Genomic DNA, 121,896 nt, shown 5'->3' on the forward strand with positions numbered 1-121,896 from the left:
TAAACTTGCGCAAAACATAAAAACAGATAGTAAAAGCTTTTACCGATATATAAAACGGAAAAGAGTGACTAAAGTAAATGTTGGTCCCTTAGAAGATGAGAAGGGGGATTTAATAATGGGAAATGTGGAAATGGCTGAGACCTTAAACAATTATTTTGCTTCGGTATTCACAGTGGAAGACACAAAAACCATGCCAAAAATTGCTGGTCACAGGAATGTGGGAAGGGAGGACCTTGAGATAATCACTATCACTAGGGGGGTAGTGCTGGACAGGCTAATGGGACTCAAGGTAGACAAGTCCCCAGGTCCTGATGAAATGCATCCCAGGGTATTAAAAGAGATGGCGGAAGTTATGCATTCGTTATAATCTACCAAAATTCTCTGGATTCTGGGGAGGTACTAGCGGATTGGAAAGCAGCTAATGTAACGCCTCTGTTTAAAAAAGGGGGCAGACAAAAGGCAGGTAACTATAGGCCGGTTAGGTTAACATCTGTAGTGGGGAAAATGCTTGAAACTATCATTAAGGAAGAAATAGCAGGACATCTAGATAGGAATAGTGCAATCAAGCAGGCGCAACATGGATTCATGAAGGGGAAATCATGTTTAACTAATTTACTGGAATTCTTTGAGGATATAACGAGCATGGTGGATCGAGGTGTACCGATGGATATGATGTATTTAGATTTCCAAAAGGCATTCGATAAGGTGCCACACAAAAGGTTACTGCAGAAGATAAAGGTACACGGAGTCAAAGGAAATGTATTAGCATGGATCGAGAATTGGCTGGCGAACAGAAAGCAAAGAGTCGGGATAAATGGGTCCTTTTTAGGTTGGAAATCCGTGGTTAGTGATGTGTCACAGGGATCGGTGCTGGGACCACAACTGCTGACAATATACATAGATGACCTGGAAGAGGGGACAGAGTGTAGTGTAACAACATTTGCAGATGACACAAAGATTAGTGGGAAAGCGGGTTGTGTAGAGGACACAGAGAGGCTGCAAAGAGATTTAGATAGGTTAAGCGAATGGGCTAAGGTTTGGCAGATGGAATACAATGTCGGAAAATGTGAGGACATCCACCTTGGGAAAAAAAACCGTAAAAGGGAATATTATTTGAATGGGGAGAAATTACAACATGCTGTGGTGCAGAGGGACCTGGGGATCCTTGTGTATGAATCCAAAAAAGTTAGTTTGCAGGTGCAGCAGGTAATCAGGAAGACGAATGGAATGTTGGCCTTCATTGCGAGAGGGATGGAGTACAAAAGCAGGGAGGTCCTGCTGCAACTGTACAGGGTATTGGTGAGGCCGCACCTGGAGTACTGCGTGCAGTTTTGGTCACCTTACTTAAGAAAGGATATACTAGCCTTGGAGAGGGTACAGAGATGATTCACTAGGCTGATTCCGGAGATGAGGGGGTTACCTTATGATGATAGATTGAGTAGATTGGGTCTTTACTTGTTGGAGTTCAGAAGGATGAGGGGTGATCTTATAGAAACATTTAAAATAATGAAAGGGAAGACAAGATAGAGGCAGAGAGATTGTTTCCACAAATCGGGGAGACTAGAATTAGGGGGCACAGCCTCAAAATACAGGGGAGCCAATTGAAAACCGAGTTGAGGAGGAATTTCTTCTCCCAGAGGGTTGTGAATCTGTGGAATTCTCTGCCCAAGGAAGCAGCTGAGGCTAGCTCATTGAATGTATTCAAATCACAGAGAGATAGATTTTTAACCAATAAGTGAATTAAGGGTTATGGGGAGCGGGCGGGTAAGTGGAGCTGAGTCCACGGCCAGATCAGCCATGATCTTGTTGAATGGCGGAGCAGGCTCGAGGGGCTAGAAGGCCAACTCCTGTTCCTAATTCTTATGTTCTTATGTTCTTATGTAAATGCTTCATGCAGATTTTGGGTGCAAAACTACCTGTTCCTTTTCTTGTGACATTAATGCCACAGGTCCTGATGCTACCCGAGTATTAAAGACAGAAAATTCCACCGGTTCTGGAGTTGGACAATTGACACCAGAATCTGAGAGAAGGTTCAGAATGGCTGCACTGCCATCAGGTGAACCAGGAGCTCTGGCACAAGAGGAGCTGTCTGATACTATCGGAGTGCTTTAGATGGCAGTACATGAGCCAGCTGAGCTTGGAGGTACTTGGCAAGGACCCAGGGATGGGGCAAGGACCCGGGCGGCGGGGGTGGGGGGGGGGGGAGCAAGGACCCAGGGGTGGGGCAAGGACCCAGCGGGATGGGGGTACAAGGACCCGGGGGTGGAGCAAGTACTTGGGTGGGGGGTGGGGTGGTGGCAAGGACCCGGGTGCGGGGGGTGGGGAAGGACCCAGCAGGATGGGGGGCAAGAACCTGGGGGTGGAGCAAGGACCCAGTGGGGGTGGGGGGGTTCAAGGATAAACATAAGAACAGAAGAATTAGGAACAGGAGTTGGCCATCTAGCCCCTCGAGCCTGCTCCGCCATTCAACAAGATCATGGCTGATCTGGCCGTGGACTCAGCTCCACTTACCCGCCCGCTCCCCATAACCCTTAATTCCCTTATTGGTTAAAAATCTATCTATCTGTGATTTGAACACATTCAATGAGCTAGCCTCAACTGCTTCCTTGGGCAGAGAATTCCACAGGTTCACAACCCTCTGGGAGAAGAAATTCCTTCTCAACTCAGTTTTAAATTGGCTCTTTATCTGATGCCACCTAATCCTGAATGTGTTCAAACCCTGCTGCTCAATTACACTATTTGGATTGGCCACCTAATCCTGGCCTTTCCCCCCAATCCTTTTACATCCTTCCTTCTCAAATATCCAATTCCTATTAAAATGTTCTGACGGTTTCTGTCTCAATAGCAACTTGTAACTAAACCTGTGTGTGAAGAATTTCTTCAATTCACCCCTGCGTTGTTCGAGTTTTAACCCCGAGCCCTCAGCGCTGGTGGACACTTTGAGTAGCTGATTACTCAGGTGTTCTCTCTCTATCCCTCTCAGCCGCTCCCCTTATTTAGTCCCAAAACTACTCTGGGATACCAATCAGCGGTTTAAAAGGGAGGCTTTTGCCTGTTTAAATTGTCGGTTCAAGCTGAGCTGTCCCAACGACTATTCTAAGTTCAGGACAAGCTGATCAGAACAACCAAAGTGTACTAACCAGGTTTCAGTTTCCAGGATTTCGGCCTTTATATCTGCACGGTCGCTACAGCGGATTTTACTGTTGCTCACACTGACTTCCACATGGAATGACACAAGCTGGAACTACAGGTCTGAACAAACCTTCTGCAGCAACAACCTTCCGAGTTCAGCTGGCTCAGTTTACAAACCTATTGTGATGTCTGATCTCACCATGATTGATATCCGATCTCGCCGTGATGTTCGATCTCACCATGATGTCTGATCTCACTGTGATTGATATCCGATCTCACTGATGTTCGATCTCACCATGATGTCTGATCTCACTGTGATTCAGTGTGAGGGTGTGGCTTGCCCTGTGATCTCACAGTTCGACACGCCCAGTTAAAGGGGTCTCACCTTGATGGAACAGTGTTTGGCAAACCCTTGGGCTTCATTTAGGTTACAATGAATAGATAAGCTAGAATACAATAATAGGTTTCCACGTGGTTAACGAGCCAGAGAACAGGACGTGCAGTGATGGGATTGTTTGCCTTCTACCAATGATGATACTTGTATGCATTTACAACAACAGGTAGAGGCCATTCAGCCCATCGAGCCCATTCCACTATTTAATTATATGATGGCTGATCTGTACCTCAATTCCATTCACCTGCCTTTGATCCACATCTCGATAAACTTAGGAACATAGTAACAGGAGGGGGGAATTGAACCCCTGAAGCCTGTTCTACCATTTAACTTAATCATGGCTGATCTGTATCTTACCTCCATCTACCCTCCTTTGTTCCATAACCGATAATACCCTTGCCTAACAAAAAGCTATCAATCTCAGTTTTGATATTTTCATTGGACCCGCAGCCTCTATAGTTTTTTTGGGGAAGAGTTCCAGATTTCCACTGTCCTTTGTGTGAAGAAGTGTTTCTTGACATCACCCTGAACAGCTTAGTTTTACTCCACTTTTCTCTCATTTTTAGACTATGTCTCCTTGTTCTGGACTCCCCCACCAGAGGAAACAGTTTCTCTCCAACTACCCCATCAATTACTTTGATCATCTTAAACACCTCATTTAGATCTCCCCTTAATCTTCTATATTCAAGGGAATACATAAGAACATAAGAAATAGGAGCAGAAGTAGGCCATCTGGCCCCTCGAGCCTGATCCGCTGTTTAATAAGATCATGGCTGATCTGATCGTGGCCTCCACTTCCCTGCCCTCTCCCCATAACCATTGACTTCCTTATCTCCCAAAAATCCCTCTATCTCCACCTTAAATATGTTCAATGACCCAGCCTCACAGCTCTCTGGGGTAGAGAATTCCAAAGTCTCACTACCCTCTGAGAAAATAAATTCCTCCTCATTTCCTTTTAAATAATCATTGGCAGTCCCTTGAAATCAAGGCAGACTTCAAAAAGGGGTGGAAGGCGCCTGTGTGTGAGATGTTTTAACGTGGGGTGGCCGTTGCACACCAGCTATCAAACAGGCTTAGCAGAGCAAGGTCTTGGTCCAGTGGCAAGGGGGGTCCATGATGACTGGAGACCAGGCTCTGCGTTTTGGGCCTAGTTGCCTACAAGTGGGATGTGAGCCGTAAGCTCGGGGCTGAGCAGCACCCTTCGGTGAGATGGTGAGAGATCCGTGGCGTGGGAAGTGGGGGTGAGAGAGTTGAGGTACTAACTCCTGACTGAGGGCAGGCATTGGGATGGCCAGAGGTTCATTTTGTGGAAGGAGAAGAGGTCAGAGTGGCCGCAGCCATTGCACACACCACGTGCTCACCAGGGGCTCTGCAGTTGATGGGACCAGCGGCCGGAGAAAGATCCAGGATGGCGGACGGGATGGCAGCTCCCCAGGGAGCTCTCCCGGAACAAATTTCCCTCTGGCCATCTGCTGCCATCCTTCACTCTTCTCTCCCCCAATCTCCCCTCCCCACAGTTTAAGCCGAATAGTGGGTGCATTTCCTCCCCCTGAAGTATTTCCCTTATCCCTAAACCCCATGCTGAAAGGGCAACTACCTGGGTGTACTGAACATCCCCCAACCATGCCTGCTCACCTCCATCACTGAGTGTCGAACTTACCTTCCAGATCGACCTTCCTGCTGCCAAGCCTTTCGCTCCCCACTGGACGTGGCCGACTCGGCTGCTCCACCTGATCCCCGTCGGCGACCGATGAGCCTCCAACCAGCCCCGACCACTGGTTTTGGCTCTAACTTCTTTCTGCCCTCACGCTCGGGCCTTGCTTCCTCCCTCGGGCGACGTTCGGCCTTCCATCCCTCCGGCAACGTTCGGCCCTCCATCCCTCCGGCGACGGTTGGGCCCTCCATCCCTCCGGCAACGTTCGGCCCTCCATCCCTCCGGCGACGTTTGGGCCTCCATCCCTCCGGCAACGTTCGGCCCTCCATCCCTCCGGCAACGTTCGGCCCTCCATCCCTCCGGCAACGTTCGGCCCTCCATCCCTCCGACAATGTTCGGCGCTCCATCCCTCCGGCAACATTCGGCCCTCCATCCCTCCGGCAACATTTGGACCTCCATCCCTCCGGCAACGTTCGGCCCTCCATCCCTCCGGCAACGTTCGGCCCTCCATCCCTCCGACAACATTCGGCGCTCCATCCCTCCGGCAACATTCGGCCCTCCATCCCTCCGGCAACATTTGGACCTCCATCCCTCCGGCAACGTTCGGCCCTCCATCCCTCCGGCAACGTTCGGCCCTCCATCCCTCCGGCAACATTTGGACCTCCATCCCTCCGGCAACGTTCGGCCCTCCATCCCTCCGGCAACATTCGGCCCTCCATCCCTCCGGCGACGGTTGGGCCTTCCATCCCTCCGGCAACGTTTGGGCCTCCATCCCTCCGGCAACGTTTGGGCCTCCATCCCTCCGGCGACGGTTGGGCCCTCCATCCCTCCGGCAACGTTCGGCCCTCCATCCCTCCGGCGACGGTTGGGCCCTCCATCCCTCCGGCAACGTTCGGCCCTCCATCCCTCCGGCAACATTCGGCCCTCCATCCCTCCAGCAACGTTCGGCCCTCCATCCCTCCGGCAACGTTTGGGCCTTCCATCCCTCCGGCAACGTTTGGGCCTTCCATCCCTCCGGCAACGTTTGGGCCTCCATCCCTCCAGCGACGGTTGGGCCTCCATCCCTCCGGCAACGTTCGGCCCTCCATCCCTCCGGCAACGTTTGGGCCTTCCATCCCTCCGGCAACGTTCGGCCCTCCATCCCTCCGGCAACGGTTGAGCCTCCATCCCTCCGGCGACGGTTGGGCCTCCATCCCTCCGGCAACGTTCGGCCCTCCATCCCTCCGGCGACGGTTGGGCCTCCATCCCTCCGGCAACGTTCGGCCCTCCATCCCTCCGGCGACGGTTGGGCCTCCATCCCTCCGGCAACGTTCGGCCCTCCATCCCTCCGGCAACGTTTGGGCCTCCATCCCTCCGGCAACGTTCGGCCCTCCATCCCTCCGGCAACGTTCGGCCCTCCATCCCTCCGGCGACGGTTGGGCCTCCATCCCTCCGGCAACGTTCGGCCCTCCATCCCTCCGGCAACGGTTGAGCCTCCATCCCTCCGGCGACGGTTGGGCCTCCATCCCTCCGGCAACGTTCGGCCCTCCATCCCTCCGGCAACATTTGGGCCTCCATCCCTCCGGCAACGGTTGGGCCTCCATCCCTCCGGCAACGTTCGGCCCTCCATCCCTCCGGCAACGTTTGGGCCTCCATCCCTCCGGCAACGTTCGGCCCTCCATCCCTCCGGCAACGTTCGGCCCTCCATCCCTCCAGCAACGGTTGGGCCTTCCATCCCTCCGGCAACGTTCGGCCCTCCATCCCTCCGGCAACGTTCGGCCCTCCATCCCTCCGGCAACGTTTGGGCCTCCATCCCTCCAGCGACGGTTGGGCCTTCCATCCCTCCGGCAACGTTTGGGCCCTCCATCCCTCCAGCGACGGTTGGGCCTCCATCCCTCTGGCGACGGTTGGGCCCTCCATCCCTCCGGCAACGTTCAGCTCTCCATCCCTCTGGCAACGTTTAGCCCTCCATCCCTCCGGCAACGTTTGGGCCTCCATCCCTCCGGCAACGTTCAGCCCTCCATCCCTCTGGCAACGTTCGGCCCTCCATCCCTCCGGCAACGTTCAGCCCTCCATCCCTCCGGCAACGTTTGGGCCTCCATCCCTCCGGCAATGTTCGGCCTTCCATCCCTCCGGCGACGGTTGGGCCCTCCATCCCTCCGGCTACGTTCGGCCCTCCATCCCTCCGGCAACGTTTGGGCCTCCATCCCTCCAGCGACGGTTGGGCCTTCCTTCCTTCCTTCCTCCAGCGATGTTCGTTTTCAATGTGCGACCCTTTATTCTGAGACTATGCCCCCTAATTCTAGACTCTTCCATGAGAGGAAACATCCTCTGTGCATCTACCCTGTCAAGCCCCCGCAGAATCTTATCTGCTTCAACAAGATCGCCTCTCAGTCTTCAAAGCTCCAATGAGTATCGGCCCTACCTTTCTTCATATGATAACCCCCTCATCTCAGGAATCAAACTCGTGAACCTTCTCTGAACTGACTCCAATGCACGTATCTCCCTCCTTAAATACGGAGACCAAAACTGTACGCAGTACTCCAGGTGTGGTCCCACCAATACCCTGTACAGTTGTAGCAGGACTTCTCTGCTTTTCTATTCCAGCACCCTTGCAATTTGCCTTCCTAATTATATGCTGTATCTGCATGCTAACTGTTTGTGTTTCATGCACAAGGACCTCCAGATCCCTCTGTACCTTAGAGTTTTGTAATCTCTCCCCATTTAAATAATAATTTGCTTTTTCATTTTGCTACCAAACCTCACATTGTCCTACATTATAATCCATCTGCCAAATGTTTGCCCACTCACTTAGCCTATCTATATCCTTTTGCAGATTCTTTACGTCCTCCTCACAACTTGCTTTCCCACCTATCTTTGTATCACCAGCACATTTGGCCATATTACACTCGGTTCCTTCATCCAAGTCATTAATATAGATTGTAAAGAGTTGAGGCCCTCGAACTGAACCTGTGGCACCCCACTAGTTACAGTTTGCCAATCTGATAATGACCCATTTATCCCGACTCTGTTTTCTGTCAGTTAGCCAATCCTCTATCCATGCTAACATATATCCCCTAACCCTGTGAGCTTTTATCTTGTGCAGTAACCTTTTATGTGGCACTTTATCGAATGCCTGCTGGAAATCCAAATACACATCTACTGGTTCCCCTTTATCCACCCTGCTCGTTACATTCTCAAAGAACTCCAGCCAATTTGTCAAACATGATTTCCCTTTCATAAAACCATGCGGACTCTGCTTGACTGTATTTTGATTTTCTAAATGTTTCTGCTACTATTTCCTTAATAATGAACTCCAGCATTTTCCCAATGACAGGTGTTATTGATCAGGCTAACTGGTCCATAGTTTCTTGCTTTCTGTCTCCTTCCTTTCTTAAATAGGGCCGTTACATTTGTGGTTTTCCAATCCGCTAGGATCTCCCCAGAATCCAGGGAATTTTGGTAGATTACAACAAATGCATCCACTATCTCTGCAGCCACTTCTTTTAAGACCCTAGAATATACACCATCAGGTCCAGGGGATTGTCCATCTTTGGTCCCATTATTTTGCCAAGGACTTTTTTTCTAGTGATAGTGATTGTTTTAAGTTCCCCTTCAATTATTGGGATAGAAACATAGAAACATAGAAAATAGGTGCAGGAGTAGGCCATTTGGCCCTTCGAGCCTGCACCACCATTCAATAAGATCATGGCTGATCATTCCTTCAGTACCCCTTTCCTGCTTTCTCTCCATACCCCTTGATCCCTTTAGCCGTCAGGGCCTTTTCTAACTCCCTCTTGAATATATCCAATGAACTGGCATCAACAACTCTCTCCGGCAGGGAATTCTATAGGTTAACAACTCTCTGACTGAAGAAGTTCCTCCTCATCTCAGTCCTAAATGGCTTACCCCTTATCCTAAGACCATGTCCCCTGGTTCTGGACTTCCCCAACATCGGGAACATTCTTCCTGCATCTAACCTGTCCAGTCCCATCTGAATTTTATATGTTCCGATGAGATCCCCTCTCATCCTTCTAAACTCCAGTGAATACAGGCTCAGTCAATCCAGTCTCTCCTCATATGTCAGTCCTGCTATCCTGGGAATCAGTCTGGTGAACCTTCGCTGCACTCCCTCAATAGCAAGAACATCCTTCCTGAAATTAGGAGACCAAAATTGAACACAATATTCCAGGTGGGGCCTCACCAAGGCCCTGTACAACTGCAGTAAGTCGTCCCTGCTCCTGTACTCAAATCCCCTTGCTATGAAGGCCAACATACCATTTGCCTTCTTCACCGCCTGCTGTACCTGCATGCCAGCCTTCAATGACTGATGTACCATGACACCCAGATCTCGCTGCACCTCCCCTTTTCCTAATCTGCTGCCTTTCAGATAATATTCTGCCTTTGTGTTTTTGACCCCAAAGTGGATAACCTCACATTTATCCACATTATACTGCATCTGCCATGCATTTGCCCACTCACCTAACCTGTCCAAGTCCCCCTGCAGCCTCCAAGCATCCTCCTCTCAGCTCGCACTGCCACCCAGCTTAGTGTCATCTGCAAACTTGGAGATATTACATTCAATTCCTTCATCTAAATCATTAATGTATATTGCAAATAGCTGGGGTCCCAGCACTGAACCCTGCGGCACCCCACTAGTCACTGCCTGCCATTCTGAAAAGGACCCGTTTATTCCCACTCTTTGCTTCCTGTCTGCCAACCAGTTCTCTATCCACTTCAATACATTACCCACTTAATGTATTGCCTTAATTTTGCACACTAATCTCTTGTGTGGGACCTTGTCAAAAGCCTTTTGAAAGTCCAAATACACCACATCCACTGGTTCTCCCTTGTCCACTCTACTAGTTACATCCTCAAAAGTTTCTAGAAGATTTGTCAAGCATGATTTCCCTTTCATAAATCAATGCTGACTTGGACCGATCCTGTCACTGCTTTCCAAATGCGCTGCTATTATATCTTTAATAATTGATTCCAGCATTTTCCCCACTACAGATGTCAAGCTAACCGATCTATAATTCTCTGTTTTCTCTCTCCTTTTTTTTAAAAGTGGGATTACATTCGCTACCCTCCAATCCATAGGAACTGATCCAGACTCCATGGAATGTTGGAAAATGACCACCAATGCATCTACTATTTCTAGGGCCACTTCTTAAGTACTCTGGGATGCAGACTATCAGACCCTGGGGATTTATCGGCCTTCAGTCCCTTCAATTTCCCTAACACCATTTCCTGATGAACAAGGATTTCCCTCAGTTCCCGCTTCTCGCTAGACCCTTGGTCCTCTAGTATTTTCGGAAGGTTATTCGTGTCTTCCTTAGTGAAGGCAGAACCAAAGTATTTGATCAATTGGTCTGCCATTTCCTTGTTCCCCATTATGAATTCACCTGATTCTGACTGCAAAGGACCTACATTAATCTTCACTAATCGTTTTCTCTTCACATATCTATAGAAGCTTTTGCAGTCAGTTTTTATGTTCCCTGCAAGCTTACTCTCACACTCTATTTTCCCCCTCCTAATTAAACCCTTAATCCTCCTCTGCTGAATTCTAAGTTTCTCCCAGTCCTCAGGTTTGCTGCTTTTTCTGGCCAATTTATATGCCTCTTCCTTGGGTTTAACACTTTCCCCAATTTCCCTCGTTAGCCATGGTTGAGCCACTTCCTTTTTTTATTCTTACACCACACAGGGATGTACAATTGTTGTAGGTCATCCATGTGATATTTAAATGTCTGCCATTGCCTATCCACCGTCAAACCTTTAAGTATCATTCTCCAGTCTATCCTAGGCAATTCATGTCTCATACCGTCGAAGTTTCCTTTCTTTAAGTTCAGGACCTTTGTCTCTGAATTAACCGTGTCACTCTCCATCTTAATGAAGAATTCTACCATATTATGGTCACTCTTCCCCAAAGGGCCCCGCACGACCAAATTGCTAATTAATCCTCTCTCGTTACACAACACCCAGTTTAGGATGGCCTGCTCTCTAGTTGGTTCCTCAACATATTGGTCTAGAAAACCATCCCTTATACACTCCAGGAAATCCTTCTCCATGGCATTGCTACCAGTTTGGTTGGCCCAATCAATATGTAGATTAAAGTCAACCATGATAACTACTGTACCCTTATTGCACGCATCCATCATTTCCTGTTTGATGCCATCCCCAACCTCCCTACTACTGTTTGGTGGTCTGTATACAACTCCCACTAACGTTTTCTGTCCTTTGGTGTTTCGCAGCTCTACCCATATAGATTTCACATCATCCACGCTAATGTCCTTCCTTACTATTGCGTTAATCTCCTCTTTAACAAGTAACGCTACCCCACCTCGTTTTCCTTACTGCCTGTCCTTCCTGAATATTGAATACCCCTGGATGTTGAGTTCCCAGCCTTGGTTACCTTGGAGCGATGTCTCCGTAATCCCAATGACATCATATCCGTTAACAGCTATCTGCGCAGTCAATTCATCCACCTTATTACGAATGCTCCTCGCATTGAGGCACAGAGCCTTCAGGCTTGTTTTTTTTAACACTCTTTGTCCTTTTAGAATTATGTTGTAATGTAGCTCTTTTTGATTTTTGCCCTTGATTTCTCTGTCCTCCACTCTTGCTTTTCTCCTTCCTACCTTTTGCTTTTTACTTCCCTCTGTCTCCCTGCATAGATTCCCATCCCCTTGACATTTTAGTTTAAACCCTCCCCAACAGCACGAACAAACACTCTGCCGAGGACATCGGTTCTGGTCCTGCCCAGGTGCAGGCCGTCCGGTTTGTACTGGTCCCACCTCCCCCAGAACCGGTTGCAATGTCCCAGGAATTTGAATCCCTCCCCCTTGCACCATTCCTCAAGCCATGTATTCATCTGAACTATCCTGCAATTCCTACTCTGACTAGCACGTGGCACTGGCTAGCAACGTGAATTCTCTACAGTACCTACCTTCTATAAGAGGTGATCTCCGCTGCAGCCAGAAATAAATCCAGCTTTCGTTTGAAGAAATTCAGTGAGTCTGCATCCGCCACATGAAACTGCAGCTTGTTCCAGAGGTCTACTATTCCCTGGGGAAAAAACACCACTTGACCTAGATTAATTCCATCTAACCTAGATTAATTCCAAGTCTAAAGCTTCTTAGTTATCAAGAAAGGCTAAAAGAGTTGTGACTTATACCTTGGAGCAGCTCTATACAACTAGCCCCATACAACTTAAATGTGTGACCCCTGGTCCTGCCTAACCTATTTAATTGAAGTAAAATGTCAGCTGGAACACTGTCGATTCCCTTCATTATCTTATAAACCTCAACCAAATCCCCCTAAGACTACGATGCTCTAAGGTATAGAGTTCCAACTATGCCTTGATAACTAAGATGCTTTAGACTTGGAATTAGTCTAGTGGCCCTCTAGTGACCAAGGCTGGGAACTCAACATCCAGGGGTATTCAGCATTTCGGAAGGATAGACAGAAAGGAAAAGGAGGCGGGGTGGCGTTGCTGGTTAAAGAGTAAATCAATGCAATCGTAAGGAAGGATGATGTGGAATCAGTATGGGTGGAGCTGCGGAATTCCAAAGGGCAGAAAACGCTAGTGGGTGTTGTGTACAGACCACTAAACAGTAATAATGAGGATGGGGACAGCATCAAACAAGAAATAAGGGATGTGTGCAATAAAGGTACAGCAGTTGTCATGGGTGACTTTAATCTACATATAGATTGGGCTAACCTAACTGGTAGCAATGCGGTGGAGGAGGATTTCCTGGAGTGTATTAGGGATGGTTTTCTAGACAAATATGTCGAGGAACCAACCAGGGAGCTGGCCATCTTCGACTGGGTGATGTGTAATGAGAAGGGTCCAATTAGCAATCTTGTTGTGCGAGGCCCTTTGCAGAAAAGTGACCATAACATGGTAGAATTCCTTATTAAGATGGAGAGTGATAAAGTTAATTTGGAAACTAGGGTCCTGAACTTAAGGAAAGGTAACTTCGACGGTATAAGGTGTGAATTGGCGAGAATAGACTGGCAGAGGATACTTAAAGGGTTGACGGTGGATAAACATTTAAAGATCACATGGATGAACTTCAGCAATTGTACATCCATGTCTGGAGTAAAAATAAAACTGGGAAGGTGGCTCAACCGTGGCTAACAACGGAAATTAAGGATCGTGTTAAAACCAAGGAAGAGGCATATAAATTGGCTAGAAAAAGCAACAAACCTGAGGACTGGGAGAAATTTAGAATTCAACAGAGGAGACTAAGGGTTTAATTAAGAAGGGGAAAATAGAGTACGAGAGGAAGCTTGCAGGGAACATAAAAACTGACTGCAAAAGCTTCTATAAATATGTGAAGAGAAAAAGATTAGTAAAGACAAATGTAGGTCCCTTGCAGTCGGATTCAAGTGAATTTATAATGGCGAGAAAAGAAATGGCAGACCAATTGAACCAATACTTTGGTTCTGTCTTCACAAAGGAAGATACAAATAACCTTCCGAATGTACTAGGGGACAGTGGGTCTAGTGAGAGTGAGGAACTGAAAGATATCATTATTTGGTAGAAAATTGGGTTAGGGAAATTGATGGGATTAAAGACCGATAAATCCCCGGGTCCTGATAGTCTGCATCCCAGAGTACTTAAGGAAGTGGCCCTAGAAATAGTGGATGCATTGGTGATCATTTTCCAACAATCTATCGACTCTGGATCAGTTCCTATGGACTGGAGGGTAGCTAATGTAACGGCACTTTTTAAAAAAGGAGGGAGAGAGAAAGCGGGTAATTATAGACCGGTTAGCCTGACATCAGTAGTGGGGAAAATGTTGGAATCAATCATTAAGGATGAAATAGCAGCCCATTTGGAAAGCAGTGACAGGATCAGACCGAGTCAGCATGGATTTATGAAAGGGAAATCATGCTTGACGAATCTTTTGGAATTTTTTGAGGATGTAACTAGCAGAGTGGACAAGGGAGAACCAGTGGATGTGTATTTGGACTTTCAAAAGGCTTTTGACAAGGTCCCGCACAAGAGATTGGTGTACAAAATCAAAGGGTATGGTATTGGGGGTAATGTACTGGCGTGGATGGAGAACTGGTTGGCAGACAGGAAGCAGAGTCGGGATAAACGGGTTCTTTTCAGAATGGCAGGCAGTGACTAGTGGAGTGCCGCAGGGCTCAGTGCTGGGACCCCAGCTCTTTACAATATACATTAACAATTTAGATGAAGGAATTGAGTGTAATATTTCCAAGTTTGCGGATGACACTAAACTGGGTGGCGGTGTGAGCTGTGAGGAGGCGCTAAGAGGCTGCAGGGTGATTTGGACAGGTTAGGTGAGTGGGCCGATACATGGCAGATGCAGTATAATGTGGATAAATGTGAGGTTATCCATTTTGGGGGCAAAAACATGAAGGTAGAATATTATCTGAACAGCGGCAGACTAGAAAAAGGGGAGGTGCAACGAGATCTGGGTGTCATGGTTTATCAGTCACTGAAAGTGGGCATACAGGTACAGCAGGCGGTAAAAAAGGCAAATGGTATGTTGGCCTTCATAGCTAGGGGATTTGAGTATAGGAGCAGGGAGTTCTTACTGCAGTTGTACAGGGCCTTAGTGAGGCCTCACCTGGAATATTGTGTTCAGTTTTGGTCTCCTAGTCTGAGGAAGGATGTTCTTGCTCTTGAGGGAGTCCAGCGAAGGTTCACCAGATTGATTCCAGGGATGGCTGGGCTGTCATATGAGGAGAGACTGGATCAACTGGGCCTTCATTCACTGGCGTTGAGAAGAATTAGAGGGGACCTCATAGAAACATATAAGATTCTGACTGGACTGGACAGGTTAGATGCGAGAAGAATGTTCCCGATGTTGGGGAAGTCCAGAACCAGGGGGCATAGTCTTAGGATAAGGGGTAGGCCATTTAGGACTGAGATGAGGAGAAACTTCTTCACTCAGAGAGTTATTGACCTGTGGAATTCCCTGCCACGGAGAGTTGTTGATGCCAGTTCATTGGATATATTCAAAAGGGAGTTAGAGATGGCCCTTACGGCTAAGGGGATCAAGGGGTATGGAGAGAAAGCAGGAAAGGGGTCCTGAGGGAATGATCAGCCATGATCTTATCGAATGGTGGTGCAGACTCGAAGGGCCGAATGGCCTACTCCTGCACCTATTTTCTATCTTTCTATGTTTCAACCAAATCCCCCTAAGACTACGCTGCTCTAAGGTATCGAGTCCCAACTCTTTTTAGCCCATCTTGATAACTAAGATACTTTAGACTTGGAATTAGTCGAATGGCCCTCTTCTGCACCCTTTCCAGAGTATCAATATCATCCACCATGGACACAGTATTCCAAGTGCAGCCTGACTAAGGTCTTGTACAAGGACAAAACGTCTTATACTCAATTGTCCTATGGCTACACCCCAACATCCTATTTGCTCTAGCTATCGCTGCACAGCATTGCTCATGTACCTTTAAGGATGTATGCAATAGAATGCCCAAATCTCTTTCTATCTCCAGCATCTTTAATACCTTTTCCCTGGAGGGTGAATGAGTGTTGAGTATTTGCCCTGCCCACATGCATAACACTGCACTTATCTAAGTTATACATCATTTTCCAGTTTCGAGCCCAATCTCCCAACACATTAAGATCTGCCTGAAGCAGACCAGCATCTTCTACAGTTCTAACACTCACATAGATCTTGGCTTCATCTGCAAATTTACAAATTGTGCCCCCAACAGAGAAGCAGTCAGTGCCTGCTGGAAGGAGCACTTCGAAGATCTCCTTAACCGAGACTCTGTCTTCGACGTGAGTGTCCTTGACTCCATCCCGCAGCATGCTACCCGCCATCATCTCAGCACAATCCCAGCCCAGCATGGGGTAGAAAAGGCCATCCGCCAGCTGAAAAACAAGGCATCAGGAGCAGATTGAATCCCACCGAAGCACCAAAACATGGTGGAGAATACATGATCTAATTTATCTCTCTGGAAGGAGGAGAGCATGCCAGGGGATCTCAGAGATGCTGTAATAGTGACCAGCTTAACGAAAGGCGACAAGTCCGATTACGGTAATTACAGAGGAGTTTCCTTGCTGTCTGCCACAGGGACGGTCTTCGAAAGAATCTTCAATGGCCTTCTCTCTGAGCCTGAAGAGCTCCTCCCCGAGCCACAATGCGGATTCCACCCACTAAGGGGCACAATGGACATGATGTTCACCGCGCAGCAAATCCAAGAGAAATGCAGGGAACAGCACCAACCCCTGTACATGGCCTTCTTTGACCTCACAAAAGCCTTCAACACTGTCAACCATGAGGGATTATGGAGCATCCTCCCTAAATTTGCCTGTCCTCAAAAGTTTGTCACCATTCTTCGCCTGCTTCACGATGACATGCAAGCCGTGATCCAGACCAACGGATCCACCACAGACCCAATTCACGTTTGGACCAGGGTCATGCAAGGCTGCGTCATCGCACAAACGCTCTTCCCAGTCTGCCTTGCTGCAATGCTCCATCTCACCCTCAGTAAGCTCCCCGCTGGACTGGAGCTAATCTACAGACCAAACGGGAAACTGTTCAACCTCAGCCGTTTTCAGGCCAGATCCAAGGTCATTGAATTACATTATGCAGACTGCGTACAATTGGAGGCCGAATGCCAAGCCACCTTCAACATCCTCACCGAAGCCTATGAGAGCATGGGCCTTACACTCAACATCCATAAGACAAAGGTCCTCTACCAACCTGCCCCCTGATTATCAAAATCCATGACGTGCCTTGGACAATGTGGACCATTTTCCATACCTCATGGTCTACAGAGCAGTGATGATACCCGCCCAGACATGGGTTATGTACAGCAGGCTTCTCAAAACCCTGGAGAAGTACCATCAATGCTGCTCCCACAAGATCCTGCAAATCCATTGGCTGGATAAGTGCACCAACGTCAGTGTTCTCGCTCAGGCCAACATCGAAGTATAGAACCGCTCTATCAGCTCTGCTGGACAGGCCACATCATCCACATGCCTGATATGAGACTCCCAAAACAAGCGCTCTACTTGGAGCTTCGACATGGCAAGTGAACCCCAGGTGGGCAGAAGAAACGATTCAAGGATACCTTCAAAGCCTCCTTGAAAAAGTGCAACATTCCCACCGACACATGGGAATCCCTGGCTCATGATCGCTCAAAATGGAGGAAAAACATTCGGAGAAACGTCAAACACTTTGAGTCTCTTCGCCGGGAGCAAGCTGAAGCCAAGTGTAGAGAGCGGAAGGAGCGCACAGCAACCCAAGCGCCCCACCCACCCATTCCTTCAATCACCGTCTGTCCCACCTGTGACAGAGAGTGTAGGTCCCACATTGGACTCATTAGTCACCTGAGAACTCATTGTTAGTGTAGAAGCAAGTCATCCTCGACTCCGAGGGACTGCCGAAGAAGATTATTGTGTTCCTAACACAGATGAGGCTACAACAGGGAGATTAAAGTAACAGTGACCTCAGTCTTTAATAAGACACTCCAGAGTGAGGAACAGGCCTTAGGGGCCGGCTTTTTTGCCAGTGCTCCCAAGGGATGCTGGGATCCCTTGGGACTTCAGGGGATGAGCTCCCTGGTGGCGGAACATGGGAGTGCATGCTTTACAGATACACAACATCATTCCCCCCACCAAAGTCAAAGTGAAAACTATTTACAAGGTGAGGCGGTCGGGAGCCTTTCTTTCCCTGGTGGACCGCCTCAGTACAAGTGTCTGTTCTGGTGTGTTGGGCTGTGCCCTCGTTGGGCTGGCGTGTTGTTGTCCCTGCAGGGCTGCTGGGTGAGCCTAGCCTTGCTGGGCTGTTGGGCGTGATGGGTTCGATTTCCTGGTCTGGCATGGTGTCGTTGATCCTTTGGGTGTGTGTTGTGGGCTCGTAAAAGGTGGTGTCTGCTGTGGGTTGTTCAGGGCGGTCTGTGAACCGCAGCCTCGTTTGGTCCAGGTGCTTTCTGCAAATTTGTCCATTGTCTAGTTTGACTACAAACACCCTACTCCCTTCTTTAGCTATCACCGTGCCCGCGATCCACTTGGGACCATGTCCATAGTTTAGCACATACACAGGGTGATTCAGATCAATTTCCCGTGACACAGTGACGCGACCATCATTTACATTTTGTTGCTGCCGCCTGCTCGCTACCTGATCATGCAGGTTGGGGTGAACCAGCGAGAGGCTGGTTGTAAGTGTCCTTTTCGTGAGTAGCTCAGCCGGGGGCACCCCTGTGAGCGAGTGGGGTCTCGTGCGGTAACTGAGCAGTACTCGGGACAGGCGGGTTTGGAGTGAGCCTTCTGTGACTCATTTAAGGCTCTGTTTGATGGTTTGTACTCCCCGCTCTGCCTGCCCATTGGAGGCTGGTTTAAATGGGGTCGAGGTGACATGTTTGCTCCCATTGCGGGTCATGAATTGTTTAAATTCGGCACTGGTGAAACATAGCCCGTTGTCACTGACCAGTCTGTCAGGCAGGCCGTGGATGGCAAACATGGCCCTCAGGCTTTCAATGGTGGTGGTTGCGGTGCTTCCTGACATTATTTCACATTCAATCCATTTTGAGAAAGTATCCACCACCACCAGGAACATTTTACCGAGAAACGGGTCCGCATAGTCGACATGCATCCTCGACCATGGTCTGCAGGGCCAGGACCACAAACTTAGTGATGTCTCTGTGGGCGCATTGCTCAACTGAGCAAATACGCTGCATTGCCGTACACAGGACTCTAAGTCAGAGTCGATACCGGGCCACCACACGTTGGATCTGGCTATCGCTTTCATCATTACTATACCCGGGTGTGTGCTGTGGAGATCCGAGATGAACATCTCCCTGCCCTTTTTTGGTAGCATAGAAACATAGAAACATAGAAAATAGGTGCAGGAGTAGGCCATTCGGCCCTTCGAGCCTGCACCATCATTCAATGAGTTTATGGCTGAACATGCAACTTCAGTACCCCATTCCTGCTTTCTTGCCATACCCCTTGATCCCCCTAGTAGTAAGGACTACATCCAACTCCTTTTTTAATATATTTAGTGAATTGGCCTCAACAACTTTTTGTGCTAGAGAATTCCACAGGCTTACCACTCTCTAGGTGAAGAAGTTTCTCCTCATCGTGGTAGCACTACGCGGTTACCCCACAACAGGCAGTCTGCCTGAATGGACAGCTCGTCCTTTCGCCGCTGGAACGGCTTGATTGGCTCTTGCATTTCAACGGGGATGTTGGCCCAGCTCCCATGCACTCAGTTTTTTACTAGGGACAGCAGAGGATCTTGGCTGGTCCAAGTCCTAATCTGGCAGGCCGTGACAGGTGATTTATCATTTTCAAACGCTTCCATGACCATCAACAAGTCTGCGGGATGCGCCACCATCAACAAGTTTGCAGGCTGCGCCATTTCCACCCCCGTGGTGGGCAATGGTAGCCGACTGAGAGCATCCGCACAGTTCTCAGTGCCTGGTCTGTGGTGGATGGTATAGTTATATGCTGATAGCGCGAGTGCCTACCTTTGTATGCGGGCTGAGGCATTAGTATTTATCCCCTTGTTTTCAGCGAACAGGGATATGAGGGGCTTGTGATCGGTTTCCAGCTCAAATTTGAGGCCAAATAGTGACTGAAGCATTTTCTTTACCCCGAACACCCACGCTAATGCCTCTTTCTCAATCATGCTGTTGGCCCTCTCGGCCTTAGACAAACTCCTGAAGGTTGCAACTTCACTGCAACGTTAGCTTGTTCTAATCCGCACCCGACACCGCACGACAACGCGTCACATGCTAGCACAAGTCTTTTATACAGGTTATAAAATACAAGCATCTTGTTGGAGCATAAAATGTTTCTAGCTTTCTCAAAAGCAATTACTTGTTTTTTTTCCCCATACCCAGTTCTCACCTTTGTGCAATAACACATGTTGGGGCTCTAAAAGAGTGCTTAACCCCGGTAGAAAGTTACCAAAATAGTTGAGGAGTCCCAGGAACGACACAGCTCCGTGACGTTCTGTGGCCTGCGTGCTTTCCTGATGGCCTCTATCTTGGCGTGTGTGGGCTGAATGCCGTCCGCCACAATCTTTCTCCCAAAAACTCCACTTCTGTTGCCATGAAGATGCATTTCGACCTCTTCAACCGCAGCCCTAGGCGATCCAGTCGCTGGAGGACCTCCTCCAGGTTTTGTAGGTGCTCGGCGGTGTCCCGACCCGTGACCAATATGTCGTCCTGAAAGACCACCGTGCGTGGTACCGACTTGAGTAGGCTCTCCATGTTTCTCTGGAAGATCGCTGCAGCCGACCGAATTCCAAACGGGCATCTGTTGTAGGTGAACAGTCCCTTGTGCGTGTTGATGCAGGTGAGGCCGTTCAAAGACTCCTCCAGCTCCTGCGTCATGTAGGCCGAAGTCAGGTAGAGCTTGGTAAACGTCTTGCCTCCTGCCAGCGTCGCAAATAGGTCGTCTGCCTTAGGTATTGGTCCTGTAGCAAGAAACGATTAATAGTTACTTTATAATCGCCGCAAATCCGGACCGTGCCATCACTTTTGAGTACTGGAACAATCGGGCTAGCCCACTCACTGAATTCCACTGGGGAGATGATGCCCTCGCGTTGTAGCCTATCCAGCTCGATTTCCACTCTCTCCCTCATCATGTGAGGTACCGCTCGCGCCTTGTGGTGAATGGGTCGTGCCTCTGGGACCAAGTGGATCCGCACCTTCGCCCCGGAAAAGTTTCCAATGCCTGGCTCAAAAAGGGAAGGAAATTTGTTAAGAACCTGGGTACATGAGGCCTCATCGACATGTGATAGCGCTCGGATGTCATCCCAGTTCCAGCAGATTTTGCCCAGCCAGCTCCTTCCAAGCAGTGTGGGACCATCGCCCAGGACAATCCAGAGTGGCAGTTCGTGCATCGTGCCCTCATAGGTGACCTTGACCATGGCACTGCCCAGCACAGTAATGAGCTCTTTGGTGTACGTTCTCAGTTTCTTATGGATGGGGCTCAGGGCTCATCTGAGTGCCTTGTTGCACCACAGTCTCTCAAACATCTTTTTACTCATGATGGATTGGTTAGCGCCAGTGTCCAGTTCTATAGCTACGGGTAAGCCATTCAATTTTACATTTAGCATTATAGGTGGACATTTCGTCGAAAATGTGTGCACCCCGTGTACTTCAGCATCTGCCTCCTCTCTCTGAGGCTCGAAATTGCTTTGATCTACTATGGACCGACCTTCCTCTGCCACGTGGTGGTTAGCAGGTTTTGCAGAGCTTGCAGCTTGTTTGCAAGCTCGTTGGAGGTGCCCCATTGTTCCACAGCTCTTGCAAACATACCCTTTGAAGCGGCATGAATAGGCTGAATGGAAGCCTCCACAACAAGATGTGAATTGCCTTGCAATCATCCTTTGTTGAGGATTCTGAGTCATCTGGGTCACCTGAGACCTCTGGCAGTTGCAGACTCGTGGGTTCTGCCCTGTACATTTCTGCTCGCAAACACAGTTCCAGTTAATTTATGAACATTGCTAGCAGTTGTGTGCTGAGAGATTTGTTTGGTGTTATCACTGGTGGACATAAGCGCCAGTGCTATCGCAATGGCCTTACTGAGGGTCAGTTCTCTACAGTCAAAAGTTTTCGTAGGATGGTCTCGTGGCCAATTCCCAGTACAAAAAGCCTCTGCGCATTTGCTCCAGGTAGCCATCAAACTCACATTGTCCTGCAAGTCGCCTTAGCTTGGCGATGTAGCTTGCCACTTCCTGACCTTCAGATCGCTGGCACGTGTAGAACCGATACCTCGCCATCGGCACGCCCTCCCTCGGGTTAAGATGCTCCCAAACCAGTGTACACAGCTCCTCATACAATTTATCTGTGGATTTCACCGGAGCCAGAAGATTCTTCATGAGGCTGTAGGTCAGTGCCCCGCAGACTGTGAGGAGGACCGCTCTCCCTTTTGCAGCGCTTCCTTCTCCATCCAGCTCATTGGCTACAAAGTACTGGTCTAGAAGGTTGACATAGGCTTCCCAGTCCTCACCCTCCGAGAACTTCTCCAGGATGCCCACAGTTTGCTGCATCTTTGCGTTGGATTCGTATTCTCGTCGCCAGTTATTGTGTTCCGAATACAGATGAGGCTGCACACAGGGAGCTTAAAGTAACAGTGACCACCGTCTTTATTAAGACACTCCAGAGTGAGGAACAGGCCTTAGGGGCCGGCTTATATACAGTGCTCCCAAGGGATGTTGGGATCCCTTGGGACTTCAGGGGATGAGCTCTCTGGTGGCGGAACATGGGAATGCATGCTTTGCAGATGCACAACACCTGGGGCCCAGACCGGTGGGGATTAAAGGAGCAGTGCCCGGGGCCCAGACTGGTGGGGAGTAAAGGAGCAGTGCCCGGGGCCCAGACCAGTGGGGATTAAATGACCAGTGCCCGGGGCACACACCAGTGGGGATTAAATGAGCAGTGCCCGGGGCCCAGACCAGCGAGGATTAAATGAGCAGTGCCCGGGGCCCAGACCGGTGGGGATTAAATGAGCAGTGACTGGGGCCCAGACCGGTGGGGATAAAGGAGCAGTGCCTGGGGCCCAGACCGGTGGGGAGTAAAGGAGCAGTGCCCGGGGCCCAGACCAGTGGGGATTAAAGGAGCAGTGCCCGGGGCCCAGACCAGTGGGGATTAAATGAGCAGTGACTGGGGCCCAGACCGGTGGGGATAAAGGAGCAGTGCCTGGGGCCCAGACCGGTGGGGAGTAAAGGAGCAGTGCCCGGGGCCCAGACCAGTGGGGATTAAAGGAGCAGTGCCCGGGGCCCAGACCGGTGGGGATTAAAGGAGCAGTGCCCGGGGCCCAGACTGGTGGAGATTAAAGGAGCAGTGCCCAGGGCCCAGACCGGTGGGGATTAAAGGACCAGTGCCCGGGGCCCAGACCGGTGGGGATTAAAGGAGCAGTGCCCGGGGCCCAGACCGGTGGGGATTAAAGGAGCAGTGCCCGGGGCCCAGACCGGTGGGGATTAAAGGAGCAGTGCCCGGTGCCCAGGGCCCAGACCGGTGGGGATTAAATGACCAGTGCTCAGGGCCCAGACCGGTGGAGATTAAAGGACCAGTGCCCGGGGCCCAGACCGGTGGGGATTAAAGGAGCAGTGCCCGGGGCCCAGACCAGTGGGGATTAAAGGACCAGTGCCCGGGGCCCAGACCAGTGGGGATTAAAGGAGCAGTGCCCGGGGCCCAGACCGGTGGAGATTAAAGGAGCAGCGCCCGGGGCCCAGACCGGTGGAGATTAAAGGAGCAGTGCCCGGGGCCCAGACCGGTGGAGATTAAAGGAGCAGTGCCCGGGGCCCAGACCGGTGGGGAGTAAAGGAGCAGCGCCCGGGGCCCAGACCAGTGGGGATTAAAGGAGCAGTGCCCAGGGCCCAGACCGGTGGAGATTAAAGGAGCAGTGCCTGGGGCCCAGACCAGTGGCGATTAAAGGAGCAGTGCCCGGGGCCCAGACCAGTGGGGATTAAAAGAGCAGTGCCTGGGGCCCAAACCGGTGGGGATTAAAGGACCAGTGCTCGGGGCCCAGACAGGTGGAGATTAAAGGAGCAATGCCCGGGGCCCAGACCAGTGCGGAGTAAAGGAGCAGTGCCCGGGGCCCAGACCAGTGGGGATTAAAAGAGCAGTGCCTGGGGCCCAAACCGGTGGGGATTAAAGGACCAGTGCTCGGGGCCCAGACTGGTGGAGATTAAAGGAGCAGTGCCCGGGGCCCACAGCGGAGGGGATTAAAGGAGCAGTGCCCGACGCCCAGACCGGTGGGGATTAAATTACCAGTGCCCGGGGCACAGACCGGTGGGGATTAAAAAAGCAGTGCCCGGGGCCCAGACCGGCGAGGATTGAATGACCAGTGACTGGGGCCCAGACCTGTGGGGAGTAAAGGAGCAATGCCCGGGGCCCAGACCGGTGGGGAGTAAATGACCAGTGCCCGGGGCCCAGACCGGTGGAGATTAAAGGAGCAGTGCCCGGGGCCCAGACCAGTGGGGATTAAAGGACCAGTGCCCAGGGACCAGACCGGTGGGGATTAAAGGAGCAGCGCCCGGGGACCAGACCAGTAGGGATTAAAGGACCAGTGCCCAGGGACCAGACCGGTGGGGATTAAAGGAGCAATGCCCGGGGCCCAGACCAGTGGGGATTAAAGGACCAGTGCCCGGGGCCCAGGGCCCAGACCGGTGGGGATTAAATGACCAGTGCCCAGGGCCCAGACCAGTGGAGATTAAAGGACCAGTGCCCGGGGCCCAGACCAGTGGGGATTAAAGGACCAGTGCCCGGGGCCCAGACCGGTGGAGATTAAAGGAGCAGCGCCCGGGGCCCAGACCAGTGGGGATTAAAGGAGCAGTGCCCGGGGCCCAGACCGGTGGGGATTAAAGGAGCAGTGCCCAGGGCCCAGACCAGTGCGGAGTAAAGGAGCAGTGCCCGGGGCCCAGACCAGTGGGGATTAAAAGAGCAGTGCCTGGGGCCCAGACTGGTGGGGATTAAAGGACCAGTGCCCGGGGCCCACAGCGGAGGGGATTAAAGGAGCAGTGCCCGGGGCCCAGACCGGTGGGGATTAAATGACCAGTGCCCGGGGCACAGACCGGTGGGGATTAAATGAGCAATGCCCGGGGCCCAGACCAGTGGGGATTAAAGGAGCAGTGCCCGGTGCCCAGGGCCCAGACCGGTGGGGATTAAATGACCAGTGCCCAGGGCCCAGACCAGTGGAGATTAAAGGACCAGTGCCCAGGGCCCAGACCAGTGGAGATTAAAGGACCAGTGCCCGGGGCCCAGACCAGTGGGGATTAAAGGAGCAGTGCCCGGGGCCCAGACCAGTGCGGAGTAAAGGAGCAGTGCTCGGGGCCCAGACCAGTGGGGATTAAAAGAGCAGTGCCTGGGGCCCAGACTGGTGGAGATTAAAGGAGCAGTGCCCGGGGCCCACAGCGGAGGGGATTAAAAGAGCAGTGCCCGGGGCCCAGACCGGTGGGGATTAAATGAGCAGTGCCCGGGGCACAGACCGGTGGGGATTAAATGAGCAGTGCCCGGGGCCCAGACCGGCGAGGATTGAATGACCAGTGACTGGGGCCCAGACCGGTGGGGAGTAAAGGAGCAGTGCCCGGGGCCCAGACCGGTGGGGAGTAAAGGAGCAGTGCCCGGGGCCCAGACCAGTGGGGATTAAATGACCAGTGCCCGGGGCACACACCAGTGGGGATTAAATGAGCAGTGCCCGGGGCCCAGACCAGCGAGGATTAAATGAGCAGTGACTGGGGCCCAGACCGGTGGGGATAAAGGAGCAGTGCCTGGGGCCCAGACCGGTGGGGAGTAAAGGAGCAGTGCCCGGGGCCCAGACCAGTGGGGATTAAAGGAGCAGTGCCCGGGGCCCAGACCAGTGGGGATTAAATGAGCAGTGACTGGGGCCCAGACCGGTGGGGATAAAGGAGCAGTGCCTGGGGCCCAGACCGGTGGGGAGTAAAGGAGCAGTGCCCGGGGCCCAGACCGGTGGGGAGTAAAGGAGCAGTGCCCGGGGCCCAGACCAGTGGGGATTAAAGGAGCAGTGCCCGGGGCCCAGACCGGTGGGGATTAAAGGAGCAGTGCCCGGGGCCCAGACTGGTGGAGATTAAAGGAGCAGTGCCCAGGGCCCAGACCGGTGGGGATTAAAGGACCAGTGCCCGGGGCCCAGACCGGTGGGGATTAAAGGAGCAGTGCCCGGGGCCCAGACCGGTGGGGATTAAAGGAGCAGTGCCCGGGGCCCAGACCGGTGGGGATTAAAGGAGCAGTGCCCGGTGCCCAGGGCCCAGACCGGTGGGGATTAAATGACCAGTGCTCAGGGCCCAGACCGGTGGAGATTAAAGGACCAGTGCCCGGGGCCCAGACCGGTGGGGATTAAAGGAGCAGTGCCCGGGGCCCAGACCAGTGGGGATTAAAGGACCAGTGCCCGGGGCCCAGACCAGTGGGGATTAAAGGAGCAGTGCCCGGGGCCCAGACCGGTGGAGATTAAAGGAGCAGCGCCCGGGGCCCAGACCGGTGGAGATTAAAGGAGCAGTGCCCGGGGCCCAGACCGGTGGAGATTAAAGGAGCAGTGCCCGGGGCCCAGACCGGTGGGGAGTAAAGGAGCAGCGCCCGGGGCCCAGACCAGTGGGGATTAAAGGAGCAGTGCCCAGGGCCCAGACCGGTGGAGATTAAAGGAGCAGTGCCTGGGGCCCAGACCAGTGGCGATTAAAGGAGCAGTGCCCGGGGCCCAGACCAGTGGGGATTAAAAGAGCAGTGCCTGGGGCCCAAACCGGTGGGGATTAAAGGACCAGTGCTCGGGGCCCAGACAGGTGGAGATTAAAGGAGCAATGCCCGGGGCCCAGACCAGTGCGGAGTAAAGGAGCAGTGCCCGGGGCCCAGACCAGTGGGGATTAAAAGAGCAGTGCCTGGGGCCCAAACCGGTGGGGATTAAAGGACCAGTGCTCGGGGCCCAGACTGGTGGAGATTAAAGGAGCAGTGCCCGGGGCCCACAGCGGAGGGGATTAAAGGAGCAGTGCCCGACGCCCAGACCGGTGGGGATTAAATTACCAGTGCCCGGGGCACAGACCGGTGGGGATTAAAAAAGCAGTGCCCGGGGCCCAGACCGGCGAGGATTGAATGACCAGTGACTGGGGCCCAGACCTGTGGGGAGTAAAGGAGCAGTGCCCGGGGCCCAGACCGGTGGGGAGTAAATGACCAGTGCCCGGGGCCCAGACCGGTGGAGATTAAAGGAGCAGTGCCCGGGGCCCAGACCAGTGGGGATTAAAGGACCAGTGCCCAGGGACCAGACCGGTGGGGATTAAAGGAGCAGCGCCCGGGGACCAGACCAGTAGGGATTAAAGGACCAGTGCCCAGGGACCAGACCGGTGGGGATTAAAGGAGCAATGCCCGGGGCCCAGACCAGTGGGGATTAAAGGACCAGTGCCCGGGGCCCAGGGCCCAGACCGGTGGGGATTAAATGACCAGTGCCCAGGGCCCAGACCAGTGGAGATTAAAGGACCAGTGCCCGGGGCCCAGACCAGTGGGGATTAAAGGACCAGTGCCCGGGGCCCAGACCGGTGGAGATTAAAGGAGCAGCGCCCGGGGCCCAGACCAGTGGGGATTAAAGGAGCAGTGCCCGGGGCCCAGACCGGTGGGGATTAAAGGAGCAGTGCCCAGGGCCCAGACCAGTGCGGAGTAAAGGAGCAGTGCCCGGGGCCCAGACCAGTGGGGATTAAAAGAGCAGTGCCTGGGGCCCAGACTGGTGGGGATTAAAGGACCAGTGCCCGGGGCCCACAGCGGAGGGGATTAAAGGAGCAGTGCCCGGGGCCCAGACCGGTGGGGATTAAATGACCAGTGCCCGGGGCACAGACCGGTGGGGATTAAATGAGCAATGCCCGGGGCCCAGACCAGTGGGGATTAAAGGAGCAGTGCCCGGTGCCCAGGGCCCAGACCGGTGGGGATTAAATGACCAGTGCCCAGGGCCCAGACCAGTGGAGATTAAAGGACCAGTGCCCAGGGCCCAGACCAGTGGAGATTAAAGGACCAGTGCCCGGGGCCCAGACCAGTGGGGATTAAAGGAGCAGTGCCCGGGGCCCAGACCAGTGCGGAGTAAAGGAGCAGTGCTCGGGGCCCAGACCAGTGGGGATTAAAAGAGCAGTGCCTGGGGCCCAGACTGGTGGAGATTAAAGGAGCAGTGCCCGGGGCCCACAGCGGAGGGGATTAAAAGAGCAGTGCCCGGGGCCCAGACCGGTGGGGATTAAATGAGCAGTGCCCGGGGCACAGACCGGTGGGGATTAAATGAGCAGTGCCCGGGGCCCAGACCGGCGAGGATTGAATGACCAGTGACTGGGGCCCAGACCGGTGGGGAGTAAAGGAGCAGTGCCCGGGGCCCAGACCGGTGGGGAGTAAAGGAGCAGTGCCTGGGGCCCAGACCGGTGGGGATTAAAGGAGCAGTGCCCGGGGCCCAGACCAGTGGGGATTAAAGGAGCAGTGCCCGGGGCCCAGACCGGTGGAGATTCAAGGACCAGTGCCCGAGGCCCAGACCAGTGGGGATTAAAGGAGCAGTGCCCGGTGCCCAGGGCCCAGACCGGTGGGGATTAAATGACCAGTGGCCAGGGCCCAGATCGGTGGAGATTAAAGGAGCAGTGCCCGGGGACCAGACCAGTAGGGATTAAAGGACCAGTGCCCGGGGCCCAGACCGGTGGGGATTAAAGGAGCAGCGCCCGGGGCCCAGACCGGTGGGGATAAAGGAGCAGTGCCTGGGGCCTAGACCGGTGGGGATTAAAGGAGCAGTGCCCGGGGCCCAGACTAGTGGAGATTAAAGGACCAGTGCCCGGGGCCCAGACCGGTGGGGATTAAAGGAGCAATGCCCGGGGCCCAGACCAGTGGGGATTAAAGGAGCAGTGCCTGGTGCCCAGGGCCCAGACCGGTGGGGATTAAAGGACCAGTGCCCGGGGCCCAGACCGGTGGAGATTAAAGGAGCAGTGCCCGGGGCTCAGACCAGTGGGGATTAAAGGAGCAGTGCCCGGGGCCCAGACCAGTGGCGATTAAAGGAGCAGTGCCCGGGGCCCAGACCAGTGCGGAGTAAAGGAGCAGTGCCCGGGGCCCAGACCAGTGGAGATTAAAGGAGCAGTGCCCGGGGCCCAGACCAGTGGCGATTAAAGGAGCAGTGCCCGGGGCCCAGACCAGTGGGGATTAAAGGAGCAGTGCCCGGGGCCCAGACCAGTGGCGATTAAAGGAGCAGTGCCCAGGGCCCAGACCAGTGGGGATTAAAAGAGCAGTGCCTGGGGCCCAAACCGGTGGGGATTAAAGGACCAGTGCTCGGGGCCCAGACTGGTGGAGATTAAAGGAGCAGTGCCCGGGGCCCAGACTGGTGGAGATTAAAGGAGCAGTGCCCGGGGCCCAGACCGGTGGGGATTAAAGGACCAGTGCCCGGGGCCCAGACTGGTGGAGATTAAAGGAGCAGTGCCCGGGGCCCACAGCGGAGGGGATTAAAGGAGCAATGCCCGGGGCCCAGACTGGTGGAGATTAAAGGACCAGTGCCCGGGGCCCAGACCGGTGGGGATTAAAGGAGCAATGCCCGGGGCCCAGACTGATGGAGATTAAAGGACCAGTGCCCGGGGCCCAGACCGGTGGGGATTAAAGGAGCAGTGCCCGGGGCCCAGACCAGTGGAGATTAAAGGAGCAGTGCCCAGGGCCCAGACCAGTGGGGATTAAAGGAGCAGTGCCCGGGGCCCAGACCGGTGGGGATTAAATGAGCAGTGCCCGGGGCCCAGACCGGTGGGGATTAAAGGAGCAATGCCCGGGGCCCAGACCGGTGGGGATTAAAGGAGCAGTGCCCAGGGCCCAGACCGGTGGGGATTAAAGGAGCAGTGCCCGGGGCCCAGACCGGTGGGGATTAAAGGAGCAGTGCCCGGGGCCCAGACCGGTGGGGATTAAAGGAGCAGTGCCCGGGGCCCAGACCGGTGGGGATTAAATGAGCAGTGCCCGGGGCCCAGACTGATGGGGATTAAATGAGCCGTGCCCGGGGCCCAGACCGGTGGGGATTAAATGATCAGTGCCCGGGGCCCAGACCGGTGGGGATTAAAGGAGCAGTGCCTGGGGCCCAGACTGATGGGGATTAAAGGAGCAGTGCCCGGGGCCCAGACTGATGGGGATTAAAGGAGCAGTGCCCGGGGCCCAGACCGGTGGGGATTAAAGGAGCAGTGCCTGGGGCCCGACTGATGGGGATTAAAGGAGCAATGCCCGGGGCCCAGACCGGTGGGGATTAAAGGAGCAGTGCCTGGGGCCCAGACTGATGGGGATTAAAGGAGCAGTGCCCGGGGCCCAGACTGATGGGGATTAAAGGAGCAGTGCCCGGGGCCCAGACCGGTGGGGATTAAAGGAGCAGTGCCTTGGGCCCAGACTGATGGGGATTAAAGGAGCAGTGCCCGGGGCCCAGACTGATGGGGATTAAAGGACCAGTGCCCATAGCCCAGACCGGTGGGGATTAAATGAGCTAGCTGAGAGCAGTGCGAACCGACCTGAGAGTGGGGGTGGGGAGGGGGGTGCGGAATCAAAGTGTGACATCACAGGAAAGCAGGGAAGTGATTGGTTGGTGAGTATTTCTCTCTTTTCTCTTTTTTTTCTAAACTTGAGCATTGGTTTAAATTAAGAGTCGGGATTAAAAACTAAACATAGATAATTGATATTTCCAAACTGGAAAACTGAAGTAAGTAAATAAAACACATTAGAGGTGGCAGGGCAGGCGATGTGTTGCTGCTGCAGCATGTGGACACCAGTGGGACCCACATCTGCAGTAAGTGTTGGAAGCTCGAGGAACTTCAGCTCGACGTTGATGAGCTGGAGTCCGACCTTCAGACACTGCCATACATCAGGGAGGGGGAGAGTTACCTGGATTCAAGTTTGGTCCCTGGTCAGGGACAGGAGGGTGTGTCTACGAGTGAGGAAGGTATGGGGACCCAGGATGCAATGATGGAGGAGCCTCGGCCCTTGTTCTTGTCCAACAGGTTCGAGGCTCTTACTCCCTGTGTGGACGAGGGTAGTGACTGCAGGGAGGATGAGCAAACTGACCACAGCACCGTGGTACAGGGGGCCATTCAAGTGGGGAGTAAAAAGAAATGTTGTAGTGGTAAGGGACAGTATCATTAGGGGGATAGATAATGTTCTCTGCAGCCGAGAGCCTGTGTCCCGAAGGCTGTGTTGCCTACCCAGTGCCAGGGTTAAGGACATCTCCTCTGGACTGCAGAGGAACTTGGAGTGGGAGGGGGAAGATCCAGTTGTCATGACCCACGTAGGTGCCAGCAACATAGATAGCACAAACAAAGAGGTTCTGCTGAGGGAGTATGAGCAGCTAGGGGCCAAATTAAAAGGCAGAACCACAAAGTTAATAATCTCTGGATTACTACCTGGGCCACGAGCAAGTTTGCATCAGGTAAATAGGATCAGAGAGTTAAACACGTGGCTCAAAGACTGGTGTGGGAGAAATGGGTTTCAATTCATGGGGCACTGGCACCAGTACTGGGGTAAGAAGGAGCTGTTCTGTTGGGGTGGACTTTACTTGAACCAGACAGGGACCAGTGACCTGGTGAATTGAATAATTAGGGCTGTAGGGTAGGACTTTAAACGAAATAGTGGGGGGAGGGATCAGGAGAGCGGAAATTTAAAAAGTCAAAAAGAAAGGAGATGGCAATAGAATAGGGTAGCGATAGGGGTGATATCCAGAGTGTGACAGGAAGGGACAGTGCATATAAACATAACGGTGTATCAGAAAGTGGGGTCAAAGTAGGGAGAATGATAAAAAGACAAAATTGAAAGCTCTTTATCTGAATGCACGCAGATTCGTAACAAGATAGATGAGTTGACGGCACAAATATAAACAAATGGGTGTGATCTGATAGCCATTACAGAGACATGGTTGCTAGATGACCAAGACTGGGAACTCAATATTCAGCGGTATTTGACATTTCGGAAGGACAGACAGAAAAGAAAAGGAGTTGGGATAGCTCTGTTAATAAAAGGTGAGATCAGTGTGTGGGTGAGAAATGATATTGGCTCAGAAGATCAAGATGTAGAATCAGTTTGGGTGGAGATAAGAAATAATAAGGGAAAGAAGTCACTGATGGGAGTAGTTTACAGGCCCCCTAACAGCAGCTACACAGTCGGACAGAATATAAATCAAGAAATAATGGAGGCTTATAAGAAAGGTATGGCAATAATCATGGGTGGTTTTAATCTTCATATTGGTTGGACAAATCAAATGGGCAAAGGTAGCCTTGAGGAAGAGTTCATAGAGTGTACTTGGGATGGTTTATTAGAACAATATGTTGTAGAACCCATCAGGGAGCAGACTATTTTAGATCTGGTAATGTGTAATGAGATTGGATTAATCAATGATCTCATAGTAAAAGATCCTCTTGGGAAGAGTGATCATAGCATGGTACATAAGAACATAAGAAATAGGAGCAGGAGTAGGCCATTTGGCCCCTCAAGCCTGCTCCGCCATTCAATAATATCATGGCTGATCTGATCCTGGCCTCAACTCCACTTCCCTGCCCGCTCCCCATAACTCTTGACTCCCTTATCATTCAAAAATCTGTCAATCTCCACCTTAAATATATTCAAAGTCCCAGCCTCCACAGCTCTCGGGTAGAGAATTCCACAGATTCATGACCCTCTGAGAGAAGAAATTCTTCTTCATTTATGTTTTAAATGGGTGACCCCTTATTCTGAAATGATGCCCCTTAGTTCTAGATTCCCCAATATGGGGAAACAGCCTCTCTGCATCTACCCTGTCAAGCCCCCTCAGAATCTTATACGTTTCAATAAGATCACTTTTCATTCTTCTAAACTCCAAGGGGTATAGGCCCAACCTGCTCAACCTTTCTTCATGTGACAACCCCTTCATCTCAGGAATCAACCTCGTGAACCTTCTCTGAACTGCCTCCAATGCAAGTATATCCTTCCTTAAATAAGGAGACCAAAACTGTACGCAGTACTCCAGGTGTGGTCTTACCAACACCCTGTACAGTTGGAGCAGGACATCCCTACTTTTATACTCCATCGCCCTTGCAATAAAGACTAACAGTCCATTTGCCTTCCTGATTACTTGCTGTACCTGCATGCTAACTTTTTGCATTTATGAATAAGAGCCCCAGATGCCTCTGTACTACAGCATTTTATAATCTCTCCCCACTTAAATAATAATTTGCTTTTTTATTTTTCCTACAAAAGTGAATAACCTCACATTTTCCCACATTATAATCCATCTGCCAAATTTTTACCCACTCTCTTAGCCTATCTATATCCCTTTGCAGATTCTTTGCATCCTCCTCACAACTTGTTTTCCCACCTATCTTCGTATCATCAGCAAATTTGGCTATATTACACTCAGTCCCTTCATCCAAGTCATTAATATAAATTGTAAATAGTTGAGGAGCCAGCACTGATCCCTGTGGCACCCCACTAGTTACAATTTGTCAACCTGAAAATGACCAATTTATCCCAACTCTCTGTTTTCTGTTAGTTAGCCAATCCTCTATCCACGCTAATATATTAGCCCCAACCCTGTGAGCTCTTATCTTGTGCAGCAACCATTTTATGGCACCTTAGCGAATGCTTTCTGGAAATCCAAATACACTACACCCACTGGTTCCCCCTCATCCATCCTGCTTGTTACATCCTCAAAGAACTCCAGCAAATTTGTCAAACGTAATTTCCCTTTCATAAAACCATGCTGACTCTGCTTGACTGCATTATGATTTTCTAAATGTCCTGCTACTACTTCCTTCATGATGGACTCCAGCAATTTCCCAATGACAGATGTTAGGCTAACTGGTCTATAGTTTCCTGCTTTCTGTCTGCCTCCTTTCTTCAATGGAGAACTCATTTTGAGGGTGAGAAAGCTAGGTCTCAAACTAGTGTCCTGAATTTAAATAAAGGCAATTACAAGGGTATAAAGGCAGAGCTGGCTAAAGTGGATTGGGACAATAGATTAAAGGCTAAGACAATAGATGAGCAGTGGCAAACATTTAAGGTGATATTTCATAACTCTCAGCAAAGTTATATTCCAGTGTGAAAGAAAGAGAAGGATGAATCATCGGCGGCTAACTAAGGAAGTAAAGGATGGTATCAAATTGAAAACAAAGGCAGACAATGTTGAATGGCATAGAATGACCAGTGTGGGACGTAGAAGATCTGATATGGAGGATAAGATAGCATCATACATTTTTACAAAGATTAATGTGTCCCAGCAATGGGTACTGGACATGATTCATTCTGACAACCCTCAGGATAGAGCTGCAGAGTGGACAGGGAGTGTAAAGCACAAGAAGTCAAAGGAAAAGGCAGTCTGGCTCTTGTGCCTACAAAGCCAAGTCCGACTGCTCTGGCATCAGGTTGAGTGCCTCAAAGTGGGGCTGAGAGAGTCACAAGAGCAGTCTGTACCAGCGAAAGCTGAAGGGACATAAAGCCAGTTAAAGGACATTAAGGCCACATACAGGGTAGCTCGGAGTAGGAGCTACGAGGATTGTGACCATGGTCCTGATGAGGAAAGAATTAAGAACTTGACCCAAGCTTTGTCAGGACCCCGAGGCATGGTCTGACTTATGGTGCCGGGCAAACCGCGGGTTGAATGAGAAGGGCAGGAACCTCCACCGGTACAAGAGACAGAAGCTCAGGTTAGGGTAGTCCCAACAGCACCAGAGGTGCAACTGAGACCGATGACTGGACAGGTTAGATGCGGGAAGAATGTTCCCGATGTTGGGGAAGTCCAGAACCAGGGGACACAGTCTAAGGATAAGGGGTAGGCCATTTAGGATTGAGATGAGGAGAAACTTCTTCACTCAGAGAGTTGTTAATCTGTGGAATTCACTGCCGCAGAGAGTTGTTGATGCCAGTTTATTGGATATATTCAAGAGGGAGTTAGATATGGCCCTTACGGTTAGGGGGGATCAAGGGGTATGGAGAGAAAGCAGGAAAGGGGTACTGAAAGAATGATCAGCCATGATCTTATTGAATGGCGGTGCAGGCTCGAAGGGCCGAATGGCCTACTCCTGCACCTATTTTTCTATGTTTCTATGTTTCTATGTGTCCTCTGTGGCAGCAGAGATACGGCCCATCCACACCAAACCGCGACCAGGGACCGTGACAGAATGATTACGTGGTCCCATTCACCACCCCTCAGTTACAGGCCATGGTTGCTGGTCTACCAAAGTTAAAACAGGATGGGGATCCCTCGGTTCACTTCATGGAAGTTGAGCAAGTAGTGGGGATTAATGGGTGTAATGATGACCAGACCCACAGGCTGATACTGTGTTCCCTGGATACAAAACTGTATCAGAACTTGTCCGCAGACATGAAAGCGGGGTGAGGCACCATCATCATAGGCAGTCCCTCGGAATCGAGGCAGACTTGCTTCCACTCCCAAAGTGAGTTAATTGATTGCTGAACAGTCCGATACGAGAGCCACAGACCCTGTTACAGGTGGGACAGACATTCATCGAGGGAAGGGGTCGGTGGGGCTGGTTAGCTGCGCGCTCCTTCCACTGCCTGCGCCTGGCCTCTTCACGCTCTTTGCGTTGAGACTCTAAGAGCTCAACGCCTTCCCGGATGCACTTTCTCCACCTCGGGCGGTCTGCGGCCAGGGTCTCCCAGGTGTCAGTGGTGATGTCGCACTTTACCAGGGAGGCTTTGAGGGTGTCCTTATAACGTTTCCGCTGTCCCCCTTTGGCTCGTTTACCACGAAGGAGCTCCGCATAAAGCATTTGCTTAGGGAGTCTCGTATCTGGCATGCGAACTATGTGAAGCTGATCGAGTGTGGTCAGTGCTTCAATACTGGGGATGTTAGCCTGGTCGAGGACACTAATGTTGGTGTGCCTGTCCTCCCAGGGGATTTGCAGGATCTTGTGGTGACATCGTTGGTGATATGTCTCCAGTGACTTGAGGTGCCTTCTATACATCGTCCATGCCTCAGATTCATACAGGAGGGCGGGTATTACTACAGCCCTGTCGACCATGAGCTTGGTGGTAGATTTGAGGGCCTGGTCTTCAAACACTCTTTTCCTCAGATGGCCGAAGGCTGCACTAGCACACTGGAGGCGATGTTGAATCTCCGCATCAATGTCGACCTTTGTTGATCAGAGGCTCCCGAGATATAGGAAATGGTCCGCGTTGTCGAGGGCCGCGTCAAGGATCTTGATGATTGGAGGGCAGTACTGTGTGGTGGTGACAGGCTGGTGGAGCACCTTTGTCTTACGGATGTTAAGCATAAGTCCCATGCTTTCATCTGCCTCAGTGAGGCACAATAGAGGGGTTAAAGGAGGAAATCCTGAGAGTGATGGGGCAATACCCAGGGTAGTCTGTTCTCACAGGTAGAGCAGACCCTACAGTTGTCCGGCGAGGCGCCAGTTGCCTTTGCGGACAGGCTATGGCCAGTGTACGCGAGGGCAACTGGAGGGGTGTCAAACCATGCACAACTGATCGGGGCCCCCAGAAATCACTGGCTCAGGACCCTAATCGCGAACAGCTTGCCACGTGTTAAAGCCAAGGCTGAAGCATGGTTCGATGCCGACGACCCCACCAACACGGAGGCAGGCGTGCTCCGTAAGTTAGGACTGGCCTTTAAGACCAGCTGTGGGGAAGAGACCAAAAGTAAGAGTAGGATCTGCGCGATCAAGGTCAGTAAAGGGGATAGGAGGGAATGGTGTCAGGAGGGGCCCCACACTGATGTGTCTAAGACTTATTTTAGATGTGGAGAAACGGGGCACTGGAGACGGGACGGCCCGCTCCAGAAAACGGGACCCGGGAGGAAACCCCAGCCAACCGAGGCGAAAAGGGCGACCGAGGAAACCTTCGAGGTCCTGGTGGCAGCCCTCCGTACATGTGCTGGGGAAGGACAGAGGGAGGCTAGATGCTGTCGTGAGTAGCGTTGTGCCGACTGAGCCCGTATGCCCTCCTTCATCCTGACTAGAATGTGCCCAGCCTCAGTACCTGTGTCCACTCCTCTATGATGAGTGGGGCAGGCCCTGTGTGAAGGTGGGGGTCGAGACGGTTCAGGGGAAGTATTTGGTGGACACCGGAGCTTCAAGCACGGTGGTCCACTCAAAGCACCCAACCAACTAGCCCCGGTCTAACAAGGTCCCATTGAGTTTAATGGGATTCACAGGGAGTGAGCAGGCAGGAGCGATGTCTAAACCCCTGAAAATACAGTCAGGGTCTCTCACCACCACGTAGGAGTGTGTGTTAATGAAATGGGAACAACCCGGGTGGGGAGTCTTCGGGTACGATTTTATGTTAGCACACAGGATCATTGTAGACATGAGGAATCACTGCCTATGGGGGGGCAGTCGGATCAGACAAGGTGGAAGAGGTGGTAGTTATTCCCAGGGACAAGGGGGACAGGGATAGTGTCTGCACCATGAAACCCAAGGGGAGTTACAACCTGGAACAGTTGGTCAGTAACACCCCAGCCCAGTACCAGGTGGATGTGAGGAATAACCTCGCTGCATTCACCACCCACAAACAGATTGTGGACGGGTGACTGAAGTAGAGGTTTGGGTGGACGGGGGCCCTGTGTCACGGCCTCAGAAACAGTACAGTTTTCCCCGGGAAGCAGAGGCAGACCTGGAAACAGCGCTGGGATCCCTAGTACAACAGGGAGTGTTGAGAACGATTGCCACGCATGTGAACTCCCCACTCTGGCCGGTCAATAAACACGAACAGTTGTGGAGGGCCACTGTGGGCTATCGGGTCCTCAACAGCAACATCCCAGCTTGTGCGCCCAGAGTCGCGGCTGTCGCTGACCTGATCGGAAATATCCCAGCGACCGCGATATTTCCAACGGTTTCTGGTCCATCCCACTCTGCTGGGAAGACCAGTATAAGTTTGCATTTACATTTAAAAACAACAGTATACTTGGATGTGTCTTCCCCAGGGTTTTCACAACAGCCCCTCCATTTTCCACCAGAACATGGCCAATGCTCTGAAACAATTTAGCCAGCCCCAGCAGCTCATTCAGTATGTGGAAGACATTCTCCTTTTCTCTTCGGATAGAGAGGAGCACGGGCCACTGCTGGATGAGCTGCTCAAACTATTAAGGGAGGCGGGTTTTAAAGTTAACCCGAAGAAAGCACAGGTTGATCAGAAGGAGGTGAAATTCCTCGGGCTGACTGTCAGAGCGGGTGAGAGGGCCATTGATGAAGCCAGGCGTAAGGCAATACAAGAGCTCCCAAAAACATATCGGGGGTCAGGTCTTTCCTGGGACTCACTGGTTGCTGCAGAGACTTCATTGAAGGGTATACAGCCACGGCAGCCCCTCTACTTCGGCTCCTCCGCAAGGGAGTCGAATGGGAGTGGGACCTCAATTGCCAAGAGGCATTCACTCGCCTAAAAAGGGATTTGCAGACAGCACCTGCGTTGGGTGTGATTAATCAAGGGGAAGAGTTCTCCCTGGAGGTAGTGGCCAGCGGGGATAGTTTGAGCATGGTGTTGCTCCAGGAGTGACAAGGCAGACTGAGACCCGTGGTCTACTCCTCCAGGGTTCTCATGGATGTCGAACGGGGATATTCCAACTGCGAGAGGCATTTGCTAGCCACGCATTGGGCCTTAAAGCGCTCCCAGCTCTTTACAGGTTCATCCACTCTTACACTCCTCACCCGTCACACGCCCACGCAGATGCTGCTGGACGGCAGGATTAAGGATGGACAGTGAGCAGTTCTTGCATTGCTCACTGGTCCCTGCTGCTCTCACAGACAAATCTGAGAATGCAGGGGTTGACCGAACCCAAGTTAGCAGCTAATATGATCTCCCCAGGGACAGCCCACACATGCACGGTGGAAGGGGTATGGGATGTGGAGGAGCGACTCAGGGCTGGGATACACCCGATGGGCCGGGACATCTATGTGGATGGGTCCAGCACCGCATCTGATGGGGAGCGTCCCACCGAGTGTGGGATCTATGACCCAACAGCTAAAGTTGAGAAGGCCATAAAGCTCCCCAACACCATGAGCGCTCAGCACACCGAACTGGAAGCAGTGGCCTATGTGGTGACCCATCCCATCGGGTTCCCTACTCCATACATCATTTGCTCAGATTCAATGTTCACATGCAACTCCTGCACAGAATATTTGGCAATCTGGGCAAGGCGAGGTTTTAAGTCCACCGATGCACAAGGTTTTAGAGGCCACTGGCACTCGAGGGGATTACTAGATCCACAAGGTGAAACCTTACTCCAAAACGGAGCCGAGAGGGGAAAGGAACCAAAAGGCCGACGAGCTAGCCAAAAGGGGAGCTAGGGAGGGCATTTTATGGGATCCAGGTGGAGCAGGTCCAATAGCAGCGATCCGGGACAGGGGAGGCATGCAGGGGATAGCTCTGGCCCCAGATCTCAAACAGACACAGGCCCAGGACCCTGTTCTTAAAGCTGTCCTACTAGACAGAGAGAAAGGGGAAAATGTAGAGGGTGCTGCAGACATTTGCGTCCGGGACGGAATGCTTCAAGGGGGACCGGTGGGTGGTCCCAGCACAGCACCGAGAGGAATTCCTCCAGCTGGCCCACAGGGGCCCAGGGGCGGGACACCTGGGGCCAGAAACGACTTGGCAGAGAGTAGAGGAGGCAGGGTGGCGGCCACAGCTGAGGGAGGATGTCCGGGACTTCTGTGCACATTTTCTGGTGTGCGCAGCAAACAATCCCGACCCCCAGCGCAGGAAGGCTCCCCTGGGACACACCAGGAGGATGGAGGGGCTGTGGTGATCATTGCAGATCGATTTCATCGGGCCCCTACCCACCACTAAATCAGGTAATAAATACTGTTTATTTGGTGGACGTTTTTTTAAAGTGGGTTGAAGCCTTCCCTTGCCGAGCGGCCACAGCCCTGGCCACTGCTCGGATCCTGGTAAAGGAGGCATTCTCCAGGTGGGGGCTGTCCCAGGTCATGGAGTCCAACCAGGGAAGCCACTTTACGGGTCAAGTGATGCAACCATCCTGAAACTCCTGGGGATAGAGGGGAAATGGCATGTGGCTCACAACCCTCAGTCATCAGGGATAGTGGAGCGCATGAACCGGACCCTGAAGGAACAGTTGAGGAAGGAGGTGGGCCAGTTCCCAAAAACCCGGACGAGGTTTTGCCTCTGATTCTCATGGGGGTCCGACCCAGCCCCTCCAGGAGCACAGAGTACTCCCCTGATGAGCTGATGACCGGGAGGACCATGCGCACTCCAACCCATGTGTTGGTGCCGGTCCTCACCGAGACACAGCTCCGGGAGGTAGACCGGGATAAGTTTGTACAGCAGCTGTACAGTACTTTAAAACAAGTCCACATCCAGGCAGCCAACAGCCTGGGGAGGCAGCACCAACACAATCGGCTGTTGCTAGAGTCTCAGTACACACATGAATGGGAGGTGGGGGACCAGGTAATGGTCTGTAATTATACCCGAGTGGGGGTGTTTGAGCCACTGTACATGGGGCCGTACATCATCGTTGACAAGGCGAGCCCCATGGTCTACGCAGTGAAGCTCCCCATATGCACGAAATGGTTCCACATCAACCAGTGCAAGCTGGTCAAGCCCGATGATGGAAGGACCAGGGCTAAAAGGCACCAGGGCACCACCATGAGCCTGGTGGAGGTGGGTCTCCCTCCCCTGATATGGGACAACGATGACCCGGTAAAAGGGGCGGTAAGGAGGAGCAGTCTGATCCCACGGCCGAGGGTGCCGTGGTCACCTCCCTACTCGCCCACCACGAGCCGCAAGAGGCCCCGAGTGTAGAGTCATGGGGCTCTCGAGCCCTGCGACTACCGGACCCACAGTCTATATAGTTTGTTTTACATTTTGTTTCGTTGTCAGTCTGTGTGTGTCCTGCTGCTTGTGTATAACCTGATGGAACTGTGGAGGAGAAAACTCTCTCACAGAACGGATTTTTGCTTGTGTTTTATGTTATAGGAAAGTAAGGAAGTCCAAGAACACCAAGGGAATGCCAGGAACGTTCGTTGTGGTCCTGTTCCTGAACTGGTTTGGGATCGGCAGCTTGGAGAGGGGAGACACTGAGGAGTCCGTCCTGTACGGCTGCACTGGGGGGAAAGGACCCAGCATGGTACGGGGGGGTAGGACTGGGGACACCGACGGTGTGGCAGCCTACTTCCATGAGGGAAGCTGGTCGGGGTGGCTGGGATCCAATTCCTCGCGGTATTCCAGCAGCAAGGCTTTCACGTATGGCGAAGCTTCCATCCCGTGCCCCGGGCTACAAGTCACGGCCACACGGGTTAGGGTGACCGAGGGGAGGCGCGTATACTTGCAGTGTGAGGGACACATACCCCTGGGACGGTGGTGGTGGCTCAGGAAATTGAGCCAAGATAAAGGCAATCGATCCGTGGACTGGGAACAGCTGGGGAACGATGTGTACCGTCAGATTATGGGGACGAAGGGGAGCGTTGAAGTGTACTGGCACAAATGGTGGAAAGAAGAGGTCGGAATTTACGTGTGTATGTGGGGGTCTGAATGGGTCTGCCCTGTCGGTCGCGTTTTCACCACGGTGACAAGACTCCAGGACCGAGATCGGTTGGGGACGGAGTATGAACTCCTGTGTGATCCCAGACTCTCCAGATACCGTAAATTCCATGGAGTTGCTAGCACGCGAGGTAGAGCCCCTTCCCACAACCCACCAGTACAGGACAGAGGTTAAATGCCCCACCACCACCCCGAAGCCAAGGAATGGGTTGGTGCTAGGCCCGACCGGCAAGATACTTTACCATGATGTGCACTACTCGGTCACCTCGGTTATCTTAACCTGACCCAGGTTCACTGCCACGGTGGTGTCCTGCATAGACCGAAAGGCTTAGAAACATAGAAACATAGAAAATAGGAGCAGTAGTAGGTCATTCGGCCCTTCGAGTCTGCACCGCCATTCAATATGATCATGGCTGATCCTCTCTCAACACCATATTCCCGCTTTTTCCCCATACCCCTTGATATCTTTTGTTTCTAGAAATCTATCTATCTCCCTCTTAAATATATTCAGTGACTTAGCCTCCACAGCCTTGTGTGGTAGAGAATTCCACAGGTTCATCACCCTCTGAGTGAAAACATTTCTCCTCATTTTGGTCCTAAATTTCTGAGATTGCGACCCCTTGTTCTAGACATCCCAGCCAGGGGAAACATCCTCCCCGCATCCAGTCTATCCAACCCAGTCATAATTTTATACGTTTCAATGAGATCCCCTCTCATTCTTCTAAACTCTAGTGAATACAGGCCTAGTCGACCCAATCTCTCCTCATACGACAGTCCTGCCATCCCAGGAATCAGTCTGGTGAACCTTTGCTGCACTCTCTCTATGGCAAGTATATCCTTTCTTAGGTAAGGAGAGCAAAACTGCACTACGAGGCTCTGCTTAAAGAAATGTTTAGGAAGTTCTATGAGTTAAGTTACGGTGGCGTGGATCAGAACAGTGTGTATGATCTGACCTCAGGTCAGTGCGGGCGGTTGGGAAAGGTACAAACAGGGGCTGTTTAACGACGCAGCCACAGCATTTAGCACTGGCATGTCCATTGTTTACAGTATGGGCGATGCTCAGTTGCAAATGCAGGTAAATACCTTGAGGGATCGGTTGCACAAGATACTGCGAGAAGGTAACGTGATAGAGGGGTCAGAGTTACGGAAGGATCAGGCTATGACCATCCATTTGAAGGAGATCATAGCCGAGCTGGAGGCACACGCTCAAACGATTAACAGTTGGATCCGAGAAGATCGGAATGCCTCAGCTCAGGTGGCAAGCTGTGTGTTGTACGGTGCTTGGCTGCTGAATGAAGGATGCAGTAATTGGGAGGACCTTCAACAAGGTCGCATTCCTTCATGGATCAGCAACTGACACCTCACCGCGCTCAGCCCGTACAAAGGTTCCATGAGCCCTGTGCCAACTCCGACTCGCCTCAGAGGCTTACCCAGTCCCGGTAGATTGTGTCCGGTCCAACGCTACGGTAATGGGGGTTGTACTTCGGATGCCGGTGATGAGCGGGTCACCACGATTGGCACTGGTATACCGAGTACAGAACATCGGCGTTCTGAGGGACATCATGGGGTGCCACCGTTTGTTGTAAAGTGGGGATCCACCATGCCCGGCACTGACCTTACTGGGTGCCAGAGCAGGGGAGCACACGTGGTACTATGTCCTCAGCATTTGTATTCTTTTGATCAACCGATGTGTGGGTTTGTGTGTGTGTGTGTAGAGACGTGATCGGGGCCCAGGGGAGGCGTGAGGTCGGGGCCAGGCCCAGGGGCAGCACGGGCCAGCCCACACTGCGATATGTGTGCACAGAGGTCCGTGCAGCAGAGCAGGTCTCCAGTCATCTTGGTTAACTCTTGCCACTGGACCAAGACCTAGCTCTGTCAAGCCCATGTGGTGGCTGGTGTGCAACAGCCACCACACGTTACAAAAATCCACGCACAGGCATCTTCCACCCCTCAGGATGTAGTTCGTGACCTGGAATATTAGGTCCTGCATTGAAACACCTGTGAACTCATCCTTTTTTGGCGTGGAAGCAAGTCATCCTTGCTTCGAGGGACCGCCTATGAAGATGATGATGGTGTGGGTTTACATCAGAGGGTGCGGAGCCCATTAATTGCACCATGGAGGTGATGGCCCAGAGCCACGTTCCACCCCAGGTAGCTTACACAGGCGGAGGGACATACTGTATCACGACCAGCGTGACTCAGTACCGAGTGTGTAACCACACTTGGTGTCCAGTTACAGATCAGATCTTCTGTTTCAAACCCTACACCGAGGTCCAGATAGCCCAAGAACGTATTATCCCCATCGCGGAACCCGGTACTGATCACATCACGGTAAACGACACCATCCGCGATTTGTAGCGGTATGTAACTCAGTTTGGTAACGAGTTTCCACCTCTGCCCGAACACCTCACAAAACTACTCAAAGAGGTTGAACTATCCCAAAAACACTTTTACATCCTGGTACAGCAGAACCGGGAAAGGGAAAGGAGATAAAACTGCTTGTATCTCCACCATGGTGGGACATTGGCGTTGACATCGAGGTCCCTCCATGGATTTGGGTCATTTCTCATGTGTTGGTGTTAGCTCAATGTGTGATAACCGTGTACCTGATTCATTTATGCTGCAGAAAGCGTGGAAAGGTACTCAGAAATCAGCAGTTAGCGTTGATCGACAACCAGCCCGGAATTTGAAACGTCTCTTGCCTGTTCCCGCGGGATGTGTGTAAATACCTATATATTTCGTCTGGAGAATGTATTTATGTATTTTCTGTCACTGTTTGTAAGGGCACTCAAACCCTGGCTGCTGACAGTTGATTAAAGTTTTGGCCATGGCGGTGAGTTGCCTGGTTTTAAAGGAACGTTGGTAATACCCTTTGTAAAGTGTGTTATAAACGTTATATGCTGTAACCGCAGAGGGGGACCCATGGGGAATAGGTAACTTCGGTTTGGGAGGGCTATCACGAGGCATTCTCCTCGGAAGGATGATATTTTCCCCGTGGAGGACAGTGTTAATATCAAAGGGGAGTCGACAAAGTCAACTCTGGACTGTTGTGTTTATATCCCTGTTGGCTGTACACCCTGAAAAGGACTTTTGAAATACTGTGACACAAGATGGCTGGTCTGGATTAGGAAGAAACCTGTTGCTGGGAGAAACATGTGGGGTGGGTCTCTCCCACAGAAACTGGTGAGAGAAGCTAGGTCTGTTCAAATGTTAATTTGAACACTGGCCTGGCAGCAGCCAATGGGTACTCTTAGGGAGGGCAAGGGACTCTTGTGTGTGGAACCAGGTTGTCTCGGGAAGATAGCAAGGAGCTAGGACAAGACCAACACCTGCATTATCTCCACAATGGTCCAGCAATCAGGACTGATGGGTCATTTAAAACCCACTCGGGAAGCCTTCGGACATCGATCGGCTGGCTTTGTTCTGACCCCACCACATCTCAGATAGCGCGGAATAAGACCTGAAGGAGCCAGAGAGGTTCCCCGGAGGGAACAGAACCAGCCAAACCCAGCCAGAATTGTGGATTACAGGAGTATAACTGTTGAGCGTTTTGGAAGCTCTCTCTTCGTTCTATCGCATCCTACATGAAGGCACGTTTGTCCACCTCTCGAGGATAAGGACCGAGAGCCAAGCCTCTGCAACCCGACAGACTTCAACTTTAACCTGGATCTCGCATACTTCAGCCAAGCACGAGGCCATGGAGTCGAACCACTGAGGAAGGACCAGCGAGCAAGGAAGAGTGGATTGGGTGAGTACTCAATAGTTGCACGCTCAGCAACCGATCCACGAAAGTGCATGATGGGGTGTCAGTGTGCCCTAACCAAACCAGAGGGGTGTTTAGAGTTAACATAGAAACATAGAAACATAGAAAATAGGTGCAGGAGTAGGTCACTCAGCCCTTCTAGCCTGCACCGCCATTCAATGAGTTCATGGCTGAACATGAAACTTCAGTACCCCCTTCCTGCTTTCTCGCCATACCCCTTGATCCCCCGAGTAGTAAGGACTTCATCTAACTCCCTTTTGAATATATTTAGTGAATTGGCCTCAACTACTTTCTGTGGTAGAGAATTCCACAGGTTCACCACTCTCTGGGTGAAGAAGTTTCTCCTCATCTCGGTCCTAAATGGCTTACCCCGTGTCCTCAGACTGTGACCCCTGGTTCTGGACTTCCCCAACATTGGGAATATTCTTCCTGCATCTAACCTGTCTAAACCCGTCAGAATTTTAAACGTTTCTATGAGGTCCCCTCTCATTCTTCTGAACCCCAGTGAATACAAGCCCAGTTGATCCAGTCTTTCTTGATAGGTCAGTCCCACCATCCCGGGAATCAGTCTGGTGAATCTTCGCTGCACTCCCTCAATAGCAAGAATGTCCTTCCTCAAGTTAGGAGACCAAAACTGTACACAATCCTCCAGGTGTGGCCTCACCAAGGCCCTGTACAACTGTAGCAACACCTCCCTGCCCCTGTACTCAAATCCCCTCGCTATGAAGGCCAACATGCCATTTGCTTTCTTAACCGCCTGCTGTACCTGCATGCCAACCTTCAATGACTGATGTACCATGACACCCAGGTCTCGTTGCACCTTCCCTTTTCCTAATCTGTCACCATTCAGATAATAGTCTGTCTCTCTGTTTTTACCACCAAAGTGGATAACCTCACATTTATCCACATTATACTTCATCTGCCATGCATTTGCCCACTCACCTAACCTATCCAAGTCACTCTGTAGCCTAATAGCATCCTCCTCACAGCTCACACTGCCACCCAACTTAGTGTCATTCGCAAATTTGGAGATACTGCATTTAATCCCCTCGTCTAAATCATTAATGTACAATGTAAACAGCTGGGGCCCCAGCACAGAACCTTGCGGTACCCCACTAGTCACTGCCTGCCATTCTGAAAAGTACCCATTTACTCCTACTCTTTGCTTCCTGTCTGACAACCAGTTCTCAATCCACGTCAGCACACTACCCCCAATCCCATGTGCTTTAACTTTGCACATTAATCTCTTGAGTGGGACCTTGTCGAAAGCCTTCTGAAAGTCCAAATATACCACATCAACTGGTTCTCCTTTGTCCACTTTACTGGAAACATCCTCAAAAAATTCCAGAAGATTTGTCAAGCATGATTTCCCTTTCACAAATCCATGCTGACTTGGACCTATCATGTCACCATTTTCCAAATGCGCTGCTATGACATCCTTAATAATTGATTCCATCATTTTACCCACTACTGAGGTCAGGCTGACCGGTCTATAATTCCCTGTTTTCTCTCTCCCTCCTTTTTTAAAAAGTGGGGTTACATTGGCTACCCTCCACTCGATAGGAACTGATCCAGAGTCAATGGAATACTCCAGGTGTGGCCTCACCAAGGCCCTGTACAACTGTAGTAACACCTCCCTGCCCCTGTACTCAAATCCCCTCGCTATGAAGGCCAACATGTCATTTGCTTTCTTAACCACCTGCTGTACCTGCATGCCAATCTTCAATGACTGATGTACCATGACACCCAGGTCTTGTTGCACCTCCCCTTTTCCTAATCTATCACCATTCAGATAATAGTCTGTCTCTCTGTTTTTACCACCAAAGTGGATAACCTCACATTTATTCACATTATACTTCATCTACCATGCATTTGCCCACTCACCTAATCTATCTAAGTCACTCTGCAGCCTCATAGCATCCTCCTCGCAGCTCACACTGCCACCCAACTTAGTGTCATCCACAAATTTGGATTATTATCTTTGAGGTCCTACTTTTTAATTTAACTCCTAGCTCACTAAATTCAGCTTGTAGGACCTCATCCCATTTTTTACCTATATCGGTACCTATATGCACCACGACAACTGGCTGTTCACCCTCGTCTAAATCATTAATGTACAATGTAAACAGCTGGGGCTCCAGCACAGAACCTTGCGGTACTCCACTAGTCACTGCCTGCCATTCTGAAAAGTACCCATTTAATCCTACTCTTTTCTTCTTGTCTGCCAACCAGTTCTCAATCCACGTCAGCACACTACCCCCAATCCCATGTGCTTTAACTTTGCACATTAATCTCTTGTGTGGGACCTTGTCGAAAGACTTCTGAAAGTCCAAATACACCACATCAACTGGTTCTTCCTTGTCCACTCTACTGGAAAGATCCTCAAAAAATTCCAGAAGATTTGTCAAGCATGATTTCCCTTTCACAAATCCATGCTGACTTGGACCTATCATGTCACCTCTTTCCAAATGCGCTGCGATGACATCCTTAATAATTGATTCCATCATTTTACCCACTACTGAGGTCAGGCTGACCGGTCTATAATTCCCTGTTTTCTCTCTCCCTCCTTTTTTAAAAAGTGGGGTTACATTGGCTACCCGCCACTCCATAGGAACTGATCCAGAGTCTATGGAATGTTGGAAAATGCTACTATAGCTCTCCCACTCTTTTTCCTGCCCTCCTGTGCAGCATAACCACCCATGGTGCCATGAACTTGGCTGCTGCTGCCTTCCCCTGATGAGCCATCTCCCCCAACAGTATCCAAAGTAGTATATCTGTTTTGAGGGAGATGACCGCAGGGGACCCTTGCACTACCTTCCTACTCCTGCCCTGCCTGATGGTCACCCATTCCCTATCTGACTGTGTAACCTTTACCTGCGGTGTGACCAACTCACTAAACGTGCTATTCACGACATCCTCAGCATCGCGGATGCTCCAGAGTCAATCCATGCGCAGCTCCAGCTCCGCAATGCGGTCTGACAGGAGCTGCAGCTGGATACACTTCCCGCACACAATAATAGTCACACTGAAGTGTCCCTGATTTCCCACATAGCACAGGAGGAGCATGACATGGGTCTGGGCTCTCCTGCCATGACTTAACCCTTAAATTAACTTAATTTGGCAACAATGCCAAAGGTTTCCTACCGAAAGGAAAAAGAAAAATACTCACCAATCCACCAGCCAATCACTTACATCATACTTCAATTTTGATTTCTTTTTAAACTTTTTGTCCCTGCTCCTATGGCTCCTCCAACTCTCGGGCCCCTTTTATGGGCCTCTCGATCCTCCCGCTCCTGCTCCTATGGCTCCTTCGACTCTCAGGCCCCTTTTATGGGCCTCTCGATCCTCCCGCTCCTGCTCCTGTGCCTCCTCTGACTCTCGGGGCCCCTTTTCTGGGCCTCTCAATCCTCCCGCTTCTGCTCCTGTGGCTCCTCCGACTCTCGGGCCCCTTTTATGGGCCTCTCAATCCTCCCGCTCCTACTTCTGTGGCTCCTCCGACTCTTGGGCCCCTTTTCTGAGCTTCTCGATCCTCCTGCTCCTGCTCCTACGGTCCAAACTCCTACGGGCCCCACCCCACTCATGGCAAAGAACGGAGAAACACTCATCAAGGACAACGAGGCTGTCAAGGCCTGCTGGAATGAGCACTTTGAAGATCCCCTTAATCGAGACTCTGCCTTTGACTCGAGTGTTCTCAACTCCATCCTGCAGCATGCAACCTGCCACCACCTCAGTGAGACCCCAACATTGCACGAGGTAGGCAAAGCCATAAAACAGCTCAAGAATAACAAGGCTACGGTGTGGATGGAATTCCTGCTGAGGCGCTAAAATATGGTGGAGAGATGCAGTTGGCATGGATACATGACCTTATCTCTCTCATTTGGAGGGAGGAGAACATGTAGGGTGATCTCAGAGATGCAGTGATCGTGTCCATTTTTAAAAAGAGAAACAAGTCTGACTGCAGCAACTGCAAGAGAATCTCCCTGCTATCAACCACTGGGAAGGTTGTCTCTAGAGTCCTCCTCAACCGTCTTCTTCCTGTGGCCGAGGAGCTCCTCCCGGAGTCGGTGCGGATTTCATCCCCTATGGGGAACAACGGACATGATCTTTGCAGCACGACAACTGCAGGAAAAATGCAGGGAGCAGCGCTAGCCCTTATACATGGCCTTTTTTGATCTTACAAAGGCCTTTGACACTGTCGACCGTGAGGGTCTATGGAGCTTCCTCCTCTGTTTTGGGTGCCCCCAAAAGTTTGTCAATATCCTTCATCTGCTCCACGATGACATGCAGGCCGTGATCCTTACCAGCGGATCCATTACAGGCCCATTCCACATCCGAACCGGGTTCAAACAAGGCTGCGTCATCGCTCCAACCCTTTTCTCAATCTTCCTCGCTGCCATGCTCCACCTCACTGTCAACAAGCTCCCCGCTGGAGTGGAACTAAACTGCAGAACCAGTGGGAAGTTGTTTAACCTGTGCTGTCTCCAGACGAGGTCCAAGACCACACAAACCTCTGTGGTTGAACTGCAGTACGCGGACGACGCCTGCATCTGTGCACATTCTGAGGCTGAACTCCAGGATATAGTCGATGTATTCACCGAGGCATATGAAAGCATGGGCCTTGTGCTTAACATCCATAAGACAAAGGTCCTCCACCAGCCTGTCCTCGCCGCACAGCCCACCAGTCATCAAGATCCACAGCGCGGCCCTGGAGCCTCCTGTCAAGAAAGGCAGACGTTGATGCGGAGATTTAACATCGCCTCCAGTGCAGCCTTCGGCCGCCTGAGGAAAAGAGTGTTCGAAGACCAGTCCCTCAAACCTACCACCAAGCTCATGGTCTATAGGGCTGTAGTAATACCCGCCCTCCTTTATGGATTAAAGGCATGGACGATGTATAGAAGGCACCTCAAGTCGCTGGAGATATATCACCAACGATGTCTCCGCAAGATCCTGCAAATCTTCTGGGAGGGCAGGTGCACCAATATCAGTGTCCTCGCCCAGGCTAACATCCCCATCATTGAAGCACTGACCACACTCGATCAGCTTCACTGAGCAGTCCGCATGCCAGACACGAGACTCCCTAAGCAACTGCTCTATGCGGAGTGCCTTCATGGCAAAACAGCCAAAGGTGGCCAGCAGAAACATTACAAGGACACCCTCAAAGCCTCCCTGATAAAGTGTGACATCACCACTGATGCCTGGGAGACTCTGGCCAAAGACCCTCCTAAGTGGAGGAAGTGCATCCAGGAGGGCGTTGAGCTTTTTGAATCTCAATGCTGTGAGCGTGAAGAGATCAGGCGCAGGCAGTGGAAGGAGCATGTGGTAAATCAGTCCCACTCCCCCCTTCCCCCGACGAATATCTGTCCCACCTGTGACGGGGTCTGTGGCTCTCGTGTTGGACTGTTCAGCAACCAAAGAACTCACTTTAGGAGTGGAAGCAAGTCTTCCTTGATTCCGAGGGTCTGCCTATGATGTCCTGAACCTTAGAATAGTCGGTGGGACAGCTCAGCTTAAACCCACAATTTAAACAGTGCAGGGAGTCAGCCCGAACCCACAATTTAAACAGGCAAAAGCCCCCCTTTTAAACCGCTGATTGGTGTTGACCAGTATCCCAGAGTAGTTTTGGGACTAAATAAGTGGAGAGGCTGAGAGGGAGAGAGAGAGAGAACACCTGAGTAATCAGCTACTCAAAGTGTCCACAGCGCTGAGGGCTCGGGGTTAAAACTCGAACAACGCAGGGGTGAATTGAAGAAATTCTTCACACACAGGTTTAGTTTCAAGTTGCTATTGAGACAGAAAGGCAAGGATTAGGTGTCGTACCGTACCTGCCCACACATCTCCTGACACTGGCCCAGGTGAGAACTTTCAAGAGGAAATTGGATATATACTTGGAAAGGAGACATTTTCAGGGCTAAGGGGAAAGAGCAGGGGAGTGAGACTAATTAGATAGCTCGTTCAAAGAGCCAGCACAGGCACGATGGGCTGAATGGTCTCTCTGTGCTGTCTGACTCTGATTCCAGGTGGGATTTTCCTCATTTGGGTAATTTAAATATGTGAGGTAGCGAAATATTGTACCTGAAACATGTTGTTCTGGAAATGTATCTGTTTATTTCTTATTTGAGCTCAGTGCATTGCCGCTGTTAATTAACAATATAAAAACTCTGGAGCTTATGCTTGGCCTCAGACAGCGATACTGAAGGAGTTGGGGAGAAACTCTAGACCCAGGTGTTACTGGTGTCGTCTGGTCTTGCCCGCCCAGCGGGTCGTTGCCACCCCCCACCCCCTGGTCCTTGCTCCACCCCTGGCTCCTTGCCCCCCCCCCCCTCCCCGGTCCTTGCCCACTCCCTGGCTCCTTGTCTACCCCTGGCTCCTTGCCCCCCCCCCCTGGGGTCCTTTCCCCCCCCCCCCGGGTCCTTGCCCACTCCCTGGCTCCTTGTCCACTCCTGGCTCCTTGCACCTCCCCCCCCAGGTCCTTGCCAACACCCAAACATCCCCCTCCCGGGTCCTTGCCCCCCTCCACCCCCGGGTCCTTGCCCACACCCCCCAGGTCCTTGCCCCGCCCCCCCCCGGGTACTTGCCCACTTCCTGACTCCTTGTCCACCCCTGGCTCCGTGTCCACCCCCAGACCCACCCCCCCCGGGTCCTTGCTCCACCCCTGGCTCCTTGCCCCCCCCCCCCCGGCTCCTTGCCCACCCCTGGCTCCTTGCCCCCCCCTGGGTCCTTGCCCACCCCTGGCTCCTTGCACCCCCCCCCAGGTCCTTTCCCCCCCTCCTCCCCCCCCGGCTACTTGCCCCCCCCCCCCCCCCCCCCGGGTCCTTGCCAAGGACCTCCAAGATCAGCTGGTTCAGGTACTGCCATCTAAAGCACTCCGATAGTATCAGACAGCTCCTCGTGTGCCAATGATCTTGGTTCACCTGATGGCAGTGCAGCCATTCTGGATCTTCTCTCTGATTCTGGTGTCAATTGTCCAACTCCAGAACCGGTGAAATTTTCTGTCTTTAATACTCGGGTAGCATCAGGACCTGTCGCCAGTAATGTCACAAGAAAAGGAACAAGAAAATCTGCATGAAGCATTTACAGGGTAAATGTTGCAGGGGTTTAGATGGTAGGATAAAGCTTCATCTATACTACCCCAACAGTGTCCCAGAATACTAACTGAGGAAGAACAGTAATAAGGAGAAAGGTGGGAGAGAAAACATCCGGGACAAGTTAGAAATGTTGCACTATTGGGAAAGTGCTGTTGGGTTTATCAGTGTTGATGCAAGTGTGACCCTGAGCAGTGCACAAAATACTGATGGAACCTCATGACACTTTGCAATATCTGAGGGAATAACTGGATCAGATCAGCAACTATCACAGAGCCATTACCACAACCTTTGCTTGCCAGAAAATTGACTTCAAGGTCCTGGTCTGGTATTTAGATGATCCCTCCATAGACTTGCTCCATCCCATCTGAATCAACATCTCTGGCTATTTGTCCCAAGTGTGCAACCTCTGCTCTCCTGACTCTGTATTTACTGGTCACTCCCACCCTCTCCCATCCACCAGTTCCACCACCTTTCAGTCACTAAACCACTGCTGATTGGAATTCACCTTAAGACACGGTGTTATCCCCTTTCTCTCTCCACCCTGTGTTGGTATCGCAGCCCTCCCCTTAATCTTTCCCATCTTCACCCGGTGGCCTCCTCTCCCCATTGTTAAATGGTTTATTATATGAGAGAGTCATGAAAGGCCCTCGCTAGCCCCCAGCACTGTGGGGCCACCTTCAGCCTCTCCCTACAACTCCTGTGGAGTATCCAGGTTCCAAGGGCTCTCACTCCCAGGGAGGCTACATGTGCCTCAGTGGCACCTCCTCCGAGTGGCACCGGGCTCATGTCTCAAGGGTTTAACTCCATCAGCGCTTGTAATAATCAGCTCTTGGCTGATACAGCCGCCCTCGTCCATGTTCCCAGAGCTCCCTCTTAACCTTCCCTGTTGGTTCGGCCCGAGGAAGCTGCCCGGAGGCTTCCCACCTTCGGAAGCCAAGTTAGGAGCCTGTGTCGGGCCATTTCAATGCTTTCGCGGGACGCCAATCTGCTTATCAGCCTGTCAATTTAGATTAGGACCTCGAATGTAAGGTATTGGTGAGGCCACACCTGGAATACTGCGTATAGTTTTGGTATCCATATTTACGAAAGGATTTACTTGCTTTGGAGGCAGTTCAGAGAAGGTTCACTAGGTTGATTCTGGAGATGAGGGGGTTGACTTATGAGGAAAGGTTGAATAGGTTGGGCCTCTACTCATTAGAATTCAGAAGAATGAGAGGTGATCTTATCGATACGTATAAGATTATGAGGGGACTTGACAAGGTGGATGCAGAATGGATGTTTCCACTGATGGGGGAGACTAGAACTAGAGGGCATGATCTTAGAATAAGGGGCTGCCCATTTAAAACAGAGACGAGGAGAAATTTATTCTCAGAGGGTTGTAAATCTATGGAATTTGCTGCCTCAGAGAGCTGTGAAAGCTGAGACATTGAATAAATTTAAGATAGAAATAGACAGTTTCTTAAAAGATAAGGGGATAAGGGGTTACGGGGAACGAGCGGGAAAGTGGAGCTGAGTCCATGATCGGATCAGCCATGATCTTATTGAATGGCAGAGCAGGCTCGAGGGGCCGTATGGCCTACTCCTGTTCCTATTTCTTATGTTCTTATGAATGTAGGGAGCTCACAACAAGTAACCTTCGAGACCCTGTCCTCCTCCACAGGCAGTGATTCCTGCCTTTGATAGCCCACCACAGATCTGGGCAGATGGACCACTTCCAGGACTTCCCTGTGGAAGTGGATTACCCTGGATGCTTAGGTTCAGGAGACCAGATGTAGTGAGTATCCTCTGCAGTCGCACCTTGAGCCTCCATTTTTTCACAACATAGTTTGGTTTGAGCATCAGAGGAACCATCAACCAGTGGGTATACTGGCAGGTGACATCATCATCTACCATTCACGCAGTGAGTGAGCGAGTGATAGTCAGTCAGCTTCGTCATCCAGAAGGCTCAACTGCTGGGGATATGTCTCCAGTTGAGCCTTGCACTGCCAGTAATGTTTCCACAGGTCTCCTTTGTCACAGATCTGAACTAGAGCTGGTGGTTCTGGGAGCACAGTGTTCTCCTGGGGTTGGTGCTACAGCCATCAGTCTCTTCAGCTAATGCTTCAACATATGGGTGGGAGGGACACGTTCAGGATGAATGGGCTTCTAGGCCAGTGGACATGGATGAGACCACTTACATTTCAACAGGTTCGAGGTGTGAACGGTCTACTAGAACATTATCCACTTACAGACTGGGTGCAGGGTGTGTCAGTGCATCACCAGCGAGACAATATGACGGTATGTGTACAAACCGGGTAAGACCCACTCCCGAGTTCCTCTGTCAAGATGACATGTTGCTTCCTATTGGGCACTTAAACCACGAGGTGACACTCTTGGTGTCACATTTGTCCGGGGTTGGCAACACAACCATCAGCACATCAGCTGCTCTGTAATCCACCCTGACTAGTGGATGATCTACATTGAGACTGCTCTGTAATCCACCCTGACTAGTGGATGATTCACATTGAGACTGCTCTGTAATCCACCCTGACTAGTGGATGATCCACATTGAGGTAAGTCAGACTATCTTCAGGACTTAAGGTGGGATGGTGGAGGGAGGTGGGCGGGGGTGGGGGTGGGGTGCGGTTACCAGATCGATCGACTTGCTCACATCACAGGACAATCATCAATCAGGTCGAGGACCTCAGGCAGGCAACACGGAGGCTGGACTGTGTTTTGTTTCTAGATTCTGTTGCTCAGGGTTGCCTGATCTCCAGGATTCTACAGAATATTGCAGGAGAATGTGGTTCTGACCTCACAAACCATGTTTCTCAGACACCCCGGTGTGTAATACTGCCTGTCTGACTCCAGGAGCCCACGGGAAAACACCAAGTCATTTGAAGAGTAAAGACAACCCGACATTTTTAAAGGAATCTTAATCCTTCATTCCGACATCTTCCACACACTGGACACTGTCGAACTGGTACTTGGGGTGAGAAGAGCAGATCCTATAAGGGAACAGACTCCAGCTCCCAGGACAAATAGATCAAAGTGAGTGTTATTCACAGGTGCTAGATCCAAACATTAAGCTACGCTGTCAGGATCTGGATCCTGCCGGCTTCTGATTGATGGCCTGGCTGTTGAGAAGGAATGTCTATCAGATTAGAGTTTACCAGCAGTGTGATAACGATCGTGATGGACATACTTTGTTCCAACAACAACTGCAAAATGGAGCCATGTTCATATCCCCACCTGACATAACTCTTCAGACTGGCATTCTTGGGTCATGCTCATTTTATCATGTCTGTCCTGTGCATTTAAGGCTCTGTTCCCACACAAGTCCCTCCATCCCCCTTGTTCTCAGTATTTGGTTAGTCACTAGCAGTGTGTGCAGAGTGTTTGAATAAAGATCGGCTCCCTTGTAAACTGCCCTTCATTCTTCAAGTAACACAGCAATTTCCACCCACCTGGTTATCTCTGGTACTTGTGAGGAGAGTTCAGTATGTTTCTTTTTCTTGTTCTAGGTTGCATTTGGATGTCAACGAACTGAGTTCTGTGGAGTGAAGGGTTATGGGGAGCAGGCAAGGAAGTGGAGTTGAGCCCAAGATCAGATCAGCCATGATCTTATTAAATGGTGGAGCAGGCTCGAGGGGCCAAATGGCCTACTCCTACTTCGATTTCTTATGTTTTTAACACAGCACAGGAGCCGGGGAGAGAGAGAAAATCATATGATGGACCTCCAAAGTTAGGGTGTCTAATAAATGCCTGAGGAGGTTGTGCCATCAGAGATTTTCCCAAGACAAATTGTGCCGATGCATCTCAATGATTAGGTCCACATTCAGATCTCAGTGAATTAAAGGAATAGGATCAGGTCCCAGTGAATTAAAAGAATGGGATCAGGTCCCAGTGAATTAAAGGAAAGGGGTCAGCTCCCAGTGAATTACAACAACAACAACTTGCATTTATGTAGTGCCTTTAATGTAGTGAAATGTCCCAAGATGCCTCACAGGTGTATTTTGGGATTAAAAAATTGACACAGAGCTGCATAGGAGAAATTAGGGCAGCTGACCAAAAGCTTGGTCAAAGAGGTAGGTTTTAAGGAGCGTCTTGAAGGAAGAAAGAGAGGTAGAGACACGGAGAGGTTTAAGGAGGGAGTTCCAGAGCTTGGGGCCCAGGCAACAGAACGCACGGCCACCAATGGTTGAGTGATTATAATCAGGGATGCTGAAGAAGACAGAATTAGACGAGCGCAGACATCTTTGGGGCTGGAGGAGATTACAGAAGTAGGGAGGGGCGAGCGGCCTTGGAGGGGTTTGTGAACAAGAATGAGAATTTTGAAATCGAGGCGTTGCTTAACAGGAAATTAATGTAGGTCAGCGAGCACAGGGGTGATGGGTGAACGGGAATTGGTGCGAGTTACGACATGGGGCAGTCGGGTTTCAGATCACCTCTAGTTTACTTTGAGTGGAATGTGGGAGGCCAGCCAGGAGTGCACAGTCAAGTCTAGAAATAACAAAAGCATGGATGAGGCCTTCAGCAGCAGATGAGCTGAGGCAAAGGCGGAGACGGGCGATGTTACGGAGGTGGAAATATTGGTCTTAGTTATTCTGCGGATATGTGATTGAAAGCTCATTTCAGGGCAAACTATGATCCCAAGCTTGTGAACAGTCTGGTTCAGCCTCAGACAGAAGTTGGGGCGAGGGAAGGAGTTAGTGCCTAGGGAACGGCATTTGTGGCAGAGACTGAAAACAATGGCTTGAGTCTTCTCAATATTTAATTGGAGAAAATTTCAGCTCATCCAGAACTGGATGTCAGACAAGCAATCTGACAATTTAGAAACCTGTGAATAACACTCATTTTGATCTATTTGTCCTGGGAGCTGGAGTCTGTTCCCTTGTAGGATCTGCTCTTCTCACCACAAGTACCAGTTAGACAGTGTCCAGCAGTGTGTGGAGGATGTCGGAATGAAGGATAAAGATTCCTTTAAAAATGTCGGGTTTTCTTTACTCTTCAAATTATTTGGTGTTTTTCCGTGGGCTCCTGGAGTCAGACTGGCAGTATTACACACCAGGGTGTCTGAGAAGCATGGTTTGTGAGGCCAGTAAAGGGTTAACCAGAACCACATTCTCCTGCAATACTCAATTGGAGAAAATTTCAGCTTATCCAGCACAAGCAGTTTGACAATTTAGAGACCATAGAGGGGTCGAGAGAAGTGGTAGTGAGGTAGAGCTGAGTGTCATCAGCGTACATGTGGAAACTGTCGCCTTGTTTTTAAATGATATCGCCAAGGGGCAACATGTAGATGAGAAATAGGACGGGGCCAAGGAAAGATCCTTAGGGGCACACCAGAGGTAATGATGCGGGTATGGGAAGAGAAGTCATTGCAGGTGATTCTTTGGCTACGCTTAGATAGGAAAGAATGGAACCAGGTGAGTGCAGTTCCACCCAGCTGGATGACGGTGGAGAAGCGTTGGAGGAGGATGGAGTGGTCAACCATGTCAAAGGCTGCAGACAGGTTGAGAAGGACGAGGAGGGATAGTTTACCATGGTCACAGTCACAAAAGATGACATTTGTGACTCTGACGAGAGCCGTTTCGGTACTGTGGCAGGGGCAGAAACCGGATTGGGAATTACGAGAAAGACGGGCACGGATTTGGAAGGCGACAGCACATTCAAGGACTTGAGAGGAAAGGGAGGTTGCAGATGGGGTGGTCTTGGAAGCACAGTGGGGTTGAGGATTGTTTTTTGAGGAGAGGGGTGATGACGGCAGATTTGAGGGAAAGAATCGTTAACAATTATAGGAAAGCAATCAGGTCAGAGTGAATTAAAGGAATGGGATCAGCTCCCAGTGAATTAAAGGAATGTGATCAGATCCCAGGTCCTTTGTCTTTCATTACTCCCGGTGAAACACCTTGGGGATTTTCCAGATTAAAGGCTCGATATCGAATGACATAGAATTTACACACAGAGACAGGCCATTCGGCCCAACGGGTCTCTGCTGGTGTTTATGACCCACACGAGCCTCCTCCGCCCCTCTTCATCTCACCCTCATATCTTTCTGTTCCTGCTTCCTCATGTACTCTAGCCTGAAATGCATCTGTACTATTCATCTTGACTACTCCTTGTGGTATCGATTTCCATATTCTCACCACTCTCTGGGTAAAGAGATTTCTCCTGAATTCCCAATTGGGTTTATCAGTGACTCTCTTATATTCATGGCCCCTAGTTTTGGATCCCCATGTTCCAGTTTTATGATGTCACAAAGCAATGGAAAGTGACACAGCCCCTCTCTGCCACCGGATAAAATATTAATAACTTTTATTTATATAACAACTTTAATATAGTAAACCGTCCCAAGGTGCTTCACAACAGATAAATTTGACACGGAGCCACAGAAGAAATTAAGGCAGATGATCAAAAGCTGTTTAAAGAAGTAGGTTTTAACACGCATCTTAAAGTAGGAAAGAGGGATAGAGATAATAAGGGGCTCTATTCAGTATCTGGGCCACGCTACATTACCAGATATTATAGATTTACAGTCACACTCTGGTTTGTAGGGATTGGGGGGTCACTAATGGAGTTGTCTTTGGTACTGAACACGAGGAAAGTATCAGAGTAAAAACATATCAAGCACTTTATACTAAAATAATATTACTCGATGAGGTTAGACACCCATCCTCCAGTCACTTAGTCTGTATACAGCTTTGTCTGGGTATGCAATAGTTATTAAAAATGGCACTGAGCTGGATTAAATAATTTGTTTTATTGACATGCAGTTATAGCTGATCAAAGTTTATACAGTTTCAAAACAAATTACTGGATAAAGTAAAGTTGACTAATGGAATATAGAAACACTTGTTACAACCTTATATAAAATGAAATTAAATTCAAATGCAATGGAACAGAATTCAAGCATTTGTTCACTGTAGAATTAAAATTCCAAACTATGGCAATCAGAATTTCAGAATAAAAATTTAACAGTAATGGTTTAAGTTCTGATTGTAAAATTCAACAAACTGGGTAACATTGACAGGAATCACATTATCCAATCATTGAGCACAAGCATAAATTGTAATCTGCTATTTAATTATTTAAAGAAAGCATGAGAAACAATAAAATGACAACACATAATTCTCGGACCAGCGACTACAAATGTTCATGTAATGTTTAGCCTCTCTGTATTACAGCATTAGAAGCCTGTTCCATTTACTACATGCTTCTGAAGTCAGTTACTGATTTCCGTTTGATAAACAGAGAAAATACAGTTTAACATTTCGGATTGAGATCCCAAGTCAAAAACAAAGGTTCACCCTATTGTTTCTATTTATAGATCCCGACGGGCCTGTTGTGTATTTACATTTTATTATTTGGGATTTTCAGCATTATTTCTTTGTATCCAAGAGCTCCTGAGCAGTTATTCCTCCTCACCACCGTACAGAACTTTCAAAAGGGAATTGGATAAACAGTTGAAGAGGAAAAGTTGCAGGGCTATGGGGAAAGAGCAGGGGAGTGGGACTAATTGGATAGATCTTTCATAGAGCCAGCACAGGCACAATGGGCTGAATGGCCTCTCTGTGCTGTATCATTCTATGATCCTCGGAGCCATTCCCACTCCATAACCTAGCGGGAAGGGCAGGGTCTCCGGCCTCTCCCACTCCCACTCCATAACCTAGCGGGAAGGGCAGGGTCTCCGGCCTCTCCCACTCCCACTCCATAACCTAGTGGGAAGGGCAGGGTCTCTGGCCTCTCCCACTCCATAACCTAGTGGGAAGGGCAGTGTTTCCAGCCTCTCCCACTCCCACTCCATAACCTAGTGGGAAGGGCAGGGTCTCCGGCCTCTCCCACTCCATAACCTAGTGGGAAGGGCAGGGTCTCCGGCCTCTCCCACTCTATAACCTAGCGGGAAGGGCAGGGTTTCCGGCAGAGTTACGGGAACAGAGCAGGAGTGGCGAAGAGGCCGCTGCGATACTGAGGTGAGCTGTCGATGTCAAACATCCAACAGCGGTTGACCATTCTGCCATTCCCATTTACACCTCTACTGGACCCATCGTTTGTTTCTTTACTTGTCCCGTTACCATCTCCTTTTGTCATTTAATCACTCCTGCCTCCCACCCTATCACAGGCCTTCCCTTTTGTTCTATCCTCCCCTCCCCCCTTTCCATGCCCCTATATTGCTTAAAATCTGTTACATCTCTAACTTTTTCCAGTTTTGACGAAGGGTCATCGACCTGAAACGTTAACTCTGTTTCTCTCCACAGCTGACGTCTGGTTTGCTGAGTGTTTCTAGCATTTTCTGTATTTACATTGAACAGGGAAGCTGATGCAGCTCGCCGCTCTTCGACCGGTTTTGACACCGGCAGAGCCCCGCGGGTAGGTGCTCGGAGTGTGAGGGGGAGAGAGAGGACTGGCAGTGCGCTGTGGGTAGGTGCTCGGAGTGTGAGTGTGAGGGGGAGGACTGTCAGGGCCCCGCGGGTAGGTGCTCGGAGTGTGAGGGGGAGAGAGAGGACTGTCAGGGCCCTGTGGGTAGGTGCTCGGAGTGTGAGTGTGAGGGGGAGGACTGTCAGGGCCCTGTGGGGAGGTGCTCGGAGTGTGAGTGTGAGGGGGGGCTGGCAGGGCCTTGTGGGTAGATGCTCGGAGTGTAAGGGGAAGGGGGAGGACTGTCAGGGCCCTGTGGGTAGGTGCTCGGAGTGTAAGGGGAAGGGGGAGGGGCTGGCAGGGCCCTGTGGGTAGGTGCTCGGAGTGTGAGTGTGAGGGGAGGACTGTCAGGGCCCTGTGGGTAGGTGCTCGGAGTGTGAGTGTGAGGGGAGGACTGTCAGGGCCCTGTGGGTAGGTGCTCGGAGTGTGAGTGTGAGGGGAGGACTGTCAGGGCCCTGTGGGTAGGTGCTCGGAGTGTAAGGGGAAGGGGGAGGACTGGCAGGGCCCTGTGGGTAGGTGCTCGGAGTGTGAGTGTGAGGGGAGGACTGTCAGGGCCCTGTGGGTAGGTGCTGTGAGTGTGAGGGGGAGGACTGTCAGGGCCTTGTGGGTAGATGCTCGGAGTGTGAGTGTGAGGGGGAGGACTGTCAGGGCCCTGTGGGTAGGTGCTCGGAGTGTAAGGGGAAGGGGGAGGACTGGCAGGGCCCTGTGGGTAGGTGCTTGGAGTGTGAGTGTGAGGGGGGGCTGGCAGGGCCCCGCGGTGCTCGGAGTGTGAGTGTGAGGGGAGGCTTGCAGGGCGCTGTGGGTAGGTGCTTGGAGTGTGAGGGGGAGAGGGAAGACTGTCAGGGCCCTGTGGGTAGGTGCTCGGAGTGTGAGTGTGAGTGGGGGCTGGCAGGGCCCCGTGGTGCTCGGAGGGGGGTGGGTAATTTATCAAGTGATGCCTTTGAAACGAACAAGTTATTTGAACTCGCCAATCTTCACATTGTATTTTTCTTCAATATCTTTTTGAACCTGATCCCAAGGTAATTCCCAACTGGAAATGTCGTCTGTTGGTATTATGGTATCTGTTCAGCCCTGAGCTCCGGTGATATTCAGCACTGTGCTGTGTGTACTTCCTCTGCGTACAGTCACACAGGACGCCACAGAAGGGACACTGCTCCCCACAGCCACTTAACATTGTGTACAATTCCCTGGATGGATCTGTGGGAAGAGCAGTGATTTTCCCAGCAATATCCTTTCCCCAATCTCTAACCCTTTCTGTCAGATCATTTGTACTGATAAAACTTCCAATTTCTTGATTAAAGTTCTGCGGGTTAATCTTTTCAGACTGGAAAGAAACAGTTCCCACCTTCTCCTGTGGAATCTGTCTGTCATCGCCCAATTTCTCTTTAAACGCCCAAATAATACCGGTCACTGAATTCTCATTATTTGGAGGTGTTGTATCCTGGATAGCTTCCCTCACCCGCCTGATAAACCCGTGCAGAATATCCAGTGCGAGGCAGCACAGCAGAGGAGCTTGTTCTTAAAGGCAATCTTTTTCAGGATGACACGGTGTGGTTTATATATCGGTAATACTCAGCAAAACTCTCTCTCTCCTTCAAATGTAGCATCAGAGCCACCTGGAAATATTTCCGGGAATCTCCCACCTTTGCAGTGATATCTCATGTGCTGCACAATTTCTGATCCCAATGTTACATCAACAGCCTTTCCTCTTGCTGCTTTGAGCGACACTGTTCCTTCAGTTTTTGTCAAATTTTTTGTCATAACACTCATGTGAAATGCTTTGGGATGTTTTACTATGTTAAAGTGCTATATAAATAGAAGTTGTTGTTGTTTGAAATCCTGCAAGGACACATTTTCCGATTTTATATTTGAGAATGGCCTCCCTTTGATACAATTTTCAATGTTTTCCGAACTGGCTTTGCCTTGTGAACAAATCTTGTCAGCCTCATGTGTTACAATTAACAACCTCGCAATTGTCGACAATTCCTCCAAACTCTCGGGGCCCTGGCGAGTCTTTGTTCATGGGTTATTTCCAGGGTGTAGTTTAATATGGTTTGCAGGGTCTCAGTGAACTCTGCGCTGTTTCTTGTTCCTCGTAGTCAGTTAAGAGTTCTGTGATATCATTGCCTGGAGTAGGTTTTACTGTATTTGCATCAGAAGCGTTGTTGCAGGAATTGAAGTGTCTGTCTGTACTGAACTCTGTGCTGGTGCAGTTGTGGTTTTGTGAGCTCCCACTGGGTCACGTGGACTGTGACCTCCCACTGGGTCACGTGGACTTGCTCCGGGCTGTGACCCGCTCCCAAATGGCTCTGTCTGGAGCTGCGAATCAGATTTAATCAGCTCCAGTTCCTCATTATTATCCGTGGATTCCGGGTGATGGAGATTGAGCTCGGTCTCCAGAAATGGCTGTGGGGAAACCAATGAAAATATTAAACATGTAAACTACACAGAGAATAGTGTAACTGTGAACATTAATAGGCAGCAATTTCAACAGTATTTTGTAAAACTTAGAATCTCACCAGTTTGATGTCCTTTTCCAACATTGATATGGAATGCTTGCTGTGGGTTTCCTGCTTCATATGTTTCTATGGACAAGAGTAAGGAGCTATAATTGTGAACCCTGTTACATACAGAGATGTGACAACTCTGGTCTTTACTGTGGGCCATTCCCATGTTTCAGGCTTGGGACGTTCCAATTATTCTCCCAGCCCTGAGACCCCCGACACCCGATCTCCCTCTCGGCCCTAAGAACAAGCAACCCCCAACCTCCGCCCAATTCGCGTCCTCCAGGTTCCCCGGCTACGACCACGATCTCCCACCCTCCCTGGCCACGAGACCCCTGACCTCCACCCTGCAGGATTCCCAGCCACAGCCCCCGATCTCCAGGCTGTCTGTCCCCATTGTCCCTCCCACCCTGGCCCTGAGACCCCTAACCACTAGTCTCTATGGACCCGACCCCGGCCCCAATCACCCTCCCCGCTTCCCCAACCTCCAGGCTCCAAGAACTGGAGATTCTCTCACACCCACTAAACTCCCCACAGTGACACATGGGGACCAGTGAGGGGGGTAAAGGGAGGGGTAACCTCACCAATGTAGAATTTACCAATATCTCGCAAAGATTCCAGTTACCTTTCCCCTACAGAGGAGAAAAATCCCTTTCTGGGCTTTTAAAATGAGTTTAAAGGGGCAGACGAAGCCAGCGGGGGATAAAAGGGGATGCATTCATGGAGAACCCTCCCCCCCAGTGTATGGACTCATAAAAAAGGAAATTCAAAATGGGCCTAAATTACAGAAGCTTGAGATACCCTAAACATCTATGGGAAGGAGCATATCAATTTTAAGATTCTACAACATTTTGGCTGCGGAAAAGAGTTACCAAATACAGGAGGTGGGGCCAAACTCGTACATTAAGGACCCCAGGCTATTCACCCTCGAAGAGATAATCGAATTACCCAATCAAGCACAATAGAAATCATGGTGAAGAAACTGGACAATCCTAAAACAATGCAAAACCAGTGATAGCACATTCTCACACCCTAATCGAGTTACTGCTGACAAAGGAGACATTTGAAAATCAATGGACAGAACAGTTTAAACAGAGCCCAAGAGATTTGATGGGAGATAACGGAGCCTTTTTGTTGGGATATATCTATCCCCCAGTTTTACAAGGAAAGGCTAGCAGAACACAGAAGTGGCAGAACACAGAAGTGGCAGAACTAGCAGAACACAGAACGAAGCAGAACACAGACTCGAAAGGAACTCAGACAGACACAAGCAGCCTGCTTGCTCTACAGTGAAGAAATGGAATAGTGAAGGAAACTACCAGAACTCATCAGGAACCGACCGAGCACGAGGCCCACGAAATGGAAGGTTGTCAGCAACCAAATTGACAAACCCGGGCCACCACAACCAGCGAAACGACCAACCAAAACCAACTCCGCAAAAACCGAAGAATCGACATTTATTTCCACTCTACAATCTACTTCTGAACGCCAAACGGTGAGAAATTACCTCAAAAGACTAACTAAAACCAAAGAAAGTGGGTACTCATCCCATACATCCGAAACGCAACTTAGCGCATCAAAGGACGCACCCCAACCGGAGACTACACAGTCCGAAGTCCTCTCCTCCGTCCGGGGTACGGCTCGACTCGAAAGCCAAGTGCAGCGAACCCCGAAACCGTGATTCACCGGCAACTGTCTAAAGGGATTGGTGAGCATAGCCCCTGAACCCTCAGAGCTATAACTTAGTTAGTTAGGGGAATTGGGAGGGAGGGGGAGGCTGGGATAACTTGTGTAAATGTATCTGCATTCTCCTCTTTACCCCATTTAGAGTTTAAGCTGTATTCTTTTCCCCACAGATTGTAATTTGACATTTTATTCAATGTGTTGTACCCTTCAGTGTGTATTGGTCTGTGTGTGTTATTAAAGGTGTGCCTTTTACTTCTTTTTAAACACAATAAAGCCATACCTGTTTCCTACCTTGAAACCGATTGTCTGTCCAAGTCTGTCACAGTCCCTTCATAATTCCAGTGTCTGGAACCAAGGGTGTGGGAGCGATTCGGAACCGCTCATATAAGGTCAGAAGGGAAAGCTGACCCCCTGCAAACCACCCCTTACACCAATTCCACAGGAACAGGAGTAGGTCATTCAGACCCTCGAGCCTGTTCTGACATTCAGTTAGATCATGGCTCATCTGTATCTACCCACCTTGGTTCTGTAACCCTTAATAGTCTTGCCTATCAAAAATCTATCAATCTCAGTTAATAAGTATTTAATTGCCCCCAGCCTCAACAGCTTTTTAGGGAAGAGAATTACAGATTTGCACTCCCCATTGTGTGAAGAAGTGTTTCCTGACATCACACCTGAACAGCCTAGCTCTAATTTTAAGACTATGCCCTATTGTTCTGAACTCCCCACCAGAGGAAACCGTTTCTCCCTATCTACTTGATCTTAAACTCCTCATTTAGATCACCACTTAATCTTCTATATTCAAGGGAATACAAACCCAGTCTATGCATCTAATTTAACCATTTTATCTCCGGTATCATTCTGGTGAATCTGTGCTGCACCCTCTCCAAGGTCAACATCATGGGCCCAAGTTTCCACAGGATAAAAAACGGGCGCCCCTCCGAGCTGGGCGCCCGTTTTTCGCGCCTAAAACGGCGGCAGAATAAAAACGCGCTATTCTCGAGCGCTTTGCAGCTCCTTGTCTGTTTGGCGCGGCGCCCAGGGGGGCGGAGCCTACACTCGCGCCGATTTTGTAAGTGGGAGGGGGCGGGTACTATTTAAATTAGTTTTTTTCCTGCCGGCAAGGCTGCGCGTGCGCGTTGGAGCGTTCGCGCACGCGCAGTGTGAAAAAAACATTGGCACTCCACCATTTCTGTAGTTCTTTGTAGCTGTTTAATTTTTGAACATTTTTTAATAAAAGCACATTGCCATCAGCACTGAGGCTACCCTTCTCACTGTCTCCTTCCCCTCCCCACCCTCCGCGGCAACAAACCGCTGTCTCCTTCCCCTCCCCACCCTCCGCGGCAACAAACGGCTGTCTCCTTTCCCAACCCCCCCCCCGCAGGAATGAACGATGGCTGAAGCACTTTCACACAGGTAGGAAGATGGTTTATTTAATCTTTTCTTTGCTTATAAATGTTTATTCAGGTTGGATTTATTTGTATAATATTTGTAGAAGTATAAATAAGGATTTATTGTAGAATTTAATGACTTCCCATTCCCCCCCCCCACCTCGTTCTGGACGCCTAATTTGTAACCTGCGCCTGATTTTTTAATGTGTAGAACAGGCTTTTTCAGTTCGACAAAAATCTTCACTTGCTCCATTCTACTTTAGTTTGGAGTACATTTTCACTGTGGAAACTTTCAAATCAGGTGTCAGTGGCCGGACACGCTCCCTTTTGAAGAAAAAATTCTGTTCCAAAGTAGAACTGTTCTACCTGACCAGAACTGCAGAAAAAAAAATGTGGAGAATTGCGATTTCTAAGATAGTCCGTTCTCCACCAGTTGCTCCTAAAAATCAGGCGCAAATCATGTGGAAACTTGGGCCCATTGTTCCTGAGGTGCGGTGCCCAGAACTGAACACATTGCTCTCGATGGGGTCTAACCAGAGCTCTATACAGCTGTAACGTAACTTCCACCCATCTGTATTCCAGCCCTCGAGATAAAGGCCAACATTCAATGAGCTTTTAAAATTATTTTTGTACCTGTCCACTCGATGTCTGTACCTGGACCCCTAAATCGCTCTGTTCATCCACAGTTCCCAGCTTTTCACCATTTGGAAATTACTCTGATCGATCTTTCCTGTGTGCAAAGTGGATGACCTCACACTTTCCCAGAGTTTTGCCCACTCACTTAATCAATGTCCCGTTGCAACTTTCTGCTCCCATCTACACTATTTACTGTGTCGCCTAACTTGGTGTTGTCAATAAACCTGGACAAAGGCTCCCTATTCCTTCATCCAAGTCATTTACAAATACAGTGAAAAGCTGAGGCCCCAGTACAGATCCCTTGGGGACAGCACTAGTCACATTCTGTCAATTGGAGAATATAATCATTATCCCTACTCTCTGTCTCCTACCTCCTAACCAATTCCCTATCCAACCTAGTAGGTTGCCTCAAATTCCATGCCCTCTCATTTTTGTTAACAGTATCTTACGTGCAACCTTATTGAACCTTCTGAAATTCCATACAAATAACATTCACAGACATTCCTTTATCTACCATGTTAGTTATCTCCTCAAAAAATTCAACTAACTTCGTTCGACATGACTTACCCTTTACAAATCCATGCTGGCTCTCTCTGATCAGTTAATATTTGTCCAAGTGCTCAGTCACTCAGTCCCTAATATCAGATTCAAGTAACTTCCCCACAACTGACGTTAGACTAATAGGCCTATCATTTCTAGTTCATCTCTCCTACCGTTCTTAAATAATGGTGTGACATTGGCAGGCTTAAAATCCATGGGGACAATTCCTGAATCGAGAGAGTTTTGGAAAATCATGACTATATTTGTAATGTTTTATATATTAATCTAGTTAGTTCCTTCACTTTCAACTTTGTTATCGCATATACTCCCGTGAAGCGCCTTAGAAACATAGAAACATAGAAAATAGGTGCAGGAGTAGGCCATTCGGCCCTTCGAGCCTGCACCGCCATTCAACAAGATCATGGCTGATCACCCAGCACCTCCCCCCCACGCACCCCCGACCCCCCCAGCCGCAAGGACCATATCCAACTCCCTCCCGAACACATCCAATGAACTGGCATCAACAACTCTCCGCCACAGGGATCCCCACAGGCCAACAACTCCCCGAGTGAAGAAGTCTCTCCCCATCCCAGCCTCAAACAGCCCACCCCCCATCCCCAGAGCGTGACCCCGCCCCCCCACCCCCCGGCTCCGGACCCACCCAACACGGGGAACACCCCCCCGAACCCAACCCGCCCTGTCCCGTCAGAATCCTTCCCAAATGCCGACCACCCCCGGATGTCGAGCCCCCAGCCCAGGCCACCCCGGAGCCACGCCCCCGCGACGTCAAGCACACCACATCCACCAACCGCCATCTACGCAGTCAACCCGTCCACCCCACTCCGAACATCCCCGCACCGAGGCACAGAGCCCCCAGGCCCGTCCCTCCAACACACTTTGCCCCCCCCCCAGACCTCCGCTGCAATGTGGCCGCTCCTGTCCCCCGCCCTGGGTTTCTCCGGTCCCCACCTCCACGACTCTCCCCTCCATCCCCTGCCCCCGTCTCCCCTCAACTTCCCTCTGCCTCCCTGCACAGGCTCCCACCTCGGGGGTGGTAACCTTCTGGGGCAGGGAATTTCAGCCCCCAGCGTGGAAGTCCTGCTCCCGCCGCAGAATTGGCCTTACCACCCGTCAATGGAAGCAGAGTGCAATTTCCCACACTCCACTTCCCTTGGAGGCAGTGACCAGGGCATGACTGGATGCTCATGTGACAGTTTGAACTGGTGCTCTCCACTCTCTGTCCTGTGACAGTTTGAACTGGTGCTCTCCACTCTCTGTCCTGTGACAGTTTGAACTGGTGCTCTCCACTCTCTGTCCTGTGACAGTTTGAACTGGTGCTCTCCACTCTCCCGTCCTGTGACAGTTTGAACTGGTGCTCTCCACTCTCTGTCCTGTGACAGTTTGAACTGGTGCTCTCCACTCTCCCGTCCTGTGACAGTTTGAACTGGTGCTCTCCACTCTCTGTCCTGTGACAGTTTGAACTGGTGCTCTCCACTCTCTGTCCTGTGACAGTTTGAACTGGTGCTCTCCACTCTCCCGTCCTGTGACAGTTTGAACTGGTGCTCTCCACTCTCTGTCCTGTGACAGTTTGAACTGGTGCTCTCCACTCTCCCGTCCTGTGACAGTTTGAACTGGTGCTCTCCACTCTCTGTCCTGTGACAGTTGGAACTGGTGCTCTCCACTCTCTGTCCTGTGACAGTTTGAACTGGTGCTCTCCACTCTCTGTCCTGTGACAGTTTGAACTGGTGCTCTCCACTCTCTCTCCTGTGACAGTTGGAACTGGTGCTCTCCATCTCTCTGTCCTGTGACAGTTTGAACTGGTGCTCTCCACTCTCTGTCCTGTGACAGTTTGAACTGGTGCTCTCCACTCTCTCTCCTGTGACAGTTTGAACTGGTGCTCTCCACTCTCTCTCCTGTGATAGTTTGAACTGGTGCTCTCCACTCTCCGTCCTGTGACAGTTTGAACTGGTGCTCTCCACTCTCTCTCCTGTGATAGTTTGAACTGGTGCTCTCCACTCTCCGTCCTGTGACAGTTTGAACTGGTGCTCTCCACTCTCTGTCCTGTGACAGTTGGAACTGGTGCTCTCCACTCTCTGTCCTGTGACAGTTTGAACTGGTGCTCTCCACTCTCTGTCCTGTGACAGTTTGAACTGGTGCTCTCCACTCTCTGTCCTGTGACAGTTAGAACTGGTGCTCTCCACTCTCTGTCCTGTGACAGTTGGAACTGGTGCTCTCCACTCTCTGTCCTGTGACAGTTTGAACTGGTGCTCTCCACTCTCTGTCCTGTGACAGTTAGAACTGCTGCTCTCCACTCTCTGTCCTGTGACAGTTTGAACTGGTGCTCTCCACTGTCTGTCCTGTGACAGTTGGAACTGGTGCTCTCCACTCTCTGTCCTGAGACAGTTGGAACTGGTGCTCTCCACTCTCCCGTCCTGTGACAGTTTGAACTGGTGCTCTCCATTCTCCCATCCTGTGACAGTTGGAACTGGTGCTCTCCACTCTCCCGTCCTGTGACAGTTTGAACTGGTGCTCTCCACTCTCTGTCCTGTGACAGTTTGAACTGGTGCTCTCCACTCTCTGTCCTGTGACAATTTGAACTGGTGCTCTCCACTCTCTCTCCTGTGACAGTTTGAACTGGTGCTCTCCACTCTCTGTCCTGTGACAGTGTGAACTGGTGCTCTCCACTCTCTGTCCTGTGACAGTGTGAACTGGTGCTCTCCACTCTCCCGTCCTGTGACAGTTTGAACTGGTGCTCCCCACTCTCCCGTCCTGTGACAGTTTGAACTGGTGCTCTCCACTCTCCCGTCCTGTGACAGTTTGAACTGGTGCTCTCCACTCTCTGTCCTGTGACAGTTTGAACTGGTGCTCTCCACTCTCTGTCCTGTGACAATTTGAACTGGTGCTCTCCACTCTCTCTCCTGTGACAGTTTGAACTGGTGCTCTCCACTCTCTGTCCTGTGACAGTGTGAACTGGTGCTCTCCACTCTCTGTCCTGTGACAGTGTGAACTGGTGCTCTCCACTCTCCCGTCCTGTGACAGTTTGAACTGGTGCTCCCCACTCTCCCGTCCTGTGACAGTTTGAACTGGTGCTCTCCACTCTCTGTCCTGTGACAGTTTGAACTGGTGCTCTCCACTCTCTGTCCTGTGACAGTTGGAACTGGTGCTCTCCATCTCTCTCCTGTGACAGTTTGAACTGGTGCTCTCCACTCTCTGTCCTGTGACAGTTTGAACTGGTGCTCTCCACTCTCTGTCCTGTGACAGTTTGAACTGGTGCTCTTCACTCTCCCGTCCTGTGACAGTTTGAACTGATGCTCTCCACTCTCGGTCCTGTGACAGTTTGAACTGGTGCTCTCCACTCTCCCGTCCTGTGACAGTTTGAACTGGTGCTCTCCACTCTCCCGTCCTGTGACAGTTTGAACTGGTGCTCTCCACTCTCTGTCCTGTGACAGTTTGAACTGGTGCTCTCCACGCTCTGTCCTGTGACAGTTGGAACTGGTGCTCTCCACTCTCCCGTCCTGTGACAGTGTGAACTGGTGCTCTCCACTCTCTGTCCTGTGACAGTTTGAACTGGTGCTCTCCACTCTCTGTCCTGTGACAGTGTGAACTGGTGCTCTCCACTCTCTGACATGCGACAGTGTGAACTGGTGCTCTCCACTCTCTGTACTGTGACAGTTTGAACTGGTGCTCTCCACTCTCTGTCCTGTGACAGTTTGAACTGGTGCTCTCCACTCTCTGTCCTGTGACAGTTTGAACTGGTGCTCTCCACTCTCCCGTCCTGTGACAGTTTGAACTGGTGCTCTCCACTCTCTGTCCTGTGACAGTTGGAACTGGTGCTCTCCACTCTCTGTCCTGTGACAGTTGGAACTGGTGCTCTCCATCTCTCTCCTGTGACAGTTTGAACTGGTGCTCTCCACTCTCTGTCCTGCGACAGTTTGAACTGGTGCTCTCCACTCTCCCGTCCTGTGACAGTTTGAACTGGTGCTCTCCACTCTCTGTCCTGTGACAGTTAGAACTGGTGCTCTCCACTCTCTGTCCTGTGACAGTTTGAACTGGTGCTCTCCACTCTCTGTCCTGTGACAGTTTGAACTGGTGCTCTCCACTCTCTGTCCTGTGACAGTTGGAACTGGTGCTCTCCATCTCTCTCCTGTGACAGTTTGAACTGGTGCTCCCCACTCTCTGTCCTGTGACAGTTAGAACTGGTGCTCTCCACTCTCTGTCCTGTGACAGTTTGAACTGGTGCTCTCCACTCTCTGTCCTGTGACAGTTTGAACTGGTGTTCTCCACTCTATGTCCTTTGACAGTTTGAACTGGTGCTCTCCACTCTCTGTCCTGTGACAGTTTGAACTGGTGCTCCCCACTCTCCCGTCCTGTGACAGTTTGAACTGGTGCTCTCCACTCTCTGTCCTGTGACAGTTTGAACTGGTGCTCTCCACTCTCTGTCCTGTGACAGTTGGAACTGGTGCTCTCCATCTCTCTCCTGTGACAGTTTGAACTGGTGCTCTCCACTCTCTGTCCTGTGACAGTTTGAACTGGTGCTCTCCACTCTCTGTCCTGTGACTGTTTGAACTGGTGCTCTCCACTCTCCCGTCCTGTGACAGTTTGAACTGATGCTCTCCACTCTCGGTCCTGTGACAGTTTGAACTGGTGCTCTCCACTCTCCCGTCCTGTGACAGTTTGAACTGGTGCTCTCCACTCTCTGTCCTGTGACAGTTTGAACTGGTGTTCCCCACTCTCTGTCCTGTGACAGTTTGAACTGATGCTCTCCACTCTCTGTCCTGTGACAGTGTGAACTGGTGCTCTCCACTCTCTGTCCTGTGACAGTGGGAACTGGTGCTCTCCACTCTCTGTCCTGTGACAGTTTGAACTGGTGCTCTCCACTCTCTGTCCTGTGACAGTTGGAACTGGTGCTCTCCACTCTCTGTCCTGTGACAGTTGGAACTGGTGCTCTCCATCTCTCTCCTGTGACAGTTTGAACTGGTGCTCTCCACTCTCTGTCCTGCGACAGTTTGAACTGGTGCTCTCCACTCTCCCGTCCTGTGACAGTTTGAACTGGTGCTCTCCACTCTCTGTCCTGTGACAGTTAGAACTGGTGCTCTCCACTCTCTGTCCTGTGACAGTTTGAACTGGTGCTCTCCACTCTCTGTCCTGTGACAGTTTGAACTGGTGCTCTCCACTCTCTGTCCTGTGACAGTTGGAACTGGTGCTCTCCATCTCTCTCCTGTGACAGTTTGAACTGGTGCTCCCCACTCTCTGTCCTGTGACAGTTTGAACTGGTGCTCTCCACTCTCTGTCCTGTGACAGTTTGAACTGGTGCTCTCCACTCTCTGTCCTGTGACAGTTTGAACTGGTGTTCTCCACTCTATGTCCTTTGACAGTTTGAACTGGTGCTCTCCACTCTCTGTCCTGTGATAGTTTGAACTGGTGCTCTCCACTCTCTGTCCTGTGACAGTTTGAACTGGTGTTCTCCACTCTATGTCCTGTGACAGTTTGAACTGGTGCTCTCCACTCTCTGTCCTGTGACAGTGTGAACTGGTGCTCTCCACTCTCTGTCCTGTGACAGTGTGAACTGGTGCTCTCCACTCTCCCGTCCTGTGACAGTTTGAACTGGTGCTCCCCACTCTCCCGTCCTGTGACAGTTTGAACTGGTGCTCTCCACTCTCTGTCCTGTGACAGTTTGAACTGGTGCTCTCCACTCTCTGTCCTGTGACAGTTGGAACTGGTGCTCTCCATCTCTCTCCTGTGACAGTTTGAACTGGTGCTCTCCACTCTCTGTCCTGTGACAGTTTGAACTGGTGCTCTCCACTCTCTGTCCTGTGACTGTTTGAACTGGTGCTCTCCACTCTCCCGTCCTGTGACAGTTTGAACTGATGCTCTCCACTCTCGGTCCTGTGACAGTTTGAACTGGTGCTCTCCACTCTCCCGTCCTGTGACAGTTTGAACTGGTGCTCTCCACTCTCTGTCCTGTGACAGTTTGAACTGGTGTTCCCCACTCTCTGTCCTGTGACAGTTTGAACTGATGCTCTCCACTCTCTGTCCTGTGACAGTGTGAACTGGTGCTCTCCACTCTCTGTCCTGTGACAGTGGGAACTGGTGCTCTCCACTCTCTGTCCTGTGACAGTGTGAACTGGTGCTCTCCACTCTCTGTCCTGTGACAGTTTGAACTGGTGCTCTCCACTCTCTGTCCTGTGACAGTTTGAACTGGTGCTGTCCACTCTCTGTCCTGTGACAGTTTGAACTGGTGCTCTCCACTCTCCCGTCCTGTGACAGTTTGAACTGGTGCTCTCCACTCTCTGTCCTGTGACAGTGGGAACTGGTGCTCTCCACTCTCTGTCCTGTGACAGTTGGAACTGGTGCTCTCCACTCTCTGTCCTGTGACAGTTTGAACTGGTGCTCTCCACTCTCTGTCCTGTGACAGTTGGAACTGGTGCTCTCCACTCTCCCGTCCTGTGACAGTGTGAACTGGTGCTCTCACTCTCTGTCCTGTGACAGTTTGAACTGGTGCTCTCCACTCTCTGTCCTGTGACAGTTTGAACTGGTGCTCTCCACTCTCTGTCCTGTGACAGTGTGAACTGGTGCTCTCCACTCTCTGTCCTGTGACAGTTTGAACTGGTGCTCTCCACTCTCCCGTCCTGTGACAGTTTGAACTGGTGCTCTCCACTCTCCCGTCCTGTGACAGTTTGAACTGGTGCTCTCCACTCTCTGTCCTGTGACAGTTGGAACTGGTGCTCTCCACTCTCTGTCCTGTGACAGTTGGAACTGGTGCGCTCCATCTCTCTCCTGTGACAGTTTGAACTGGTGCTCTCCACTCTCTGTCCTGTGACAGTTTGAACTGGTGCTCTCCACTCTCTCTCCTGTGATAGTTTGAACTGGTGTTCTCCACTCTCCCGTCCTGTGACAGTTTGAACTGGTGCTCTCCACTCTCTGTCCTGTGACAGTTTGAACTGGTGCTCTCCACTCTCTGTCCTGTGACAGTTTGAACTGGTGCTCTCCACTCTCTCTCCTGTGATAGTTTGAACTGGTGCTCTCCACTCTCTGTCCTGTGACAGTTTGAACTGGTGCTCTCCACTCTCTCTCCTGTGACAGTTGGAACTGGTGCTCTCCACTCTCTGTCCTGTGACAGTGTGAACTGGTGCTCTCCACTCTCTGTCCTGTGACAGTGTGAACTGGTGCTCTCCACTCTCCCGTCCTGTGACAGTTTGAACTGGTGCTCCCCACTCTCCCGTCCTGTGACAGTTTGAACTGGTGCTCTCCACTCTCTGTCCTGTGACAGTTTGAACTGGTGCTCTCCACTCTCTGTCCTGTGACAGTTGGAACTGGTGCTCTCCATCTCTCTCCTGTGACAGTTTGAACTGGTGCTCTCCACTCTCTGTCCTGTGACAGTTTGAACTGGTGCTCTCCACTCTCTGTCCTGTGACTGTTTGAACTGGTGCTCTCCACTCTCCCGTCCTGTGACAGTTTGAACTGATGCTCTCCACTCTCGGTCCTGTGACAGTTTGAACTGGTGCTCTCCACTCTCCCGTCCTGTGACAGTTTGAACTGGTGCTCTCCACTCTCTGTCCTGTGACAGTTTGAACTGGTGTTCCCCACTCTCTGTCCTGTGACAGTTTGAACTGATGCTCTCCACTCTCTGTCCTGTGACAGTGTGAACTGGTGCTCTCCACTCTCTGTCCTGTGACAGTGGGAACTGGTGCTCTCCACTCTCTGTCCTGTGACAGTGTGAACTGGTGCTCTCCACTCTCTGTCCTGTGACAGTTTGAACTGGTGCTCTCCACTCTCTGTCCTGTGACAGTTTGAACTGGTGCTGTCCACTCTCTGTCCTGTGACAGTTTGAACTGGTGCTCTCCACTCTCCCGTCCTGTGACAGTTTGAACTGGTGCTCTCCACTCTCTGTCCTGTGACAGTGGGAACTGGTGCTCTCCACTCTCTGTCCTGTGACAGTTGGAACTGGTGCTCTCCACTCTCTGTCCTGTGACAGTTTGAACTGGTGCTCTCCACTCTCTGTCCTGTGACAGTTGGAACTGGTGCTCTCCACTCTCCCGTCCTGTGACAGTGTGAACTGGTGCTCTCACTCTCTGTCCTGTGACAGTTTGAACTGGTGCTCTCCACTCTCTGTCCTGTGACAGTTTGAACTGGTGCTCTCCACTCTCTGTCCTGTGACAGTGTGAACTGGTGCTCTCCACTCTCTGTCCTGTGACAGTTTGAACTGGTGCTCTCCACTCTCCCGTCCTGTGACAGTTTGAACTGGTGCTCTCCACTCTCCCGTCCTGTGACAGTTTGAACTGGTGCTCTCCACTCTCTGTCCTGTGACAGTTGGAACTGGTGCTCTCCACTCTCTGTCCTGTGACAGTTGGAACTGGTGCGCTCCATCTCTCTCCTGTGACAGTTTGAACTGGTGCTCTCCACTCTCTGTCCTGTGACAGTTTGAACTGGTGCTCTCCACTCTCTCTCCTGTGATAGTTTGAACTGGTGTTCTCCACTCTCCCGTCCTGTGACAGTTTGAACTGGTGCTCTCCACTCTCTGTCCTGTGACAGTTTGAACTGGTGCTCTCCACTCTCTGTCCTGTGACAGTTTGAACTGGTGCTCTCCACTCTCTCTCCTGTGATAGTTTGAACTGGTGCTCTCCACTCTCTGTCCTGTGACAGTTTGAACTGGTGCTCTCCACTCTCTCTCCTGTGACAGTTGGAACTGGTGCTCTCCACTCTCTGTCCTGTGACAGTTTGAACTGGTGCTCTCCACTCTCTGTCCTGTGATAGTTTGAACTGGTGCTCTCCACTCTCTGTCCTGTGACAGTTTGAACTGGTGCTCTCCACTCTCTCTCCTGTGACAGTTGGAACTGGTGCTCTCCATCTCTCTGTCCTGAGATAGTTTGAACTGGTGCTCTCCACTCTCGGTCCTGTGACAGTTTGAACTGGTGCTCTCCACTCTCTGTCCTGTGATAGTTTGAACTGGTGCTCTCCACTCTCTGTCCTGTGACAGTTTGAACTGGTGCTCTCCACTCTCTCTCCTGTGACAGTTGGAACTGGTGCTCTCCACTCTCTGTCCTGTGACAGTTTGAACTGGTGCTCTCCACTCTCTGTCCTGTGACAGTTTGAACTGGTGCTCTCCACTCTCTGTCCTGTGACAGTTTGAACTGGTGCTCTCCACTCTCTGTCCTGTGACAGTTGGAACTGGTGCTCTCCACTCTCCCGTCCTGTGACAGTTGGAACTGGTGCTCTCCACTCTCTGTCCTGTGACAGTTAGAACTGGTGCTCTCCACTCTCTGTCCTGTGACAGTTGGAACTGGTGCTCTCCACTCTCTGTCCTGTGACAGTTTGAACTGGTGCTCTCCACTCTCTGTCCTGTGACAGTTAGAACTGCTGCTCTCCACTCTCTGTCCTGTGACAGTTTGAACTGGTGCTCTCCACTGTCTGTCCTGTGACAGTTGGAACTGGTGCTCTCCACTCTCTGTCCTGAGACAGTTGGACCTGGTGCTCTCCACTCTCTGTCCTGTGACAGTTTGAACTGGTGCTCTCCACTCTCTGTCCTGTGACAGTTTGAACTGGTGCTCTCCACTCTCTGTCCTGTGACAGTGTGAACTGGTGCTCTCCACTCTCTGACATGCGACAGTGTGAACTGGTGCTCTCCACTCTCTGTCCTGTGACAGTTTGAACTGGTGCTGTCCACTCTCTGTCCTGTGACAGTTTGAACTGGTGCTCTCCACTCTCTGTCCTGTGACAGTTTGAACTGGTGCTCTCCACTCTCCCGTCCTGTGACAGTTTGAACTGGTGCTCTCCACTCTCTGTCCTGTGACAGTTGGAACTGGTGCTCTCCATCTCTCTCCTGTGACAGTTTGAACTGGTGCTCTCCACTCTCTGTCCTGCGACAGTTTGAACTGGTGCTCTCCACTCTCCCGTCCTGTGACAGTTTGAACTGGTGCTCTCCACTCTCTGTCCTGTGACAGTTAGAACTGGTGCTCTCCACTCTCTGTCCTGTGACAGTTTGAACTGGTGCTCTCCACTCTCTGTCCTGTGACAGTTTGAACTGGTGCTCTCCACTCTCTGTCCTGTGACAGTTGGAACTGGTGCTCTCCATCTCTCTCCTGTGACAGTTTGAACTGGTGCTCCCCACTCTCTGTCCTGTGACAGTTTGAACTGGTGCTCTCCACTCTCTGTCCTGTGACAGTTTGAACTGGTGCTCTCCACTCTCTGTCCTGTGACAGTTTGAACTGGTGTTCTCCACTCTATGTCCTTTGACAGTTTGAACTGGTGCTCTCCACTCTCTGTCCTGTGATAGTTTGAACTGGTGCTCTCCACTCTCTGTCCTGTGACAGTTTGAACTGGTGTTCTCCACTCTATGTCCTGTGACAGTTTGAACTGGTGCTCTCCACTCTCTGTCCTGTGACAGTGTGAACTGGTGCTCTCCACTCTCTGTCCTGTGACAGTGTGAACTGGTGCTCTCCACTCTCCCGTCCTGTGACAGTTTGAACTGGTGCTCCCCACTCTCCCGTCCTGTGACAGTTTGAACTGGTGCTCTCCACTCTCTGTCCTGTGACAGTTTGAACTGGTGCTCTCCACTCTCTGTCCTGTGACAGTTGGAACTGGTGCTCTCCATCTCTCTCCTGTGACAGTTTGAACTGGTGCTCTCCACTCTCTGTCCTGTGACAGTTTGAACTGGTGCTCTCCACTCTCTGTCCTGTGACAGTTTGAACTGGTGCTCTCCACTCTCCCGTCCTGTGACAGTTTGAACTGATGCTCTCCACTCTCGGTCCTGTGACAGTTTGAACTGGTGCTCTCCACTCTCCCGTCCTGTGACAGTTTGAACTGGTGCTCTCCACTCTCTGTCCTGTGACAGTTTGAACTGGTGTTCCCCACTCTCTGTCCTGTGACAGTTTGAACTGATGCTCTCCACTCTCTGTCCTGTGACAGTGTGAACTGGTGCTCTCCACTCTCTGTCCTGTGACAGTTTGAACTGGTGCTCTCCACTCTCTGTCCTGTGACAGTTTGAACTGGTGCTGTCCACTCTCTGTCCTGTGACAGTTTGAACTGGTGCTCTCCACTCTCCCGTCCTGTGACAGTTTGAACTGGTGCTCTCCACTCTCTGTCCTGTGACAGTGGGAACTGGTGCTCTCCACTCTCTGTCCTGTGACAGTTGGAACTGGTGCTCTCCACTCTCTGTCCTGTGACAGTTTGAACTGGTGCTCTCCACTCTCTGTCCTGTGACAGTTGGAACTGGTGCTCTCCACTCTCCCGTCCTGTGACAGTGTGAACTGGTGCTCTCACTCTCTGTCCTGTGACAGTTTGAACTGGTGCTCTCCACTCTCTGTCCTGTGACAGTTTGAACTGGTGCTCTCCACTCTCTGTCCTGTGACAGTGTGAACTGGTGCTCTCCACTCTCTGTCCTGTGACAGTTTGAACTGGTGCTCTCCACTCTCCCGTCCTGTGACAGTTTGAACTGGTGCTCTCCACTCTCCCGTCCTGTGACAGTTTGAACTGGTGCTCTCCACTCTCTGTCCTGTGACAGTTGGAACTGGTGCTCTCCACTCTCTGTCCTGTGACAGTTGGAACTGGTGCGCTCCATCTCTCTCCTGTGACAGTTTGAACTGGTGCTCTCCACTCTCTGTCCTGTGACAGTTTGAACTGGTGCTCTCCACTCTCTCTCCTGTGATAGTTTGAACTGGTGTTCTCCACTCTCCCGTCCTGTGACAGTTTGAACTGGTGCTCTCCACTCTCTGTCCTGTGACAGTTTGAACTGGTGCTCTCCACTCTCTGTCCTGTGACAGTTTGAACTGGTGCTCTCCACTCTCTCTCCTGTGATAGTTTGAACTGGTGCTCTCCACTCTCTGTCCTGTGACAGTTTGAACTGGTGCTCTCCACTCTCTCTCCTGTGACAGTTGGAACTGGTGCTCTCCACTCTCTGTCCTGTGACAGTTTGAACTGGTGCTCTCCACTCTCTGTCCTGTGACAGTTTGAACTGGTGCTCTCCACTCTCTGTCCTGTGACAGTTTGACTGGTGCTCTCCACTCTCTCTCCTGTGACAGTTGGAACTGGTGCTCTCCATCTCTCTGTCCTGTGATAGTTTGAACTGGTGCTCTCCACTCTCGGTCCTGTGACAGTTTGAACTGGTGCTCTCCACTCTCTGTCCTGTGATAGTTTGAACTGGTGCTCTCCACTCTCTGTCCTGTGACAGTTTGAACTGGTGCTCTCCACTCTCTCTCCTGTGACAGTTGGAACTGGTGCTCTCCACTCTCTGTCCTGTGACAGTTTGAACTGGTGCTCTCCACTCTCTGTCCTGTGACAGTTTGAACTGGTGCTCTCCACTCTCTGTCCTGTGACAGTTTGAACTGGTGCTCTCCACTCTCTGTCCTGTGACAGTTGGAACTGGTGCTCTCCACTCTCCCGTCCTGTGACAGTTGGAACTGGTGCTCTCCACTCTCTGTCCTGTGACAGTTAGAACTGGTGCTCTCCACTCTCTGTCCTGTGACAGTTGGAACTGGTGCTCTCCACTCTCTGTCCTGTGACAGTTTGAACTGGTGCTCTCCACTCTCTGTCCTGTGACAGTTAGAACTGCTGCTCTCCACTCTCTGTCCTGTGACAGTTTGAACTGGTGCTCTCCACTGTCTGTCCTGTGACAGTTGGAACTGGTGCTCTCCACTCTCTGTCCTGAGACAGTTGGAACTGGTGCTCTCCACTCTCCCGTCCTGTGACAGTTTGAACTGGTGCTCTCCACTCTCCCATCCTGTGACAGTTGGAACTGGTGCTCTCCACTCTCCCGTCCTGTGACAGTTTGAACTGGTGCTCTCCACTCTCTGTCCTGTGACAGTTTGAACTGGTGCTCTCCACTCTCTGTCCTGTGACAATTTGAACTGGTGCTCTCCACTCTCTCTCCTGTGACAGTTTGAACTGGTGCTCTCCACTCTCTGTCCTGTGACAGTGTGAACTGGTGCTCTCCACTCTCTGTCCTGTGACAGTGTGAACTGGTGCTCTCCACTCTCCCGTCCTGTGACAGTTTGAACTGGTGCTCCCCACTCTCCCGTCCTGTGACAGTTTGAACTGGTGCTCTCCACTCTCTGTCCTGTGACAGTTTGAACTGGTGCTCTCCACTCTCTGTCCTGTGACAGTTGGAACTGGTGCTCTCCATCTCTCTCCTGTGACAGTTTGAACTGGTGCTCTCCACTCTCTGTCCTGTGACAGTTTGAACTGGTGCTCTCCACTCTCTGTCCTGTGACAGTTTGAACTGGTGCTCTTCACTCTCCCGTCCTGTGACAGTTTGAACTGATGCTCTCCACTCTCGGTCCTGTGACAGTTTGAACTGGTGCTCTCCACTCTCCCGTCCTGTGACAGTTTGAACTGGTGCTCTCCACTCTCTGTCCTGTGACAGTTTGAACTGGTGCTATCCACGCTCTGTCCTGTGACAGTTGGAACTGGTGCTCTCCACTCTCCCGTCCTGTGACAGTGTGAACTGGTGCTCTCCACTCTCTGTCCTGTGACAGTTTGAACTGGTGCTCTCCACTCTCTGTCCTGTGACAGTGTGAACTGGTGCTCTCCACTCTCTGACATGCGACAGTGTGAACTGGTGCTCTCCACTCTCTGTCCTGTGACAGTTTGAACTGGTGCTCTCCACTCTCTGTCCTGTGACAGTTTGAACTGGTGCTCTCCACTCTCTGTCCTGTGACAGTTTGAACTGGTGCTCTCCACTCTCCCGTCCTGTGACAGTTTGAACTGGTGCTCTCCACTCTCTGTCCTGTGACAGTTGGAACTGGTGCTCTCCACTCTCTGTCCTGTGACAGTTGGAACTGGTGCTCTCCATCTCTCTCCTGTGACAGTTTGAACTGGTGCTCTCCACTCTCTGTCCTGCGACAGTTTGAACTGGTGCTCTCCACTCTCCCGTCCTGTGACAGTTTGAACTGGTGCTCTCCACTCTCTGTCCTGTGACAGTTAGAACTGGTGCTCTCCACTCTCTGTCCTGTGACAGTTTGAACTGGTGCTCTCCACTCTCTGTCCTGTGACAGTTTGAACTGGTGCTCTCCACTCTCTGTCCTGTGACAGTTGGAACTGGTGCTCTCCATCTCTCTCCTGTGACAGTTTGAACTGGTGCTCCCCACTCTCTGTCCTGTGACAGTTTGAACTGGTGCTCTCCACTCTCTGTCCTGTGACAGTTTGAACTGGTGCTCTCCACTCTCTGTCCTGTGACAGTTTGAACTGGTGTTCTCCACTCTATGTCCTGTGACAGTTTGAACTGGTGCTCTCCACTCTCTGTCCTGTGACAGTTTGAACTGGTGCTCTCCACTCTCTGTCCTGTGACAGTTTGAACTGGTGTTCTCCACTCTATGTCCTGTGACAGTTTGAACTGGTGCTCTCCACTCTCTGTCCTGTGACAGTGTGAACTGGTGCTCTCCACTCTCTGTCCTGTGACAGTGTGAACTGGTGCTCTCCACTCTCCCGTCCTGTGACAGTTTGAACTGGTGCTCCCCACTCTCCCGTCCTGTGACAGTTTGAACTGGTGCTCTCCACTCTCTGTCCTGTGACAGTTTGAACTGATGCTCTCCACTCTCTGTCCTGTGACAGTGTGAACTGGTGCTCTCCACTCTCTGTCCTGTGACAGTTGGAACTGGTACTCTCCACTCTCTGTCCTGCGACAGTGTGAACTGGTGCTCTCCACTCTCTGTCCTGTGACAGTTTGAAATGGTGCTCTCCACTCTCTGTCCTGTGACAGTTTGAACTGGTGCTGTCCACTCTCTGTCCTGTGACAGTTTGAACTGGTGCTCTCCACTCTCCCGTCCTGTGACAGTTTGAACTGGTGCTCTCCACTCTCTGTCCTGTGACAGTGGGAACTGGTGCTCTCCACTCTCTGTCCTGTGACAGTTTGAACTGGTGCTCTCCACTCTCTGTCCTGTGACAGTTTGAACTGGTGCTCTCCACTCTCTGTCCTGTGACAGTTGGAACTGGTGCTCTCCACTCTCCCGTCCTGTGACAGTGTGAACTGGTGCTCTCCACTCTCTGTCCTGTGACAGTTTGAACTGGTGCTCTCCACTCTCTGTCCTGTGACAGTTTGAACTGGTGCTCTCCACTCTCTGTCCTGTGACAGTGTGAACTGGTGCTCTCCACTCTCTGTCCTGTGACAGTTTGAACTGGTGCTCTCCACTCTCCCGTCCTGTGACAGTTTGAACTGGTGCTCTCCACTCTCCCGTCCTGTGACAGTTTGAACTGGTGCTCTCCACTCTCTGTCCTGTGACAGTTGGAACTGGTGCTCTCCACTCTCTGTCCTGTGACAGTTGGAACTGGTGCTCTCCATCTCTCTCCTGTGACAGTTTGAACTGGTGCTCTCCACTCTCTGTCCTGCGACAGTTTGAACTGGTGCTCTCCACTCTCCCGTCCTGTGATAGTTTGAACTGGTGCTCTCCACTCTCTGTCCTGTGACAGTTTGAACTGGTGCTCTCCACACTCTGTCCTGTGACAGTTGGAACTGGTGCTCTCCACTCTCTGTCCTGTGACAGTTTGAACTTGTGCTCTCCACTCTCTGTCCTGTGACAGTTTGAACTGGTGCTCTCCACTCTCTGTCCTGTGACAGTTTGAACTGGTGCTCTCCACTCTCTGTCCTGTGACAGTTTGAACTGGTGCTCTCCACTCTCCCGTCCTGTGACAGTGGGAACTGGTGCTCTCCACTCTCTGTCCTGTGACAGTTGGAACTGGTGCTCTCCACTCTCTGTCCTGTGACAGTTGGAACTGGTGCTCTCCATCTCTCTGTCCTGTGACAGTTTGAACTGGTGCTCTCCACTCTCTGTCCTGTGACAGTTGGAACTGGTGCTCTCCACTCTCCCGTCCTGTGACAGTGTGAACTGGTGCTCTCCACTCTCTGTCCTGTGACAGTTTGAACTGGTGCTCTCCACTCTCTGTCCTGTGACAGTTTGAACTGGTGCTCTCCACTCTCTGTCCTGTGACAGTGTGAACTGGTGCTCTCCACTCTCTGTCCTGTGACAGTTTGAACTGGTGCTCTCCACTCTCCCGTCCTGTGACAGTTTGAACTGGTGCTCTCCACTCTCCCGTCCTGTGACAGTTTGAACTGGTGCTCTCCACTCTCTGTCCTGTGACAGTTGGAACTGGTGCTCTCCACTCTCTGTCCTGTGACAGTTGGAACTGGTGCTCTCCACTCTCTGTCCTGTGACAGTTTGAACTGGTGCTCTCCACTCTCCCGTCCTGTGACAGTTTGAACTGGTGCTCTCCACTCTCTGTCCTGTGACAGTTGGAACTGGTGCTCTCCACTCTCTGTCCTGTGACAGTTGGAACTGGTGCTCTCCACTCTCCCGTCCTGTGACAGTTTGAACTGGTGCTCTCCACTCTCTGTCCTGTGACAGTTTGAACTGGTGCTCTCCACTCTCTGTCCTGTGACAGTTTGAACTGGTGCTCTCCATCTCTCTCCTGTGACAGTTTGAACTGGTGCTCTCCACTCTCTGTCCTGCGACAGTTTGAACTGGTGCTCTCCACTCTCCCGTCCTGTGATAGTTTGAACTGGTGCTCTCCACTCTCTGTCCTGTGACAGTTTGAACTGGTGCTCTCCACACTCTGTCCTGTGACAGTTGGAACTGGTGCTCTCCACTCTCTGTCCTGTGACAGTTTGAACTTGTGCTCTCCACTCTCTGTCCTGTGACAGTTTGAACTGGTGCTCTCCACTCTCTGTCCTGTGACAGTTTGAACTGGTGCTCTCCACTCTCTGTCCTGTGACAGTTTGAACTGGTGCTCTCCACTCTCCCGTCCTGTGACAGTGGGAACTGGTGCTCTCCACTCTCTGTCCTGTGACATTTGGAACTGGTGCTCTCCATCTCTCTCCTGTGACAGTTTGAACTGGTGCTCCCCACTCTCTGTCCTGTGACAGTTTGAACTGGTGCTCTCCACTCTCTGTCCTGTGACAGTTTGAACTGGTGCTCTCCACTCTCTGTCCTGTGACAGTTTGAACTGGTGTTCTCCACTCTATGTCCTGTGACAGTTTGAACTGGTGCTCTCCACTCTCTGTCCTGTGACAGTTTGAACTGGTGCTCTCCACTCTCTGTCCTGTGACAGTTTGAACTGGTGTTCTCCACTCTATGTCCTGTGACAGTTTGAACTGGTGCTCTCCACTCTCTGTCCTGTGACAGTTTGAACTGGTGTTCTCCACTCTCTGTCCTGTGACAGTTTGAACTGGTGTTCTCCACTCTATGTCCTGTGACAGTTTGAACTGGTGCTCTCCACTCTCTGTCCTGTGACAGTGTGAACTGGTGCTCTCCACTCTCTGTCCTGTGACAGTGTGAACTGGTGCTCTCCACTCTCCCGTCCTGTGACAGTTTGAACTGGTGCTCCCCACTCTCCCGTCCTGTGACAGTTTGAACTGGTGCTCTCCACTCTCTGTCCTGTGACAGTTTGAACTGGTGCTCTCCACTCTCTGTCCTGTGACAGTTGGAACTGGTGCTCTCCATCTCTCTCCTGTGACAGTTTGAACTGGTGCTCTCCACTCTCTGTCCTGTGACAGTTTGAACTGGTGCTCTCCACTCTCTGTCCTGTGACTGTTTGAACTGGTGCTCTCCACTCTCCCGTCCTGTGACAGTTTGAACTGATGCTCTCCACTCTCGGTCCTGTGACAGTTTGAACTGGTGCTCTCCACTCTCCCGTCCTGTGACAGTTTGAACTGGTGCTCTCCACTCTCTGTCCTGTGACAGTTTGAACTGGTGTTCCCCACTCTCTGTCCTGTGACAGTTTGAACTGATGCTCTCCACTCTCTGTCCTGTGACAGTGTGAACTGGTGCTCTCCACTCTCTGTCCTGTGACAGTGGGAACTGGTGCTCTCCACTCTCTGTCCTGTGACAGTTTGAACTGGTGCTCTCCACTCTCTGTCCTGTGACAGTTGGAACTGGTGCTCTCCACTCTCTGTCCTGTGACAGTTGGAACTGGTGCTCTCCATCTCTCTCCTGTGACAGTTTGAACTGGTGCTCTCCACTCTCTGTCCTGCGACAGTTTGAACTGGTGCTCTCCACTCTCCCGTCCTGTGACAGTTTGAACTGGTGCTCTCCACTCTCTGTCCTGTGACAGTTAGAACTGGTGCTCTCCACTCTCTGTCCTGTGACAGTTTGAACTGGTGCTCTCCACTCTCTGTCCTGTGACAGTTTGAACTGGTGCTCTCCACTCTCTGTCCTGTGACAGTTGGAACTGGTGCTCTCCATCTCTCTCCTGTGACAGTTTGAACTGGTGCTCCCCACTCTCTGTCCTGTGACAGTTTGAACTGGTGCTCTCCACTCTCTGTCCTGTGACAGTTTGAACTGGTGCTCTCCACTCTCTGTCCTGTGACAGTTTGAACTGGTGTTCTCCACTCTATGTCCTTTGACAGTTTGAACTGGTGCTCTCCACTCTCTGTCCTGTGATAGTTTGAACTGGTGCTCTCCACTCTCTGTCCTGTGACAGTTTGAACTGGTGTTCTCCACTCTATGTCCTGTGACAGTTTGAACTGGTGCTCTCCACTCTCTGTCCTGTGACAGTGTGAACTGGTGCTCTCCACTCTCTGTCCTGTGACAGTGTGAACTGGTGCTCTCCACTCTCCCGTCCTGTGACAGTTTGAACTGGTGCTCCCCACTCTCCCGTCCTGTGACAGTTTGAACTGGTGCTCTCCACTCTCTGTCCTGTGACAGTTTGAACTGGTGCTCTCCACTCTCTGTCCTGTGACAGTTGGAACTGGTGCTCTCCATCTCTCTCCTGTGACAGTTTGAACTGGTGCTCTCCACTCTCTGTCCTGTGACAGTTTGAACTGGTGCTCTCCACTCTCTGTCCTGTGACTGTTTGAACTGGTGCTCTCCACTCTCCCGTCCTGTGACAGTTTGAACTGATGCTCTCCACTCTCGGTCCTGTGACAGTTTGAACTGGTGCTCTCCACTCTCCCGTCCTGTGACAGTTTGAACTGGTGCTCTCCACTCTCTGTCCTGTGACAGTTTGAACTGGTGTTCCCCACTCTCTGTCCTGTGACAGTTTGAACTGATGCTCTCCACTCTCTGTCCTGTGACAGTGTGAACTGGTGCTCTCCACTCTCTGTCCTGTGACAGTGGGAACTGGTGCTCTCCACTCTCTGTCCTGTGACAGTGTGAACTGGTGCTCTCCACTCTCTGTCCTGTGACAGTTTGAACTGGTGCTCTCCACTCTCTGTCCTGTGACAGTTTGAACTGGTGCTGTCCACTCTCTGTCCTGTGACAGTTTGAACTGGTGCTCTCCACTCTCCCGTCCTGTGACAGTTTGAACTGGTGCTCTCCACTCTCTGTCCTGTGACAGTGGGAACTGGTGCTCTCCACTCTCTGTCCTGTGACAGTTGGAACTGGTGCTCTCCACTCTCTGTCCTGTGACAGTTTGAACTGGTGCTCTCCACTCTCTGTCCTGTGACAGTTGGAACTGGTGCTCTCCACTCTCCCGTCCTGTGACAGTGTGAACTGGTGCTCTCACTCTCTGTCCTGTGACAGTTTGAACTGGTGCTCTCCACTCTCTGTCCTGTGACAGTTTGAACTGGTGCTCTCCACTCTCTGTCCTGTGACAGTGTGAACTGGTGCTCTCCACTCTCTGTCCTGTGACAGTTTGAACTGGTGCTCTCCACTCTCCCGTCCTGTGACAGTTTGAACTGGTGCTCTCCACTCTCCCGTCCTGTGACAGTTTGAACTGGTGCTCTCCACTCTCTGTCCTGTGACAGTTGGAACTGGTGCTCTCCACTCTCTGTCCTGTGACAGTTGGAACTGGTGCGCTCCATCTCTCTCCTGTGACAGTTTGAACTGGTGCTCTCCACTCTCTGTCCTGTGACAGTTTGAACTGGTGCTCTCCACTCTCTCTCCTGTGATAGTTTGAACTGGTGTTCTCCACTCTCCCGTCCTGTGACAGTTTGAACTGGTGCTCTCCACTCTCTGTCCTGTGACAGTTTGAACTGGTGCTCTCCACTCTCTGTCCTGTGACAGTTTGAACTGGTGCTCTCCACTCTCTCTCCTGTGATAGTTTGAACTGGTGCTCTCCACTCTCTGTCCTGTGACAGTTTGAACTGGTGCTCTCCACTCTCTCTCCTGTGACAGTTGGAACTGGTGCTCTCCACTCTCTGTCCTGTGACAGTTTGAACTGGTGCTCTCCACTCTCTGTCCTGTGATAGTTTGAACTGGTGCTCTCCACTCTCTGTCCTGTGACAGTTTGAACTGGTGCTCTCCACTCTCTCTCCTGTGACAGTTGGAACTGGTGCTCTCCATCTCTCTGTCCTGAGATAGTTTGAACTGGTGCTCTCCACTCTCGGTCCTGTGACAGTTTGAACTGGTGCTCTCCACTCTCTGTCCTGTGATAGTTTGAACTGGTGCTCTCCACTCTCTGTCCTGTGACAGTTTGAACTGGTGCTCTCCACTCTCTCTCCTGTGACAGTTGGAACTGGTGCTCTCCACTCTCTGTCCTGTGACAGTTTGAACTGGTGCTCTCCACTCTCTGTCCTGTGACAGTTTGAACTGGTGCTCTCCACTCTCTGTCCTGTGACAGTTTGAACTGGTGCTCTCCACTCTCTGTCCTGTGACAGTTGGAACTGGTGCTCTCCACTCTCCCGTCCTGTGACAGTTGGAACTGGTGCTCTCCACTCTCTGTCCTGTGACAGTTAGAACTGGTGCTCTCCACTCTCTGTCCTGTGACAGTTGGAACTGGTGCTCTCCACTCTCTGTCCTGTGACAGTTTGAACTGGTGCTCTCCACTCTCTGTCCTGTGACAGTTAGAACTGCTGCTCTCCACTCTCTGTCCTGTGACAGTTTGAACTGGTGCTCTCCACTGTCTGTCCTGTGACAGTTGGAACTGGTGCTCTCCACTCTCTGTCCTGAGACAGTTGGACCTGGTGCTCTCCACTCTCTGTCCTGTGACATTTTGAACTGGTGCTCTCCACTCTCTGTCCTGTGACAGTTTGAACTGGTGCTCTCCACTCTCTGTCCTGTGACAGTGTGAACTGGTGCTCTCCACTCTCTGACATGCGACAGTGTGAACTGGTGCTCTCCACTCTCTGTCCTGTGACAGTTTGAACTGGTGCTCTCCACTCTCTGTCCTGTGACAGTTTGAACTGGTGCTCTCCACTCTCTGTCCTGTGACAGTTTGAACTGGTGCTCTCCACTCTCCCGTCCTGTGACAGTTTGAACTGGTGCTCTCCACTCTCTGTCCTGTGACAGTTGGAACTGGTGCTCTCCATCTCTCTCCTGTGACAGTTTGAACTGGTGCTCTCCACTCTCTGTCCTGCGACAGTTTGAACTGGTGCTCTCCACTCTCCCGTCCTGTGACAGTTTGAACTGGTGCTCTCCACTCTCTGTCCTGTGACAGTTAGAACTGGTGCTCTCCACTCTCTGTCCTGTGACAGTTTGAACTGGTGCTCTCCACTCTCTGTCCTGTGACAGTTTGAACTGGTGCTCTCCACTCTCTGTCCTGTGACAGTTGGAACTGGTGCTCTCCATCTCTCTCCTGTGACAGTTTGAACTGGTGCTCCCCACTCTCTGTCCTGTGACAGTTTGAACTGGTGCTCTCCACTCTCTGTCCTGTGACAGTTTGAACTGGTGCTCTCCACTCTCTGTCCTGTGACAGTTTGAACTGGTGTTCTCCACTCTATGTCCTTTGACAGTTTGAACTGGTGCTCTCCACTCTCTGTCCTGTGATAGTTTGAACTGGTGCTCTCCACTCTCTGTCCTGTGACAGTTTGAACTGGTGTTCTCCACTCTATGTCCTGTGACAGTTTGAACTGGTGCTCTCCACTCTCTGTCCTGTGACAGTGTGAACTGGTGCTCTCCACTCTCTGTCCTGTGACAGTGTGAACTGGTGCTCTCCACTCTCCCGTCCTGTGACAGTTTGAACTGGTGCTCCCCACTCTCCCGTCCTGTGACAGTTTGAACTGGTGCTCTCCACTCTCTGTCCTGTGACAGTTTGAACTGGTGCTCTCCACTCTCTGTCCTGTGACAGTTGGAACTGGTGCTCTCCATCTCTCTCCTGTGACAGTTTGAACTGGTGCTCTCCACTCTCTGTCCTGTGACAGTTTGAACTGGTGCTCTCCACTCTCTGTCCTGTGACAGTTTGAACTGGTGCTCTCCACTCTCCCGTCCTGTGACAGTTTGAACTGATGCTCTCCACTCTCGGTCCTGTGACAGTTTGAACTGGTGCTCTCCACTCTCCCGTCCTGTGACAGTTTGAACTGGTGCTCTCCACTCTCTGTCCTGTGACAGTTTGAACTGGTGTTCCCCACTCTCTGTCCTGTGACAGTTTGAACTGATGCTCTCCACTCTCTGTCCTGTGACAGTGTGAACTGGTGCTCTCCACTCTCTGTCCTGTGACAGTTTGAACTGGTGCTCTCCACTCTCTGTCCTGTGACAGTTTGAACTGGTGCTGTCCACTCTCTGTCCTGTGACAGTTTGAACTGGTGCTCTCCACTCTCCCGTCCTGTGACAGTTTGAACTGGTGCTCTCCACTCTCTGTCCTGTGACAGTGGGAACTGGTGCTCTCCACTCTCTGTCCTGTGACAGTTGGAACTGGTGCTCTCCACTCTCTGTCCTGTGACAGTTTGAACTGGTGCTCTCCACTCTCTGTCCTGTGACAGTTGGAACTGGTGCTCTCCACTCTCCCGTCCTGTGACAGTGTGAACTGGTGCTCTCACTCTCTGTCCTGTGACAGTTTGAACTGGTGCTCTCCACTCTCTGTCCTGTGACAGTTTGAACTGGTGCTCTCCACTCTCTGTCCTGTGACAGTGTGAACTGGTGCTCTCCACTCTCTGTCCTGTGACAGTTTGAACTGGTGCTCTCCACTCTCCCGTCCTGTGACAGTTTGAACTGGTGCTCTCCACTCTCCCGTCCTGTGACAGTTTGAACTGGTGCTCTCCACTCTCTGTCCTGTGACAGTTGGAACTGGTGCTCTCCACTCTCTGTCCTGTGACAGTTGGAACTGGTGCGCTCCATCTCTCTCCTGTGACAGTTTGAACTGGTGCTCTCCACTCTCTGTCCTGTGACAGTTTGAACTGGTGCTCTCCACTCTCTCTCCTGTGATAGTTTGAACTGGTGTTCTCCACTCTCCCGTCCTGTGACAGTTTGAACTGGTGCTCTCCACTCTCTGTCCTGTGACAGTTTGAACTGGTGCTCTCCACTCTCTGTCCTGTGACAGTTTGAACTGGTGCTCTCCACTCTCTCTCCTGTGATAGTTTGAACTGGTGCTCTCCACTCTCTGTCCTGTGACAGTTTGAACTGGTGCTCTCCACTCTCTCTCCTGTGACAGTTGGAACTGGTGCTCTCCACTCTCTGTCCTGTGACAGTTTGAACTGGTGCTCTCCACTCTCTGTCCTGTGACAGTTTGAACTGGTGCTCTCCACTCTCTGTCCTGTGACAGTTTGAACTGGTGCTCTCCACTCTCTCTCCTGTGACAGTTGGAACTGGTGCTCTCCATCTCTCTGTCCTGTGATAGTTTGAACTGGTGCTCTCCACTCTCGGTCCTGTGACAGTTTGAACTGGTGCTCTCCACTCTCTGTCCTGTGATAGTTTGAACTGGTGCTCTCCACTCTCTGTCCTGTGACAGTTTGAACTGGTGCTCTCCACTCTCTCTCCTGTGACAGTTGGAACTGGTGCTCTCCACTCTCTGTCCTGTGACAGTTTGAACTGGTGCTCTCCACTCTCTGTCCTGTGACAGTTTGAACTGGTGCTCTCCACTCTCTGTCCTGTGACAGTTTGAACTGGTGCTCTCCACTCTCTGTCCTGTGACAGTTGGAACTGGTGCTCTCCACTCTCCCGTCCTGTGACAGTTGGAACTGGTGCTCTCCACTCTCTGTCCTGTGACAGTTAGAACTGGTGCTCTCCACTCTCTGTCCTGTGACAGTTGGAACTGGTGCTCTCCACTCTCTGTCCTGTGACAGTTTGAACTGGTGCTCTCCACTCTCTGTCCTGTGACAGTTAGAACTGCTGCTCTCCACTCTCTGTCCTGTGACAGTTTGAACTGGTGCTCTCCACTGTCTGTCCTGTGACAGTTGGAACTGGTGCTCTCCACTCTCTGTCCTGAGACAGTTGGAACTGGTGCTCTCCACTCTCCCGTCCTGTGACAGTTTGAACTGGTGCTCTCCACTCTCCCATCCTGTGACAGTTGGAACTGGTGCTCTCCACTCTCCCGTCCTGTGACAGTTTGAACTGGTGCTCTCCACTCTCTGTCCTGTGACAGTTTGAACTGGTGCTCTCCACTCTCTGTCCTGTGACAATTTGAACTGGTGCTCTCCACTCTCTCTCCTGTGACAGTTTGAACTGGTGCTCTCCACTCTCTGTCCTGTGACAGTGTGAACTGGTGCTCTCCACTCTCTGTCCTGTGACAGTGTGAACTGGTGCTCTCCACTCTCCCGTCCTGTGACAGTTTGAACTGGTGCTCCCCACTCTCCCGTCCTGTGACAGTTTGAACTGGTGCTCTCCACTCTCTGTCCTGTGACAGTTTGAACTGGTGCTCTCCACTCTCTGTCCTGTGACAGTTGGAACTGGTGCTCTCCATCTCTCTCCTGTGACAGTTTGAACTGGTGCTCTCCACTCTCTGTCCTGTGACAGTTTGAACTGGTGCTCTCCACTCTCTGTCCTGTGACAGTTTGAACTGGTGCTCTTCACTCTCCCGTCCTGTGACAGTTTGAACTGATGCTCTCCACTCTCGGTCCTGTGACAGTTTGAACTGGTGCTCTCCACTCTCCCGTCCTGTGACAGTTTGAACTGGTGCTCTCCACTCTCTGTCCTGTGACAGTTTGAACTGGTGCTATCCACGCTCTGTCCTGTGACAGTTGGAACTGGTGCTCTCCACTCTCCCGTCCTGTGACAGTGTGAACTGGTGCTCTCCACTCTCTGTCCTGTGACAGTTTGAACTGGTGCTCTCCACTCTCTGTCCTGTGACAGTGTGAACTGGTGCTCTCCACTCTCTGACATGCGACAGTGTGAACTGGTGCTCTCCACTCTCTGTCCTGTGACAGTTTGAACTGGTGCTCTCCACTCTCTGTCCTGTGACAGTTTGAACTGGTGCTCTCCACTCTCTGTCCTGTGACAGTTTGAACTGGTGCTCTCCACTCTCCCGTCCTGTGACAGTTTGAACTGGTGCTCTCCACTCTCTGTCCTGTGACAGTTGGAACTGGTGCTCTCCACTCTCTGTCCTGTGACAGTTGGAACTGGTGCTCTCCATCTCTCTCCTGTGACAGTTTGAACTGGTGCTCTCCACTCTCTGTCCTGCGACAGTTTGAACTGGTGCTCTCCACTCTCCCGTCCTGTGACAGTTTGAACTGGTGCTCTCCACTCTCTGTCCTGTGACAGTTAGAACTGGTGCTCTCCACTCTCTGTCCTGTGACAGTTTGAACTGGTGCTCTCCACTCTCTGTCCTGTGACAGTTTGAACTGGTGCTCTCCACTCTCTGTCCTGTGACAGTTGGAACTGGTGCTCTCCATCTCTCTCCTGTGACAGTTTGAACTGGTGCTCCCCACTCTCTGTCCTGTGACAGTTTGAACTGGTGCTCTCCACTCTCTGTCCTGTGACAGTTTGAACTGGTGCTCTCCACTCTCTGTCCTGTGACAGTTTGAACTGGTGTTCTCCACTCTATGTCCTGTGACAGTTTGAACTGGTGCTCTCCACTCTCTGTCCTGTGACAGTTTGAACTGGTGCTCTCCACTCTCTGTCCTGTGACAGTTTGAACTGGTGTTCTCCACTCTATGTCCTGTGACAGTTTGAACTGGTGCTCTCCACTCTCTGTCCTGTGACAGTGTGAACTGGTGCTCTCCACTCTCTGTCCTGTGACAGTGTGAACTGGTGCTCTCCACTCTCCCGTCCTGTGACAGTTTGAACTGGTGCTCCCCACTCTCCCGTCCTGTGACAGTTTGAACTGGTGCTCTCCACTCTCTGTCCTGTGACAGTTTGAACTGATGCTCTCCACTCTCTGTCCTGTGACAGTGTGAACTGGTGCTCTCCACTCTCTGTCCTGTGACAGTTGGAACTGGTACTCTCCACTCTCTGTCCTGCGACAGTGTGAACTGGTGCTCTCCACTCTCTGTCCTGTGACAGTTTGAAATGGTGCTCTCCACTCTCTGTCCTGTGACAGTTTGAACTGGTGCTGTCCACTCTCTGTCCTGTGACAGTTTGAACTGGTGCTCTCCACTCTCCCGTCCTGTGACAGTTTGAACTGGTGCTCTCCACTCTCTGTCCTGTGACAGTGGGAACTGGTGCTCTCCACTCTCTGTCCTGTGACAGTTTGAACTGGTGCTCTCCACTCTCTGTCCTGTGACAGTTTGAACTGGTGCTCTCCACTCTCTGTCCTGTGACAGTTGGAACTGGTGCTCTCCACTCTCCCGTCCTGTGACAGTGTGAACTGGTGCTCTCCACTCTCTGTCCTGTGACAGTTTGAACTGGTGCTCTCCACTCTCTGTCCTGTGACAGTTTGAACTGGTGCTCTCCACTCTCTGTCCTGTGACAGTGTGAACTGGTGCTCTCCACTCTCTGTCCTGTGACAGTTTGAACTGGTGCTCTCCACTCTCCCGTCCTGTGACAGTTTGAACTGGTGCTCTCCACTCTCCCGTCCTGTGACAGTTTGAACTGGTGCTCTCCACTCTCTGTCCTGTGACAGTTGGAACTGGTGCTCTCCACTCTCTGTCCTGTGACAGTTGGAACTGGTGCTCTCCATCTCTCTCCTGTGACAGTTTGAACTGGTGCTCTCCACTCTCTGTCCTGCGACAGTTTGAACTGGTGCTCTCCACTCTCCCGTCCTGTGATAGTTTGAACTGGTGCTCTCCACTCTCTGTCCTGTGACAGTTTGAACTGGTGCTCTCCACACTCTGTCCTGTGACAGTTGGAACTGGTGCTCTCCACTCTCTGTCCTGTGACAGTTTGAACTTGTGCTCTCCACTCTCTGTCCTGTGACAGTTTGAACTGGTGCTCTCCACTCTCTGTCCTGTGACAGTTTGAACTGGTGCTCTCCACTCTCTGTCCTGTGACAGTTTGAACTGGTGCTCTCCACTCTCCCGTCCTGTGACAGTGGGAACTGGTGCTCTCCACTCTCTGTCCTGTGACAGTTGGAACTGGTGCTCTCCACTCTCTGTCCTGTGACAGTTGGAACTGGTGCTCTCCATCTCTCTGTCCTGTGACAGTTTGAACTGGTGCTCTCCACTCTCTGTCCTGTGACAGTTGGAACTGGTGCTCTCCACTCTCCCGTCCTGTGACAGTGTGAACTGGTGCTCTCCACTCTCTGTCCTGTGACAGTTTGAACTGGTGCTCTCCACTCTCTGTCCTGTGACAGTTTGAACTGGTGCTCTCCACTCTCTGTCCTGTGACAGTGTGAACTGGTGCTCTCCACTCTCTGTCCTGTGACAGTTTGAACTGGTGCTCTCCACTCTCCCGTCCTGTGACAGTTTGAACTGGTGCTCTCCACTCTCCCGTCCTGTGACAGTTTGAACTGGTGCTCTCCACTCTCTGTCCTGTGACAGTTGGAACTGGTGCTCTCCACTCTCTGTCCTGTGACAGTTGGAACTGGTGCTCTCCACTCTCTGTCCTGTGACAGTTTGAACTGGTGCTCTCCACTCTCCCGTCCTGTGACAGTTTGAACTGGTGCTCTCCACTCTCTGTCCTGTGACAGTTGGAACTGGTGCTCTCCACTCTCTGTCCTGTGACAGTTGGAACTGGTGCTCTCCACTCTCTGTCCTGTGACAGTTTGAACTGGTGCTCTCCACTCTCTGTCCTGTGACAGTTTGAACTGGTGCTCTCCACTCTCTGTCCTGTGACAGTTGGAACTGGTGCTCTCCATCTCTCTCCTGTGACAGTTTGAACTGGTGCTCCCCACTCTCTGTCCTGTGACAGTTTGAACTGGTGCTCTCCACTCTCTGTCCTGTGACAGTTTGAACTGGTGCTCTCCACTCTCTGTCCTGTGACAGTTTGAACTGGTGTTCTCCACTCTATGTCCTGTGACAGTTTGAACTGGTGCTCTCCACTCTCTGTCCTGTGACAGTTTGAACTGGTGCTCTCCACTCTCTGTCCTGTGACAGTTTGAACTGGTGTTCTCCACTCTATGTCCTGTGACAGTTTGAACTGGTGCTCTCCACTCTCTGTCCTGTGACAGTGTGAACTGGTGCTCTCCACTCTCTGTCCTGTGACAGTGTGAACTGGTGCTCTCCACTCTCCCGTCCTGTGACAGTTTGAACTGGTGCTCCCCACTCTCCCGTCCTGTGACAGTTTGAACTGGTGCTCTCCACTCTCTGTCCTGTGACAGTTTGAACTGATGCTCTCCACTCTCTGTCCTGTGACAGTGTGAACTGGTGCTCTCCACTCTCTGTCCTGTGACAGTTGGAACTGGTACTCTCCACTCTCTGTCCTGCGACAGTGTGAACTGGTGCTCTCCACTCTCTGTCCTGTGACAGTTTGAAATGGTGCTCTCCACTCTCTGTCCTGTGACAGTTTGAACTGGTGCTGTCCACTCTCTGTCCTGTGACAGTTTGAACTGGTGCTCTCCACTCTCCCGTCCTGTGACAGTTTGAACTGGTGCTCTCCACTCTCTGTCCTGTGACAGTGGGAACTGGTGCTCTCCACTCTCTGTCCTGTGACAGTTTGAACTGGTGCTCTCCACTCTCTGTCCTGTGACAGTTTGAACTGGTGCTCTCCACTCTCTGTCCTGTGACAGTTGGAACTGGTGCTCTCCACTCTCCCGTCCTGTGACAGTGTGAACTGGTGCTCTCCACTCTCTGTCCTGTGACAGTTTGAACTGGTGCTCTCCACTCTCTGTCCTGTGACAGTTTGAACTGGTGCTCTCCACTCTCTGTCCTGTGACAGTGTGAACTGGTGCTCTCCACTCTCTGTCCTGTGACAGTTTGAACTGGTGCTCTCCACTCTCCCGTCCTGTGACAGTTTGAACTGGTGCTCTCCACTCTCCCGTCCTGTGACAGTTTGAACTGGTGCTCTCCACTCTCTGTCCTGTGACAGTTGGAACTGGTGCTCTCCACTCTCTGTCCTGTGACAGTTGGAACTGGTGCTCTCCATCTCTCTCCTGTGACAGTTTGAACTGGTGCTCTCCACTCTCTGTCCTGCGACAGTTTGAACTGGTGCTCTCCACTCTCCCGTCCTGTGATAGTTTGAACTGGTGCTCTCCACTCTCTGTCCTGTGACAGTTTGAACTGGTGCTCTCCACACTCTGTCCTGTGACAGTTGGAACTGGTGCTCTCCACTCTCTGTCCTGTGACAGTTTGAACTTGTGCTCTCCACTCTCTGTCCTGTGACAGTTTGAACTGGTGCTCTCCACTCTCTGTCCTGTGACAGTTTGAACTGGTGCTCTCCACTCTCTGTCCTGTGACAGTTTGAACTGGTGCTCTCCACTCTCCCGTCCTGTGACAGTGGGAACTGGTGCTCTCCACTCTCTGTCCTGTGACAGTTGGAACTGGTGCTCTCCACTCTCTGTCCTGTGACAGTTGGAACTGGTGCTCTCCATCTCTCTGTCCTGTGACAGTTTGAACTGGTGCTCTCCACTCTCTGTCCTGTGACAGTTGGAACTGGTGCTCTCCACTCTCCCGTCCTGTGACAGTGTGAACTGGTGCTCTCCACTCTCTGTCCTGTGACAGTTTGAACTGGTGCTCTCCACTCTCTGTCCTGTGACAGTTTGAACTGGTGCTCTCCACTCTCTGTCCTGTGACAGTGTGAACTGGTGCTCTCCACTCTCTGTCCTGTGACAGTTTGAACTGGTGCTCTCCACTCTCCCGTCCTGTGACAGTTTGAACTGGTGCTCTCCACTCTCCCGTCCTGTGACAGTTTGAACTGGTGCTCTCCACTCTCTGTCCTGTGACAGTTGGAACTGGTGCTCTCCACTCTCTGTCCTGTGACAGTTGGAACTGGTGCTCTCCACTCTCTGTCCTGTGACAGTTTGAACTGGTGCTCTCCACTCTCCCGTCCTGTGACAGTTTGAACTGGTGCTCTCCACTCTCTGTCCTGTGACAGTTGGAACTGGTGCTCTCCACTCTCTGTCCTGTGACAGTTGGAACTGGTGCTCTCCACTCTCCCGTCCTGTGACAGTTTGAACTGGTGCTCTCCACTCTCTGTCCTGTGACAGTTTGAACTGGTGCTCTCCACTCTCTGTCCTGTGACAGTTTGAACTGGTGCTCTCCATCTCTCTCCTGTGACAGTTTGAACTGGTACTCTCCACTCTCTGTCCTGCGACAGTTTGAACTGGTGCTCTCCACTCTCCCGTCCTGTGATAGTTTGAACTGGTGCTCTCCACTCTCTGTCCTGTGACAGTTTGAACTGGTGCTCTCCACACTCTGTCCTGTGACAGTTGGAACTGGTGCTCTCCACTCTCTGTCCTGTGACAGTTTGAACTTGTGCTCTCCACTCTCTGTCCTGTGACAGTTTGAACTGGTGCTCTCCACTCTCTGTCCTGTGACAGTTTGAACTGGTGCTCTCCACTCTCTGTCCTGTGACAGTTTGAACTGGTGCTCTCCACTCTCCCGTCCTGTGACAGTGGGAACTGGTGCTCTCCACTCTCTGTCCTGTGACATTTGGAACTGGTGCTCTCCATCTCTCTCCTGTGACAGTTTGAACTGGTGCTCCCCACTCTCTGTCCTGTGACAGTTTGAACTGGTGCTCTCCACTCTCTGTCCTGTGACAGTTTGAACTGGTGCTCTCCACTCTCTGTCCTGTGACAGTTTGAACTGGTGTTCTCCACTCTATGTCCTGTGACAGTTTGAACTGGTGCTCTCCACTCTCTGTCCTGTGACAGTTTGAACTGGTGCTCTCCACTCTCTGTCCTGTGACAGTTTGAACTGGTGTTCTCCACTCTATGTCCTGTGACAGTTTGAACTGGTGCTCTCCACTCTCTGTCCTGTGACAGTTTGAACTGGTGTTCTCCACTCTCTGTCCTGTGACAGTTTGAACTGGTGTTCTCCACTCTATGTCCTGTGACAGTTTGAACTGGTGCTCTCCACTCTCTGTCCTGTGACAGTTTGAACTGGTGCTCTCCACTCTCTCTCCTGTGACAGTTTGAACTGGTGCTCTCCACTCTCTGTCCTGTGACAGTTTGAACTGGTGCTCTCCACTCTCTGTCCTGTGACAGTTGGAACTGGTCCTCTCCACTCTCTGTCCTGTGACAGTTTGAACTGGTGCTCTCCACTCTCTGTCCTGTGACAGTTTGAACTGGTGCTCTCCACTCTCTGTCCTGTGACAGTTTGAACTGGTGCTCTCCACTCTCTGTCCTGTAACAGTTTGAACTGGTGCTCTCCACTCTCTGTCCTGTGACAGTTTGAACTGGTGTTCTCCACTCTATGTCCTGTGACAGTTTGAACTGGTGCTCTCCACTCTCTGTCCTGTGACAGTTGGAACTGGTGCTCTCCACTCTCCCGTCCTTGGAAGGTTTTACTCCGTTAAAGACGCTATATAAATACAAGTTATTGTTGTTTAGTTCCTCTCCTTGATTTATTTTAATTTTCCTCGTATCTCCTATTAGGGGTATGTACAGGTCTTGTATTCTACCAAATACTGTTTTTGAACACCTCCCACTTTGATCTGTAGTTTTATCGATTTATCGTTCTGCCCAGTCTATTGTGGTCAATTCCTGCCTCATCCCTCCAATGTCAACCTTACCTAGATTTAAAACCTTGGTTCGTGACTCACCCTTTCCCTCTCAAACCTAATATCGAATTCAATCATATTATGGTCACTGTTCGCTCGATGTTCCCACACCGTTAGATCATTGACTGATTCAGGCTCATTACTCATCACTAAATCTAAGATGGTCGGTTCTCTTCTTGGTTCGGGACCATATTGTTCTAGAAAACTGTCCCGAATACACTCAAGAAATTTGCTGCCTTTGCGACTCCAAAGACTCTGTGCTTTTGCAGCAATATCTCTGATCTCCATGTTTATATCATCATAGGCGGTCCCTCGAAGCGAGGATGACTTACTTCCATGCCAAAAAGGGATGAGTTCACAGGTGTTTCAATGAAGGACCTAATATTCCAGATCCTGAACTACATCGTGAAGGGTGGAAGGTGCCTGTACTTGGATTTTTTTAACGTGTGGTGGCCGTTGCACACCAGCCACCACACGGGCTTGACAGAGCGAGGTCTTGGTCCAGTGACAAGGGTTACCCAAGACTAGTGGAGACCAGCTCTGCTGCACAGACCGAGCATGCACACCTATCGCAGTGTGGGCTGGGCCCGTGCTGCCCCTGCGCCCTCGCCTCTTCTGAGCCCCAAACTCACACCTTTCCTGGGCCCCGGTCACTTCCATCTCCAAACTCTTGCCGATCCTTCGCCCCTCCTGCTGTGCCTGCCTGCACTGCAATCAGCGACTTGGCTTCACAGTCATTGCCCTCCTGCAGCAGTACGTGATGTTCCCTGCAGTGACATGCCGCTGCACGCTGTTCCTTCCAATGGCCTCGGCCTGCTGATGGTCTTGCAGGCCGGGACCACACTGATTTCTGGGCCGGCCCGCCGCACACGGCTCCCTCCATTGACCCCGGCCTGCTGATGGTCTTGCAGGCTGGGACCACATCGATTTCCGGGCCGGGCCGCTACACGCTGTTCCCTCCAATGGCCCCAATATCCTGCTACTTTATCACTGCTATCACTGCTGTAGAAAACTCCCACCAAAGTCTTACATCCTTTTCTATTTCTCAGTTCTACCCATAGCGTTTCTACTGCCTGCTCACCCTGAGTGATATCTAATGCTGTAACAATGAGGTAGCAATCCCGGCCTCCCCCGGGTCCATACGGAGTGTGTACAGACCCGGGAAGGCATCGCAAAAGCCGGTTTTCAGCCCACGATGCACATGTGCTGAAAACCGGCTTTCCCGATGTATCAACCTGGAACTTGACAGATCTTCTATATCTCGGGAACGAGGACATTTGCAAGGGCAAGATTGCGGGATTTACCCATATCTTGCCCAGCAAATGTCCTCAAAACTCTTGCGCCTGATAAAAGCAGGTGCATAGTCTACTTTTACAAGCGTAAGAGTTTTAAAACACACTTAAAACATAAAAAATAACATTTAAAAAACACATTTAATTTTAAAACCCTGCCCACTACATTAAATTTATTTTAAACCATAATTTTTTTAACTTTTTAAAAACACGGATTTTTTTTTTCTCAGATATTTATTAACTTTCATTTCAATTCATTTTAATTATGTGAGGTGTGTTTTTAATTTTTTATTGGTGTTATTGTGTTTGGGATTTTTTGTTCTCAGTAGCAGTGAGAACTCTTAGATACAGAGTTCCAATTGCTATTAATTGAGAATACTTTACCTGATTGGTTGAGCAGTCACATGTGACTGCACCTTCTGTGTCCGTACCTCGAGGATGGGAGTGCGCTTCGCAGCACGGGAAGAGAAGGCCTCCCCACCGGAATCGAAGGGGTCTCCGGGACCACCAGGTACTTCCGGAAAATTTCTCCGGTCGGAGGCGTGAGTCCGAAAGAAGCCTCCGACCGGAATTTCAAGGCCAATATTGCTGCTCCAATTTCCCTGACCTGCCTAAAGAACTAATAACCTAGAATCATACCCAGCCAGGTCTCAGTGATGGCCTCTGCGTCACATCCTTTAAACTGAATTTACATTTCTAATTCAATAAAAAAAACACGAGCAAACTAGCCAGTGATGAAGGACCAGAGATGAATAACGAGATAAGGGCAAAATTGAAAGCAAAAGGCAGACACCAAGTACATAGACAATAAAGAAGAGAACGACAATAGGGAATACAAAGAGATTAGGATCAAAGACAAAAAAATAATCAGGAAGGCAAAAAGGATCTACGAAATTAAATTACCAAAGAATAGAAAAAGATTTGAAAAGTATTCTACTGACGCAGAAATAACAAAAGGTAACACAGGATAGGAACAGGTCCACTACGGGACACATACGATAAACTCACGGCGAAATAGCAGAAATATTGAATAATTACTTTGCCTCCGTATTGACCAGGAGCCTAACAGGGTTGACATGACGCTAGAAGATAGAAATATCGAAATAGTGCCATGGGATCTCTTGCGTTCACCTGAGAGAGCAGACAGGGCCTCAGTTTGCCGACTCATCTGAAAGACGGCACCTCTGACAGTGCAGCACACCCTCAGCACTGCACTGGGGAAACCATCCCGTCCGCCATCTTGGATCTTCCTCCGGCCGCTGGTCCCATCAACTGTGGAGCCCCTGGCGAGCACGTGGTGTGTGCAATGGCTGCGGCCTCTCTGACCTCTCCTCCTTCCACAAAGTGGACCTCTGGCCATCCCAATGCCTGCCCTCAGTCAGGAGGTAGTACCTCAAATCTCTCACCCCCACTTCCCACACCTCGGATCTCTCACCATCTCACTGAAGGGTGCTGCTCAGCCCCGAGCTTACAGCTCGCATCCCACTCATAGGCAACTCGGCCTGTACAGGTCTCCAGTCGTCTTTGACCCCATTGCCACTGGACCAAGACTTTGCTCTGCTAAGCCTGCGTGATAGCCGGTGTGAAACGGCCACCCCACGTTAAAGGAACTCACGCACAGGCATCTTCCACCCCTTCAAAGTCTTCCTTGATTTCAAGGGACTGACTATGATGATGGGAGTTAATACTGAGGAAGACTGCGACAAAATACGAGAAGACATTAATAATCTTGCAAAATGGGCATCATAGAATCATAGAAATTTACAGCACAGAAGGAGGCCATTCGGCCCATTGCATCCATGCCAGCCTATAAAGAGCTATCCAGCCTAATCCCACTTTCCAGCTCTTGATCCGTAGCCTTGTAGGTTACAGCACTTCAAGTGCACATCCAAATAATTTTTAAATGTGATAAGGGTTTCTGCCTCTATCACCCTTTCAGGCAGTGAGTTCCAGACCCACAGCAATCTCTGGGTGAAAACATTGCTTTTCAAATCACATCTAAACCTCCTACCAATGACTTTAAGTTTACGCCCCCCTGGTTATTGACCCCTCTGCTAAGGGAAATAGGTCCATCCTATCCACTCCACCTAAGCCCCTCATAATTTTATACACCTCAATAAGGTCTCTCCTCAGCCTCCTCTATTCCAAAGGAAACAACCCCAGCCTATCCAATCTTTCCTCAAAGCTAAAATTTTCCAGTTCAGGCAACATCCTTGTAAATCTCCTCTGTACCCTCTCTAATGCAATCACCTTTTTCCTGTAATGTGGTGACCAGAACTGCACGCAGTACTCTAGCTGTGGCCTAACTAGTGCTTTATACAGTTCAAGCATAACCTCCCTGCTCTTATATTCTATGCCTTGGCTAATAAAGGCAAGTATCCCATATGCCTTCTTAACTACCTTATCTACTTGGCCTGCCACCTTCAGGGATCTGCACACCTGCACTCCTGGTCCCTCTGATCATCTACATTGTGTATTCCCTTGCCTTGTTAGCCCTCCCTAAATGCATTACCACACAGTTCTCCGGATTGAATTCCGTTTGCCACTGTTCTGCCCACCTGACCAGTCTATTGATATAGTCCTGCAATCTACAGCTTTCTTCTTCATTATCAACCACACGGACAATATTTGTATCATCTCCAAACTTCTTAATCATACCCTCTACATTGAAGTCTAAATCATTGATACCACAAAAGCAAGAGACCTAATAATGAGCCCTGTGGAACCCCACTGGAAACAGCCTTCCAGTCACAAAAACACCCATCAACCATTACTCTTTGCTTCCTGCCTCTGAGCCAATTTTGAATCCAACTTGCCACTTTCCCTTGGATCCCAAGGGCTTTTACTTTTCTGACCAGTCTGATATTTGGGACCTTATCAAAAGCCTTCCTACACTACACTACGTCATATGCACAACCCTCATCGACCCTCCTTGTTACCTCCTCAAAATATTCAATCAAGTTAGTCAGGCACGACCTTCCCTTAACAAATCCACGCTGACTGTCCTTGATTAATCTGTTTCTTTCTAAATGAAGATTTATCCTACCCCTCAGAATTTTTTGCAATAATTTGCCCACCACTGAGGTTAGGCTGACTGGCCTGTAATTACTTGGTCTATCCCTTTCTCCCTTTTGAAACAGCGGTACAACATTAGCAGTCCTCCAGTACCACACCTGTTGCCAGAGAGGATTGGAAAATGATAGTCAGAGCCTCTGCTATTTCCTCCTTTGCTTCTCTTAACAGCCTGGGATACATTTCATCCGGGCCTGGGGATTTATCCACTTTCAAAGTGTAATTGGAAAGTAATTTTCAACATAGAGAAGTGTGGGGTGATGCAATATGGTATGAAAAATAAGGAGGTCACATACTGCTTGGGTAACAAGAGTCAAAATGGGGTAGAGGAGCAAAGGAATTGTGGGGTACAAATACACAGATCATTAAAGGAGCAATTCAGGTTAACATGGTCATAAAAATGCAAACAAAGCACTGGGGTTCATTTCTAGAAGAATAAAATTGAAAAGCAGAGTAGATACGTTGGAATTATATAGACCCTTGGTTAGATCACACATAGTACAGTGCAAAGCTCTGATCTTCATATTTGATAGGTGAGACGAAGAGAAGATGTTTCCAATTGTTGGCAGAATCCAAAACTAGTGGCTTTAAATATGAGATAGTCACGAATAAATCCAATAATCAATTTTTAAAAACTTATTTTCTCAGAATGGTGAGAATGTAGAAATCGCTACTACAGGGAGCGGTTGAAACGAATATCATAGATGGATTGAAGGGGAATCTAGATAAGTACAGCAGGGAGAATGGAATAGCAGCTTGTGCTGATAGGGTTAGATGAAGTTGGGTAGGAGCATAAATGCTGGCACAAACCTATTGGGCTGAATGGCCTGTTTATGTGCTGTAAATCGCATGTAATTCTATATAATTACCCTCTCTCACTCTCCCCTCAGGGCCCTACACTCCCAGTACTGGACATTCCCCACACTCACTCTGTCCCTCAGTTCTACATTCCCCTCTCTCACTCTCCCCTCAGGGCCCTGCACTCCCAGTACTGGACATTCCCCACACTCACTCTGTCCCTCAGTTCTACATTCCCCTCTCTCTCACTCTCCCCTCAGGGCCCTAACTCCCAGTACTGGACATTCCCCACACTGTGTCCCTCAGTTCTACATTCCCCTCTCTCACTCTCCCCTCAGTGCCCTACACTCCCAGTACTGGACATTCCCCACACTCACTCTGTCCCTCAGTTCTACATTCCCCTCTCTCACTCTCTCCTCAGTGCCCTACACTCCCAGTACTGGACATTCCCCACACTCACTCTGTCCCTCAGTTCTACATTCCCCTCTCTCTCACTCTCCCCTCAGTGCCCTACACTCCCAGTATTGGACATTCCCCACACTCACTCTGTCCCTCAGTTCTACATTCCCCTCTCTCTCACTCTCCCCTCAGGGCCCTGCACTCCCAGTACTGGACATTCCCCACACTGTGTCCCTCAGTTCTACATTCCCCTCTCTCACTCTCCCCTCAGTGCCCTACACTCCCAGTACTGGACATTCCCCACACTGTGTCCCTCAGTTCTACATTCCCCTCTCTCTCACTCTCCCCTCAGTGCCCTACACTCCCAGTACTGGACATTCCCCACACTGTGTCCCTCAGTTCTACATTCCCCTCTCTCACTCTCCCCTCAGGGCCCTACACTCCCAGTACTGGACATTCCCCACACTCACTCTGTCCCTCAGTTCTACATTCCCCTCTCTCACTCTCCCCTCAGGGCCCTACACTCCCAGTACTGGACATTCCCCACACTCACTCTGTCCCTCAGTTCTACATTCCCCTCTCTCACTCTCCCCTCAGGGCCCTGCACTCCCAGTACTGGACATTCCCCACACTCACTCTGTCCCTCAGTTCTACATTCCCCTCTCTCACTCTCCCCTCAGTGCCCTACACTCCCAGTACTAGGCATTCCCCACACTGTGTCCCTCAGTTCTACATTCCCCTCTCTAACTCTCCCCTCAGTGCCCTACACTCCCAGTACTGGACATTCCCCACACTGTGTCCCTCAGTTCTACATTCCCCTCTCTCACTCTCCCCTCAGTGCCCTACACTCCCAGTACTGGACACTCCCTACATTCACTCTGTCCCTCAGTTCTACATTCCCCTCTCTCACTCGCCCCTCAGTGCCCTACACTCCCAGTACTGGACATTCCCCACATTGTGTCCCTCAGTTCTACATTCCCCTCTCTCACTCTCCCCTCAGTGCCCTACACTCCCAGTACTGGACATTCCCCACACTCACTCTGTCCCTCAGTTCTACATTTCCCTCTCTCACTCTCCCCTCAGTGCCCTACACTCCCAGTACTGGACATTCCCCACACTGTGTCCCTCAGTTCTACATTCCCCTCTCTCATTCTCCCCTCAGTGCCCTACACTCCCAGTACTGGACACTCCCTACATTCACTCTGTCCCTCAGTTCTACATTCCCCTCTCTCACTCGCCCCTCAGTGCCCTACACTCCCAGTACTGGACATTCCCCACACTCACTCTGTCCCTCAGTTCTACATTACCCTCTCTCACTCTCCCCTCAGTGCCCTACACTCCCAATACTAGACATTCCCCACATTCACTCTGTCCCTCAGTTCTACATTCCCCTCTCTCACTCTCCCCTCAGTGCCCTACACTCCCAGTACTGGACACTCCCTACATTCACTCTGTCCCTCAGTTCTACATTCCCCTCTCTCACTCTCCCCTCAGTGCCCTACACTCCCAGTACTGGACATTCCCCACACTCACTCTGTCCCTCAGTTCTACATTCCCCTCTCTCACTCTCCCCTCAGTGCCCTACACTCCCAGTACTGGACATTCCCCACACTGTGTCCCTCAGTTCTACATTCCCCTCTCTCACTCTCCCCTCAGTTCTACATTCCTCTGTCTCTGATTCTTACCTCTCCGTTGTTTTATCCAGATGACTATTCCGATAATCCCGAATGTAGCCAGTGCAACGATTAATCCAATGATAATATTAAGATGGGAGCGTACACCAGTGTTTTCCGGTATTTCTGAAACACAGTTGAATAATATCAGGATAGTCTGCCTGTTGCCGGATCCATTCCCAGTTCTGTGTTGATGAGAGGACAATTTTCACTTCACCTACCCGTCGGTTATCTGACGGGATCGGGTCCATCACTGGTTTTACTGCCGCCTGATTTTACTCTCCACTGAAGATAATAAAGTGTCACTTTGATGGTGGTATGAAACCAGGACTGCCCCGATCCCATGGGTTACCTGCCCGGCGAGTTCGCTTCTAATTACCCCCAATGTCTCTGTCCTAGAATCATAGCCTTCGGCCCATCGTATCCGTGTCGGGTGAAAAAGAGCTACCCAGCCTCATCCCACTTTCCAGCTCTTGGTCCGTAGCCCTGTCGGTTACGGAACTTCAAGTGCACGTCCAAGCACTTTCTAAATGTGATGAGAGTTTCTGCCTCTACCACCCTTTCAGGCAGTGAGTTCCAGACTCCCACCACCCTCTGGGTGAAAATTGTTTCCTCATTCCCCTCTAATCCTTCTACCAACTACTTTAAATCTATGCCCCCTGATTATTGACCCCCTCTGCTTAGGGAAATAGGTCATTCCTATCCACTCTATCTGGGCCCTTCATAATTTTATACACCTCAATAAGATCTCCCCTCAGCATCCTCTGTTCCAAAGAAAACAAACCCAGCCGACCCAATCTTTCCTCATAGCTAAAATTTTCCAGTCCTGGCAACATCCTCGTAAATCTCCTCTGTACCCGTTCTAGTGCAATCACATCTTTCCTGTAATGTGGAGACCAGAACTGCACACAGTACTCCAGCTGTGGTCTAACTAGTGCTGTATACAGTTCTAGCATAACCTCCCTGCTCTTATACTCTATGCCTCTGTTCCTCCCATTTATTATAAATTCCGTTGCCGCCTTGCACCTTCCCAAATGCATTACCTCACACTTCTCCAGATTGAATTCCATTTTCCACTTTTCTGCCCAACTGACCAGTCCATCACACGGCCAATTTTTGTATTATCTGCAAACCCCTTTTATTATGCCCCTACATTTAAGTCGAAATCATTCATATATAGTACAAAAAGCAAGAACCCAGCACTGAGCCCTGCGGAACCCCACTGGTAACAGCCTTCCAATTGTAAAAACACCCGTCAATCATTACCCTTTGCTTCCTGCCTCTGAGCCAATTTTGGATCCAACTTGCCACTCTCCCTTGGATCCCATGGGCTTTTAGTTTTTTGATCAGCCTGCCATGTGGGACCTTGTCAAAAACTTTGCTAAAATCCATGTAGACTACATCAAATGCACTGCTCTCATCGACACTCCTTGTTACCTCCTCAAAAAATCCAATCCAGTTAGTCAGACATGACCTTCCCTGAACAAATTCATGCTGACTGTCCTTGATTAATCTGTGTCTTTCTAAATGATGGTTTATAGTGTCCCCCAGAATTGATTCCAATAATTTGCCCACCAGCGAGGTTAAACAAATTGGCCTGTAATTACTCGGTCTAAACCTTCCTCCTTTTTAAACAATGGTACAAAGTTCGCAGTTCTCCAATCCTCTGGCATCACTCCTGTAGCCAGCAAGGATTGGAAAATGATGGTCAGAGCCTCTGCAATTTCCTTCCTTGCTTCTTTTAATAGCCTAGGACATATTTCATCTGGTCTTGGCCTTATTCCATCCCCAGGGTCACCAAGTAGTCAGCATCACTGATGGTTTTCACATCAAACTTCAAAGTAATGAAGAATAAATTGACTGCAGTAAACTGGGCTGAGCTGGTGATGAGTAAAACTACAGATAAATAGTGGGAACAGTTTAAAGGAAGTACTGGGTACAATACAACACCAGGACTTACCTGTACAATGCTAAGACTCCACTTCTGTAGTTAGGCAACCATGGTCAACAAATGAAAGAAGTGAGAGTATCAAGCTAAAGGGAAAGGCTGACACAAATGGTCAGAGATTGAGTTACAGAGCAGTTAGACAAGTATCAGCTCATCAGAGAGAGTCAGAATGGATTTTGAAGGGTAGGTCCTGTCTGACTAATCTCATTGAATTTTATGAGGAGGTCACTAACATGGTGGATAAGGGAGTGTCTATGGATGTTGTCTATATGGTATTCCAGAAGACATTTGACAAGGTTCTGCACAAGAGATTTTTAGCAAAAAGAACAGCGTACAGAATTGGAGCTAATCTTGTGACAGGGGTTGAAAGTTGGTTGGGAGGAAGGAGACAGAGAAGAGGGATAAAGGGAATCTGCTCTGATTGGCAGGATGTGACGAGTGGTGTTCCCCAGGGATCTGGACTGAGGTCCCAGCTTTTCACCATACATATTAATGACTTAATGAAGGAATAGAGAGTTGTATATCCAAGCTTGCAGATGGCACTAAGTTAGGAGACACAATAAAGGGACATTGACAGATTAAATGAGTGAACTCCATCTGCCATAGCTTTGCCCAATGTGGTGAAGTATGAGATCATCCATGTTAGATTGGAGGAAGACAAACTGGAATATTGTCTTCATGGTGAGAGACTTGGAACTGTAAAGGAGCAAAGAGATGTGGTGTCCATGTGCACAAATCACTAAAAGCTCGTGTACTGGTTTAAAAAAGCAATCCAAAAGGCTAATGGAATGTTGGCCTTTACATAGAAACATAGAAAATAGGTGCAGGAGTAGGCCATTCGGCCCTTCGAACCTGCACCACCATTCAATAAGATCATGGCTGATCATTCCCTCAGTACCCCTTTCCTGCTTTCTCTCCATACCCCTTGATCCCTTTAGCCGTAAGGGCCATATCTAACTCCCTCTTGAATATATCCAATGAACTGGCATCAACAACTCTCTGCGGCAGGGAATTCCACAGGTTAACAACTTTCTGAGTGAAGAAGTTTCTCCTCATCTCAGTCCTAAATGGCCTACCCCGGATCCTAAGACTATGTCCCCTGGTTCTGGACTGCCCCAACATCGGGAACATTCTTCCCGCAGCTAACCTGTCCAGTCCCGTCAGAATCTTATACGTTTCTATGAGATCCCCTCTCATCCTTCTAAACTCCAGTGAATACAGGCCCAGTTGATCCAGTTTCTCCTCATATGTCAGTCCAGCCATCCCTGGAATCAATCTGGTGAACCTTCATTGCACTCCCTCAATAGCAAGAACATCCTTCCTCAGATTAGGAGACCAAAACTGAACACAATATTCCAGGTGAGGCCTCACTAAGGCCCTGTACAACTGCAGTAAGACCTCCCTGCTCCTATACTCAAATCCCTTAGCTATGAAGGCCAACATACAATTTGCCTTCTTTACCGCCTGCTGTACCTGCATGCCAACCTTCAATGACTGATGAACCATGACACCCTGGTCTCGTTGCACCTCCCCTTTTCCGAATGTGCCGCCATTCAGATAATATTCTGCCTTCGTGCTTTTTGCCCCCAAAATGGATAACCTCACATTTATCCACATTATACTGCATCTGCCATACATTTACCCACTCACCTAACCTGTCCAAGTCACCCTGCAGCCTCTTAGCGCCTCTTCACAGCTCACACCGCCACCCAGCTTAGTGTCATCTGCAAACTTGGAGATATTACACTCAATTCCTTCATCTAAATCGTTAATGTATATTGTAAAGAGCTGGGGTCCCAGCACTGAGCCCTGCGGCACTCCACTAGTCACTGCCTGCCATTCTGAAAAGGACCCGTTTATCCCAACTTTCTGCTTCCTGTCTGCCAACCAGTTCTCTATCCGTCGGTACATTACCCCCAATACCATGCGCTTTGATTTTGCAGGACCTTTTGCGGGACCTTGTCAAAAGCCTTTTGAAAGTCCAAATACACCACATCCACTGGTTCTCCCTTGTCCACTCTACTAGTTACATCCTCAAAAAATTCCAGAAGATTCGTCAAGCGTGATTTCCCTTTCATAAATCCATGCTGACTTGGACCGATCCTGTCACTGCTTTACAAATGGGCTGCTATTTCATCTTTAATAATTGATTCCAACATTTTCCCCACTACTGATGTCAGGCTAATCGGTCTATAATTACCCGTTTTCTCTCTCCCTCCTTTTTTAAAAAGTGGTGTTACATTAGCTACCCTCCAGTCCATGGGAACGGATCCAGAGTCGATAGACTGTTGGAAAATGATCACCAATGCATCCACTATTTCTAGGGCCACTTCCTTAAGTACTCTGGGATGCAGACTATCAGGCCCCGGGGATTTATTGGCCTTCAATCCCATCAATTTCCCTTACACAATTTCCTGCCTAATAAGGATATCCTTCCGTTCCTCCTTCTCACTAGACCCACTATCCCCTAGTACATTCGGAAGGTTATTTTAGTCTTCCTTCGTGAAGACAGAACCGAAGTATTTGTTCAACTGGTCTGCCATTTCTTTATTCCCCATTATAAATTCACCTGAATCCAACTGCAAGGGACCTACGTTTGTCTTCACTAATCTTTTTCTCTTCACATATTTAGAGAAGCTTTTGCAGTCAGTTTTTATGTTCCCTGCAAGCTTCCTCTCGTACTCTATTTTCCCCCTCTTAATTAAACCCTTTGTCCTCCTCTGTTGAATTCTAAATTTCTCCCAGTCCTCAGGTTTGTTGCTTTTTTAGCCAATTTATATGCCTCTTCCTTGGTTTTAACACCATCCTTAATTTCTCTTGTTAGCCACGGTTGAGCCACCTTCCCCGGTTTATTTTTACTCCAGACAGGGATGTACAATTGCTGAAGTTCATCCATGTGATCTTTAAATGTTTGCCATTGCTTATCCACCGTCAACCCTTTAAGTGTCCTTTCCTTTGCCAGTCTATTCTAGCCAATTCACGCCTCATACTGTCGAAGTTACCTTTCCTTAATTTCAGGACCCTAGTTTCCGAATTAACTGTGTCACTTTCCATCTTAATAAAGAATTCCACCATATTATGGTCACTCTTCCCCAAGGGGCCTCGCACAACAAGATTGCTAATTAGTCCCTTCTCATTACACATCACCCAGTCTAGGATGGCCAGCTGTCTAGTTGGTTCCTCGACATATTGGTCTAGAAAATCATCCCTTATACACTCCAGGAAATCCTCCTCCACCGCATTGCTGCTAGTTTGGTTAGCCCAATCTATATGTCGATTAAAGTCGCCCATAATAACTGCTCTACCTTTATTGCACACATCCCTTATTTCTTGTTTGATGCTGTCCCCAACCTCACTACTTCTGTTTGGTGGTCTGTACACAACTCCCACTCGCGTTTTCTGCCCTTTGGTATACCTCGAGGGGGCTAGAATACAAAGTGAGGAAATTATGCTTCAGTTGTACAGAGCCTTGGTCAGACTCCATCTGGTGTACGACATTCTGTTCTGGGCACCAAACCTCACGCACGATATATTGGTCTTGGAGGGGTACACTGCAGGTTCACCAGAATGAAATCAGCTCAGAGGGTTAAATTATGAGGACACATTTAGCTTGTATTCCCTTGAGAGTGGAAGGGTGATCTAATCGAGAGGTTTAAATTACTAAATGGATTCGACAGAGTAGATACAGAGAAACTATTTTCTCTGGAGGTTAAGGTGGAACAAGAGAGCATTTAGGGTGAAATCAGAAAGCACTTTTTCACACAAAGGGTAGTAGCAATCTGGAACTCTCTCCTCCAAAAGGCGATGGATGCTGGCGGTTCAATTGAAGTTTTCAAGACTGATATCAAGAGATGTTTGTTGGGTAAGGGTATCAAGGGATATAGAGCAATGGCAGGTAAATGGAGTTAAGGTACAGATCAGCTATGATCTCACTCAATGGTGGAACAGACTCAATGTCCTACTTCTGTTCCGATGTTCCATACCTGCGCGCGCACACACACACACACACACACACACACACACAGCCAGTGCAGTTCCTTACCCCACTGATAGACCTTTGCCTCTGCCAGGCTGCTGTGTTCAATTTGACAGGAGTATTGATCCTCATCCCCAGCATGTACTTCAATCTCTTTCTTGATCTGATGGGTCCCATCATGGTTTGGTCGAACCCCTGAGGAGTGGCTCTCAGACACTGGCTCTCCAATCCTGAGCCAGATCACCTTGATGTCAATTGGGTAAAATCCAGTAACCAGGCAGGAGAGTGTGGGCAGTTTGTCCTGACGATTGGGGTCACTTCTGGAGATGAACACTTCAGGCTGAACTGAAAGGGGAAAGGGAGAAAACACAGACACCGAATGGAATGGGATAATAGTTTCCTAGATCTGTGAAGTTAGATCAGAACGTGGGATAAAAACTGAAATAAATACCTTTCCTTGCAAAGTATTCCTTTCCAGCTCGCAAATATAAATGTAAAGACTGAACAAATCCTTCTTCCAGATGTGTTTTCCAATACTTGTTCCAGGATTCATCAGAATTCCATTTCTCCTTAGTCTTCACTGCATTATGATTGGTTGCGATCCATTTCATTCTGTCTGGTTCTAAACTAAGATAGTCCTTTCCATTATATCCAACATTCATCGATTTCTTAATGGAGCCGTCTTCTGTTATTTCAACAGTTGAAATCCATTGAAAAATGTGAATTCCTGTCAGTAACCAAACAGGGATCAATAATCAGTTGTTAATGGGAAATCATAAATCAGTCTGATCAGAGGGGAATGAGCATCTCAAAGTATCAGGTAGAAATGGAGGGATAGAGTCACAGTCTGACAGGGGAAAGGGACTATAATATCAGGTAGAAATATCAGAAATGTTCCCAATGGAAGGCGATTATGGGACTTTGTGGCAGTGAGTTCACAGACCAGCCCGAACTTTCCAATAAGTTTCATCCGATTAATGGGCAGAAGTTGGATGGAATGATTATTGGGAAATTGGGCAGAGCTCCATCCAAGAGGGTTAATTCCCAATAGTGCAAGCAAAGAGGTTAATTCCCAGCACATCAATGAAAACGTTAATTCTCAGCATGCTAACAACAGGAGTTAATTCCTAGTACACTAACAAAAGGGATTCATTCGCAGCACGGAGTGTCCCAGGGATCGGTGCTGGGGGATGGGCTGAGTGGAGGTGTCCCAGGGGTCAGTGTTGGGATCCTACTGCATCCAGTCTCCCTAAACAACCTGGATTCAGAAACAGAGTGTAAGTTATACTGACACTGAACTGAGGGGTAGGGGCAGCGCCTCTTCGAAGCGGCTAGAGGGCCCTGCACAAAATGTTGCAAATGTAATTTAGTAGTGAGGGTTCGGCACCAAGATGTAGTATTAAAAAGTCGAAACAAGTTGCACAGATGACTGGGAGAGACAGTTAGAGTGAGAAATATTACAGAATTAGGTGGGATCATCGAAAATACAAAGAGGTCTAAGTTAGATTTAGAGTGCATGAGTGTAAATGCTGGAAATACTCAGCAAGTCAGGAAGCATCTATGGAGAGAGAAACTGAGTTAATGTTTCAGCTCGATGACCTTTTATCAGAACCTTCAATATAGGACTGAAGACAGGCAGCATTTCTTCGTCCTAAAAGTGATCAGTGTCTGCAATGGTCTCTTGGTTAGGGTGCTGGGTTTAGGATACTCACTATCCTTCCTGTCATGTATGTACTTGTGGGTCACTAGCCACTAGATGGCGTCACTGTTGGAGGCCATTGGGCTGCACTTACGTGTGTGCAGCCCAAGTATAAAAGCCCAGCCATTTTGTATTATACTCACTTTGGGCCTTAATAAAGCAGAGCCAAGATTATACCTTTTGGAGTCAACAATACTTAGTCTAACAAGTTATTGCATACACAACATTTAGCGACGAGGCAACAACAACCTTTGCATGCAAAAATGAGCACAATTGGATTGTTGGAGCGATTTGTGGAAGAAGATTGGGCCGACTTTGTGGCCAACAAAATGGAGGGGGAAGACGATGCAGATCGGCGCCGGGCAGTGTTCCTCACGGTTTGCGGTCTGAAAATTTATGGTCTTATAAAGAATCTCCTTTTGCCTGTGAGTCCAGCAGAGAAAAAGTATGAAGAATTATGTACCCTGGTATGTGACCACCTTAAGCCAGACGAAGGCATCATCATCTCAAGAAACAGATTTTACACACAGAGGACCAGAATGTGGCGGAATTCCTTGCCGACCTGAGATGTCTAGCTGGACCGTGTAAGTTCGGTGCTGTGTTGGCAGACATGCTGCGGGACTTCTTTGTAATCGGCATCAACCACGAGATGATCCTGCGTAAACTACTGGCGGTGGAGACGTTGGACTTAAACAGGGCCATCACTATCGCTCAGTCATGCATGACGACGGACAAAAGCTTAAAGCAGATATCAATGAAAAATCGAAACTCAGCAAGTACTGTAAATATGATTGATTTGGCGTTTGGCAGAGCGGCACATGGCAGGGCCTACCCGACTGCGTACGTGAAACCTGTGGCTGCCCAAAGTCCGCCAACGAGAATGCATCCAATTTCTCCATGTTGGCATTGTGGGGGAAATCACCGGCACCATCAGTGTCGATTTAAACAAAATAGTTGTAAAGGTTGTTTGAGAGTGGGGCATTTCCAGCGCAAGTGTCCGCAACTGAGCAAGCGAGCTGTGACACACCACGTGGAGGATGATGAACAGTCTAGCACGGATCTGGATACGCAATCTGAGATACCAGAGGAGAAAGTGTATGGACTGTACACATTCCTACCTAAGAGCAAACCGATAATGATCAACGTGAAATTTAATGGGGTGCCGGTATCGATGGAACTGGACATGGGGGTGAATCAATCGATGATGAGCCAGAGGGCATTCAACAAGTTGTGGGGTACTAAGGCTGTGAGGCCCAGGCTAAGTCTAGTCAATGCCAAGTTGTGTACGTACACTAAAGAACTCATAACGGTGATTGGCAGTGCCAAAATTAAAGTGTTCATATGACGGTGCGGTTCACGAGTTACCGCTCTGGATTGTCCCAGGCAATGGCCCAACACTGTTCGGCAGGAACTGGCTTGAAAAAATCAAATGCGATTGGAACGACATCAAGGCTTTGTCGTCGGAGGATGATTCATGTGCTCAAGTACTGAGCAAGTTCCCCTCGCTGTTCGAACCAGGCATCGGCAACTTCACAGGAGCTAAGATGCAGATCCACATGGACTCGGATGTAAGACCCGTCCATCATAAAGCTCGGGCAGTGATGTGTATGATGAGGGAGAAGGTAGAAATCGAACTGGACAGACTCCAGCGTGAAGGGATCATATCACCGGTTGAATTTAATGTATGGGCCAGCTCCATTGTTCCTGTGCTGAAAAGTGATGGCACAGTCAGAATCTGTGGAGACTACAAGGCTACAATCAACAGGGTTTCGAAACAGGATCAGTACCCATTACCGAAGACTGATGACTTGTTTGCAACGCTAGCAGGGGGGAAGTCGTTCACCAAACTGGACTTGACATTGGCCTACATGACACAGGAGCTGGTCGAGACATCGAAGAGACTTACGTGCACTAACACGCATAAAGGACTATTTATTTATCACAGGTGCCCTTTCGGAATTCGCTCGGCTGCAGCAATATTTCAGAGGAACATGGAGAGTCTACTGAAGTCCGTTCCCAGAACCGTCGTGTTCCAAGATGACATCCTGATCACAGGTTGTGACTCCGAGGAACATCTGAACAACCTGGAAGAGGTTCTACATCGTCTGGACAAAGTGGGACTCAGACTGAAACGCTCGAAGTGCATCTTCATGGCACCAGAGGTCGAATTCCTGGGGAGGAAAATTGCTGCTGACGGCATCAGGCCCATGGACGTGAAAACCAAGGCCTTCAAGAATGCACCCAAGCCGCAGAATGTGACGGAACTGCGTTCGTTCCTGGGTCTACTCAACTACTTCGGTAACTTCTTACCTAGATTGAGCACCTTATTAGAACCACTGCACATGCTGCTAAGGAAAGGCGACAACTGGGCGTGGGGTGCGTCTCAAGACAGAGCTTTTGAGAAAGCCACTAATCTGTTTTGCTCTAACAAGCTGCTGGTAGATTATGACCCATGTAAATGTTTAGTATTGGCCTGTGATGCTTGGTCATAGGGAATTGGTTGCGTACTCCAACAAGCTAATGAGTCGGGTAAACTTTAACCAGTCTCTTATGCTTCAAAAAGTTTGTCTAAAGCGGAAAGAGCCTACAGCATGGTAGAGAAAGAAGCACTAGCCTGCGTGTATGGGGTTAAAAAGATGCATCAGTACCTGTTCGGTCTTAGGTTTGAAATGGAAACAGATCACAAGCCACTCATTTGATTGTTTTCTGAAAACAAAGTTTTCAATACCAATCCCTGCCATTGCCACTCCCACCAGTCAGTCACCCAGCCACCAGTCACAACAGACTCTGAACACTCACCCAAGGCTGGAGTTGAACTGAGATGGTCAACCCGAGAGCGTAAAACACCGGACCGGTAAAAGACCGTGTCAACATCTCAGAGAGGGGTATTGTCATGTATGTACTTTTGGGATCACTAGCCACGTATGTGCAGCCCAAGTATAAAAGACCAGCCATTTTGTATTATACTCACTTTGGGTCTCAATAAAACAGAGCCAAGGTTATACCTTTAGGAATTAACAGTACTTAGTCTAACAAGTTATTGCATACACAACACTTCCCTTATAATACAAGCACATGGACTCAAGAGATAGAGAGACCTCTGATTATTTAAAAATATACTAATACAACCCACTACATGCAGCACTCATGAAATCGGTACCAATTATACCCATGAACAGAGAACTCATCGCAGGTTCATAATCTGTGTACTGCAGACTACTCAGGCTAGCCCCATGCAAGACTAGAAAGCGTTTCTAAAGTGTTCCTGTATCCAGTACCTTTATATGGTTAATCACGTAAGGCAAACAGGGGGTTAATACATAAGGACTTTTCTACTACCTGCAGTTAGTGTGGAAGTACACATGGTTAATATGTCATTGCATCAATAATCCTCCTCCCTACATGCACTTGCTCATTAGTGTCAGCTGTGGCTCAGTGGGTTGCACCCTTGCCTCAGAGTCAGAAGGTTGTGGGTTCAAATCCCACTCCAGGAACCTGAGCACATAAAAATCTAGGCTGATATGCCAGTACACTGCTGAGGGAGTGCTGCACTGTCAGAGGTGCCGTCTTTCAGATGAGATGTTAAACCGAGGCCCCCCTGCACTCTCAGGTGGATGTAAAAGATCCCATAGCACTATTTCAAAGAAGTGCAGCGGAGGTAACCCTCCATTAACTTATCCCATTGCTGTTTATGGGAGCTTGCTATGTGCTAATTGGCTGCTGCGTTTCCCACATTACAACAGTGACTACACTCAAAAAGTACTTCATTGGCTGTGAAGCCCTTAAGGGCATCCTGAGATTGTGAAAGGCGCTATATAAATGCAAGTCTTTCTTTATAAAACAGAAAATACTCAGCAGGTCAGGTGCAAGGCATCTGTGGAGAAAGAACATTTCAATGATTCAGCTCGCTGACCTTTTATCAAAACATCTGTTTCTCTCTCCACAGATGCCCCGTGACCTGCTGAGTAATTCCAGCAGTTTCTGTTTTTATTTCAGATGTCCAGTATCTGCAGGATTTTGCTTTTATTCATGTTACGATCTGTTGATTGTTCTCTGCAATTCTCCATCCAGCAGTGACTGCCTCTGTCCCTGATACTTTTCAATTCCTGATCTCTCTGAGGTATTTATTACCGAGAGCTCCATTCTCCTTTCACACTGCCTCCTGGATTGGCATTGCCCGTTCTGCTCTACTGGAGAAGACCAATCTCATCCCCATATATAAGAATACTCAGCAAGAAGCCAGGATTTGACCAACAATCTTCCCTTTCCCGGATGATCGCAACCATCTCACCATATTCTCACCTTGCTCTATCACAAACCTGACCTTCATCAATGTGGACAGAACTTTGTAAATATCTCCATCAGAATAGAGAAAAGGAAGAGAATAACCATCCGTGTGTTCCTGATTCACACTACACCCCAGTGTCACAGAGTGCAGTATAACTAGGGCTGGGTACCTGTCCGGCATCCACTAAACAGGGCAGTCAGTAGATGATTCTGCATCGCTGATCTTACCGGATGTCTGGTTTGTCCCCTTCATTATCATATTCAGATTCTCCTTTGCCATGGCTGACCGTGTGTTCCCGAGATCTGTGAGAGAATCCCAGTATTGCTCACTGAGATAGTCTGCCATGAACTGCTGCCTGGGAATTGCCCGGCGGATATCAGTGTCATGATAATTAAGTTGAACTCCCTTCACCATCGCAACATTAATAACCTCGGGCAAGTCGCTAATGCCGGAGATTGCTGTGTACATCACAGTAAGTGATTTCGTGTCTGTAAAACAAAAATTAAATGGACAGGTTATTAAACATATACAAGCATTGGCACCTAATCGAAGTGAAGCCTATCCACATAGTGACAATCTCCAATAATCCACCACTTTATCTCAACATCAGATCCTGTCAGATATTAACTGGCTCAGAATCAGATTAGAGCACTGCATACAGTTCTGATCGTCATATTATAAAAAGGATATAGAGGCACTGGAGAGGGTGCAGAGAAGATTTACAAGGATGATACCAGAAATGCGAAGGTACACATTTCAGGAAAGGATGGACAGACTGGGTCCCTTTTCTCTTGAAAAAAAGAAGGCTGAGGGGTGACCTAATAGAGGTCTTTAAAATTATGAAAGGTTTTGATAAAGTGGAAACAGAGAGAATGTTTCCACTTGTGGGGAAGAGCATAACTAGAGGCCATCAATATAAGATAGTCACCAAGAAATTCAATAGGGGATTCAGAAGAAACTTCTTTACCCAGCGAGTGGTGAGAATGTGGAATTCACTACCACAGGGAGTGGTTGAAGCGAATAGTATCGATGCATTTAAGGGGAGGCAAGACATGCATATGAGGGAGAAGGGAATAGAGGGTTATGCTGATAGATTTAGATGAGGAAAGGCGGGAGGAGGCTCGAGTGGAGTATAATCGCTGGCATGGACTGGTTAGGACAAATGGCCTGTTTCTGTGCCATATATCCATGTAATCCTCTATAAAGATGGCTGCAGCCTCTCAGAACAGGGACTAAACACGGAATCAGAGTCACTCAGACATCCGATGGATTCAATGTGTCCCACATGGGAGAGTCTGGGGCACATTCGAGGAGTTTGAGTGTTAAATACAAGGGGGTCGAAATTCGGTGCTGCCGTTTTTCAGGTGGTGTCACCGTCTGAATGGAGATTTTACTACCAGGCGGCAGTTGCCACCTCCAACTGCGAAATTCAGTTTTGCTGCCTGAAAAGGGAATTACAGCGTTAAATCGGGCGTCGCACGCTACTCTGGAGGCGGTAAATGTCGGTAAATGAGGCGGCAACATCCAGGCGTCAATCATCATTTGTAACTGCGCCACAGATATACTGCCGCCACCTGGATTCAATTGAGGCGGTGACTGGGTGTGACACTGCCTCGTGCATATATTCGCTTGCTACACACTCTCACAGGGTGAAGATGCAGCAGCAGCTCACCAGCACGCTCACCGCTTCCCTGACACCGCCGTCAATGCTCTGCTTGATGCCTTGGAGAGGCGTCGAGAACTACTGAGGACAGAGGCTGCGAGGAGGCCACAGCCTCAAACATTTCGCAGGCTATGGTGGAAAGTCGCTGAAATATTGTCAGCGAGTGGCACTGCCCAGGACAGCGACCCAATGTTGTAAGAAGTGGAACGGTGTGACTTGGTTGCTCAGGGTGAATATATTTTACATTAACCTGAACATGCCATGCTCTGAGCTCAATGGGCAGTCTTTCCTCAATTCGCCAGGACACTAGTCCCAGCCTGGTTCAAGTGAAGCCCATTCTGACGGAACAGCTCCCTCTTTCCCCAGTACTGGTGCCACTGCCCCATGAATCAAAACCCATTTCTCCCACACCAATCTTTGAGCCACGCATTCATCTCTCTGATCTCATTTACCCTATTCAAATTTGCACGTGGTTCAGGTAGTAATCCAGAGATTATTATCTTTGTGGTTCTGCTTTTTAATTTAGCCACTAGTGGCTCATACACCCTCAGCAGAACCTCTTTGTTTGTCCTACCTGTGTCATTGATACCCAGGTGGACCACGACAACTGGATTTTTCCTCTCCCATTCCAAGTTCCTCTCCAGTCCAGAGAAGATGTCCTTAACCCTGACAACAGGCAGGCAACACAGCCTTCGGGACACATCAGGTCTATCGCTAACCTGGAACAGTAACCTGGGATACACTTGCTCTATCTCTAACCTGGAACACTAACCTGGGACACACCCGGTCTATCGCTAACCTGGAACAGTAACCTGGGACACACCCGGTCTATCTCGAACCTGGATCACTAACATGGGCCACACCCGGTCTATCTCTAACATGGGCCACACCCAGTCTATCTGAAACCAAGGGAAAGTGACATGGGATAGATCCAACTCTATCTGTAAGTTAAGACAGAGAACATCTGGAGGGAGGTATTAAGGAGACCCTGCTGACCAGGGAACATCTGGAGGGAGATATTAAGGATAACCCGAGGGCAGGTCTGTTGTCATAACCTGAAACATGTGGGAACAAAAATGTGATTGCCCCTGAAAACACATGCGGAAATCGCGATGTGCGATCAACCCGCGCCTATTCCAAGTAATGCAGGCAGCACGCAAACTTTGCCATTTTGGACACAAAACGACATGTAGCGAAGAAAAACCGGGCACCATGGAGCCGAATTTCGTTTTAGAATACAAGAATGAAGAGAAACAGTGATGTTTGGGAAGATGAAGTGCGATGCTGTGGGGTGCGGTCACTGTATGAACAGTCTCGCTGTACACCAGGAGTGTTGGACTAACAGGGGCAGCATCTCCACTGTGCTTAACATCCTATAATGACCACTTTAAACATGGCCAGTAGGGGCCCAAAGGATGTTGGTGGTGGATTGTCTGAGATAACCTGGTCTATTCAACCATGAGGGCATCACAGCTGTGCCTGAGGTGGGTGAGACATGGATTATTCTCCCCGTGTGTTTAGAACACTTTAGTCCAGGAATGGTGAAACTTTACCTGCTCCCAATCTGTGCGAACATTAAAATGGCCCATTTTAACCACTTTCCATTTGCTACAAGCTTCTCTGCTCTCCGTGTTCCTGCATCCTGCTGTCAGGAGGCGTGTACACAACTCCCACCTCAGACTGACAGCCTGTGCTGGCTTCAGTGGTACAAAATATCAGGCAGTGTGTGTAACAGGCGGCTGATCAAATATCACCCGTTTCAAACTCTCGCTAAAAGTTCTGAATCACCCCCCAGAGAGTGAGAGTGGAGGGTTGAGTTCTTTACTTACCGGGAGAGACCCAGGAAAAGCACAGGGATGTGGAGAGAAGGATCAGCAACATTCTGGGAATCCACTGCCCCTATTCCAATCGGTGACTGGGAATAAAACTCTCCGAGTGGGACACATCGGCTGTTTATAGACTGAAAAATACACAACAGGTCTATTGGGGCCCCACTTTACTGTTTATCTTGAACTTTGATCATTTCCTTGATCTGAAAATGCAGAGCCAGAGGGTGAATGATTGGTTACTCTGGGAACAATCTCCAATGAAAGCACTTGGCAGTCCCCTGTCACCAGTTACCAGGAAGCTCAAACTGAGACCGGTTGAGAGTCAGTCTGTGAAATAGAAACTAAGGTTGAGACTGAACAAGCCTCATACACCAGCTCCAGTTTAAAGGGCAGATATACTGGGATCCTGGGCTGCCCCTCACAGTCAACACATTGACACTGGGCCCCTCCCACTGGGAACCTGTAAACTGGTTCTGATCTGGACTGTAGTTATACCACAACATGTTACAGCTATACATCATCTTTAACGTACTGTAAACCACAAGGGGCATCACAGAGCAACGCATCGGGAGTGAGGGGAGGGGTCAAACTACGAGGCAGTGAGTCATTCTAACAGGGAGTGAGGGGAG

General features: G+C 50.4%; 1 protein-coding gene across 5 annotated transcripts; it reads right to left on the reverse strand.

Annotated features, from left to right (window-relative positions):
* Nucleotides 1-58,756: 58,756 nt before the first annotated feature.
* Nucleotides 58,757-121,437, reverse strand: LOC139229857 (class I histocompatibility antigen, F10 alpha chain-like). 5 transcript variants are annotated; one of them, XM_070861480.1, is made up of 7 exons: nt 121,268-121,437; nt 118,003-118,263; nt 112,240-112,515; nt 111,855-112,133; nt 105,877-105,990; nt 62,846-62,911; nt 58,757-62,732 (listed from the first exon to the last, which is right to left on the reverse strand). In XM_070861480.1, exons 1-7 carry the CDS (start codon nt 121,317-121,319, stop codon nt 62,683-62,685), a joined length of 1,098 nt encoding a protein of 365 aa, XP_070717581.1. In that variant the 5' UTR covers nt 121,320-121,437; the 3' UTR covers nt 58,757-62,682. The 5 variants fall into 5 exon arrangements, with proteins under 5 accessions (XP_070717581.1, XP_070717583.1, XP_070717585.1 ...); XM_070861482.1 differs by lacking the exon at nt 121,268-121,437 and adding an exon at nt 120,992-121,049; XM_070861484.1 differs by lacking the exon at nt 105,877-105,990.
* Between the last annotated feature and the right edge of the window lie 459 nt (nt 121,438-121,896).

This window comes from Pristiophorus japonicus, chromosome 19 (assembly GCF_044704955.1).
Source record: "Pristiophorus japonicus isolate sPriJap1 chromosome 19, sPriJap1.hap1, whole genome shotgun sequence".
Classification (NCBI taxonomy): domain Eukaryota; kingdom Metazoa; phylum Chordata; class Chondrichthyes; family Pristiophoridae; genus Pristiophorus; species Pristiophorus japonicus.

Coding starts and splice junctions, on each gene's coding strand:
- LOC139229857 (XM_070861480.1), bottom strand. CDS start 121,319: ATGTTGCTGATCCTTCTCTCCACATCCCTGTGCTTTTCCTGGGTCTCT. Junction 118,264..121,267: donor CTTTTCCTGGGTCTCTCCCG/GTAAGTAAAGAA, acceptor TTTGTTTTACAG/ACACGAAATCACTTACTGTG. Junction 62,733..62,845: donor TGGAAAAGGACATCAAACTG/GTGAGATTCTAA, acceptor GTTTCCCCACAG/CCATTTCTGGAGACCGAGCT.